The sequence below is a fragment of the Culex pipiens genome, chromosome 1, assembly GCF_016801865.2.
Source record: "Culex pipiens pallens isolate TS chromosome 1, TS_CPP_V2, whole genome shotgun sequence".
Classification (NCBI taxonomy): domain Eukaryota; kingdom Metazoa; phylum Arthropoda; class Insecta; order Diptera; family Culicidae; genus Culex; species Culex pipiens.
This window is the reverse complement of record NC_068937.1, coordinates 97,328,261-97,470,353: the sequence shown is the minus strand read 5'-3', so window position 1 is coordinate 97,470,353 and position 142,093 is coordinate 97,328,261. Positions and strand designations below refer to the sequence as shown.

The window sequence follows — 142,093 nt, the reverse complement described above, 5'->3', positions numbered from 1 at the left end:
AATTTTTGGTCAGGAGATAACTTTTGTTATTTACAGTGTTGCCTTAAAATGCTTTTAAAACCCGAGTCGGGCCAAACCTCCCCGTTTCACCTTAAAAGACTCGATTATCCAAAATTCTCGGAAAAAAATACTTCGCATAATCGAATCTTCGGATGACCCAATCACGGAAAACCCTTTTATTTTGTTGTCTTATTTTTGGTCGTTTAGCTCAAGCAGGACCCCAAAAATGTTCTTCAGCGATCTGCAATTTTGTAATTCAAGATGGTGGCCAAGATGGTGATAATGAAATACAGTTATGCTTCGATTATCCAAATACCACTTCAGATACTCAAATCACAAAAAAATCGTTGGCCTTTATTAAATTACTTTAGTATATGACTCCTAAACTATTCTAAATTGATTTCGAATTTTTAGATCCAAGATAGCAGCCAAACTGGCGGTGATAAAAATAAAAAAGAAAACGAATTTGGTAATTTAATAGGCAATCAATCATTCAAATTTGACTAAAATGGAGTCGCAGAACAAAAATTTGATGTTAAGAATTTTAAAATATGTTTCTTTGGAACCTTCGGAAAATAGAAACTTCAGATAATCGAAGCTTCGGATGCTCGAGTCTGGACTGTATTTGAATGATTTATTCAATGTGTCATAAACTTTGAAGATCTGGTAATCCTATGTAAAGTTATTGCAACTTAAGGGAAGTTCGCATTGTTTTTTTTCTCTTATGGGACCGTCCGATCCATGAACTATGTGGACACTTTGTGAAGAGTAACACGACCCTCGACCTCGAGCTACGATTTAAAAAAAAAATTGAATATAAAAAATTGCACACAAAAATTATGCAAGAGATCATTTCTCGAAATTTTTTGATGAGGTTCTGTAAACAAATCTATAATTTTTTGTTTTAAGCAATTTTTTTTGCTTTTCGGGTGTTTTTGAAACCGTTTTGAGTCAGGTGTATAAAAAAAGGGAAAAATGTAAATTTTGTTTATATTGGACCTTTAAAAAAAAATCTCCAGAAATGTTAACATTGAGTGTATCCCGCATATTCCGATGGACTTTGACATAAGGTGTGAGAGGGATACACTCAATGTTTACATATAGGACCTAATAAGAAAAATCCAGATTTTTAGATGTAAACTTTCGATAAAGTGAGTTTTTCTAAATTCTACCTCAGTTTTTTATCGATGATATCTAAGAAACCATTGATTAGATTTTCAATGTTAAATAGTGGAACTAGTATAACATTTTTTCAACTCTCTGAAAAAAAAAAATATTTTCTGATTTTTGAAGTTTCGACTAACATTTCACACTAACAACGAGTCCAAAAGATTGAAGTTCTGACAATTCTATCAAAAGTTATAAGCACGAGTGTTATATATACAGTTTTTTGTAACCGGGTCTCAGATATTTTGATAAAAATATTGTCCGGATCTGTCATGCTAACACCGTTGGATAGGTTATCAAAAGACTGCCAATAAGCCATAAAGATTGAATATCCCAAAATAACCCTATCAAAAGCAATGAATAATGAAGCTTACACATGGCTTTTTATTTTTTATAAGTGCTGGAATCAATCAACATTCAAGTCGACACCGTTTGCCACATTGTCTGGACTACAATGAAAGAGGTGGGCACTGGTTTTCGTCACCAGATATCGATTCTAACAATGTGGTGGACGCGGCGCTGCCCTATTGCTCAACCTCCTCCTCCTCCTCCTCCTCCTCAGTGGTGGTATCAAAAAGGGTAGTGCAAAAAGCAACATATGCAATACATGCCTTCTCCTAATCCATCCCAACCCAACCCAACTTCATCCACCTTCAACCCGGTTGCATTTTTTGGGATCGGCTTGGCATTCACTCTCGATGCCACAGACCAAGGCAAGGCAATTCTTCGTCATTCCCCGAGGGGCCACTATGCTTCAAGCCGGTTTCGTTGCGGCAAAACCTCATTCACTGCATTTCAGTCAGCATTCTCGTCAGGTTCGATTGTCTTAACCGCCGCCGCTCTGCAATTTGCTGAATGAATGCAAAAAAGCTCAAACTTTCTGTTCTACATAAATGTTCTAACTCCAACTTTCTTTCTCTCTCTCTCTCTTTCTAGTGAGCGCCATCGTCGAGTACGACTACGCCGCGAAGGAAGCAGACGAGCTGACGCTGAAGAAAGGTGCCATCATAACCAACATCAAGATCCAGCCGGGCGGCTGGTGGGAGGGCACACTGACGGCAACCGGCCGGACCGGTATGTTTCCGGACAACTTTGTCCGCGTGCTCGAGCCCGACGACAAGAACCCGGTCGTGCTGAGGTGAGTGAGAGTGTCACTTGCTCTTCTGAGCTAAAAGGAGTAAAAAAAATCGTTACTAATTCAAACTTTTACTTTTTTGTTGTTCTGCTGCTTCTTGTAGGGACAAAACTGCCACCCAGAACCGACGATGTAAAGTCATTTACAGCTACCGGGAGAACAAACCGGACGAACTGTCGCTGGCGGTCGGTGATGTAATCGAGATTTTCGAGGAGGTAAGTGTGATGGGATTTATAAGGCTCTATCTGTCTCACAAATCATCATTTAAAACGTTTCGTAATCCACCATTAGGAGGTTGGTGCCTTCCTCATATTTACAAAGAAATTCAACTCCGAAGTTTTCATTATCCTGATTTGCATTGTTTACGGTCTTACGGCTTATTAAGTCGACCAAACCAGGTGTCAGCACCGAAAAGGACCTGATAAAAATACGTTTATAAATAAAAAATAATATACCTGAAACAGACATTTCCAGAAAACATGCAGACTCTCATTTGAAGCAAAGTGGCAACCGGGCGTTTCGCATCAGGCGCGACTCTCGCACGTAAATAAAAAAAACCCGGCCTTTTGAGGTAATGCAAAAAAATCACACTTTTTGTATCTTAAACTAAACTTAATAATTTTGAATAGGGTCTTATTGGACCCCAAAACGATCATGAAAATGCGAATCCGGCCAAAATCGATTTAGCCATAATTTTGAGATATACGTATGGAAAGAAAATCATGTCTACATCCATCCCCACAGACATTTGATTCTCAATCGATATGTATACGTGAAGGTACATCTAAGAGGTGTATTTAAGAAGTAAAATTTTCGAGTGTTTTTATTGAGGTTTTGCAGGTTTCAAATGTAGGTGGCGCTAAAATGAGGTTACTTGCCAAAAATCGCATTCCTTTCTGCTGGATTGAAGAACAAAATCGCTTATTTCTCATGATTTCCTGCATCAATCATAATGAAACTGGTTGCAAAAGACGAGAAAATTTTTTTGCTTTAAAATAATGAACATCAATTTCTGGGCGCGCAAAAATTTGTAACCTTTTTCTTTAAAAAAAATGTTTTGGAACACGAAAAAAATAGTTTCCCCGTATATATCAATGAAATAAACAGTTATATAGTTGATAACAGATGTGTTAACGTATATTCATCAATTTTTATTGATTTTTGACAGCCAAATAGTCCAAATTACTGTCTTTTTATAAATTTACAGTTTTCTCATAGAAAAATCAAACAAATTTAGGAAAGTTGTACACCAAATTGTTGGAAATAATTTTTCTCATCCGAATCCGGCATAAGTTTTGTAAAAATGTTGATTATGGAGGAAAAAACAAATTTTTCAAAAAATCATAGGTTTAAGCTATTTGTTCACAGGTGGCGACATGTGTCTTTTAGCTTTGCTGCAAATCCTCTATAGCCTTTCCTCAGTGAGGGAGGCAAAATATCTCGAGTTTTTTTTGAAAAGGTCCTATAAACAAAATTTTCACTTTTTGCTTTTTGGGTGTTTTTGAATACCCCTGACTCAAGGCGGTTCTAAAAACACCCAAAAAGCAAAAAATGAAAATTTTGTTTATAGGACCTTTTCAAAAAAAACTCGAGATATGTAATTTTAACACTTTTGCTGGTGTAATGTCACTTTTTCAATCTAATTCGAGATAAAATTAATTCAAGCTTCCAAAATTACACCTTCCAAATTTACACATTTTTTACTGAATTTCTCCTTTTTTTGAAGTAATTTTTGCATTTTTAAAGTCATATTTTAGGTCAGAGACACAAATTTTGAAACTTGAAAAAATCGAAATTTTATTCATAAAATTGTTTTGACACCTTTTTTATTGTAAAATTGAATTTGCAATCAAAAATTACTCTACAGTTTTTTTTGTTATAGGGCTCGTTTTCAAGATATTGCCACCGAATGTTTGATTTCAGCGAAAAATTTGCAATTTTTCGATTTTTAAGAATAGTGACCATGAGTGCTATTTTTTTTTTTTAAGGTTCGGAAATTTTGCTATGAAATTGTCAAAGACAAACTTATGGGAAATTGGACGAGCTTTTCGATAAAAATATTTACGAGACTGAAAAATCAAATCTGTCTTATAGAAATTGCCATAAACCACCGAACACCCTATTTTTTCAACATTTTTATTTTTAAAACCGCTGTATCTTCACAAGCATTGGACATAGGACAATGGTCAATATGGAGACTTTAATGTAGAATTGTCTGGGAAATCGTTTCCTACTATCGGTTTCTGAAAATTTTGACGTTTAGACCTCTTTCCAAAAAAAAAAAACAGTTTTAGTAAATGATTTTTGTATTTTTTTAGGAGAGACATACCATCCTGCATTTTTCGTGAGTCTTTTTGTAACATCTTAGACTATTTCCTCAAAAATTTTGAACGAAAAAAATCGTGACATCACCTTAAAATTTAGCTTTTAAACTTTAAAATTGAAAAATCTCATAGAAGTTGCGTGTATTTTTCTTTCAGTGTATTTTTTCAGAAAGCCCGTCCAATTTCCTACAAGTTCGTCTTTTTTTTTTTTGAAGTTAAATATGTCTTTATTGAACTTTCTTATAATAATTACATTTCTTTTACATGCTAAGTGGTATGGTCTAATGCTCTTCATCTTTGTTGTATTTTTCGTTTTATTATTTACTGTTCACATTTATTTTATTTACTTCAAATTGTTTTACATTATTGCATTGAATCGAATACATTTAGCATAAGCATAAGCATAAGCAGTTGCTACTCCGTTATTGACCAGGACCTCCAGAAGTTACATCCACGAGCCGTGGAAGATGAGTGGGCGCTATCTTTCCTCGCTTCGCAACTTCTCAAAGGCCCCTATCATGCTGATCAATACCGGCGCCGGCCACGACCAGTGGTAGAGTCACGGGGAAGTGGATGGGAATGTTAGTCCGATACTTGAGTGATAGAGACCGCCCAATCGACTGCTTCTCCGACAAAGTATCACATGAGTTTTGAGGGGGTTAGTAGATGGGTATGAAGTCAGGATTCACGAGTGGCAGTGATGTGACCATGAGCATTTTGTTTATCAGTTGAAAATTTTAAATCTTAGGCAGCCGGTTGCGGAAAGATAAATAATTGATTATTTAAACAAAGTTTTTTAATCGAACGCGTGCCAACCGAGCAGTAGTGCTATGGGCTGGACTTATCAATATATTTTTAACTGTTTGTACAATTTAGTTTACGCGAGCAAATTTCAAAAATAGTAAATAAATGCATTGAATCGAATACATTTGGGTAAAAAAGAAAAAAAAATATCACTTTAAGAACTAATCCTAACTTAAAACTAAAAAAAAAAAATTCATTGAAATATTCAAAATCACTAGAACGAGTAAACTACGAGCTGTATTTTAAGATAAATGCTCCAAGCGTTCTTAGGGGAAATATACCCTTTATAATCAAACACCTATCTTCTTCATATGGAGAGTTTGGTGCTCGATTAGGTTTAGGCCGTAAACTTACCAGCAACAGCACCGCCTCGAGTAAGCACGCAAATGTATGCCACTTACTGGCCAAAAAGATCAAATTTAATGCACTTTTGATCATAATTTCTATTTTGCGAGACCATTTCTCATCATTTTGGTGGCACACACATCCACACGCAAGATCAGAGGTTAACTGCTTAACGAAAGTCGCCATCAATATCTTTTCACTTGCGCTAACGATTTCAAAGCGCTTAAGATATAAAATTGCTTCCAACTACCGGCTACATGTTCTTTTGACCGTTACTTAGTCACTCACTTGAAAAATAATCCCGAAACATGTAAATAATTAGCAAGCGCCATCAAAAAAACAAATGCGCTAAGTCTTTTGACGTTTCAATTTTGACCATCCATTCTAATCGAAGGCTGAAGAAAACCGAGCGAGAAGCGAAGGCAAATAAAGAACAAAGGGTGGCCACCAACACCACCAGCAGCGCTTGTGGTGTTGCCAGGAAACTTTCTCTATAAATGCTACTTTTCGTGAGTGTTCGCTCAAAATTTCATCAATTTTGGCAGCACGAAGCAGACCCAAACGAGCGTTGGAAGAAAAAAAGAACTAAGCTGAAAATACAAAAATTGGCGTGGCCCAATGCACACGACTGATTAGAATGCGTTTTTGAAATATTTTTTTTAAAATGCTTGTAAAAGAAATAGCATAACTTTTAACAAAAGTGAAAATAAACAGAAATGTTCACAAAAAGTTGCTCTACTCGTTGGTGTACTTGGTTTTACTGAATTTCAAGGAACACTCCAGATTATCCAGCATCATTCAAACAAGACCGCTTATTAGGCTTAAAATGGGTTTATTTCCCCTACTTGTTCCTGGCGAGTTTTGCACCCACGCAGTGTTGTTGTCATCTCGATGAAAATGTTCAGAAGTTCTTGTGGTGAAAACAGGTCACTACTGCCTTCACCCGTTGATGCTGGTTGGTTTTCCCTCGGTTGCTGACTGAAGCCAGGAGGTGTTGTATTCTCTGCAACTCTTTGCCGCTGATTCAACGGCAATGGCTGAAGATTTGGAACCACTCGAACAGATCCTGCTCCTGGTGACGCCAAAGCAGGAAAATCCACGTCCGTGTATGCTGGTGGTGTTTTGCGACGATTTGGTTGGTGCCTCGTCGTCGCTTGCTGCCAATTTTTTACAAACTCAGCACGTTTTGGGCAGCTCCGATTCTTGGTCGAATGGTCGCCGCCGCAATTGAAGCATTTGGCTTCAATGTTCTCGCTGATTGTGTTGCAAGCTTGAGTTTTGTGCTCACCTCCGCAGGTTGCACAACGACTCTTGATGAAACAGTTCCTTCCACCATGCCCAAACTGCAAGCAGTTCGAACACTGTGTCACGTCACGGTACACTGGACGATAACGTTCCCAAGTCACGATGATGTTGAAAATTGCCCGAACTGCTTTCAGCTCAGACGTTCTCGAGATGAACCAGGTACAGTTGATCACGATACTTGATGTCCTTGTTGTGTCTCGTCATCTTGAAGACTTCGATCACGTTCAACTTAAGAGTTTTGAGCTCTTCTTTCAGCACACTCACATCCATGTCGTACAGGCCTCGGAGGACCTGTTTCATGGGCCGTTTACCTGGATCGTCATGGCTGTAGTATTCAATCTTTGTGTTGTTCAGGAAATCCCGAACGTAGTTGTAATCCTTTCTGGTAGGTAGCAGAATTTTGAGTCCATCAGCACACAAGCTCGTAAAGCACCAGATTTGCTAAATCCGTCAGCCACTTTCGCACCGAATCCGATGACGATGTTTTCACAAAAATTGGTGGCAACTTTTCCCGTCGTTCAAATTCTTCCTTCTCGCTCACGTCCACAGGGAGGGTAGCAAACTGGTTTCCAGACGAATTTTGAGCGTCCTTGCTCAAACTGCCTGGCTTTGCAGGTAGCGCTTCGGCATTCTTTAGCTTCTTGAAATCTGCCGATCCTGCTGGTGAGGACCACCTCTTTTTCTTGCCGTGAGGCATTTTTGCACTTTTTAAGCACTTTTCAGGAGCTAATATCCAGGAGTACCTCACTGATTGCTGGTCCACAAAGGAATACAACAAGTTTGTCTTCAGCTTCGAGATACAGTAATTTTTAAATTACAAAATAGAAAAATATTTAAATAACTTACGCCTTTCTCAAATGTTATTTTTGAGTACAATTGGCTCCATATACACAAAAATGGCCTACAAAGGCCTAGGATTACATCGGAGAGGGTCGGGTACAAAAGTACCAGAAAAATTCCCGATTTGAGCTGGAATCGCTCTATAAACTTAAACTCGACTAATTTCAACTTTCTTATCCCATCCTTTAGGTCGAGGAGGGCTGGTGGCGCGGCAAACTGAACGGCAAAGTGGGCGTCTTTCCGTCCAACTTTGTCGAACCGATCGAGTCCGTTTCACCCACCTCCGCGAACCGACGGAGCAGCACCGGCGCCGCCGGCAAACCACACCTCGGCGTCATCGTCGATGGCTCCACCACTGGCAGCCTAACGAAAACCAACAGTCTCAACAAGAGCCGAACCAGCCTGAGCAGCTCGCGGGAAGATTTGGACGCACCTCCGCACGATGCGCCCTCGTTGCCACCGAAGCCGGTGCGGGAGCTGTGCCGGGTGTTGTTTGCGTACGCGCCGGCGAATGACGACGAGTTGAAGCTGGGGGAGGGCGATATTATTACCATTTTGAGCAAGGACCTGCCGGATAAGGGGTGGTGGAAGGGCGAGCTGCGGGGAAAGGTTGGGGTGTTTCCGGACAACTTTGTCGTGCTGCTACCGCCGGAAGGTTAGTGTTATCTTATCGCGCGTGTTGACCAACTGGTGTTATCTCTGAGTGGTTGCACCGTTTTGAAATCGATTTCGTTTGCTCGCTGATAACAATCTCGTTTCTTTCTTTTCTTTAGTGTCTCCCGTGAAGGAGCCATCGTTCCACCCGAAGCCGGACCGTCCGCCGCCGGCGAGCAAGATTCTGGTTGGGGGGAAGCCTAGCAGCAACAGCCGGAAGGAGAGCTTCGGGTCGAAGGATTCGCTGAACGAAACAGGTCCGGCGACGGGATCGCCCACGTTTGGCAACGTGGCCGCCCATCGGAAGTCGCTGGAGAGTCGGAGTGTCGTTTCGACGGAGTCGTCGCCTGCGGCGACAGTTACCGAGAAGCCCCCGCGGAAGAGTTTAGACAGCAAGACATCGGATATACGAAAGAGTTTGGAGAGTTTGGACGAGAAGAAGTCGACGCCGCCGCCGGTGCTGGGCAAGAAGCCGCAAGTGCCAATCAAGAAGAGTCCGTCTATTACGAGCGTGACTGGAAATCTTTTCTCCGGGTTGAAGCAGAAGGTCAAGGGGGAGAGCAAGACAACGGCGGGACCGGTTAGTCAGGACAGCATGGATGGTGTTGGTGGGAGCAAGGTCAAGTCGGAGGTTGCGGACAACAACGAGAAGAACGTCGAGAGGCTTTCGGGCAGGACGGAGGAGTCCGAGTTTGGTCACGTCGAGCGGGGTTCGGTGTTGAAGGACATGCGCGCGAATCGGGCCAAGGCTCCGAAGAGAAGACCGCCGACTTCGGCGGGAAGTTTGAGCATTGAGTCGGCGTCGCTGGCGGGAAGTAACGGCATGAGCAATGGAAATTCGGGGTTGTTCCACCAGCTGTCGCAAAACTCGGAGCCAGAATCGCCCAAGCCGGACCTGCTGAACGTTAGTCATCACAGCGGGAACGCCACCAATAACAACAACGAGGACGAGTTCATCGCCAAGCCGAAGGCCCGCGAGTGGGAGAAGCACAAAGTGCCCTGGATGGACGAGCTGAAGGCCAGCCAGGCCAAGAAGACGACCACCTCGCCGAACGTCAACGAGTCAAAGTCGCCGGAGCACAGTTCGGTGTCGTCAAGCACCAGCACAAATCACAACCACGAAGAAAGCAAGTTCGAGAGCATTTCCAAGTCGTTCCACTCGGGGTCGGTTTCGTCCTCGTCGACGACGACGGCCTCCTCGTCGGTGTCCGCGTCCGGACGAACCCGCCTCTCGGAACGAGCCGCAACTGCCGACGTCACGTCCAGCACCACCAACAATCACCACATCAACAGTTCCTTCGACTTGATTGCGTCCAGTAGGAAGGAAACTAGCACAACCAGCAGCACGAGCAGCAGCCATCAGCAACAATCCCTAGCCGCCGTCACCAACGACAGCATGACCAAGTCGATGTCTGCCCTTTCAACCAAGATTGCCATCTCGTCGGACGCCGCCGCAACGACCAACGAAAGTCCTGCCCCCGCGACCGCCCCTCCCGTGGCCAACGCCCGCCCCATCAGTGTCAACCTGCGGAACCGCAGCATATCGCCAACGCCCATCACGCGCAACACCAAGACAATCCACATCGCCGGCACATCGGAAGCCAACGGAACGACCACCAGCGGTTCGACGACGACCACCGCGATCGGAGCGGCGGTCACGTCCGACAACGTGTGCTCCCGCGTGCAGGACCTGGAGGCGAAGGTGAACCGCATGGAGCGGGCGCTCAACGCCCAGAACGGCTTGATTGAGGAGCTGAAGCGGGCGCTCCGCGACGAGTCGGACAAGGTGCGGACGCTGCAGAAGGAGCTGGAAAAGTACGCCCAGTGCGTCACGCAGGTATGATAAAAGCGTTTTGTATTTCTTCCTTTCAAGCCGTAGACGACGCGCGTTGAACGCGTAAACATTCCCCGAACTCGTCGCCGTTCACCAACTTTTGCATTTCCGTAGACGCAAACAAAAAAAAAGACAAAAAACTTACCGAATTCCAATTCTAGAGAGGCGAAACCGCAAGTAGTATTATTAAGTGAAGCCGAGCGACAAAAAAAAAGTACTTCGTTGTAGAGTATTTTAGTCGCTGCTGTAAAAAGGTAACGCGGAAACGTTTAAAATTACGCCGCAAGCATGTGTATAAATAACGCGAAATCGATGATAGTTTAAAGCATTGTGAAAAGTCAAAAACTAGGCAAACTATGAAACAGCAAAATAAAGTCGTCCTTTCTTTGAGAACATAACAAAATTAAGCAAACACACAACGTAATATTGCACAAATATTCTTGCGAAGAAAACAAAAACATTCATGCAACACATCTACACAAAAGACACACAACTTAAGCCTAAATTGGTAAACACCCCCTCTTATTGATTCGGCTGTGAAAAAGAATTGAGAAACTGCTTTAAAAGGGTTCTGCTATTGATTGATCGGTAATATTTGAGTTTGAACTTTTGATCTACCAAAACGGTTTTTCTTTTTCATCTTATTTTCTTTAAATTTTGATGCTTTGCACAAAAATAAAATAATTTTCTAAAAATTTCAGCAAATTTCCAACTTAATTAGATTTTTTTCTCAAAATTTTGTTTTTTTTTACTTTATCCATGATATTTTTAAAAACCCGTTTAAATTTAAGAATAGTGAACTTTCTACCGAATTTCGGTTAAATTTTACCTAAATCGGTAATTTTCAGCAAGGTATAAAATAAGAATGGTCACCGACAGTGATTGAACGAACTTTGGGTGTGCTTTCAGTCAGCACTCATCATGGACAACAGCGATATTGAAATGCTGACACAAGCGCCTGCCATGATCGTCATAACGAAGCGACCTTCAGTGAGCGCACACGAAGTTGAAACGAACGAATGCCGAGCTCAAGCAGCCACCTGACCCGAGGCCGCATGCTGTTTCTCTCGTCTCTCGTTTTTCTCTCATTCTCGCTCGTGCGGTGCTGCGTGGTGACTGACTGAGCAATCAATTGAATGCAGTCATGGGGAAGGTGATCGGAATTTTGGTAGATTTTTTCTGGTGAGAATCACTGCGCAAATAACTATGCGTTGCACTCATTCGTTTGTGTGTGAACGGAAGAAAGCAGAATGTCAAATTCAGGTTGTTAACAATGTCGAATGGTCAGCTTACCAATCGTTCAGTAGTTGAAATATCGGTGAAATGCTACCAATAAAGGTAAATAAAATTGTATGTGAACAGTTTAAAAACAAAAGAATCATGAAATATTCAAACAAAGTTTGTTTCCGTTTAATGATCATATTATGAAAACTTAATGATAAAAAAATTATAAAAAAGTATAAATTTAAAAAATAATAATTTTATTTTTTTTCTTACAAACATTTCGTATACCAGGCTGAACAATTTAATTAGGCCAATGTGGGTGTGTAAACAAAGTGTGTATTCTGCTCATGTCAGTGGAATACAAACTGTACAGGCTCATTTACATTACTTTGCTTGAAACATGAACTGCGTTTTTTTTGGCTGATTGTCAGGGAGTGACGTTGTTGTTGTTGTGCCTTCAACGCGCACGGCCAAGGTAGTGTAAAGCAAGGAGGTATTAGACTATGATAAACAATAACAAAAAAACTCGCACTTTTTGACAGTTTGCCTGCATTTGTTTGCAGAAATGTCAGTCTGCATACATTTTGCTTCGTTTGCGAGTTTGTTTGTCATAGTCTAATACCTCCTTAATTAAGGTGCTAACTGGTTAGCTAGCGCAGTGTTGCCAGGATATTACATCCCATTTGGAAATTTTAAACCGAATTTGGTAGTAAAAATCATTTCTTGTGAGTTAAACTATGTTTAAAAATAATAAAATATGCTAGACCTATTTTGGGCATTGTCCATATTTTCAGCCTAAGCTGAAGAAATACTTTGAACTTGACCAGTCGAAGCAGAATGAAAGTTTTGCACAATATTTTTTGGGCCAACTGCTCGCTGCATACAAATGTGAAATTATAAACAATTAAATTATTAAATGATTACAATTTTATCATTATTTTTGAAAACAACATTTTAATTTCCTTTTATATTCCTGAACTTCATTTTTCCAGGAGCTTATTAGGACCCTCCCTAAACATATCTTAGTAAAAATTAAGAAGTTTAAACATAAAACTGTGTTTCAAAACATGGAATGTGGAATGTTATTTCATCTACTGTACTAACATTTTCCCTCTCTGTCTCCCTGATTGACCTTCAATGCACTTAATAAAGCTTTTTTTTTTAAGAGGTCTTATAAGCTACTGTGTTTCATATGGTTATAAGACCTATTAAATAAAACTCTAGATATTTTTTTTTATTTTGCATTTTATTGTTTTTTTTTTAAATATAATTTTCAAACATTTTCTTCAATATTTATTCGTTTTTTAATTGTTAGAATTATTTAAAAAAATCTATTTATATGAGTTACCTTGCAATTGAACTAAATATTACAATTCCGATTCAAACGGTCTTGACAAACTTAAAGCGAAATCCCTTTTATCGAAACACAAACCATTCCACAGCAAACAATTTCAGTATTGATCGCGAATTTAAATCAAGTTCCAAAAACTAAAGTAATTTGGGTACGTTTCGTTCCTCTCGTGCGTCCGGAAATGAGTATTTGTTGCATTTATGAGAGATTTATTTTTTTACTTGCATTAAAAAAGACACTGTAATATACGAAGTAAAAAATCAAACAAACAAACACACACACATTATTATATTCATATTAAAAAAAAACTAGAATTGGAATAAACGAAACTTTCCATTCGCACACACACACTCTTGACGTCGATAAAAAAAAAACACATACACAAATAAATACATAGAAGCGAAACTATAAACTACTACTACACAACTACTAATTCTAACTAACTAAAGAAAGCGCTGAAATTCAAGGCATGTGAAGAGAATAGTTACTGAAAGCAACAATAAGTGGGAAACACTGACGGATAGAGGAAGATAGGTGGCTTATATTTGTTTAGTTCTTACAATCGCGGATATATGATAAAAACAAGCAACAAACAAAAATTATTAGAATAGTAGTGGTGGTAAACCAGCGTCAAAAACCCCAAAATTCCAGCACTCATTTTGAGCCAGCCACACACGAGCAGCAACTATTGTTCGCCATTTTTTGTACATAGTTGATAGAACGTAATTCCTTATACATACAATATTTTATTTAGCGTTTAAAAGAATTGAAGAAACAAAAAATCCATAAATGAAAGCATGCAATCGCTTTATACATATATACAACATTGGAATGAATTCATGATACATGATCAATTTATGTAATACTATTCTAATAAAATTCGCTTTTGCAAATAGAATAATAAAAAGTAATAAAACAAACCGGCTAAAGGTTACTTATCCGAACGTTCCCTTTGATTTTTTTTTAGCCGATGCCTACCGAAGGGCAATGCTACAGAGAGGGCCCATTAAATCGAGTTTCACCTTTGTTCACTAACGTAAAGTGACGTGCCTTCCGAGCTGCGATGCTGATGCTGAGGATCTTTGAAGGGTCACCTAGAGTTTGGTTCATACAAATTTCAGCATTTTTGTATGACTCAATCACACCCCTCTGGCCTAATATGACGGATGACGGCAATGGGACCATCCATAAACCACGTGAACACTTTTTTGAAACCATAGACACCGATTTACGATTTACTGAAAAATGGTCTATTATCACAAAAAAAAATCATATTTTATTATATAATCTTGAAAAATGCGTTCAAATTGCCCCGTATTTCACTTTAAATTATAATTAGGAGTCTTACCAATAATGATCTGTTAAATGTGGAAAAATGATTTTTTTGCCTAATTTTTTACGGATTTCTCTCAAAAATCCATCTAAAAAAAATCGGCAGTAAAACCAATACCATCATCCTGTAGGCAACAATTTTCTGAACAATTTTGCTTTTTTAACACTGGAACGCCCATGCATGTCCAACTTACACGGACGCCCAAGCCTCCCAAAAAAGTTGGAACGGTAACTTTAACTCGCTGTTTCTCGGGCATAACTCAACCAATCGGGACGATTCTAGTTTCCAGTGATTTGTAAGAATATCTAGATAATCCTAAAATTTAGCAGAACTCGATTTGGTCAAATCTGTCATTTTTGCGACCGAAAACATCGTTCCAATTTTTTTAAACCATTGCCTCCGCGGAATTTTTGGCGGTTTTTTTTATACGCGTATATATATTGGATATATATATATATATATACAGCAATTCCCCACGAAAACAGCATGGAAAAAAACAAAAGTCCTCGGATCGGGCTCAAAATTTTTCTGGGGGTTCCTAGGCCGAAATAATCAGACCCGTATTTTTTTGTTTGGCCATTAGGGTGACCTACGCCGTGTTAGGGTGGTCTGAAAAATGGCCATTTTCGTCGATTTTCGCAAAAACCACTTTTTTCGAAAAATCATAACTCCTCGCCATTTTAACCGATTTCAATTGTCTTATACGCAAATGAAAGGTGATAAGCCGGCCTTTCAAAGAAAAATAGTAAGAAGATTCAAAAATCTAGCCTAACATATGAAAAGGGCGTATGAAACTTTAAAATGCCGTTTTGACGGTGTCTGGACCAAAGAGCCTATGTCTGGAAATATTTTTATCGGATTTCCCGGACATTTTTACATAACATACTAAAAAATTGGAGGAGTTCATTAACAGGATTCCGAGATATGATTTTTTGAAAATAAAATCCGTGTTTTTTGACGCGCCGCGCGCAAAAACCGGAGAATGACGAAATTGGCAAAAAATCAACATTTTTCACTAAAACTGCGATAACTTCAAAATTTCAGCGATGACCTATACATGTCTGGGTACCAAAAGTTGCGTCTCTTAATTACAAAAATTTTGGTACCCAAACATCTATAGGTCATCGCTGAAATTTTGAAGTTATCGCAGTTTTAGTGAAAAAAGTTGATTTTTTGCCAATTTCGTCATTCTCCGGTTTTTGCGCGCGGCGCGTCAAAAAACACGGATTTTATTTTCAAAAAATCATATCTCGGAATCCTGTTAATGAACTCCTCCAATTTTTTAGTATGTTATGTAAAAATGTCCGAGGAATCTGATAAAAATATTTATACCTCTTTGGTCCAGACACCGTCAAAACGGCATTTTAAAGTTTCATACGCCCTTTTCATATGTTAGGCTAGATTTTTGAAACTTCTTACTATTTTTCTTTGAAAGGCCAACTTATCACCTTTCATTTGCGTATAAGACAATTGAAATCGGTTAAAATGGCGAGGAGTTATGATTTTTCGAAAAAAGTGGTTTTTGCGAAAATCGACGAAAATGGCCATTTTTCAGACCACCCTAACACGGCGTAGGTCACCCTAATGGCCAAACAAAAAAATACGGGTCTAATTATTTCGGCCAGGGAACCCCCAGAAAAATTTTGAGCCCGATCCGAGCACTTTTGTTTTTTTCCATGCTGTTTTCGTGGGGAATTGCTGTATATATATCTTGGAGTGGCCAGATATGGTCCAATTGGCTTTTTGCTGGTTCCAGTGTACATGACATGTAATTCCATGAAGTTTGATATGTCGCACGATAGGCTTTTACCAAAATAGCAATCTGACCACTTCCAGGGTATCCGGAACCGGTTCCAGAGTGGCCAGATATGATCGAAATGGCCTGCAACCTGTTCCGAAGCGTATGACTAGTGTTTAAAGAGATTATATATAGTTTATTATGCATTAATCCATAGCTAATTCTAATAAAACTTATGAGAGCAGGTTTGCCGGAAAATGTGTTCCTTTGGAATCGATTCCCAGGAACCAAAGTGGCCAAATCGGGTCCGCATAGCACAGGTGCCTTTCTAGACATCCATACCTTTCATTTGCGTCCAAAAGAACGAAAATCGGATGCAAAATGGATTTTTGCCACCATTTTCAATTCCGGGGTCAAATAGACCCCTTAACACATTTAAGCGGTATACGCACTTCGGAAGGAACCGGTCAAGAAAAAAATCAAATGGGCAGCAGCGGCAAATCGCTCCCTCTCCTTTATTCTGCTGTTCGTAAAGCTGTTCCTTGACCCCTTTCCTTCCGATCTGCATACTAGCCTTTAAGGTGGTAGATGGTGTCTTTCACTTTTGGGGCAATGACTGTCAATGATGGTTCTGAATTCAGAGTCCGGAAATAGTAAATTGCAAAATGTTTATTTTACAAAGTTAGGAAAAGTCAGAAAGTTTCAAGTCTGTAAGTTAGAACGAATAAAAGTTTCAGCACATTTTATAAGCCGTCTGGGTCATATAGACCCTGACAGCTTTGGAAGGTTAAACTTAGTAGGAGCCTTTCCTATGACCAAAGAAGCCACTTTGCGTCATTAGTTCTTCCATACAAGTTTTCATACAAATTTGGCAGAACGAGAGAGAGCACGCACGCAATGTAAACATCAACAAACACGTTTTGTTTGGGCTACAATTTCGTCGCCGTCGTGCTAACTTGTCGTACGTGCATTTAGGGCCAAATTGAGTTAACAACGCCATTTTGTGCAGCTCACAATGCCTCACCTTTTGACCTTCACAGATCCCCGAAATTCGATTTTTATCCTGAGATATTCAATAAAAACCAAAAGAGCTCCGCGGATTTTTGTCACAAATCATATGAAAGAAGTTTCAAACTTGTCGTGCTATCTTGTCACTCCCTGAAAATTTAGGTAAGTGCGACAAAAGGCCAAAGGGATTTCAGGTCAGGATGCGTTTGACGCACGTACAAGTGAGACTACCGTAAACATTTTTAATTATAACTCGGGACACCGGCAACCAAATACAACCAAACTTCGGGGCAATGCACAGAATGGTCAACCAAACAAAACGTGTTTTTTATTGTTTACATTGCGTGTTTTTTTTTTTTTTTGTTTATTCAAGGTCAAACATTAAAACGCGTTTTTCTCGGAACGTCGAAATGGCGGGTGCGACATGATAGCACGACAGCGTCGATTTAAAAGTTAGCTTTTCTGTAAGAGCACATTGTTTTGAACCAAACTGCATCATTAACTCTAAAGAGTTCTGTGCGGAAAGCGAGGACACGAGGTTTAATTTTGGTGTTTCTTTTGTTTTTATTTGTGATCCGGAGTCGATTGCGGGAGACTAGGCCACGCGGTTTGCCTCGCTGAATTTTTCGTGTCGACGACATTTTTTTAATCCGGTTGTATTTGATTTAACCAATTGTGTATAGAAGACTAGGCAAAGTGTATAGTTACTCGGGAGGCACGTTTACACAGCGTTTCTATTATTATTTTATAAATTAATAATACCGCGCTTACATTGGATCATTGCGTTCAACACCTCATTCTAGAAATCAACATTATTTGGTTCTTTTTACGGCCGGCTGTCAAAGATTGAACCATTTCGTTCAATATTTAACAACAGAAATCTTGACTTTTTTTTTATAAGGTCCTATAAACAAATGTAAACATTGAGACTAGGCCATGAAAATGCATATTGGACATTAATGCGAACAGGGGAAACTTTTTGCAACACACTTCCCTTCCAGCTGCGTACTCTATTTTAGTGGGAAAGTCAAAAATGGAGCCTAACATTTCAAAAGGTCACAAAACTTTTGTAAACAATAGTGTATCCCTTTCACTGAAATGACAGTTTGCATAAGGTGTGCAGGCCCGTGATACTGACGTAGCTTGCTGAAGCCGCCACCAAATGTTTGGTGGCGTTGTTTCGGGAATAACATTTCAGAGGGTCACAAATCCAAATATAATAAGTCTTATTTAATTTTTTGGAAAATAATCCTGTAGCTGCTCATATTGATTCTTTTCTTTAAAATAAACCATAAATGCCGCCAACAACAAAATATGTTTAGCATCAGGTCTCAGGCAAAGCTTCCCAGCAGGTGTCTTTTTCAAATCCTGTGAAATGTCTTCCGCAAATTCTTATTTGGCCAATGAACTTACAGATCATCATAATGTTAATTTAAATCTACAATTTGAGGAGGTTGAGCTCAACCATGTTGTTGGGTAACCTTAAGAGCGAGTCCACGAACAGGGCATAGCCCATTGTTAGGGACGTTGTGGGGCTCACGTTGTGGGGCTTTACAAAAAAGCATGTTTTTGAGTCAAACGAACCAACTTCTATGGTACCCCGTGGTTTGAATGTGTTGGTAAATTTTCGACAAGAAAGCCAGAACAGCTATTTTTAGACATAAAAGTTCAAATTTAGAAACTAATTTTGTTGTTTTGTGTCTATTCCTACTGAAACAAATTAAAAAATATTCAAATATTGTGCAAAAACATTGCTAAAATCACTTCTCAATTCACCCCATGTGTCTCGATTTGCCCCGGATAATGGTACACATTTAATTTGATTTTAACTAACGAAACAAAAATAAAGAAAAAAAATATTTTCGTCCTTTCGATTTTGCGCCCTTTTCGTCATGTTACTCCCCATAATTTTGACACTAGACACCAAAACTTTGGTACTTTTTAGGCTTCAGTGACATTGTATGCAGATGACAGCCGAAGCATCCCCGTGGGTGTGAGAAGGATACACTCTTGTTTACAAAAGTTTTGTGCCCTAATGAAATGGAAAGCACGAAATATGGTCAAGACTTTCGGATCCAACACAAAACTCCAGCAGTTTATTTTTTAAATTTTCAACCGATTTTATTCAGATTTGTTTTGTCTTCATTATTTTTCTCCTACGCTTCTAAAAAGTAATTCAATTTGAATTAAACAGAGAAAATAAACTTATATACACGCGCACATCATACACATCTAATTCTTGATTCATTCAGTCGCAATCACAAATAGCAAAAAAAAAGTATTGTGTGTGTATTATTTCCCTTTTTTCATTACTCTCGCTGGTTTGTTTGATTTTTATTCTGTTTGTCTTCAACCTTTCTTGCTGCTGCTATTGCATCTACTTTTTTGCGGTCTTGATTTTTGTTTTGTGGGACTCGCGCGCACACGTACACACTGTGTTAAAACGATTATTCAGACTTATTAAGGGTGTCCCACTTTTTTTTTGTTTTGTTGTTAGTTGACGCAGCGATTTTTTGTGTGTTTCTTTTATAAAAGTTGCTGACTTGAAAGCAAAACAGAGTGACTATTTGAACATAGTCGTACTTATTACTGATGCGGGGTTTTGCTCACACATAACCAAAAAAAGGGAAGAAAAAAGAAAAAGAAGGAGATGGAACGATTGTAAGAAGAAAAGAAACTAAAGATCAATAAGTTATGACGACGGGGGTGACGCTAAATGCACATCCTGAGAAAGAGAGAACGACTTCAACGACGTCGGTGCTGTGGGGCAGGCAGTTTACAGCTCGTCGTGTCCTTCCTCTTCGTCGATTTCGGTCGCCTGGCCAGCATGGCTGTCCTCATCGTCTTCATCGTCCAGATCTTCGTCGTCCTTGGCGTCTTCGGCGGCCTTGGCTTCATCTTCGGCCTTCTTGCGCTCCTCGGCTTCCTGGGCTTCCTTGATCTTCTTCTCGCCCTCCTGGGTTTCCTTGAAGGTGGCAGCGGCCTTGTTGGCAGCTTCAATGTCGTTGGTGATCAGGAAGTTGTCGAAGATGGTACCGGCCTTGACTTGCCACAGATCCAGACCAACGCCGCAGACCTCCTCGCGCAGGTACAGGTCCTTGTCCTCGGTGTACTCCGGGTTGTCAATCTCCGGGTGAACCCAGACGCCCTTGTAGCTGGGGTTGTCGATCTGCTTGGGTTTCCATTCGCCCTTGTACTCCGGGTTGTCAATCATCGGTGGCTCCCACTCGCCGTCCATCTCATCGTCCCAATCGTCGGGCTTAGTGGCATCCGGATCCGGAATGTGCTCTGGTTTGTCCCAGTCCTCGGGCTTGGTGTCGTCCGGATCGGCAATGGTGGCACGGTCGTCCCATTCTTCCGGCTTCTTGGCTTCCGGATCCTTGATCTTCTTCGGCGGCAGGAAATCCCAGTCATCCTCCAGCGAACCGGACTCGACCTTCTCGTTATCGATCAACACCTCGTACGAGTTGTCGGCCTTGACGATCAGCGTGTAGAAATGGGTGTAGACGTCGTCCTTGCAGCGAATGTCCTTGTTGATCAGGTGGTTCTTGCCCTTGTAGCTGAAGATGACGTGCACCTTCTTGGTTCCGGGACCGCAAATGTCCGGGCCGAACATGACCAGGTACGGGGTGTCTCCGTGCAGATCCTTCTGGTCAACGCTGCAGTCGAACACCTTCAGGTATCCACCGCCGCAGTCGATATTCTGCTCGTGCTTGACCGAGAACTGGATCACCAGGTTGTCGTCCTTGTTGGAGAAGGGCTTGAACTTGGTCGACAGAGCGTAGAAGCGGGCATCCTGGGACGTTTGAAGACCTGGGGAAGATTGCATAACACAAACATTAACTACTATCTAATCGCTAGCGTTATCATAAATAGGGCACATTCCAACCAACATTAAAGTACCTACAAAGTATCCAACAGAAATCTAAATCGATAACATGGCTTGCATGCCACAGATAAGCCATTACCGGGTACCGGGTAATGCATTCTGTCGGTTCCAGCGTGTGGGTAATTATCACGTGAAACCGGCCAATCACTTCATTTTTTGTGCTTTCTCTCTCATTCTGCCCTCTTGTTCAAGGTCTCAGGCATGCGATGCAGACAATCGAGAGTTCTGGAGAGGGAAAGACCCAGACAAGAGACGACAATGATGAACTGGCGACAACGACGAAAAGACACGTCGTGAGTACAGTCCAGACTCGATTATCCGGAAGCCTCGGGAAAATTTCACTTCGGATGATCGAATCACGATTTTTTTATTATTATCATAATCTTATTTTTATTGGTCGAGCTTAGGTTTGACCCATTAACTACTCTAAAATGATTAATAATTTTTAAATCCAAGATGGCGACCAAAATGGCGGTGTTAACGTAATGAAAAAATGCATTTTTAGATTTAAAAGGCAAAATATGGTCGCAGAACTAAAATTTGATGTTAAAAGTAAGAAAATAAAAAAAAAACGGAAAGAAAAAATCTCATACAAACCTTCGGATAATCGAACTTAGGATAATTCAGTCTGGCCTGTTAACGGTTTGGGAGATTTGGAGGGAGGGTGGCCACTTGTTTTGTGTTTAAAAAAAATCAAATTCTGAACAAATGTCTGTGCGTGTGAATGTCTTTAAGTCCGTGCACCGAAAAATATTCACAAGATTATCTCCGGACTGGCTGAACCGATTTGGACCGTTTTTTTTGAAGATTGGACTTCTGGTTGCTGACATACATCGAATAAAAGTAAAAGATACCAGAAAGTTTAAGTTTTTTTTAAGTTTTGAAATCAAGATTTATTTCCAAAAATATCAAATATTTAATATCACGCCTTTTTTAAAATGTTAGAGCTGATTCTAAAAAAAATCAAAAAAAAAGAATATATCACAAATCTTCTTTTTTTTCAGAGATTCCTTCAAAAGATATAGATTTTCGAATATTGTACCAATTTTGTATGGACGGACAAATTGTATGAAGTCTTGTATGGGTGAACCAATGACACAAAATGTCTTCTTTGGTCATCGGGAAGACCCCCCAAAAGTTGAGCCAAATAAAAAGGTACAAAAAATAAAAATGCTCGAAATCCAACCAATTTTGTAGAGAATTGCTCAAATGCAATTTTCAATACAAGTTTATTATTTGGTTTAAGTAGTGCTTCTTACTTGAAGAATTTAGAATAAAAAAAAAGCCTGTGAAACAAAAGAATAGTTTCAAACATATTTTTAATATTATAGGCCTCAAATCAAATCTTAAATTGATAGCTTTGGCCTATTTTACACTCATAGAAAAAACAAATCAGTACAATGGTTTAGAACGTAAAATCATTTGCTAAACCTAATAAAATTTTGGGAAAATTGTTTGGAAGATGAACAATTATTAATTTTGCTATCCAAATTTGATTTTTTTACCGATATTTGTCATTTTCAGTTAATCAGCAGTTTATAAATCGATAAAAAAATATGAATTTGGTGAAACTAAATCTAAGTGTTTTTTCTTATTTTTACAGCAACTTTTGATTTTTTCTTGTTTTTAATCTATTTTTTAACAAAATTAAGTGACTTGGTTTTGGGATGATTTTGTTATTTCTTTAATTTGCATGAAAAACAGTAAAAAAAAGTTTACAGAAATTATTACATTTCGCATGCATTTTTTCCTATACTAAAAATGTGTATTGTTCTCTTTTTCGTAAAAAATATGGTAAAAAAAATCAACAAAAGAGAATGAGTAAATAAAAATTAATCTTTCAAGTGCACTAGCTCTTCCACATCTCGTAAATTCAGTGAACTTTACCTTTTCTGAAAACATTTTCTAATTGCTGACTACTACCTGGTTAGTTTGTCAAGCATATCGATGTAGTGTGCTGAAAATAGTAGTTTATGCAACAAGTTGCAAAAAGAAGATTTTTTCAGCACGAGTTGTACATTTATCTAACGAGGTTTACCGAGTTGGATAAATACGACGAGTGCTGAAAAAATTAAGTTTTGCAACAAGTTGCTTACAACATTTTTTGCAGTTCCGAAAAACGCTTCTTTAATGGAATTTTATGTCAAACATTCAAGTGTTTAGTAAATTCATCGTTCAAAACAAAAAAATATTGAAAAATGTTATTTGTCGATACTAGTGTTGAAAAGTTCAACTTTTGAGCACCCATTTCAGTGCTGAAAGGTAGATCTTTCAGCAGAAAGGTATTAATTTTCCATTCTGTTATTTTTGGTGGAGAAAAGTAGACCGTTTCGTTTCTCCAAAAGGACAGGAAAAGTTGACAGTTTCGAAGTGGAGTTGCAAAAATATTCTTTAAATATTTAAATATTTTTGCCTCTCAAATGAAATCCTGATCTAGGTTTTCACGACTATGCTAATTTTCTTGTAAATTCTAAATTGAAAAAAGATTAAAAAGTTTCTAATATATACTTTTTTTTATCTGTGTCAACCAATTAATTGTTCAAAAATGCAACGAATTCAAAAATGCAACGAATTCAAAAAAGGGTCCACGTGGTTTATAGATAAAAAAACGAAGTTGACTTTATAGCTGTCGGCCACCATTGCTAGTACCAACCACTAGTGTCTTCCTTTTTATCTACAAGGACTTCGCCGCCCTGGGCTCCTAAGTGTATGAAAGTATGGCACGGAGCGACGGCGCCGAATACCCATATTTACACAAAGAATTTTAGAGTGCCCGCCGCGGGATTCGAACCAGCGACCTCCGGATTGTGAGTCCAGTGCGCGGTCCGATTGATCCACACGGGCGGGACGTGGTTTATAGATAGCCCTATGGAAATCACTATTAGTAAACGGTTGTCAACAGGGCATAAATGATTGCATTATAACATCATTAAACTTTGAAACGTTTTTTTTTTTTCATATACATGTGACGACAACTTTTCCTAAGAATAAAACAAGGCTAAGTTGACCACTTCCTACGAAAAACTAACAAAAAAGTTGACGATTTCAAAACGAAGCCAAGTCATCACCATGCTCTCTACCCCCACGTATGAAGTAGATTAGGCAGAGTTCGTTGGTCCGCCAATATTGCAACACTCGTGCAGCACGATGACGAGGTTGAAGAGGGTGTGGTAATAATGCTCTTCCCAGTTCAGCGTCAGCGCCGGGTAGCAAGAAAAGAAGTGGTAGAATCATGTTTTGGTGTTTGTGCTAGCAAAGTTTGCCAAGTTGGCTTCTACGATGAGTGCTTCTTTGGCCGGTGCCCTGGCGCGGGGTGTTTCTACGTGGCAGCTCGGTCGGTCTGGCACCGACAAGAACGACGCCACAAAAGGGGAAAATGATTCTGATTTCTCACCAATACAAGTGAGACTGGAGGAATAAGAGATTCTTGTTGAGACCGGCGAGAAAGATGATGAAGAGTAAGAAATGCTGTATTAATTGATACCGGGTAGACCGGTCTCGTAGCGTTATGCAATTTCTTCTTATCTGGGCAGTGATACCTTATTGTTGATGCTCTTCTTCAAGCCACGTCGAACTCTGTGTGGCTTAAGCCCACTTAGCATAGTGACAGCACAGGTTGGACGTGACCTAATAACGAGTATCTTCCGCTGCTGGTTGGAAGTGACACGTAGGTGATAACTTGATCCACCGTTACAGCGAGCGATATGTTGGCCAAATATGGCACTACGCCGGAACAGTTCACTCACCTTTGTCGGCTTCGGCGTCGTTGAAGAACTTTCCGGCGGTCTGTTCGAACTTGCCGTACTCGACGCCCTTGTGTTCACTCTGCACCCAGGTCTTTTGCCAGGAGTCTGAAAATAGAACCGAGATTCGATCCCAGATTAGTACACTGAGCTACTTCGCCACAAAGTGGCCACGTATACCCGAGGACCACCCCCAGAACACCACACAAGAAAAAAAAAAAACAAAAAAAAAACTCACCATCCTTGAAGCCTTCTTCGAAGTAGATCTCGGCTGCCACCAGGGCGGCCACCGATAGCACGGCCAGTGCCGTTCCGAAGGTGCGCATTTTGGACCAGCAAAAATTAACACACTACTTTGTGAAGATTCTAGAAGTTTGGAGTCGAGACCCCCCTTTGCTTTGCACAACAGAGAGACCACTGCACCGCTTGACGTTCCGACTACGAATGACCGTTTGGGCAAATCTAGCAGGCCGGTTATGTACGCCCCAGGTCTGCGTCGGCGCGACGTCCCATGTTCGAAAGCCGTCGCGCTGGTGGCGCTCTCGGGCGGCGACGGCTTGAAACAACCCGGCCAGAAGCTAGCACCGACATTTATTTTGTATGGGCGTCTCGCTTTGGCGCGTGGAGAAGTGAAATGGAAGTATGCGAGACGTAGCGCGATTACGGTTTTCGGCGGGTAAGAGAGACGGTTTTTGGGGTGAGTCGTATTGTTGGCAGGGTTCTGGAAAAATCGAAAATCTAGAGTTTTTTTTTAAAGATCCTATAAACATGTGATACACAATAGGTTATAGGACCTTTTCAAAAAAAAAAACTCTAGACATGTTTTTTTGTAATTTCAATTTTATTTTTAATAGTACCTCGTAATTGCGAACTTTACCGCCGACGTGCCTTCCGAGAGGTATTACAGTGAAAATTCTTAAGAGGCAGTATTAGTAGATTCTGCTCGGTTTGTTCTAGAGGTCGTATCAAGGTGCTCCGATTTGGATGAAACTTTCAGCGTTTGTTTGTCTATACTTGAGATGAACTCATGCCAAATATGAGTCCTCTACGACAAAGGGAAGTGGGGTTAAATATTATGGGAGCACCTCGATACGACCTGTTACACATCGGTGAAAAACTCGCTCTTAAACTCTTAAATTCTTAAATTCTTAAATTCTTAAATTCTTAAATTCTTAAATTCTTAAATTCTTAAATTCTTAAATTCTTAAATTCTTAAATTCTTAAATTCTTAAATTCTTAAATTCTTAAATTCTTAAATTCTTAAATTCTTAAATTCTTAAATTCTTAAATTCTTAAATTCTTAAATTCTTAAATTCTTAAATTCTTAAATTCTTAAATTCTTAAATTCTTAAATTCTTAAATTCTTAAATTCTTAAATTCTTAAATTCTTAAATTCTTAAATTCTTAAATTCTTAAATTCTTAAATTCTTAAATTCTTAAATTCTTAAATTCTTAAATTCTTAAATTCTTAAATTCTTAAATTCTTAAATTCTTAAATTCTTAAATTCTTAAATTCTTAAATTCTTAAATTCTTAAATTCTTAAATTCTTAAATTCTTAAATTCTTAAATTCTTAAATTCTTAAATTCTTAAATTCTTAAATTCTTAAATTCTTAAATTCTTAAATTCTTAAATTCTTAAATTCTTAAATTCTTAAATTCTTAAATTCTTAAATTCTTAAATTCTTAAATTCTTAAATTCTTAAATTCTTAAATTCTTAAATTCTTAAATTCTTAAATTCTTAAATTCTTAAATTCTTAAATTCTTAAATTCTTAAATTCTTAAATTCTTAAATTCTTAAATTCTTAAATTCTTAAATTCTTAAATTCTTAAATTCTTAAATTCTTAAATTCTTAAATTCTTAAATTCTTAAATTCTTAAATTTTCAAATTCTTAAATTCTTAAATTCTTAAATTCTTAAATTCTTAAATTCTTAAATTCTTAAATTCTGAAATTCTTAAATTAGAGTTTTGCGGTTCTTCCGAGCTCCGTATTAGTCTTAACAATTGTTAGCCATTCTGATTAATGCATTCTGTCAATGTTAATAATTGCAGTACAGTCGAGAACACCCGAAAATGTATTGCAAAAATTAAAGCGACCAGCCCTACTGCGTTATGTTAACCGCAGAGAGGGTTCTGAGAACGGATCACATTTTACAGAATTTCCGAGGTTTGAAGGATGCGTGGACATACCGTACCACTATAATTATGCGTAGTAAATTAAGTATATAAGCAATAACAATAATGTTTAATAATACAATCACCCAATAAATATCAATTCAATAAATTAAAAAGTATCAAAAATGCCGCAAACCATTGCACGTTTTACCCGATGACTGTTTACACCCGACAGCTGGCCGGTGCTGATTGGTCCGAGTTGCTCCAATCAGCATCGAACAGGCAGTCGGTGAGTTAGTTTCTGTTCGAATCCGCACCGACGTGTCTGGAGCGCTGCTGTCGGCAAGGGCTCGTCCATAAACCACGTGGAATTTTGTTCGGAGGGGCGGGGGTCTTGTCGAAAAACCATGGTCCATACAGAAAGTAAAAATATTGTATGGTGCCATCCACAAATGACTTACCCATTTTCCGAGGATTTTTAAACAAACGTTTTTGTTTGGCAGTTGTCAAAGTTCTTGAGCCAAAACATATGGTACGTTGGTTTGAGGGCTAGTTCCGCTCTAAGTGCCGCGCTCAGAGCTGTCAAAGTGTTTTTTTGAAGAAACTCGCGCTAGTTCCGCTCGGGTTTTGCCGCCATCTTGGAACTGAAACTCTAGTGCCAAACTCGATATTTTTTCAGTTTCATGCGAGTTCCATGCACACTGAAAAAGAATGTTCGTTTGAACCAAAACTGGAACCAACGAGTGCGGCACTCAGTGCCGCACTGGCTGTTCAAACGAACGTACCAATAGACGTATCCAGTTTGAAATGGCCGCTAGGTGGCCAATGGTGTTAGAAATGACAGCTTCCATGTATTTGAATATGGGAGCTCAGGAAAACTCAATTTTTAAGCAATAAAATGATTATTTATGATAAAAGTATTGATTGATTAGGTGCACAAAATGTGTCTAGAATATTATTAAAATAAAAACTGTTCAAAAAATTTGCAATTGAGATAAGTACACCATTCGATTCAGCAGGAATTTTGGGCACCAAAAATATATAGTTTTCATATGTTAAGTATTTTATTTTAGAAGAAAATTAACAAAAAGTATGAAAATCGAGACATTTAGTATGGGAGCTGTCAAATCTCTCACCATCAAAAAGTAGCGTTGAGCTTTCGCTGGATTTGTCTATAGTCATAAGGGTGGATTTGAAATTCTTTAACGTAAAAGTATTGCACATTTTTAGCGTCAAATCCGTTTGGCAAAGTTTTGTTGTGTCACTCGGCAAAAACGAAGGTAAAATTACACTGTCGTTTTTGAACATTCCAACTTTACACAGTATTTAGCGGTGCGCGAAAGGGTCTTGGTGGGGGGACGGACGGAGTGTTCAAAATTTCCAATTTAGAGACCACGTAGTTTATGCACGTTCTCTTGAAGGAAAAGGGAGATTCGTTGACGACTGCTGGAAAATTTCGCGCTCGCGGGGTTTTAAATTTGTTCAGCTTAGAAGCGTGATCTAATAGAGGGAGAGTATTTACCACGTTGATGGAGAATGTTGGAGGTCATTTCGGAATAAATTAGCAGAAATCTGATATTTTAATGTTTTTTTTTTTTTTTCGTCATTTAAACCAGTTCCCATTTTGTAGTGCAATACACACGCCATATGATATGCTTCAGCATTGTATTCCAATCATTTTTTTTAACTCAGACCAAACCGTTTGGGGGATTTCCCGCTGGGAACGCAGTGCTATTAATAAATTTAAATTCATGTTAAAATGGTGTCATGAACAGATAATAATAATGAATGAAACGCAGCAATAATCGTTTCGGTAACAAACGTTTTAGACACAAAAATGTACCTATAGGTAGGTACTTCAGCAGCTTGGCAAAACTTCAATGAATATCTCAATGATTCGTTTTATGTTTAAAAAGAAATGTTTAACACTGGAACGCCCAACGCCTGTCTAACTTACACGGACGCCCAAGCCTCCCAAAAAAGGTGGAACGGTAACTTCAACTCGCTGGTTCTCGGCCATTACTCAACCAATCGGGACGATTCTTGTTTCCAGTGGTTTGTATGAATGTCTAGATGATCCTAAAATTTGGCAGAACTTGATTTGAGCAAATCTGTAATTTCTGCGACCGAAAACATCGTTCCACCTTTTTTAAAACAACTGCCTCCGCGGAATTTTTGGCGAATTTTTTTTTACACGCGAAAAAAAAAAGGTGGAACGATGTTTTTGATCGCAAAAATTACAGATTTGATCAAATTAAGTTCTTCAAAGTTCTAGAATCATCTAGACATCCTAACAAATCACTGGAAAGAAGAATAATCTTGATTGGTTGAGTTATGCCCGAGAACCATTGAGTTGAAGTTACCGTTCCAACTTTTTTGGAGCCTTGGGCGTTGGAATGTTTAGGAAGGAAGGGAAACAATATAAAAATTCAAATTACAAGCCATGGCTTGAACATTTCAATGAAAAAGGGCTTTTAAAATCTAGAGTTTTTTTTTTTTTTTTGAATAGGTCCTATAAACATATAAAAGACAATAGTGTATAGGTCCTTTTAAAAAAAAACTCTGGAAATGCATTTAACACCAGTCCAGTTGTTTTGCAATTATAAGTTTAAAAAAATCTGAATTTTTCTTATTTTCAGTTGGTTTTACTTTAATTAAAATATTCCAAGTATTTTACAAAGCTTTTTTCGACATACCTCCTCATGGGCAAAAATATTGTTTCAAAAAACTACAAAACATCAATGGAAATTTTAAGTGCAATCATCTGAAATCAATCAAAAATGTATTTCTCTGCGTTTAGAATCATTTTGAGCATGTTCTGGTTTATTCAAAAATAATTTGTTTTTTTGTGCATTTTAGATGATTTAATGTATTTTCGCAAAAATGTTTTTTTTGTCCAATCTTACATTTTTTGAAAATAATGATTTCAATTCAACTTTACGGGTGCTTTAAAACATTTTGTATTTTTTTTTTGTTGAAATGTTGAAATTCTGGCTCTCAACGATTTTTTATTAGTCACACTTAATTTAAAGATAAAATTACGCTGTTACATGAATTATGCAGATTACATGTCACCATTTTCGAAATATAAAAATACTTTAATTTTTTTTATTGAAAACACAAGTACCTTCAGTAAAAACATTTTTTTAAATACTTAAAACAATAAAATCAACAATACCTATAAAAAACTACTATTTTGTGTTTTCTATATATTATTATTCACATTATTATATTATTTTATATTGTTTTCAACTAACGGAAATGCTGAAAAAAATCATTTGTTGAAACTTCAGCTGAAAAAAATATTTTCTAGTCTTTTAGATAAAAAATTACGTTATTTTTTCAGTCCCGCCCGTGTGGACCAATCGGACCGCGCACTGGACTCACAATCCGGAGGTCGCCGGTTCGAATCCCGCGGCGGGCGCTCTAAAATTCTTTGTGTAAATATGGGTATTCGGCGCCGTCGCTCCGTGCCATACTTTCATACACTTAGGAGCCCAGGGCGGCGAAGTCCTTGTAGATAAAAAGGAAGACACTAGTGGTTGGTACTAGCAAGGGTGGCCGACAGCTATAATGTCAACTTCGTTTTCGTTATTTTTTCAAATATCTTATTTTGTAAATTTAGCCCGCAAGCTCATTTGAGCATCAAATTTGGCCCATCATCCAAACACTTTGAGACCCCTGACCGCTAAGTATGCTTTAAGGTAAATTTTTGGGTCCACATTAAGTTGGGTTCTCTCAATTATAGCTATTGGAATTTTTGATAAGTTAAAATTTACACTTTCTGAATAAGAATATAAGAGAAGCATTGGTTCATTCGAACTTGAACATCTTACATTGAACATCCAATGTTCTAACAATTTCGAATTTTTCAAATGTTTTTTCTGATTAGTTTATATAATTTTGCTCAGATATTTATAAGTTTTAAATTTCGAACTTCGGATAATCGACCATTTGTTAAAAGTTTTAACCTAAAACATATTTTAATTCATTCTAAATGGGAATTATTCCAATCAGTTTTAAAAAGATGCCACAATTCCCAGATATATAGTATATATCTCGGGTGAGTTTTCAAAAATCCGTAAGAGCCACCGTGACCTCGGACACTAATATTCGTTTTTCTCTAAATTGTAATAAAATTTAACTTATTTTTAGTTTGGGGCACTTGAAAGACGTGTAGATGAACAATCTTAAGCATTTTTGAAATTGTTTTTTCATAAGTAGGTCGAATACCGAGGCAAAAAAAGGCTTTGGTTACCATTGGCTCTTACGTCTTTTTGAAAACTAATCCGAGATATAGATATATAGTTTTATCTCAGAAAGTTTTTAGGGTAAAATTATATTTTTTAACATTGATTTAAAAAATATTACACCATGAAGTTTTACACCTTCCATATTTACACAATCTTTCACTGTGCAGTTTTTCCTTGAAATGTTAAAATCATGGCTTGAAAGTATCGAAAAATCAAACATGCAAATTGAAACAACAACCGATGTAACTTAGAATTGTTTCTTTATTTCACTACTAATGCCGAAAGAATACCGGGTTTTCCTTAATTTTGTTTTACAATTGTTCAATTCTTCGTTTTGAAATATTTTTGTTTTGTTTGTGATGTCGACGGTACGCAATTTTGTATGTGTTTTTTTTTTAATTATTTTCTCTCTCTTTCTGGGACATTGCGTTACTTCCGCGTTTGATATTCTTCGTACAAGTGTATGTTATTTTGAATCATTTTGTTTCATTGTTTGTCTGGTTTGGGGTTTTTTCTTCTTTTGTGAATGGAGTTAAGTGTGTGGTTGTGTATGGATGTGTATGTTATATTAAAATGTTACGTTTTGCTGAATATTACAAGTGTTTTCTTCTTCTTTTTGTTTTATTTAGTTTAGTAAATTGTTAAAGTTAGTTTAAGGTAAGAGTGCTTAAGAGTCGGACTCGTCGTTCTCCTCGCTCTCGTTTTCCTCCTCCTCGCTCTCGTCGTCGTCGTCGTCGTCCTCCTCGCTGGACTCGTTCTTGGCGGGCTTCTTCTTGCCTCGGCCTCCGCCTCCGCCGCCGCGTCCTCCCTTTTTCGCTTCCGGTTTCTTGGCTTTTGGCGCCTTTTTCGCAACGGCACCCGCCCCCTTCGGTCTGCCCCGGCCGCGCTTCGCCACCGGTTCCTCGTCCGAGGCCACCGCCTTGTCCTTGTCGGCCTTGTCCTCGGCCGCGGCCTTATCCTTGGGCGAAGCGGCCTCGCGGGCCCGCTTTTTGGGCGCGACGCTGTTCTGGTGTGAGGAGAAGGGAAAAAGAGGAAGAATTAATTTTTTACCGTATTTTGTGCGAGGGGTTGGCCAGGAAGAGGGTTGGCGTACGTACCTTTTCGGGGTTGGCAGGGCGGCCTCGACCCTTTTTCGGTTCAACGACCTCTGTGTCCGACATTTTGATTTCCTGAGATGTTCCTAGCTTGTTTCCTCTTCACAGGTGCACTGAAATTTGGGGAAAATTGAACAAAATTTTCTTTTAATAAAACTAGCACAGAATTTTCTCAGAAATGCTAGAAAAATGGCCGGTCAGCGCAATCCACCATTATCTAACAAATTTTCCCAAAAGCTTTCCACAGCATCACTTTTCTTTCTTCCCTAGAGAACACACACACACACTTTCGAAGCACGACGACGCCATCATTGCTGCTCCCCCCACAATCGCCCCCAACCGATCCCCGGGACCAAACTTGAAACCTTCAATTTCCACCAGGAAATTCACTACCCCGGCCAAATCCCACAACTTCCGGTCAATTATCCCATCCACAGGCACAATCCAAGCAACTTTTCACTCACGTTCTCCCACTACTTTCAGCCCACCAGAAGAGGATCCGGATTTTCCCGGAACACACACGGCACAAACTTACCTCCTCGTGCTCGTACCGCTATCGTGTCTGATGCCTGTCTGTGTGGCTAAACGCCGAAAAAGTTCTCGCCGACCGTCCGCCGACGCCGGAGAAACAATTCTTGGTGTGGTTTTGGACGATACGCGCGCGCTCCCCTCTCTCTCGCAGACGAGTCCTTTTTCGTGGATGTGCAATGTACACCTACAACTTTAGGATGTCCTAACGCTTTTCTCTCTCTCTCTCTTTGCTCCGGGTATGTTTGGGCAGGGTGGAAACTCGCTTGTTTGGAATTTTATTGAGGAGCATTTTCCTGGGAGTTTTCCAGGGAAAAAGTTATGCTTAAAATATAGATATTTTTAACGGTCCAATAAGCTGTTGGATTTCCTATGTTTCTAGAATTTTATCAAATAAAACTTTAGAAATATTGTTTTCTTTTAATTTTAGGACAATAACAAAATTATTCAATTCAAATTCAGCCTTCATTTTCTAATGCCAATATCTCAGCAAAAAAACGGTCCAATTTTCAATGTCATAAACTGGAACATTTTTGAAATTTTATGATCTTGTCTAAAACAATATTTTGAAAGTGTTACTGAAATGTTAGTCTTGATTCCAACATTTTCAAAATATTTTTTTCGAATAGATCAGAAAATATTACAAATGTTTCGCGTATCGCGCGGATCTGGCGCGGATTTCACGCAGATAGAAATGTTGATAAAAAAAAATAAAAAAGTTGAAAAATTTAAATTACAGGCCACGGTTTCAACATTTGAATGAAAAAAGTGTTTTAAAATGCATTACACATCTGTCCAGTTGTTTTGCAATCATAAACATAAACTTTGAAAAATATTTGCACCGGCCTTATTTTAGAAAAAAAAAATGTTGCAGGTTTGACTTGTTTTTTGTGACTTAGCCAATGGTTTTATGAATGCTTTTTTTTCTGTGGTCAAGTTTGGCAGTGTTTTTCACAATCATTTCCTTTATTTTATAACAAAAAATGCCTTTGCGCATTTTAATTACAATTTAAATGATAATGATGATATTATTTTATAGTAGAAAATGTGAAAAAACAAGCAAAAAATTTAAAAATACATAAAATAAACAAGATAAATGCAAATTGAAAATAAAAAGCTATGAACAAACTATAACATGAAACAAGAGAAGTTAAGTTTTACGAAAAAAAAAGTTGTTAGAAAAATACCTCCTGACCATGAAAAAATAAATAAAAAAAAATCGAAAGAAAATTGTGCGGTAGAGAGTTAAACTTAACTTAAAAACACAAAAATTCAAAAGTTTAAATGTTCCAAAATTCTTGAATTAAATTTTTAACTTCTAATATTCTTAAATTCTTGAATTCTGCCTTTGGAGCCTTTAAACATTAAATGAGTTTGATTTTTCTTTTATGAAATACCAGCAGAAGTTTTTTTTTGGAAAAAAAATCTTGAATGTTTGTCTAGATTTTTTTATATGGCGCGGATTTTTTTTTGACTTTCCCGTAACAACCCTGAACATTGAAAATTGGACCGTTTGTTGCTGAGATATTGGCATTATGGCAATGGAATACCCGATTCGAGTGGTTGTTTGACAGTTCGCTCCATAAGAAATACATTGCTCACTACCAATCGCGTCGGGTACTTCATTGGCTCATGGCACTATCTTTCAAAATCTAAAAACTGCAAATTTTTAGTTTAATTCAAGCTTTATGTGGCCACATCTCGAAAACGGTGCACTTTATTAAAATTCTTGTTCAGTACTTTTCGATTATGAATTCGATTTTACATTCAAAACTCAGTTGCAAAGTAACCGCCGACCTTACAAGTCGCATTCTCAACGCCAGTCCGCAGTTTGTGTGCGCGTCGCCGCTTTTTTTAAAATGTGCACCGTAGACAAAAACAGTGTGGTTCTGGATTTTTGTCAACTCCAAAACCAACCAAGCCCAAAGCTTGTAAAAAAATTTCTCGCAGACCTTCAAGTAAACCAAGAAAACTTGCGAGCATTGCAATTATGCAATAGAAGAAAAATAGCCGTGTTGCAGTTCGCCGACTCAGCAATGGCCTCGTCCATCATCGACAAACCTCTGGTATATCAGGGTTGCAAAATCCCGATTTACCTGGACAACAACGCTACGGAAGTTCGTGTGCTTGACCTACCTCTAGGCATAAGCAATGATGACGTAGCCAAAGTGATGAGTAAATACGGCGAAATTTTAACCATCACCAACGACCGCTGGATTAACTTCTTCCCAGGGATCCCAAATGGAGTTCGGACCTTGCGGATGTTGCTGAAACAGCCAACGCCGAAATCAATCACTGTAAACAACGCTGCTGCAGCAGTGACGATTATAGGCAAAAAATCACTTTGCAAACTCAAAGCAAAGAACAAAAAATGTGGGGATTCGAGCAAAAAGGTGAACCAAAAAAGCAGTAAACCACCGACTGAACCTGAGCCAAGCAGCAGCAGCAGAAAAAGCAACAACAGTAAACCAGACCAAAATGCAATGGAAACAAGTGAAATTGCCGAAGAATCTAACGATGGATTCGAGACCGTGCTTTCTAAGCACACTCGCAAATCCCGGAAGCGCTTGCAAGCATATTTGGACGCGGATTACGACTTAAGAACAAAACGAAGAGAGATTGCTGAAGAAGAAACAACAGATGAAGAAGACGAAGATGCCATACAAGCAAAATATTATTACAATAAGTGTTATGAGTTAACGGTTAAATCCTCGAAGGAAGAGGACGAAGAAAAAAGCAAAGAACTTGATAATTTTAGATCCAAATTTGCCCGTAAATATTTGAAACTAAGACAGAAATCGTTAGAAAAAAGGCATGGTATCAATTATTGAAATATAGCCAGACAAGTGATCAAAAACTTTGTAAACTTTCCTCTTCTACTATCCACCTTAAAGAGACGAATGCACAATGGTGTAAAATCTCTATAATAAATAAAAAAAAAAAAAAAAAAAAAAAAAACATTCAAAACTGCAGTCAACATTCTTTTTCTAAAACTTCCAGTGCTCCTAATCCTTATTCCTTCCCTGGTGAATGGTGGAGATGGGAGAGGCGGTCGGCAATGCATGGCTTTCATGGTGCTGCTTGTCCTGTTCGGGTAGAATTGATTTTAATTATTTTTAATACTTTTCTAAGCAACTTGGGCTGGACAATCATAACATAAACATGACGAAATCCAGTCAGCAACCCGCTAAGTAAATTTACTTCCAAAAGACATAAAATTTTTCCTAAAAAAACGTTGTTTTTCCAAAAAAAACCTAACTCAGTGGCAACATTTTGGCTAGAAACATATCAAAATAATAAAAAAAAATCCGAAGGCTTTGGGAAATTCCAGTTGGCATAATCGAATCACGCGAAACATTTTTTTCTTTTTTTCTTATTATGGATTGTCGAGCTTAGGGATCGTGCATAAACCACGTGACCTTCAAATTTGAAATTTTTAAACTTAAAAAATTAAATCAGAAATTGAAAAAAAAAACAAAACAAATACACAACATATTAAAATAATAATTTGAAAACATGAAAAATTTAAAAAAATAAAAAAAATCAGAAATTAAGCATTAAAAATGAAAAAACAACAATTTTGGAAAGTTTAGGACATCAAAAATTAAATTATTTAATAACGCTATAAATAAAAAAATCTATGAAATTACAATTAAAAAAAATTAAAATTCGAAAATTACGGAATTTGTTAAATCTTGAATTTTTGAAAAATAAAGATTGCAAGACCACTGAACTGGGGTAAAATGCATTTTTAACACTTTTTTCATTGAAATGTTGAGACTATGGCTTGATATTTCAATTTTTATTATTTTTTTTATTTTTTCTTAAGACTGATACAAATTTTATTTAAAGTTTTTTTATTTAAAAACTCAGGGAAGGCAAAAAAAATTTCTCCAATCATTCTTATTTTTAATGGAAATTTAAGTGCAATCAGTTTTAAATGCATTCCCTTGCGTTTAGAATCATATTTCAAAGTGTACGTCTTTTTAAGTAATCTGGTGTCTTTTACTCTTGGGTCAATGACTGTCAATGATGGTTCTGTTTTCAGGGTCCAGAAATAGAAAATTGAATTGAAAAAATAATCTCTACCTAGGGGAACTATACCCTATCAGCACCTTGATCACAGACAAACAGACATGAAAGCTAGAACATTTTTTTGTCCAAAAAGTGGGACCAGTTTGAATTTGAATTTTGTTTGCCAGCTAACGACATCTATCTACGATTCCTAGAATCGCTGTCTCCCCAATGACAGCAGGACATGTGTATGTATGTATGAGTATATGTTGACAGATAACCAAAACATCAAAGGCAATCATAAACAAAACGAAAATGCATAAGGGCAGAAAAAATGGTTAGCTCCGTTTCGACGGAAGTTCCCCATATTGCTGTTAAGACGCCCAACGGAAAATCGCGGCTGCTAGGTCAGTTTGTTCCTTTCGTCAATGGCCAAGTAAACTCCCACAATGAAAGCATGTGCCGTGCCGCGGACAACACCGGATCGGATCGATCATAACGAAGAAAATGCACTAGGTTCCGCTGAGTGAGCGGAGTCGCGAGGTGGTTCCGTGCGGTCGTGCCTGTTTCTCCGGTGGATTGGGCTGCGCTTGTTTGTGCGGAGTGATTGTTTACATGGGCAGACGGTTCCATCGGCGCAGTCTCCTCAGCAACCAGCGCACAGCCTCGAACTCCCCGGCTCCCGTTGTCACAGTCATACTGACGAGGTGGGAGAGCGGCCAACGACTTGCACGCATTGTGTCTACCGCGATGCCCTAGAAAACCCTAGCAGCTAGGATATTCCGTTGGGACTCATCCTAGGACAGGCATCATAGGTGCGGAGGGGTCCTCCACCTAGCCAAAACCAACATGGCAACAAACGCGGCAAAAAGAACGCTGTGCAGCTGGTTTCAAGCTCTCCTCCTGCACCGGCCACAAAGAAACTGCACCGATGAAACCGCCCGCCCAGACAAACAATCACTCTGCACAAACAAGCGCAGCCCAATCCACCGGAGAAACAGGCACGACCGCACGGAACCACCTCGCGACTCCGCTCACTCAGCGGAACCTAGTGCATGGTCTTCGTTGTGATCGAACCCACGAGAAGTCCCAGAAAAACGACTTCGATCCGAAGATTTTCGAAAAAAAAATTACGGTGAATAACCTCATGCGCTGTCGCCTTGTCGGCAACCAAACAAAATAAAAATGAAAACTCAAAGCTGTCATTTGGAAGAACGGTCGCTGAGCACAAAGGCGCCCCTGGTGTTGAATCCGGAAAGCAATTACCATGCTTTTCGATTTTTTTCAAAAATGACCGTTACAGTTTTGGGACAAGTTAGTGACCTCGACTTTCATGTCTGTTTGTCTGTGCCTTGATCATGAATTACAGCTTTCATAAAGTGTTTTTGACTGTTCCAAAGTAATAAATAGCTCAAATAAAATTAAGCAAGCAACTCTCCATTGTTGATACATCTGAAAATGTTGATTTAATAGCGGAAAACGGCAAAAGTGATGAGAATTGGTCGAACGGCTTAGAGTGATTAAAATGGGTATATTTCCCCTATATCGTCACTGTCGCGTTGGGCCAAATTGACTTAAGAACGCCATTTTGTGCAGCTCACAATGCTTCACCTTTTGACCTTCACAGATCCCCAAAATTCGATTTCAATCCTGAGATATTCAATAAAAACTTTAAGGGTGCACAGCAACGAAGGAAGTTGTTGTCTTCTTATACCAAAATAGTCAAACTTACGGACCCAATCCTGCAATATTGGGAATGTAAAATTAATCAAACTTTGTTGTAAATTACTTTGTGGAACGTATTTTAGGGGATGAATAAAAAAATATTTCGATAGTACCCGTAGTTTTGAAGATACTAAAATGTCTGTTACAAAAATCTGGGTGCAAAAGTTCTGGTTGATGTGCACCGTTAAAAGCTTCGTGCATTTTGGTCATTTTTCATATGAAAGAAGTTTCAATCTTGTCTTGCTATTATGACACACCCTGAGGACTCCAGTAAAAGTACACACTACAAGTTATCGTATCCAATAAAGCAACAAATTACAAATTACTCCAGCAACCAAATTCAACCAAACTTCAGGACAATGCAAAGAATGGCCAACCAAACAAAATGTGTTTGTTATTGTTTACATTGCGTGCTCTTGTTTATTCAAGGTATAAATATTAAAGCGCGTTTTTAACGGAACCTCAAAAAGCGACGTGCGCAAGTTAAGGAGCTATTACACTACGGCAAACAAACAAACAAACTCGCATTGTTTGACAGTTTGCCTGCTTTGTTTGTTTGCCTGGATTTGTTTGTACAAACGTCAACCTGCATACATTTTGCCTTGTTTGCGAGTTTGCAAGTTTGGCAAACTGTCAAACACAAAAAAAGTGCAAGTTTGTTTGTTTGTTTGCGATAGTGTAATAGCTCCTTTAGCACGACTGCGTCGATATGTAAAATGCTTCTACAAGCGGTATACGCACTTCGGAAGGAACCGGGCCAGGAAAAAAATCAAATGGGCAGCTGCGGCAGCGAAAGCAAACCAGAGAGGGAGTAGAAAAGCCTCAAGAAAACGTTCCCGCTCCTTTGTTCTGCTGTTCGTAAAGCCATTTCTTGACCCCTTTCCTTGGGAGGTGCGTATTGGCCCACAAACAACACATAGAAAACCATTTTTAGATTGATTGATAAAACAAACATGGCCACCGAATGGCCGATCGGGAAGAATGCCTTTATTTTACAGGCAATCAGCCATTCAAATTTGACAAAAATGGGGTCGCAGAACTCGAGTTTTATGTTAGTAAGAAAACAAAAAAAAATATAAAAAATAAGAAAAAACTTTTTTTTGTTCGTGATTCGATTATCCGAAGTCCCATACAAAACTTCGGATAAACAAGTCTGGACTGTAGTTCTTTTATTCGTTTGGGTCGCATCATCATCTTCTATGATATGATAAATCCTGACCAAATATTCCATCCTACTAACACATTTTCAGGTTCCTGGAGCTTGTGGAGTGTAATACGGCGTAAAGCAGCTATCCTCGTAGCAACCTGCGCTTACTAACATTCCTGTCCCTTAAACTCGACATGGCGGGTGCCGTTGGTGGCCAATGACTGTTACCTATTCGCAACTGGTCTAGTTTTAGCAATCATGGTGTTTTATCTTTTCAGCATGCTGTTGATAAGGGAAACGACACTAGACCGTCGAGGCCATTAGGTATAACTTGAACTTGATCAGTAGTGCTCTCATAGGATATATTATGGTCCTGTTCAGCAACGGAGGAGCAAACATGGTTGGTTTCTCAAGCTCATGTCTGTAGTTGTATTATTCTAATAAATAAATCCAAAGATTTGGTTCAGTCACCCTGGTCTATCTTTTCCCGGTGGAAAAATGAGAAAGAAAATGAGAAAAGAGTCCACCACACACAAGTGCGCTCGGAGCATCTCCTTACGGATTTTTCCTTACAACAAATCCTGGACTCGGGCCCACACAACCACCAACTTGCTGGGGCAAGATGAATTTGGATGCGCGCGTGCGAGTTTTTCCGCGCGGGAGAGAACAGGTACCTGTTTTTTTGCCTCCCACACAGGAACTCGTTCGTGTGGGTGAGCATAACGGGAAACACAAACACCAACGCAACGCGGGAGATGAAAGGTGAAAAAGGGGTAGAGAAAAAGTGAGAGTGAAAAACGCGCAAAGCTTTTTTCTCGGAAGCTTTCTTGAGACGGGGGTAGAAAAGCTTTCGAGTAGGGGATGGCGCACGCATACAACGACAGTGAAAGATTGTGTAGAGATTTATGGGTAGAAATTGTTCTTTGATGAAATTTCACAGTAATAAAACGACATTTTGATTGGTTTAAAAATCCATTTATTTACTACTAGAAATTTTGCAATTACCGACAAAAAATTCAAAGGGGCACTTTCACCGTGTTTTCAGTTGTGTGGACAAGGGGCGCAATTTGGGGGAAGTGGGGGGAGGGGGTAGAACGTTATCAAAAATGATTAAGTGCATCTCTGTAAAATATTTGCCCCTTTCGCCCGACACAACCAACTGACGCGGAACTTTAGTTGTAGATTATGTGAGATGGTGTTTTACAGGTTAATATGAAATTAGGCTTAAAAAGGTACACTTCTGGTTGCGTTATTCGACTTTGACCATCATTTCACGGTTCAAAGTAGGATGATTGTTGGCGATTATGTTTATTTTTGCATCCGCACACAAAGAGTTCCTCGCTTCTTAACCACTAGTTTAAATGCCATACATTGAGCGAAAAACGCCGTTTGCTTTTATGCTTTTTTATTTATTTATTGAACCAATTTATTTTCATATTTTTACTTGCTGTCTTTTGAATGTTATCCAACGTCTAGTAAGATTGAAGTTTTAAAACAGATAGTTAGGATTACACAAAGAGAAAAGAAAAAAAAATAGTATTAGCTAGCTACAAATGCGTCCAGTTGAAACCAGAAGAAGTTTTGCTTGTTGTGTAGTTAAGGGTTGTTGCTTGCGTCTTTGCCTCTGTATGGGATGTACTTGAACTTGTTTTTTTTTTTTACTTTGCTTACTATAAAACAATAAGCAACGCTTGGGTGTTGTTGTCCTCCACATGCGGGGAACTCCTCCACTCGCCGCCTCCTCCACCATCTTATGCCTTCTTCGGGCGTCCTCGGCCACGTCCGGGAACGGAGGGCTTCTTGGGCTTGGCGCCGCCAACCTTCTTTGGCCGTCCGCGGCCACGCTTCGCACCATCGGCCAGCTTCTTGGCTCCGGCTTCCTCGGTTTTCTGGAAAGAAGAGAGGAAAAAGGGAGGGAAATTAGCTTTTTGTACTAAACTACACTAAATCACTCTCATAAGAGAGCTGATTTTTCTGATATTTTCAACGGTTAAGTTTTTTAATGCGACTTAGAGAAAATGCCTTAAACTTCACCTTTTACTCTTGCAGCCCCCAAAAGGGTTCAAAAAGTTGGGAATGTCATCTAAAACAAGCTTATCTCGGCAGATTTCTAACCGATTCTAGTTGCATTTGATTCGAAAGGGTCCCAAGAATAGAGGAGAAAAGCAACTCGCGACAAAATTTTGAGGCTAGGAATTTTGACAGGTATGATTTTCATAAAGTATTCGCCTCCTTTTCTCTCCCACAGAAAACTGGGGACAATGTAGCTGTCAAACTAGGCCAAACTGTTAGAGTCACTCACAAAATGAACTTTGAGTGATTTGAGTTCATTTCTGACGTCACGATTTTCTCCTCTATTGTGACGTCAGAAATGAACTCAAATCACTCAAAGTTCATTTTGTCAGTGAATTTAACAGTTTGGCCTAGTTTGACAGCTACTTTGTCCCTACTTTTTCAGTGGGAGAGAAAAGGAGGCGAATTCTTTATGAAAATCATACCTGTCAAAATTTCTAGCCTCAAAATTTTGTCGCGAGTTGCTTTTCTCCTCTATAATCTCCAATAAGGTAAGTCCACAATAGATGTATGTACCCAAAGCTACTGTGAACATTCTCGCGATTCTACAGGATCAAATGAGTGAAAGAAAAATCTATCATTTGATGATTCCTGCACCAAAATATCAGAAGATATAGCGACCGTCACTATAGCTAGTGAGTTCTCTTCTCTTATTTTATTTTCCTATCTTTCCGAAAACAATATTTTCAAAAAAAATAAATCAAGACCTACACTCCAAAAGGGCGTTACAGTCCAGACTCGATTATCCGATGTTTCGATTATCCGAAGGTTTGTATGGGACTTCGGATAATCGAATCACGAACAAAAAAAATGTTTTTCGTATTTTTTTCTTTTTCTTGTTTTTAACATAAAATTTGAGTTCTACGACCCCATTTTAGTAAAATTTGGGTTGTTGATTGCCTTTTAAAAAATAAAATGCATTTTTTCAATATTGCATCACCGCCATTTTGGCCGCCATCTTCGATTTAAAAATTCTAAATAATTTTAGCGTAGTTTAGGGGTTATACCTATGCTCAACAATCAAAAATTAGACAACGAAATTTTTTTTTTTCTTGTTTCGATTATCCGAAGTTTCGATTATCCGAAGTGAAATATTCCCAAGGCCTTCGGATAATCGAGTCTCGACTGTATATTGAAAAAAAGGTTTTAGCGACAAAAATAAAATCAAAAAAACTTTTTTTACCGTGTATATTTTTTTATTTCAGTGTAGTCCTTATCCAAACCTACAACTTTGCCGAAGACACCAAATCGATCAAAAAATTCCTTCAAAAGATATTTTTTTGAATAGTGTCCATCCATGCCCTACTACAGTGAGTCAAATATTTGTCCGTACCCCCCCGTACGGAAATTTTTTGTGATGTAAAAGTACAGTCCAGACTCGATTATCCGAAGGCCTTGGCGAAATTTCACTTCGGATAATCGAATCAAAAAAAAAATAGTTTTCGCTGTCTTATTTTTGATTGTTGAGCTTAAGTATGACCCCTAAACTACTTTAAAATGATTTGAAAATTGTAAGTCCAAGATGGCAGCCAAAATGGCGGTGATGAAATATAGAAAAAATACATTTTCTAATTTAATAGTGTAATAAACGTCTGCACAGTTTAGGGTCCGAATACAGAATGAGCTTTTATTGTTTGGCTTCCGATACAACGCTTTAACTCACAAGGTGTACATCGATGGGTTATGTGCTAGTGTTAGTATGTTGATGCTACTCTCTACGTCACACCCCCACACTAAGCATGTTGGTTTTCGCTAAGCTCTCCGTTTGGTCCGTTGCTGTTAGGTTTGTGTTCCGATTTCTCACAGGCTGAATTCTGCAAAGGTAGGAACATTCTTAGGAGCTGATCGTACTTGCTGCGTTTAAGCCTTTTAGAGGTTTTCCTAGCATACGGATCCGGAAAGACTTCTTTCACCTTACGCTTCTTTCCCTGAACCGACCATCCTGTGTCAAAACCCCGAACCTCCTCCTCATCGACCATGTCTCCTAACTCTTGAGTCTCCTGTGGTCCTACCGGCGACTCCGCCCCCTCGCGTGACTCAGGTTGTACTGCCGCCGGCTGTGTCGAAGCTTTCGTCTCACTACCCAAGACAATTTTAGCAGAATAGTTCCCTGAAAGTAGCGAGCTGGAAGGACGACTTGGAACACTACTAGCACCACCGCTCTTGGGCAACATCCGCGCACCCGCTTTTGCCACCGACGTGTCAGGCACCATCTGATCGAGGTGACGCTTAATTCGACGCCTTGAACTGCTTAAAGTGACCAGATAATTGCGCTTTCCCAGTACCTGATCGACGACAGCTTTCTCCCACTTGGTGTGGTTCGGATCGGAGTAATCTCTCACCAACACTTTCTCTCCCGGGCAGAATTCATGGATCCGCGAACCTTTGAACTGCCGTTGCTGCTTTCTTTGGGCTGTGGTCAAGTTCTCCTTCAGTACGTCCAGTTTGGGCACCTCTGGCTTGGTCGATTGGGGCAGCATACGATCGAATTTTGTCACCATTTCTCGTCCCAACAAAGCAACCGCTGGCGACAATTTCGACGAACAGTGCGTTGACTTGCGGTAGGCCATCAGAAAATTGTTCAAGACTTCGCTGGAGCGGCGTCCCAATCCGTCGTTGCAGGCTTTCTTCAACGCAGACTTGAACGTCTTTACAAAATTTTCTGCCGCCCCGTTGGAGGCGGGGTGTCCCGGTGCGGTTAAGTTGTGCTTGATTCCGTTTGCTTCCACGAAGGATTTAAACTCCTTTGCCGTGAACTGCGTCCCATTGTCCGAGACAATTTCATCCACCAAACCAAATCGCGCCATACATTCCATCAGCCTCTCGATGGTAAACGTCGCCGTGATCGTTCTGGTCGGAAATACTTCCGGCCATTTAGTAAGAGCGTCGATTACTATCAGGTACCACACACCTTGGATCGGGCCAGCATAATCCACGTGAATTCTCGACCAGGGACGAACCGGAACCTCCCAGGGTATCAACTCTGCTAACGGCGGCGACGGTTGCTCCGAAAGACACGCGCTACAACCCCGTATGTGACTCTCGATCGCCTCGTCCAATCCTGGCCACCAGAAGTAACCCCTCGCGACACTTTTAGATTTGTTCACCCCTAGATGAGCAGTGTGCAGTTCCTCAAGAACCACCTGTCTCAACGATGCTGGAACAACAACTCGGAATCCTCTCATCACGATGCCGTTTTCCACTGCCAGTTCTTCGTAGATTCGAGCGAAGGCTTGGAACTCGTCGTTCTGCAGCCCCTGCTTCTTGCCCAGAAGAACCTGTTGTCTCACAAAGGACAGAACTTTATCGCCTTCAGTAGCTGCTCTCAACGCGTCGGTATCCAATGACAGTTTGCTCCCAGAAGTGATGAAGTTCAAATACGTTCCATCCTCCTTCCACAGCTCCCACGACTCGACTGGACAACGGGATGGATAGTCAGCTACATTCTCTTCCGACGAAATGTGGTCCATCTTGTACTGGAATCCCGATATGAAGTTCGCCCACCTCTGCATCCGCCCAGCTGCCATCACTGGTACCCCCTTCTGAGGGCCAAAAATCGCGACCAACGGTTTGTGGTCTGTCTTGATGGTGACCTTGTTCCCAGCCAGGTAGAAATAATACTTGTTTAATCCAAACACGATGGCCAGACCTTCCTTCTGCAGGACACTGTAACCTTTCTCACTCGGGCTGAGCGTTCTACTCGCGAATGCAATCGGTCGATCCTCGTTGTGCTCTCTGTGCGCCAAGACCGCTGACACTCCCACATTTGACGCATCGCAAATCAACACAATCTCCTTCTTCGGGTCGAAATGTGACAGGGAAACATCTTTACAAACCTCCTGTTTAGCTCGCTCGAACGCCGCCTGACAGCTCTGGGACCAAACGAATTTGCTCCCCTTTTTCAGCAGCTCGTACAACGGGGACATAATCGTGGACAAATCTTTGATAAACCTCCCGTAGTAGTTCATCATTCCCGCAAATGCACGAACCTCTGAGACGTTCTCAGGAGCTTTCGCCGCCACGATCGCTTTCAGTCGGTCTTGCGTCTTCGTTACTCCGTTCTCGGTGATCTCAAAGCCCAGATAGCTGACCTTCTTCTTGAAGAATGTGCACTTATCCTTGCGCAACGTTAATCCCGATCTGTGCAAAATCTCCAAGACTCTCTCCAAGGTGGCCAGGTGCTCCTCATCGTTCCTGCCTGTTATTAGAACATCATCGATGAACGTAATCACAAAAGGCTCGTTCGCAAACAACTTCTCCATTTCTCTCTGAACGATCCCTGACGACGTTTTGATGCCAAATGGAAGCCGATTCATGAGAAAGACACCTTTATGGGTTGATAGCGCACACACTCTTCGGGACTCTTCGGTCAGAACAAACTGGTTGTAGGCACGACTCAGGTCCAACTTCGAAAACAGCTTTCCTCCATTCAGCTTCGCCATAACCTCCTCTATCCTTGGTAACGGGTGACGCACTTCCTTCACATACTTGTTCACGGTAATCTTGTAGTCGCCACAAAGGCGGATGGATTTGCCATCGTCCTTCAACACTGGCACCACCGGGGTTCCCCAATCGGACGAGTCGCACTTGGTCAACACCCCCATCTCCACTGCGGTGTTCAACTCCTTCTCGACTGCTTCCTCAAAGCTGAACGGAACTGGTCTTGGTTTACAAAACACCGGCTTCGCTTCGTCCTCCAGCGTAATGTCCACTTCCATCCCCTTGTAGCTTCCAAGCTTCCCGGAAAACAGATCATCATAGCGCTTCAACAGTCCTTCTAGTTTATCATTCACACTTGACACACTCATGACGTTCATCGGTAGAATCTGTAGTCCAAACGCTTTGATGAAGTTGCGCCCCAGTAGGGGAGGGCCACCTTTTTCCACAATCGCAAACACCACCCTTTTCGTCACACCATTAAACACCAGCTCTGGTTCAACACACCCCAACACTTTTAAGCACTCCCCCGAATAACCCATCAAACTAAGCTTTGTACTCCTAACCTCCAATTGAGCCAACTTCGCACGACGAAAGCTTTCCGACACAGCCGAGATAGCCGCTCCCGAATCAATCTCCATAGCAAAAGTTTGTTTACCCACACTCACTACTGCCTTAAACGGCGCACTTTCAGACTTGGGGGAAATAATACTATACACTACAGGATCGGCCTTACTCAAAAAGTTGTGCTCCAGCTTAACGTCGTCCTCTTCCTCGCCGTAACCCTCCTCCTGGACCGGAGACGACGGCGTTCGCACCTCGACGAAGTGCTCCGTCTTCCGCAAGCACGCAGCCTCGATGTGCCCCTTCATTCTGCACCTGCGACATACCGCCTCCCGGAACCGACACTTCGATCTGACGTGCCCCGGCGCTCCGCAAGCGTAGCACTTCAGCTCTCCTCGTGGCTCCTTGTCCGCCCTGGGTCGCTGCGTCTTCTTCAACAGGTTGACAGGCTGCGCTTCTTTTTCTTCCTCGTCGTACTTCAACGCCAACGCCAGAGCTTTTTCCAGGGTCACTTTCTCGTCCTCCTCACACACCCGATCAAAAGCTTTTCCAGTCAAACCACAGATGAACTTATTTGTGAGGTTATGTGCCAACTGATCTCCGAACTTGCAATTGGCCGACAAACGCTTGATCCGCGCCAACCACATCTTCACCGGTTCTGGCCCATTCTCGCCCCTTGTTGCCGTGAAGAAAATCCGTCTCTCCTTGTGTACTACCGTCGTCGGCGTGAAGTGGCAGCCCAGCAAAATGCACAGCTCGTCGTAGGTTTTCGTCGATGGCCGCGCCGGCGTACACAAGTCACGCAGCAGCTTGTAGGTCGGGACCTTCAAGCAGTTCACCAAAACCGGCACCTTGCCTTCGTCCGGAACCTTGGCCGACTTGAAGAACTCCTCCAATTGCTCCTTGAATAACTCCCATTCCTCCACTTCCTCCTCGAACATTCGAAACGACAACGCGTTCGCCGCCATTTTTCTCTTCGCTCTACTTGCTCCTCGTAGCCATTGTAATAAACGTCTGCACAGTTTAGGGTCCGAATACAGAATGAGCTTTTATTGTTTGGCTTCCGATACAACGCTTTAACTCACAAGGTGTACATCGATGGGTTATGTGCTAGTGTTAGTATGTTGATGCTACTCTCTACGTCACAAATAGGCAATTTAATTAACAATTCAAAATCCGGATTGGCCCGGAACCGGTTTAACCTCCAGAGGGAAATTTTATGGTGGTCAGATAGAGGACAAAAAACTACCTCTTGCAATTTGAAGCATCCAAACTCGTCCTTTACAGCCCGATTACGAGTTCCTAGTCTGAAAATTGAAATTTTCGCAAAAAAATATTTTCCAGAAAATTTCAAAATGTCCATAAAAATAGAAGTCTAATCAACTGATAACAATCTAAAAAGAAATTTTTCTGCATTGATGTGCATATTTAGCATGTTTGGGCTTGTTTAAAAATGTTAATTTTTATGAAATATCGCAAAAAATATTTTTTTTGTCCATTCTTAGATATTTTGGAATCTAATGATGGCAAAAAAAAAAATTGGACAGGTGTATAATGCATTTTAAAATACCTTTTTCATTAAAATGTTGAAACCATGGCTCGTAATTTAAATTTTTATACTTTTTTATTTTTTTGAAAAATTGAAAAAAAGAAATAAAAAAAAACTTTTAAAAAGTAGTTAGTTTGATGTTTTGATGACGTTATTTTTTTTTTTGTTATTTTCAAATTTCCAGATGTGTTTAAAAAAAAAAGAACTGGCATTCTCAGCATGGTAACAAAGGTTCGAAGAAGCATGCATCGACCAAATGAGTCATGCAGTTTTGCACCCCTTTCCCTTGCATGCCATGAACCCTCCATATGCTGCAACATTAACAAACAGCCTTAATTTCCCCGTTGTTTATCACTTGCTGCAACATGAGTGCAATTATGAGGGTAGATTGAAATTGGCAAACTTTGCCAACGAAACGAAAAAAAAATAAAAATAACAAAAAGTGCATTGATTTATTCCAACAACAAAACAACACAAAAAATCACATCATCGCACACTTAACACCGCATTCGTTCAAGGTCAGCACGATACCTCCTGCTCTCCACCTCCCTAAAAAGGACATTTTCGAAGCGTTCTCGTAATGACGCACACCATACAAAACTGCACACACACTGGGTTTTGAAAGAGTTTAACACGTGTATTAAGCTTCACTGCTGCTTCAATGTTTTATGGTACATTGTTTAATATGTTTTTTTGTTTAAATAAATTGTAATTATCTCGTAACTTCCTAGTTGGAGCCCCCGTTGATGAGCTCCTCGCAGATCTTGACCAGCTCCTCGTTCTCGCGCGCCTTCTGGCTCAGCTGCTCGTTGACCGAGGCGCGGTAGATTTCCTCCTTCTTGAGGAGGGCCTTCAGCTTGGTCACCTCCTGGGCATGGTTCCGGACGAGCTCGGACAGCTTGTTGTTGGCCGTCTCGAGCTGGGTCATGGCGTGGCCTTTCATGTTTTCGTAGCGCTTCTCCTGCATCCGGAGGCTCTCCTCGAAGCGGTTCCGCTCGTTGACCAGTTCCTCCTCGCGCTCCTTGTACTCGGCGGTGATGATTTTCATGCGCTCGTACTTGGCGTGCAGGTCGGAGAAGGTTTTCTCGAGCGATTCAAGATGCTGGGCGTTGATGTCGCTGTCGGTTTTGAGCGCCTCGCAGGTTTTCTCGTAGTTTTGGGTGGTTTGCTCCTTTTCGGCGATCAGTTCCGCGATGGCCCGCTCGTACGCCTCGACGACGCCGCTCATCTTGGAGATGGTTTTGTCCTTGTCGGTGATGCGCTTCAGCAGCTGCTCCTCGCGCTGTTCCGCCTCGGCCAGCTTCCGCTCCAGCTCTTCGATCTTGAGGGATTCGTTTTTGCTTTTTTTGTCCAGCTCGGGACCGACGCCACCGCCGCCGCCATTGAAATCCTGGTCCGTCTCGGCGAAGCTCATGTTTCGATCTGTCGTAATATTGTTGGCACCGCTGTCACCGTCACCACCACCATCTCCGCCGTAGTCCAGTATCATCGTATTGTCAACGCTCATTTTTTCGTCTTCTGCTTCTTCATCTGCGCAGTGCGGCTGCTGCTGCTGAGCTTTGTACTCCTCTCCGCCCTCGTCCATGGCGTTGACGATGTTCGCAGTCGAGCCCGTCGAGCTGCGATTGGAAGGCGTTGGCGAGACGGCAATAAACCCGCTGGCCTCGAGCGCCGTCAACAGTACGCCTTCGCCCACGTCCTGCTGCTCGTTCTGGTCGTCGTAGACGAGTTGTTGCGGTTGCTGTTGTGGCTGCTGCTGGTTGTGTTCTTCCTCGACTGCGGGAGCAGTTTGGACGAGCGGTTGACAGAGTTCTACGAGACCTCCGCCGCCACCGAGGCCGCCGAGTTCTTCCTGGGGTTCCTCTTCCTTGGTGGTGCTTAGTCGTGCCACGACCGGAGCTTTCAACAGCGGGTCGAACCGTAGCAGCAGTGAATCTCGCGGGACCTCGTCCGCCTGGCCAGAGCTGGGAGAGTTGTTGCCTTTCGACAGGAGGAAATCGAAATCGGACGCCGCAAACTGGAAGTTCTGCGACGGCTGGAACTCGCCGTCGTCGACGGGCTGTGGTGACTGGGGAAACTGGAACGGATCCGGAGGTTGCGCCACCGGGAATCCGGCCTCCAGTGGAATCGGTTGCTGCTGGAAGCACTCCACTGGTAACGGTGCCTTGAACTCAAACTGTTGGGGGTCAGGTTGGTCCTGTTGCTGCTGCTCGAAGCAATCCTCGTCGCTGACGACGATCTGAACCTCCGGAGTGGGCAATCCGACCTCCTCCTCCACCGCGTGCTGCTGAAGCTGCTGCTCCGACTGTTCCTGGTGTGTTTACAACGCCAGGAATTCCGAGGAGACCGAACGCAAGACGCGGGCGGGGAAGGGAGAATGGAAACGAAAATCAGAACACACTCTCTACTTTTTCTGGACTTTTGAGGTGTTAAACACGCACACACGGTCACGACTTCACGGGAATCTCGGAACGGAACGGCGCCTGGTTAACGCAAACAGCTGGCGGAGGATTTTCCCTTGGAAATCGAAAATGGCGATCCCCTTTAATTGGAGTAGTTTTATTGCCTCCTCCAGACAGACCTCACAGTAGGCTGCGCGCGAGGGGAGGGGGTGGTGGAATAGTTTTGCTGCGATGACAACGTCAACGGGGAGAGTTGTCACTGCTGGGTGGGTGATGAAAGAGGGAGGGGGGGGGGGGGGGGGGTTGGAATTTTTTATGGCAAACCGCCCCAGTGGAAAAAAGATGCCGCAGGAGTTCAACGTTTTACGCTGGAAAGGCTGGAGTGTTTGGGCGAGTGTGTTGGTGTGAGTGAGAAGCGTGTGGAAACGAAAAGTTCCAGCTTGAAAAAGCTTTTGTTGTTGTTACACACATGCGGGAGAAAGAGAGAGGGAGAGGGAAGTGTGAAGTTATGCTCAGATTGCTTTGGTATTGGTGCCAGTTTTCAAATTTTACTAGGGTGGTCCCTCAAATTGAGTTTGAAAATTTCCGTTACAATTTTTCTTAGCATTCTTTTCTAGCATCAAGAATTCTAGAGTTTTTTTTTTAAAGTTCCTATAAATTATTGTCTTTCATATTTCCAAACTCTAGAATTTTAATTAAAATATTTTTTTTAACTTATTTTATACAGATTTAACTAAATTTTCAACAGGAAATCGTATAATTTTAATTAAATCGTACTGACAGGAAATCGTACTGATTTTAATTATTTCAAATAAAATTTTCAAGTGAATTTAGAGCAAATTTTATAATCTATTTAATCAAATCCTAGCACAGCCAATCTTCCGAACAAGTAAATTCAGGGCAAATTTCAGTAGAAAACACATCTATTTTTTCTATAACATTGAAATAAAATTATTATAGTGTTGAGTTCTGGAGTTTTTTTAAAGGTCCTATAAGCTTTTCTTTCAAATGTTTATCGGACCTCTAGAACTCAAGAGTTCTAGACTCAGCTAAGCTGAGTTGGATTTCTAGTAAAATATTTGACATTTTTATATGAAAGAATAAATTCTATAAGATTAAAACCCCCAATTTTGGACTTAACATTTTATCTTCAGAAACCATTCCACAGAAACTCTTTCTGCATTCAATTTATTCGATTTTTGTATAAGAAACGACTTAAATTGAATTTTTTTATTTAAAGAATTAAATTTTTGTCTTAACATCTATTTATTAATTTTTGCTTAGTTCCAGGCTTTTAGAGTTTAATTCTATAGAATTTTCAAAAAAAGGCAGAATGCAGCAAAAATTAGATATTTTTCTATAATTTTTTTGACATTCTAAAAATAAAATTTATTTATATTACAAAATCGGGTTGAATGCCATTTTAAGCAATAATTTTCTAGGAAATGTTATTTTGGGGGAAAATCATGGCGACAAAAATATTTTTGTAATGTAAAACCGAGGGATTTTTAACCCAACAACAAACCTCTCAAAATGCCCTCGCCATTGTTTGCAACACACAGGCAATCGTTAGCAGATTAGGAAACACGAAACCCACAAGAACTGAGATGCTTTTATTTGGGGTTATTATCAATACGTTTCAGAGGGGGGGAAAGGATGCATGGGGGCGGAAATGGGTGCCGTTCTCCTCCGGAACTCCAGCAAGTCGTGACAGTGACCGTTTGCGGTTTAAACTATCTCTAGAGCAGTGTGTGTGTTCTGTTTCGAATCCTTCTCGGACGGCATCGGAGAGAATTTTCCTTACCGTTAGCGTTCAACAACCGAATCATCACTAATTTTGACAGTTTGACTTGTAATTCATTCGAATTGTTCTTTTTAGTTTGACAGAACACGATTAGCTCAATCGTCACTTACCTGCGTTCGTAAATTATGTTTAGTTAATTCAGCATTATGTAACATTTGACAAATTTAGAGGGAAGAAAAACTAAACGATTATTAGTTAGACAATGTTTTCGTTTCAACGCCATGCAAAAAAACAGGCAAAAATATTAAAAACTCAAAAATCAAGAAAACCAAAAAAAAGCCTTCACCGTCGAAACGAAACTGGAACACACGGTGAGTTTAAACAAAAAAAAATCAAAACACGCTTACCTCGTCAACCTCCTTCTTGCCGGCCTTCTTGGGGGTGGGCGTCTTGGCGGCTCCCTTCGCCGGTCGGCCTCGCTTTCCCTTGGGGGTCTTCACCTCGGGCTCGTCCTCCTGCTCCTCCTCCTCCGAAGTGATCTTGGACTCATCCTCAGACATGGTTGTGTGTTGCTGCGAGGAAGATAAAGGAGGGGGAAAACGCTCATGTTGAGATCCGTAAAAGAGTGAAATCATATTGTCTTGTTAACAAGTCGAAAGTTTTACTGTCCCTGTACGCATAAATGTTCCACACTTGTTTGTGTTGTTTCACTTTCTTCACTTTTGAGTTACAGTCCAGACTCGATTATCCGAAGCCTCGATTATCCGAAGGTTTGCATGGGACTTCGGATAATCAAATCACGAACAAAAACAAATTGTTTCCGTTTTTTTTTCTTACTTTAAACATCAAATTCGAGTTCTGCGACCCCATTTTAGTCAAATTTGAATGGTCGATTGCCTGTAAAATGAAAAAAATGCACTTTTTCAATATTTTATCAACGCCGTCTTGGCCGCCATCTTGGATTTACAAATTCTTAATCACTTTAGAACAGTTTAAGGGTCATACTAAAAAAATAAGACAACGAAAAAAAAACATTTTTCGTGATTCGATTATCCGAAGTGAAATTTTGCTAAGGCCTTCGGATAATCGAGTCTGGACTGTAATTCAAGTTAAAATTTTCAAAAGGGTCCTTCTGCATAGGAAATCCATGACTCATAGGTGGCGTTTTTCTCAGCTTGCTGTTTTTGCATATGGACCACTTATGCAAACATGGGCAGTATAAGCTATGAGATTCCACAGTAATAGTGTAAATCGAATTTTGTACAACTTCTGATATTTGTGTGTCTTTCTATCTTATTACGCTTTTGTCTGGCAAACCGAACAAATTTAGATCTGTTGTTTACTGAGCAATGGATAGACTAAATAGATTTACATTGAGGGTGCACACTCTACACAACATCAATTAATGTTGTAAACTTGAGCGTATGGCACGGTATGTCCACCCATCCTTACTCCTCTGTTGATTTTTTGAAATGTGATCCGTTCTCAGAATCCTTTTTGCATTAAACACAACGCAGTAGGGCTGGCCGCTTTAGTTTTTGTAATACATTTTCGGGAACTCTCGGATGTACTGCAATTGTAAATACAGTCCAGACTCGATTATCCGAAGGCCTTGGAAAAATTTCACTTCGGATAATCGAAACTTCGGATAATCGAATCACGAAAATATTTTTTTTTTCATTGCCTATTTTTTTATTGTCGAGTTTAAGTGTGACCCCTAAACTACGTTAAAGTGATTTAAAACTTTTAAATCCAAGATGGCGGCCAATATGGCGGTGTTGAAATATTGAAAAAAAAATGCATTTTATTATTTAATAGGCAATCAACTATTCATATTTGACTAAAATGGGGTTGCAGAACTCAAATTTGATGTTTAAAACAAGAAAAAGGAAAAAACGAAAAAAAAATTTGTTCGTGATTCGATTATTCGAAGTCCCATACAAACCTTCTGATAATCGAACTTCGGATAATCGAGGCTTCGGATAATCGAGTCTGGACTGTATTGACAAAAAAGTCCTTGGGCGTCATCTAACCGTTCGACTTTCCAGCATGATTTTATCGGACTTTAATCCAGATGCTCAAAAAAGCTCCAAATTGATTTGGCAATTATAAAAACAAGATGGTGGCCAAAATGGCGGTGATAAAATATTGAGAAAATGCATTAGGTACCGTAACATGCAAACAACCACTGAAGTGGGGTCGTAGAACTCGTTTTTTGCAAAAATACAAAGAGATATAATTGTTTGTCCATGATTCGATTATTAAGTTCTTAAGCAACCTTCGAATAATCGAGTCTGGACTGTCTAATTTTTAATGATTTTTTTTTTCCAAAGCTGATTTTTTTTTACCGATAATATAAGTGTAATTTATTATTCGGTTTCGAGGTTACGTTTTCAGATGATATTTATTTCAAATTTATATGATTTTAAAATGATGAATAAAATTTCTAAGCAACACAGCCATAAAATCTCGAGTTTTTTTTTATTAGGTCCTATAAACATATGAAAGACAATAGTTTATCGGTCCTTTTCAAAAAAAACTCTGGAAATGTGATTTTTTTTTCGGAAGAAGGATTGAAAGATAATTGCAAAACTGACTCAAAGCAGATTTGACTCAAACTGAATAGTCTTTTTTAACGACTAAAGTTTTAAATTTAATTACAATTCACTTGGGGACAGTGATTTCAGTTGATTACATACCGGTTTGGTTAAGTATTTGCGAAGATATTGACACTTCTAGAGCATGTGATAACGTTTTTAAATTTAGGTTAAAATTACATAATTTGAAGGAATTTTCGTCTAACTAATTTCATTTGAAAAGGCATGAATGTTCGCAGGAATGAAAATTAACACTAGCAATTTGTCATTTTAAAAACAAAACTTGTGCTTTAACTATTTGAATAATATAAAATTCTCGTTTATAGAGGATCAATTCAATAGTTTTTTTTTTTTTTTGAAAAAAGTTCTATAAATATATAACACACAATAGCTTATAGGACCATTGCAAAAAAAAACTCAAGAATTATAGCTATCAATAATAAATCATGAAATTATCAAACGCGTTTTCGACTGAAACAGATTGTATTTTTTTTCTCAGGCAAGCCGCATCATTTGAAGATTCCTCTAAAAAAGTAACTTTGCTGGTTTAAAACTACAAAGTTGATAAAAATAGATTGCTAAGTTAGTATAAATTTTAAAAAGAGTTAATTTTCTGTTGTTTATTAAGAAAAAAAAACAATGAATTGGATTTTCTTATATTTTTGAATAAGATAAACGCTTACGCTATGAACAAAAATGGCATCTCGCGCCAAAATCATAATTTCCAAGATGGCTACCGTTTGTTTACACGCTTTGAAAAAGCATCGCTTTCATTGTACAATCACGAAAGAGGACAAAACCAGGAATGCAGAATACGGTAAAATAAAATTAAATAAAATAGAATCTTTAAAAAAATCTGGATAATTTTAAATTCAGCATATTTTTAATTTATTTTTCGCTCAAATAACCACCCTACCGTAATGTTGGTTGTTTCAAGAAAGCTCACCTCAGTGTGCATGCGGCAAGCGAGAAGGGTCTTAACCTCGAAAGCTCTCTCACTCACACACACACTAACACTTTATGCCGGTTCGTGTGTGAATGACAGAGCAAGCCTACCCCGCAACAGCTTGGGCAGGAAATTTTGGCGGTTACAAAAATGTTTTTGAATCAAAATACGGGCCGCGCGCGCGATTCGATGCTTTTTATTTATTATTGGCTTATTTTTATCTTATCAAAAAAAGGGTGAAATTCTGTGATGATTCTTGTATTTCAAAGCGAAAGAGTGGCGAAATCAATCGATCATAAATTTGACGTAATGAGCAAGGCTTGCTGAAGCCATCATTAAATTTTAATTGAATTTTCCAAGATGCCGGCATTGCGACGCATAAAAAATATCTTGAAAAATATTTCCCTAATTTATGATTGTAAATTAACAAATTATTTCAACCCAAAAAACCGACGCGCAAAAAGTCCTTCACACAAAAAATACAAAAATAAATTTTCAAACGCGCGCCAAGCAGGCCACTTTCATCGCTGCAAGCCAAAGGCCGAAAAAGCGACGCCATTATATAAAAATGTGGTCCGGCTTTGGGCATTTTTCACGGCGCCGCCGAGCCACTTCCGGCCGCGCTAAAAATCCAACCCACCGCCCCGGAATCTACTCTAACCTTGCAAAAATATCGCACTTACCTTTTTGCCTTGAGAGCGTCACGAAAAATAAAACTTTTTCACCCTTGCGCGAGTTCAGCAGTAAAATTCACTAATTTTCCTCTTGGCTTGCTTTCTGTCGAAGGAGGGCAAACGCACGCACACAAACACGAGCGAGAGCTGCGGAGAACTTTTGTACTGGTTTGGTTGAAGGTTCGCGGTGGAATGAGGCAAGCGAAAGCCGAAGCGCGAGCGAAACAAGAAACAACAAGCGCCAAAATGATGCGGCTCGGGTGGTGGTGTGCGTGGCAACCGGGGCGCCGCGGACAGACGGTAAAGCAGAAGATGGCAGAATGTGACAGAACGATGGGTTTATGGTAACCGCCGCTGCCGCGCCAGAGGGTAGAAATTATGGCAAACATCAGAAATAACGGAAAGTTATTAAAGTACGGTATGCTGATCGGAAGGAACGCGGTCAAGAAATGTTGCGTGTTCTTTTCGTGACCCCCCCAAGAAAAGTTGACAGTTCGGTATGAGCGCGATTGACGGTGTGCGCGCTTGAGGTTCTTTCGAGGAAAAAATAAAAAGATTAAAAATATTCAAAAGTTAAAATTAAATAGATTAAAAATGTTTATTCAAAAACTTTTAACAACAATTATAAACAAAATTAAGAAATCAATAAATAAAAGCAAATTTAGAAATTCTTAAATTCTAAAACAAGAAAAACTGAAATTAAAAAAATATGTAATTATGAAATAAGGAAATCAAAAAACTATGTAATTATGAAATAAGGAAATTAAAAAATTAGGAAATTAGAAAACAAGGGAATTAGGAAATTTGGAAATTATGATATTAGCAAATAAGTAAAATACAGAAAATAAGAAAATTAGGAAATTATGAAACAAAGAAATTAAGAAATTAGAAAATTAATATGTAAGGAAATTAGGATGTTAGGAAGTTAGGAAATTAGGAAATAAAGAAAAAATTTAAAATTAGGAGACTAGGAAATTAGGAAGTTAGGAAATTAAATTAGGATATTAGGAAACTAGGAAATAAGGAAGTTAGGAAAATAGGAAGTTAGGAAATTGGGAAATTAGGATATCAGGAAACTAGGAAATTAGGAAGTTAAGAAATTAGGAAGATAGGAAGTTAGGAAATTAGGAAGTTAGGAAATTAGGAAATTAGGAAATTAGGAAGTTAGGAAATTAGAATATTAGGAAGTGTGGAAGTTAGGAAGTTAGGAAATTGGGAAATTAGGATATCAGCAAACTAAGAAATTAGAAAATTAAGAAGTTAGGAAGTTAGGAAATTAAGAAGTTAGGAAATTAAGAAGTTAGGAAATTAGGAAATCAGGAAATTAAGAAACTAGGAAATTAGGAGTTTAGGAAGTTAGGAAGTTAAGAAATCAGGAAATTTGGAAGTATGGAAATTAGGAAATAAGGAAATTAGGATATTCGGAAACTAGGAAATTAGGAAGTTAGGAAATTTTGAAATTATAAAATAAGGCTGGTACAAATGTTTAATTTTTTTCTGGAATTCCTAAATTTTTAAATTTTTAAATCTTTAAATTCTTGAATTCTTAAATTCTTAAATTCTTAAATTCTTAAATTCTTAAATTCTTAAATTCTTAAATTCTTAAATTCTTAAATTCTTAAATTCTTAAATTCTTAAATTCTTAAATTCTTAAATTCTTAAATTCTTAAATTCTTAAATTCTTAAATTCTTAAATTCTTAAATTCTTAAATTCTGAAAAATTCTTAAATTCTTAAATTCTTAAATTCTTAAATTCTTAAATTCTTAAATTCTTAAATTCTTAAATTCTTAAATTCTTAAATTCTTAAATTCTTAAATTCTTAAATTCTTAAATTCTTAAATTCTTAAATTCTTAAATTCTTAAATTCTTAAATTCTTAAATTCTTAAATTCTTAAATTCTTAAATTCTTAAATTCTTAAATTCTTAAATTCTTAAATTCTTAAATTCTTAAATTCTTAAATTCTTAAATTCTTAAATTCTTAAATTCTTAAATTCTTAAATTCTTAAATTCTTAAATTCTTAAATTCTTAAATTCTTAAATTCTTAAATTCTTAAATTCTTAAATTCTTAAATTCTTAAATTCTTAAATTCTTAAATTCTTAAATTCTTAAATTCTTAAATTCTTAAATTCTTAAATTCTTAAATTCTTAAATTCTTAAATTCTTAAATTCTTAAATTCTTAAATTCTTAAATTCTTAAATTCTTAAATTCTTAAATTCTTAAATTCTTAAATTCTTAAATTCTTAAATTCTTAAATTCTTAAATTCTTAAATTCTTAAATTCTTAAATTCTTAAATTCTTAAATTCTTAAATTCTTAAATTCTTAAATTCTTAAATTCTTAAATTCTTAAATTCTTAAATTCTTAAATTCTTAAATTCTTAAATTCTTAAATTCTTAAATTCTTAAATTCTTAAATTCTTAAATTCTTAAATTCTTAAATTCTTAAATTCTTAAATTCTTAAATTCTTAAATTCTTAAATTCTTAAATTCTTAAATTCTTAAATTCTTAAATTCTTAAATTCTTAAATTCTTAAATTCTTAAATTCTTAAATTCTTAAATTCTTAAATTCTTAAATTCTTAAATTCTTAAATTCTTAAATTCTTAAATTTTTAAATTCTTAAATTCTTAAATTCTTAAATTCTTAAATTCTTAAATTCTTAAATTCTTAAATTCTTAAATTCTTAAATTCTTAAATTCTTAAATTCTTAAATTCTTAAATTCTTAAATTCTTAAATTCTTAAATTCTTAAATTCTTAAATTCTTAAATTCTTAAATTCTTAAATTCTTAAATTCTTAAATTCTTAAATTCTTAAATTCTTAAATTTTTAAATTTTTCAATTTTTAAATTCTTAAATTCTTAAATTTTTTAAATTTATTTAAATTTTAATTCAAGATTTTTTAATTTTGGAAGAAATAGAGTTTTTGATTGTTATAATTTCGAGGTTTTCGTAAATTTGTATTTACGAATTTCTATATTTCCGATTTTTTAAACTTTTGGAATTTCGACTTGTACATTCGTTTCGAATTTTAACATTTTTGATCTATGGAATTTATAAAAACGTTAAACATTAAAATTATTATTCAATTCTGCATATTTTTTATTTTGATTTTCCAAATTTCAGATTTTTGTTGAAATTTTCTTTATTATTCAAAAAAAAATGTTATTTGAAATTGCTGAAATATTTGTTTTTTCACATTTTTGAATTTGTCGTTGGTTGGATTTCAAAATTTCAGATTATTATTGTATTTTCAGTAAGAACATAGATATTTGTATGATTATTGTCAAGTTTAATTTCACTCTGATTTACTTCATTTTGGTCCCGCGACTGTGGATAAATCGGACAGTGCAGGGGACTCATAATCCAGAGGTAGCTGGTTGGTACTAGCAATAAATTGTTGGTGACACGATGGTCAACATCTATAAAGACAACTTCTTTTTTTACTCCATTTCGACCGAAAAACTAAATCTGTCCTTTTAGTTTCAATATTCTGCTTTTTGAGATTCGGCGGGAATTTTAAATATTATTATCTCCAATACAAAATTATTAAAACGTTTGTAATTATCAGTCGCATTCAAAAAGAAAAATTACAATTCTTTGATTTTTTCATCAAAACATATTACAAACAAGCACCGCGCGAAGAAACGTCAAACGCAATCTTTCCGTTTCTGTTACTTTTCAGCTGCGTACCGCTTAAGAAAAATCTTTTCGTGACCCTTTCCTTGACCGTTTCTTGGGCGTTTTTTTGTATGGAGTTTTGCGTTCCTTCCCATCTGCGTATCAATTTAATTTTAGAATTAAAGATTTATAGAAATTAAGAATTTTAGTATTTCAGAATTTTAAAGTTCTAAAACTCTAAATTCTAAAAAAAAAATTTAATAATTTTGAATTCTTAGGTTCTACAATTTTTAATCTCTTAAATTTTTATGTTGTATTACACTCAGCCCCCGGTGGTTGGTCACTTTTTCGTTTGTAAAATGGGTGTCAAACTAAAAAGTGACCCCTTTCGTTTGACAACAGTTTGTGTCAAACCATCGGGTTTTGAGTGTATTCTTTTAATTCTTGATATTTGTAAATTTCAAAAATATCAAACATTAAATTTCATTTTTAAATTATTCAGATATTTTGAATTTTTACGATTAATTTAAACATTCGAACATTTTAAAATTATTTAAAGTCTTTTAAGTTCTTAGCTTCTTCAAAGCATGGACTTTGGAGTCTTCAGAAACACATGCATTTTAATTTAAAAAAATCAAAAATAATTAAACAGGTCCAGATGGGGTTTCTCCATAAAACTTGCGTTAATGTTGATTTTTAATTTGAAATTTAAAATGTTAGAATATTTTGTTGTCTTAAATTTGCTTTAATCTTTATTTTCTGAAAAAATAAGGTTTAATTAACTACTTTTTTAATTAATTTGTTTTCAAAATTTTACATTGAAAGTTAAACTTTTGAATATTCCACAATTAATTATTTTATGAATTTTCACAGATTTTTTGAGTATGATATCTGTCATGAGATTCCCTTTGTTTCAACAACAAAACTCTAGATATGATTTGGATATGATTATTCAGCCGAATGACGTTATCTTTTTTCAGGTAACCAAACATATTCCAATCTGATCCTGCTAACAACCCAGCGTCTCCGTGTTGTTCCACGCAGCTTGTTGAACGGAAGCTGTAACGACCGCAAAAACACCTGCTCCAGAAGTTCGTAAACCGATGTTGTCCCGTACTCCGGTGGCCATCTATCCATGGGACATAAACGGTGGCGCCGCACCCCGCCGTATCTGCGGCTAGTCGAGGAGCAATAGTCCTTCTTGATCAAGATGCTGCCCCGCACGCTGGCGTCGGCTCGAAAAGATGGCTGACAAAATCCGGACCCGGAAGACAACGCCAAAAAATTCCGGCCAAGATGCCGAGCGACGAGAAGAACTGGAAGACCAACCGGAAGACGACACCAAGATGTACGTGAAGATCCGCGACACAACAAGTATAATGAAATAATTGATTTTTTACTGTGGGGAAATGTGCAAATTACATGAAAAAATAAAATAAATTAAAAATAAACAATCATCTATTTTTTAACTGCAACATAACCTAAAAACCTGAAAAAACAGCACACGACAAAGGCACGACAACCTAAATAACAAAACCGTGCGACGTCGGTCGAATGTCGTACGACAATGTCGAACAATTTCGATGATCGATCGCACGACAAATACGACATTTTGGTGCAAAAACGTATGACATTCGTGCGAATGTCGCACGACATTGTCGTGCGACGTCGTACGGTTGCACGGACGACAAACGACGGACGTCCGACGGACTTTTCAGTCAGGGTCGGCACTATGAACTCTTTTTAACGGCACTCAGCTTGTTCTAGATGGCATTTTCGTTTAAAGCAACGTTATGCTTGTTGCCAGGTAAAAATCCCTTGTTTTTGGCTTGAATAATGTTTAGAAAACATTGGTTCATTGGAAAACCCGATTTTAGCTATATTTTCATGTAAATGTTCTCTTAAGCTCTCAAGAAGAACTTCTTAAAAGCTCTTTGAGTGCAATTAAGAGTTCTTAACCTATATCTCAGTTGGGTTTCAAAATAATCTCTCAGGGTCTTCGGGAGCCTTAAAGACAAGCATAATTAGCGTATTCTAATCACTGGCACAACATGCTGGGTATCATCTACGTGAAATGCCAAACAAGTTCTTCTAAAAGAGGAGTTAAAGCGGATGCATGTCTGACGGGCTTCGATTTAAAAAATCACAAAAAATCCATTTTTCATCCAATTTTTGATCTTTAAAAAGCATTGGAAAGAAGAACTCTTAAAATTTTAGAAAATGGGTTGGAAGTTTTACTTGTTTTATGAGACTTTGCCAATGTTTTTAAAAATGTCATTTTTTCAGGGGTCAACTTTGGCTGTGTTTTTTACTAACATTTTCTGTATTTTAAGTAAAAAGAAGTATGCAGTATTTTTTCCAGTGCCCCAGACTATGCCTCTACGCATTTTTCTAAAATTTAAATGATAATGGTGCCATACTATAGCAGAAAATATGAAAAACAAGCAAAAAATTGAAAAAGTGCCTGTAAAAACATGAAAAAATTAGATAGGCAAAATGTAATGATAGGAGGTGGTAGAATAGGCCAAATACTACCAAAAACAAACATAAACTAAGCAAGATAAATGCAAATTAAAATACTAAAAATGGAACAAGAAAAACATAAAACAAGAGAAGTCAAGTTTTTCGTAGAACAAAAGTTGCTCAAAATGACGTCCTGAACACGGGAAAAATAAAAATCTTCGAAAAAAAAAATTGGGCAGTAGAGGGTTAAATTTGTTGACCTCATTTTATAATGTAAAATCGATTTTGCAATCGAAAAGAACTGTACATTTTTTTTAAATTAAGTGCACCGTTTTGAAAATAAAGCCATTCAAAGTAAAATTTTGTCCGATAAATTCCGTTTTTTGACTTTTTAAAATGGTGTCAATGATTGTCTATTCCTGAGTTCAGAAAATTTCCTGCAATTTCGTTTAAGAAATATTGAAGATTGGACCACTGGTAGCTGAGATACAGCGGATAAAAGAAAAAAAAAAGCAGGAAAATTTAATTTTTTCAAGTCTCACCCAAACAACCCTCCATTTTCTAATGTCGATATCTCAGCAACTAATGGTCAAATTTTCAATGTTAAGGGGTTACATATATGTAGAAAATCACAATATTTCATATTACAGAAAATGTATTAAATCCACTTAAAAGATGAATTTCAATCACTCCTGAAACATTCATGAAGATATTCCATGATAAAACTAAGTTAGAGACGATTTAAGATCAATATTTTGCCGTGCGCAAAGCGGACTGTCAAACTTTCTGAGTGTTTTTCTCGAAACACCGAGTTGATTTACGGGTGCCACGATATCTCGAGATGGGATGGACCAAATTGGCTGAAATTCGGGGTGAAGAATCCCTAGACATATCCCGTGTGCATGACGAAGCCCGATTTTTAAATTTTGCTTTTTAAAAAAATATAAAAATCAAAAACTGACGATTTTTTATATGAAAAACACAAAAATATTTTTATCATTTTTTAAAATAAGTTTTTTGAAAATCGGCCTTCGGCCTTCACCGAAATTTTGAGCCGATTTGGTCAAGGCAGTGTTGAGATATCGTGGCACCCGTTTTTTGAAACTGCTAAGGGACCATCCACAAACCACGTGGACACTTTTTTGGGAATCTCAACACCCCCCCCTCGTGGACAATTGTCCATACAAATAAAAACTTTTTTGTATGGAGCGTGGACAATTGCCATACCCCCCCCCAAAAGTGTCCACGTGGTTTATGGATGGTCCCTAACTTCAAATAGCTATATCTCGGCAATGATACAACCAAATATCTTCAAATTTGTTTTGATAATATATGAAAATGTATATTTAAATACCCTGCAAACAGATTTAAATAAAATTAAGTGTGTGCTCACACCAACCTCTGACTTTTTTGTCGATTTACATGTATGTAACCCCTTAAAATATGAAACATTCGTGAAATTTTTCGATCTTTTCGAAAAAAATATTTTAAAAATTTAGAAATGTTAGTCTTGATTGAAAAAATCAAAATGTTGTTTTTGAAAAGATCGGAAAATTTCACGAATGTTTCATATTTTAACATTGAAAATCAGACCATTAGTTGCTGAGAAAACGTCTTTTTCTTTTCTTGTCATTATTAATAATTGCAGTATAACCGAGAACACCCGAAAATGTATTTCAAAATTTAAAGCGGCCGGCCCTACTGCGTTGTGTTTATCGCAGAGAGGATTCTGAGAACGGATTATATTTCACAGAATCTACTGGGGAGGAAGGATGCGTGGACATATCGTACCAAACGCTCCGATTTATAATTGTATTGGTGTTGTGTAGGGTGTGTCAAGTTTTCTGTTATATAATTGGGTCCTATAATGAAGCTTAGATTGCTGATATTATTGTTTACAGCGATAAAGCTTATTTTTCTGAGTACAATGACCCTTTGTACGACCACAAAGAGTTTAAAATTGATTTTTAAATCAATTTTGAAAAATTAACCTCGCGGTCCTTCTTGACAGAAAAGCTCCTACTTGACAGCTCGTTCCAAGGAGACCATAGTTGATCCATCGAAAAAATGTTGTCATGTCAAATTTTTTTTTTGCGTTAAAATGAAAAAAAGTGATCAGAAATGGTTTTTAATCGTGTTTTTTACCGTTGTACATAAAAATTGACATAGGGCTTTAGTACCCAATTATACATAAATACGAATAAAATTCAGACAAAATAGTATGGGAGCGTTCTTTTATTACGTAACGCAAAAAATCGGATTTTTAAATCCTCCCCCCCCTCGCAACAAAATTTCCATACAACTTAAAAATTTTGGTATGGAGCGTAACACGGCCTCCGACCCCCTCCCTCCCTCCCTCCCAACTGCGTTACGTAATAAAAGAACGCTCCCTATTGAGTGTCCAATCACATTCCATGATTTTTTGGCTCAAAATAAAGTTTTAATTTATTTCTTCGTAGTGGTAAACGTAAACGTTGTGCAAACAAATTCGAAACACTTGTGCTAAAAAACAACAACAGCAACATGTGTGAACAAACTTAGTGAGCGTGAGCTTTATGTAAGTTCTCCAACAAATCGACCGGCATCTGTTGCGAAATTAGCGATAGTTTGAACTGCAGCAGCACCACCAAGTAGATCGCGATTGTCGCGATGCTCTGAAATTATCATAGCTTAAGTTTTTTTTAGCAATATAGAAATTTAATTGACCTACCGAAGTGAGCAGCTCCCGATTTACTTCGGCGTATCCTTTAAGACTGACGATCGCTGGGTTCATTTCTATGGCTTGGATGAAGAGATCGATCTCCTTTTGAGTCGGGAGGTCTACTTTCAGCAGGTTGATACTGAGAAGGGTATCCTGAACTCCTTGAGCGACCTGCAGCGTGGCGTTGTGCGAGCAGTCGCAAAAGATAAAGAGCAGAGTTGAGCAGTAGACCGTGTCTACGATGAGACCGATCTCCTTGAACGAAAACTGGAATCCGTGGTCGATCACTTCGGAGAGGGCTCCGTAGATGGCGATCGTGATGTTCACGAACATGAATAGGCAGTACGTGGAGTAGGTCCGGGCGTAAGCGTTTCCGAGGGCTTGCAGCATTTCGCTGAGATTCAACCAGAGAAAGCGGTACTGGGAGATGATCGCGGCGGTGCACTCGATCGCTACGTCCTTGCGGAACCGATCGGACAGGCTGGACGAGGCCACCCGGATGCCGCGGCAGTTGATGTACCAAAGGGCGCTGCTCATGTTCAGGGTCGTGATGATGTGATAATAGGCTGTAGTGTGCCACAGGAGGAAACCTTCCAGCAGGAAACTGAGCGATAGAAGGAACACGATCGCGCAAATCAGACAACCAATGGAGAATATAACGATTAGGACTTTCAGATGGGGGAACTGGAGGTTCGTTCCGGTGACGCGATAGTAGCGCACTTGGAAGGCTCCCCACATGGTTTTGTAGACCGCGACATGCTTCGCCACACCCCACCCAACGAACGGGATCCAAAAGTGCGGCACGAGAAAGATCACGAACAGGACGCCGTAGATGTATTCGTCGAATTTCTTCGTTTCCTGCAGCACTTTGATTCTTTCATAGCCGACCACAAGCACAACGATGGTACTGAGAAAATAGAAGCAATATGCGTAGATCGATGCCCAGGACCTCCAGTTGAACGTGATTCGTCCCGGTGAAGATCGCAAAATAGGCATGACGGCAAGAGCGCGGAACAACACCAACAGCAGCTTGTGATCCCGGTAGAACTGATCGTGCGTTTCGGCTGTATCTCCATCCGCAGAGTTCAGCTGGGCTCGAATGGCCCGTTCCTTGGCCCGCTGAATAAGTTCCGGGTTCATCGTTCCGTTCATCAACCGCTGATCCTTTGTGGTGTCCCAAATGGCACCCATGTCACCACGCAGCAACGCATAGTTCAACGACTCGTCAAAGTCACTGTCCTTGATAACCATGGTTCTTCTTGCGGTTTTATAGTGAAACTCTTGCACGAAACTGATGGTTCCACGCTGGCGAAGCTACAATTTAAAGGACCAACTCTTCATACATTTTCAATCAACTTTCCTAAAAAACTTTTATTCGCATCCATAAATCAATAAAGACAACAACTTTCTATTTGTTCTCGCAACTTCCGCTGACCTTGCCCTCCCCGCGGGCTCTCATCGATTCCAGTAGCCAAAGGTACGTAACCAGCCGAGACCTTCCTCGGTTTTTCCCCTGGGTTTGTACTCGCAGCCAACCCAGTCGCCGTAACCGTTCGCCTCGAGCTGGCCCAGCACGTACGCGTAGTTCAGTTCACCCTCGGAGTCCGGTTCGTGCCGGCCGGGGACCTGCGCCAGCTGCACATGCCCGATGAAAGACCCGTACTCGCGGATCCCATTGCTGATGTCACCCCGGATGTGCTGCGCGTGGTAGATGTCGAACATGAGCTTCAGGTTGGGACTGTTGACCTGCTGGAGGACATCAATCGCTGAAAGGAGAAAAATTGTGAAAATTTATAAGCAAAAATAAACAAAGAAAAACACCTTTCTCATAGCATGCAAGGTAGTATCCGGGAAGGGCGTACTTGTTGATGGGCTCGATTACGCCCAGAATGTTGTTTTGCTCCAAAAGCGATGCGGCAGTCTTGAGGTTCTGGACGTAGGTTGAATCGTGCTCCGCCGAGGGAGCGCACGCCAGCTTGCCGGCCATGATGTGGATTCTGTGGAAGAAGGAGATGTGTTCTGTACCTTGACGAGGCAGGCGCCGTTAATGGTCAGGATTGACGGATGACTAGCTATCTTTTCATGATTTCATTGACACAGTCTCCAGCAAAAATGTAATGAGCTGAAATAATTAACTTTTTCTAACGGCTTTAGTTCTGGCGCAGGTGGCCGATCTTCAATTCAATTTTACTTTTTTGTTTGGGAGCGTTCTTTTATTACGTAACGCAGATAGGGGGGGGGAGGGGGGTTCGGAGGCCCTGTTACGCTCCATACAAAAATTTTAATTTGTATGGAAATGTTGTTACGAGGGGGGGGGAGGGGGTCTTAAAATCCGATTTTTTGCGTTACATAATAAAAGAACGCTCCCTTTGTTCTACTTAAAATAATTGATGGCGACTCATACAGCAAAAAAAACACGATGCATCGGCCGGGAATCGAACCCGGGCCGCCCGCGTGGCAGGCGAGCATTCTACCACTGAACCACCGATGCTTGTGAAAGAAGGTTGACAAATGAACTTTGCAAGCTCCGTACGTCACTTTAACACATACATTCGCAATTTCCACCGCTCTCTCTTTCTCTCTATCTCTTTTCATCCTGATTGATTGTTGTGCAAACTCAACTAAAAGCTCATAAATTTTTTTCTGAACAAACTCTCCATGTTTACACGATTGTTATCAGTTATCTGATATGGTGCCACTAGTTGCACTTACTTTTTGCAATTGACCGCCTTGGCGTACTTGACTGTCCGCTCCAGATTCGCCCTAAAGTTGGCCTCTTGCCCGGGAATGGCCGCACATCCAAACTGTCCCTCGGGGGCGTCACCTTAAACAGATTAAGTTACGCCAACATGCATTCGACTACAAATATTTCAAGTCACAATCGCCTCCTCACCCAGCGCAATGTTCATCAACACCTGCTCGAGACCGGTTTCCTGGCGCACTTTCACCAGCTGCTCCACGCTGACCTGGTCCGGCGGGAAGGGCCCCTCGACACCGGTGAATCCGGCGGCCTTGGCCAGCGCGTACCGACCCAGCAGGTCGCCACACTCGGTGAACATAAAGTTCAAATTGGCACAGAACCGTAGCGAGGACGACGACATTTTGCGGTTTTTGATAAGCCGAAATTAATCAGGACCTGTCAGCGGAGCTGTTGAGCCGTGACAACGACGTTGATAAGGCGCGTTTTGACGGATTGGGGGCCTTTCAATTAACGCGACTATAAGTCGGTACAACCTAAGCCGATGACTTTGACAATGGCACTGGCATTCGTAGCGATTCAGTTGGGTCAAGAATTGCGTGTTTTGTGTATGAGAAAAATAGTTTTTATGTTGTTATTCGTTTATTTGTGTGAGTGAGAGAAATTTTATTACACCTTTGCACCTTCACTCATTCAAACTCTGAATTCTCTTTCTCCTGCTTTATTCATTTCATTCAAAATCAGTTTTTTTTTGTAGTGGTAGAGTGAACGATACACGATCAAAACGGAGCTGCTAGTGAACTTTCTAATTCTCTCGTACCACTCTTCTCTCTTTCGTTGGATCTATTTTTAGATACATACAACAGGTACCGTTCATTTTGGGGTGTCGTAGAAATGCCAAAATAGCATTCTTGTTGGACTGTTGGAGAGGATATCGATATATATTCCGTATCATTTTTAAGCTTTGTCGTATACGAAACTTAGGCAAGTTGTAGAGTAATTTAAGGTCACTCCACAACATCAGCTGATTGCCAGCTGCAACGCCCATTTTCGACTGGGAGCGTGGCGCCTCCTGTAACGTGAGCTACTCACGAGTCGGATCACTGGACTGGCTTGAGGTTGGGGTCCACTGTGTGCCGGTCAGGTCCATGTTGACGGGACGTCCGCACTAAGCTGACCGTCAATATGGGTGCAATGGGGGAGCCCGATGCATTCAGGTTGGCTAAAGAGAGATGAACCGAGCGAGGGGTGAAAACCAGCAGCTAAAAGTCTCCGCGGTAAGCAGTAGTGGGATCGCGTCCCGGAGTGGACCTCCGGTGCCAGCCCGGCCGATATAGTCACACCGTGATCTTTTTGCTGCCCAGATTTTTGGTTTACTTCTCCGAAAAATACTTGAATATTTTGACGCTTGACTCCAAAAGAGTTTTTTTTTGTAGATATAACGCGTTTCGTGGGAGCGATTCCTCAAGCTGTTCCAGACAGCTTGAGATGGATTTGCTGTCTTCGCAACTGTGTATACGTCTCCTTGTTCTCACAGGTATTATGCAGCAGCCACATGTCCTGCGCTGCTTTCTTCTCATTCCAAATCGCCTGACATTCCTATTTCAATCAGCCGTTCCGTCGAACTCGGTCCATCTACCCAATGGCGCTCGATGCCGCTTCGTTGATGGCTACGACTTCAGCAGACCTCCAGACGGGCTTAGGATTCCCGCGAATACTAGGTAGCGACCTCGTGGTCCTGGAGTTGCTCCAGATTATACCACTGCGAGCAGCGGTACGGGATCTTGTTGACTTCGGACAGGCGTTGGCGAATCATTGCCACCACCAGGTAGTGGTCCGAGTCGATGTTCGCGCGACACAGAAGGTTCTGACGTCGATTATGTCCGAGAAGTGCCGACCATCGATGAGAACGTGGTCGATTTGGGTTTCCGTGTCGTTTGATGATTTTCAGGTTTACTTGGTGAGAAGGCTGTGGGAGAAAGAAGGTACCGTCAGTTGGGGTTCGAAAAACGATATACCTCTCGTAATTAAAGCTGGGACTTCGGATATCCGGATAAACTTGCAGCATTGATAATTCTAAAGTCGACTCTCTGGCTCTGGCAATTATACGGATAACCGAAGTCCCAGCTCAACTTGTATTTTCTATATAACAACAGATTTTAACGTAGGAATGTTCTAAGATATTTTATCAACATTTTCCCAAAATATGGTGGAATTTGATGAACTCTACCTTAACCCGGGGCAGGTGGGAATAACAAAACTGAGGCCATTTTAATAATAAGTCCTGTTAAAATATCCTATTTTGTGATCAGAAAATCATGACCATCGGTCATGAGAAGAAAAAACAATAACATCTCTGACACTAAGACTAAAAATTGTGATTGAACAGATCTAATGAGAGAATGCAAAAGACTAAGACAACAGACCGTCAGTCAATATTTACTAAATACTAATAAAATCATTTGAAAATATGTTATATTAAATGGTACCAGGCAAATATTCAAATTTAACAATAAGCTAAAAACTACAAAACAATATCACAATCAGTTTTTTGCCATCGCAAAAAAACATATCTAACTACTACCAAATTGAGTTATCGGGATCATTTTTTTCACTGTTTTTGGATTTTCTTGTTATATTTTTTGGTAACAGTTATTGCTCGGTCAAATCTCTGTTATTATTTTGTGTTGTTATAGCAGCTGGGTGTTTTAATAACAAACCCTGACCTCCTGACAGTAACAGAAATTGAAATTTTCCAGTTATTTCCACTTGCTTGGAAAATGCCAATCGTTTGAAAACTGACCCAATCTCAACCCATAGAGTGGGTGACATTGGGTGAAATAAAACTAAAATGATGCTTGATTTTAAAGAATAGGTTATTATGCGAGTATTACCTGAGAAATTTCAAAATCCGGTACTACGAATGACCATTAGGGTGTAATATGGCTGTATGGAAAAAAAATTAAGTTGTCCAAATTTAACGAGCACAGCAATTTTTCAGTTCCTTTTGGGGTCCTAAACAACTCCCCAAAGTTTGGGAACGATTGATTAAGTCCTCACTTTGCGCAAAGCGATTCAATTTTCCATATAAATTTGTATGGCAAAAACCTATTTTTTGGATTTTGATATTTATAAAATTCACGTTTCACGCTATATTAAAACCGGATTCTTATTTGGATGCTCTGGAAGGTGCTCTACAACTTTCCCCAATAGAGTATGGTGCTAACTTGCTCCTATAAAAAGATACAGCGTGTTCAAAACTCGTCTAAAACGTGTTTTTTGTTCGTAAATCACATTTTAGACGAGTTTTGAGGACGCTGTATCTTCTTTCAGGGGCAAGCTAGCACCATACTATCTTCGGGAAAGTTGTAGAGTACCTTCCAAAGCATCCGAATATGAATCCGGTTTTAATACAGCGTGAAACGTGGTTTTTTTTTTAAATATCAAAATCCAAAAAATGGGTTTTTCCATACAAATTCCCATAGAAAATTGAATCTCTTTGCGCAAAGTGAGGACTAAACCAATCGTTCCCAAAGTTTGGGGAGTTGTTTAGGACCCCAAAAGGAACTGAAAAATTGCTGTGCTTGAAAATCGATTTTGATATTACACCCTAATGACCATGTTTTGGGGTTGGTAAAATCGATGAGCTGCTTTAGAGTAGTATTTCGGTCATATTTGAGCTCGATATTTGAGCTCATCGACCCAAAATCACAAGAGAAGAAATATAATTTTTGATTCGATTGTCCGAAGTGAAATTTTTCCGAGGACTTTTGATAATCGAGTCTGGGCTGCAATATCTTTTCATGTCTATCCGCACTGCTTTCGAAGTGCAATTTTTCACTAATTTTCATCGGCCCCATAGCTCAGCTGGTTAGAGCGTCGTGCTAATAACGCGAAGGTCGTGAGTTCGATCCTCTCTGGAGCCAGGCTTCTTTTTTTTAGTTTAAAATATAAGATTTAAACGTTTAATGTACCGTTTTGACTGAACAAGGTGGACAATATTTTCAGCACTAATGTGATGTGATGTTATAATGTATCGATGTGATCTTATGTGATAATGTATCGATATTTTAATCGATTTGCATTTCATGCAAAACGTCCATCTCCAGATTCTTGTACACTTCGAATCGGATATCGTCGTCAACAGTAAAAATCTTAACAAGAGCCCATAAATCGAGGGTTCTCATCCGGTGACGAAGCAACTTCCCACTCCAACTAGACTATTTAATTAAAAAGACTCTATTCTTATACGCTGAATGGATCTTTAAACTGAAAAACTACAAGACCGACATCGACTCATTTGCTGTACAGTCCACCCCAAGCAAAAAAGAACCCACAGTAAAAGGGGTGGCTTCAGTCCAGGGTCAACTACTTTACCAGACGCAAAAGCTATGCGATCGGTGTTGCACAGCAAAGCAGTTTGCTAGGACTGACTGAATTTGTATGAAAAGGAAACGGCTCGTGTGGCCTTCTTCGAAGCATGAACGCCTGGTAGCGTACGATGCAGGCAGCAAACTTAAGGTTAAGGTTGTTTGGGAAAATGTTCTGAGCGGAAATGTTTACCTACGGATCTCAACGAGGCCCCATAGCTCAGTTGGTTAGAGCGTCGTGCTAATAACGCGAAGGTCGTGAGTTCGATCCTCTCTGGAGCCAGATGACTTTTTGCTGAGACACTTAAATCTCACAACATTTCATGTACAGTTTGACTTTAATCTTTTGTCGATTTCTTCTACATCATTCAAAAATAATTTTCAAAAAAATTTGCCGCATTAAATTTTGAAAAGTTTTTTAGAAGCACTTCAGCGTCGACAGTTTATAACGAGATCATCAGAAAATATTTTTTTGAATACAGTCCAGACTCAATTATCCGAAGACCTTGGCAAAAGTCCATTTCGGATAATCGAATCACATTTTTTTTCGTTGTCATATTTTTAATTGTCGAGCTTAAATGTGACCCCTGAACTACTCTTAAGTGATTAAGAATTTTGTAATCCAAGATGGCGGCCAAAATGGCGGTGATGGAATATTAAAAAATGCATTTTTTAATTTGATAGGCATCAACCATTCAAATTTGCCTAAAATTGGGTCGCAGAACTCAAATTTGATTTTAAAAGTAAGAAAATAAAAATGATTTTTTGTTTGTGATTCGATTTTCCGAAGTCCCATACAAACCTCCGGATAATCGAACTTCGGATAATCTAAACTTCGGATAATCGAGTCTGGACTGTACGACCAATTAGAATTTTAGAAAAAATATATTGTCTGCATCCTTGAAAAAAAAATTGTATTTCACGTTAGTGGAAACAAATAAAATTTTACCAACAAAAGATCCATAAATCTATAAATTGACAAAATCATAAGACAGCGATGCAATATATTTTAATTTATCTACCGCAAAAAAAAAAATTAATTTTAAAACAGGATATAAATAGCGATATTTAAAATTGTGTAAAACTTCGGTGTACAAAATAGTAAACAAGTTTTCTTTCTTGTTTTTTTCGGCAAAAATAAACAAGTTTTCTTTCTTGTTTTTTTCGGCAAAAAGATCACGGTGTGACTATATCGGCCGGGCTGGCACCGGAGGTCCACTCCGGGACGCGATCCCACTACTGCTTACCGCGGAGACTTTTAGCTGCTGGTTTTCACCCCTCGCTCGGTTCATCTCTCTTTAGCCAACCTGAATGCATCGGGCTCCCCCATTGCACCCATATTGACGGTCAGCTTAGTGCGGACGTCCCGTCAACATGGACCTGACCGGCACACAGTGGACCCCAACCTCAAGCCAGTCCGTAATCCGACTCGTGAGTAGCTCACGTTACAGGAGGCGCCACGCTCCCAGTCGAAAACGTTGCTGGAAAATCGTTTTCATATGCTCGACGTTCGGTTCATTCATACCATATAAATATTTTTTTTTAAATATTAGTGAATGAGAGAGCAAAGTTACAAGATTCAGTACGCGCAAGCGCATGAAGTTTCCCGATTCTCTCTCTCAAAATGAACTTAGTTTCATGTTCCACATCTTACGTTCGCGATTCTTCAACTAGCTTCTTGTCTCCCAGCTCAACTTCATTTGTAAAGAAAGAATAACTTTATGCATTCTTATTCACCTTCTTTGCAACATGGCCCCATAGCTCAGTTGGTTAGAGCGTCGTGCTAATAACGCGAAGGTCGTGAGTTCGATCCTCTCTGGAGCCAGATTTTTTTGCTTTTTGTTGACTGGAGTTGAAACTTTAAACGAATTGAAACTGTTTGTTTAGTTGTCAGGGAGTTTAACAAACCCAGCCTTTTCATAAAAATATAATCGTAGAACGAAGATACTGACTACTCATCACTCAGGGTTGGCGTAACTACTAGGGGTATAGCATCTAACTCCATCGTGCCTCTTATGTTGCCATATCAGCACTTTGACGTTCAATTACAGTTCATGAAAAGCGTTTTCAACTGAAACCGAATGAGAAATAGCCTAGGAAATAGATCAAAAGGAAGTCAGCAAGCAAGTTTCTATCAAAATTTTTACAAAATAAGTTGTTTAAATAGTGGACGGAGTTTAAATTGGACGGAGTTAGAAGCGAGTGCTTAACCTGCCAAACATACGATAATTTCCCCTACATGGCATCAACATTTTTCAAAAAAATATTTTCTGAAAAGTTTATAAGGAGTGGTTCAAATATGCAAAATTGTCTCTACTACATACCTTCTAAACCTGAACAAATAGGCTGTCGGTAAAAATAAACAGATAGTAAATTACATCAGAATCTCAAGTTTGAGCACTGGTTGAGAATTCAAAAGCCCAATCCAGTTCAATTGGATCGAACCCGTTAAATGTGTGCTTTTTGATTTTTGGTAAAGTTGAAACTCTTATAATTTTTTTTGAAGCTAAAGGCGGGTTCAGCGGCATAAAATGAATTCAAATAGAACTAAAACTTTTAAATTTACGCCGAGTATGCCGCGGGTAATCGGCTCCCCTCCCACTAACATTTACACACAAGATCCTCTGTAATTACTCTTAGCTTTAAGTAAAATGTAACTACAAAAGCCGACTCAGTCCTAACCGAAAAGGAGCTAATAAAAATAATTTTATGAAAAAAAACATTTAAATTTGCGGGATTTTATATTTTTAACTAGTTTTCACAAGCATCGGTGGTTCAGTGGTAGAATGCTCGCCTGCCACGCGGGCGGCCCGGGTTCGATTCCCGGCCGATGCATCTAGTTTTTTGGGTTTGGCTCAGGCATCCACAAACCATATGACCTTCTGAAGGGGAGGAAGCCAGGATTTCAACAGCGCAATAAAAAAAAACTATTGGAAAATGCATTATACAACCGAACAGTTGATATGCAATAATTAGTTTTCAAAAAATGTAAGGTCTGACGAAAACAAAATTTTTAGTGAAAAAAAAAAACTTGCGTCGAAAATTCATTAAAATTCTAAATATTTTCTAATTAACCCAAGTATGCATTTTTTGGGCCGACCTTGAAGATATTTTTTTTTCAACGATTTAACAAACGCAAAAACTTTGAATAATAAATTGAAAAACTATAGCCGCCACATTCTGCTTTCAGGACAAATTTCAGGATCAAGTGCTCTGTTGTAGAACTGCGCCGTTACTTTTTTTTCAACAGGGCTGTGGATTTTGTTATACATATCAACTAATAATATTAATTACCATACAGTCCAGACTCGATTATCCGAAGTTTCGATTGTCCGAAGTTGGATTGTCCGAAGGTTTGTGGGACTTCGCCAATCGAATCACGAAAAAAAAAAAATCTTTTCGTTTTTTTTCTTTTTCTTGTTTTAAACATCAAAATATAGTTCTGCAACCACATTTTAGTCAAATTTGAATAGTTGATTGCCTATTAAATAATAAAATGCATTTTTTCAATATTTCAACACCGCCATATTGGCCGCCATCTTGGATTTAAAAATTCTAAATCACTTTAGGGTAGTTTAGGGGTCATACTTGAGCTCAACAATCAAAAATAAGACAAGGATTTTTTTTTGTGATTCGATGATCCGAAGTGAAATTTTGCCAAGGCCTTCGGATAATCGAGTCTGGACTGTATTTGTAGCCAGTTATGGACTTGTGTTTGATTGATGAACAAAAGAGATTTCACCTCCAATTCGACTAAATTCCAACAATTTCGACGATTTTTTAATTTTCTAACATTTTTCACAGGCATCGGTGGTTCAGTGGTAGAATGCTCGCCTGCCACGCGGGCGGCCCGGGTTCGATTCCCGGCCGATGCATCATAGTTTTTTTTTATTTACACGTACCTGTTGATTATTTTCTCTTTTCTCATTTCTACTGTAGGAAAATATGTCCAGTAAAAGGCGATATTTGGGGTAGGAATGTTAACTCAGATAGGGGAACAGCATGTAATTCCATCGAGCACCTAATGTTGGCATATCAGCAAATTGACGTTTAATTACAGTTTCTAAACGACGTTTTCACCAAAAATCGAGGACTTAACAGCTTAGTTGAAAAAATAACAAGATTAAACAAAAATACAAAATAAATTGTTAAATAGTGAAAAACATATGAGAATAACCCTTGTCACGTTTATTAAATTTTCAAACAACAAAAAAGATCTCCGCCCAACGTGGGGCTCGAACCCACGACCCTGAGATTAAGAGTCTCATGCTCTACCGACTGAGCTAGCCGGGCTGGTGGTAAATTGTATTTTAAATGCCATTGGTTTCTACCGTCTTTACAACAGATGTTAATATAAGAATGAATAAAATGAACCTTCAGAGAGGAATGAACAAGCCAAACAAAAAACCCAGAGAGAAAAGTCCTCCCCTAAAAATAGAATTCGAGAGAGAACGAGCGCATGAGCTCGTTGAGAAGAAAACGAAAGAGAATTAAATGAATCGTTCATTAGAAAGGGTGCGTGAATCGGGATGAGATTTTGGCGGGAAAGATTTTGGTTTGAAATCTTGAGGGGAAAAAGGTTCTAGAAATTAGCTTTGTACGTTTCGACGTTTGCTCAAAGTGCAGAAAATTGAAGTGAGCACTTGAGCAGGATACACTCTTTGTTCACTATCTCACATTGGCCCAATCATATTGTTTTGCTTGAAATGCTTTGCGAAATCGACAGTTTACGCGGGTTTTTGGAAACTTACCGTAATCCTTCTTCTTTTGGGAGTTTCACCACACTAATCAAACCGGGGAACATTTTTCTTAGCGCAAAACACTCGAAATATGCCCAGCAAACACTCCTTTTTAACTCAATTGATAAGTTTTCTTCAAAAATTTGCCTGTTTGGACAATTTTGCTGCAACGATCTGCAGCCAATCTGGTTCACTCCGATAGAAACAAAACTGATGCAAAGTAATGTAAACGTAGGTAACATCGTTGGCAGTTACGTTGGTGGTGGTGGTCGCAACACGAAAATTGTGACGTATAGGAACGTTCTTTAATTACGTAACGCAAAATTTTGGATTTTTGACCTCCCTTCGTAACAATTTTTGACAGATGAGCTGACAGATGTAACAAACAAATTTGATATTAAAATGATATTGGGAGCGTTCTTTTATTACGTAACGCAGTAGGGGGAAGGGGGGTTTGGAGGCCGTGTTACGCTCCATACAAAATTTTTAAAATTTGTGTGAAAATTTTGTTACGAGGGACGGGGGGGGGGAGGGGGTCTAAAAATCCGATTTTTTGCGTTACGTATAATAAAAGAACGCTCCCATTGCTGATATTCAATTAAGGGACCATCCAAAAATTACGGGGACCTTTTTTTGGGGGATGTTCCACTTGGTTTATGGTCCCTAACTAGGTCCCTAATTTGATACTCTTATTTTTAATGATATTGAAAATTGAAGCTGGATTAGTAACTGATAACTGCTAAAGTGCCTAATAGAAAGTGAGGACAAGGCACTCAAAATGCAATGCCACTCACAGTTGGTCAGTCAAAATTTACCAAGCGTTTAAATGGAAGGAGTTCATTTTTTGACAATACCTATGGAAGAAGTAGAGATTGTAAGCACCTTATCTATAAGATCTTGGAGGTGCTCAATTTTTTGACAGAAAATCGTTGGGTTCTCAGTTTCTCGTGTCCCCACTTTCTATTAGGCACTTTAATAACTGCTCATTATTCAAGTGTAAAAATCCAGAAATTTGCCAACATTCCTATACTCACGGTGGCTCAGAATGCGAGTTTGCTATACCAAATAACAGGATGGCACATATTTTGTCATTTTCGGAAATCCAAACACACTACCGGCCTCAACTCTGTTTTGCTACCGCCGGTCATCTAAGTCGCGCGTCCCACTTTAAGAAGTCACTAAATTTAGCATGTTTCTGCGTCCGTTTTGAGACACTCGTGGGCCGGCACAGGAAGATTCTTTCCGCGGTTTGAAAATGTAGCAAAGCTTCCTTTCCCCTTCGCGTAAATGTGCCACAATTAATCAGAGGATCTGTCGGATCTAACTTATGGTACGTTCGTTTGATGGCTAGTGCCACACTGAGTGCCGCACTCAGAGCTGTCAAAGTGTTTCTTTGAAGAAACTCGCGCTAGTTCCGCACGAGTTTCGCCGCCATCTTGGAACTGAAACTCTAGTGCCGCACTCGATATTATTTCAGTTTCATGCGAGTTCCACGCGCACTGACAAATGACGTTCGATTGAACCAAAACTGACACCGACGAGTGCGGCACTCAGTGCCGCACCGGCTCTTCAAACGAACGTACCATTAGTGTAGCTTAGCGAGCGAAAGGGTGCGAACTAATCACTTAAATCAGTAAACACGAAAGTAAACCTTCGGTAATTTGGTACTTTTTTGAACTTATTTTGAAAAGTCGACAAAAGTGACAGTTGATCTCTTTCTTTGAATTCAACTTCAACTATTGTATTTCTTTCATAATCATACAGGGTCTTACCAGTGGGGGTTTACTGTAGTTGACTAGTCTTAATGCAAAATGCGCCAACTGTAACAGTAAAGGAAGTGAGAATTCTTGCACATCTCACTTAGCTTAAAAAGTTGCTTAATCTGCTTAATACTTTGCAAAAGCTACACCAACTGGTATACGCACTTAATCCTGTCAGCCATAGTAAATTTACATGACTTTAATGCGTTTATGCATGATATTCTCTCCTACACTTCGTGCGGTGCAGTTTGATATTCATGGAATATCATTTCAAAATGTCGAATAATATTTTTCAAACAAGTAGAATAATGCTCTCCTCTCAATGTATTAAGTAAAACAAAATTAATTAAAAAAAAATCATACATTGTTTGAAACAATATTTTACATTCAATCTTCCCAAAACAGCGTGGTCACATACATATTTACAGTTATGGTGTGCATTTGCAACGTCATTCGCGGTTACGTGAGCATGCTGTTTCCGTAGAATTGTCGTAAAATTGTATTAAATATAGCGGAAAGGCAGATAATTTGGCACGCGCGCGTGCTCTCATCAATATTTTTTGCAATTAAAAAAAACAGCAAGGGTTGTTGAACCTGCTCGCGGTGTATTGTTGAAGTAATTTTATTAATAAGACAACTACAAATACTTATAATATTACTGACCTCTAAGGAACAACCATTTTTTTTCCAACGATCTTTGATTGTTTAACTGCAAGCGTTTCAGTTTAATATTTATTTTAAATATAAAAAAATAATTAAATGGGCAATTGGGTCCTAAAATTAAGCTTAAATTTGTTCATAATGATAAACCTAATTTTTCTGAGCACAAGGACCCTTTGTACAACCGCAAAGGATTTAAAATGGATTTTTAAATCAATTTTCAAAAAATTACTTCGCGGCCCTTCTTGACAGAAAAGGTATACACTCAAACCCCGATGGTTTGACACCAACTGTTGTCAAACGAACGGGGTCACTTTTTAGTTTGACACCTCTTTTACACGGAGTTCACACACACCACCAAACGTTTGTTTTGATAGTGTGCATGAGCGCCGTATAAAAAGTGACAGTTCGTCACTTTTTAGTTTGACTTTGACCAACCAACGGGGTACAAACTAAAAAAGTGTCAAACGAAAAAGTGACCAACCACCGGGGGTTGAGTGTACTTGACAGCTCGTTCCAAGGGGACCATAGTTGATCCATGGAAAAATTGTTGTCTTGTAAATTTATTTTTTTGCATTAAAATGAAAAAAGAGTGATCAGAAATGGTTTTTAATCGTGTTTTACCGTGTTTCTAGGGCTCAAGGACCCTAACATTGCAAAATATTGGCACCGGCCATTAACACTAGTTCTACGAAAGCTTAAAAAAAAGTTTAAAAAAAGATTTAAAGGATGCAATTTTATTTCCTTCGAGCACTTCATCAAACACAAAAAACTTGATCTTGGTGGGCATTGACTTTCAGGAAAAGCAACAAAATCCAACACAGGAAGCAGCAAACTCTTTTCAAAATAGAATACTAAACAGAAGGCGTGTAGCTTATGACGGCTACTTCCAGCCCATAACCGCGCATCAAACCTCAACGGGTTGCTTGGATGTTCTGCCCAGCACCGTGATCGATTCTTCGCCTTCTTTCCCGTTTTGCGACGACCATTTAGCAATATATTCAAAACACATTAATTAAATAAACGCGAGTCTGAAGGAACGTGGCAACGTCCAAGAACAAGAAAACATTTCGTTTTAATCGCGATCGTAGCTTCCAATTTCTAATGCCCGCGCAAAGATCTGAAAGCCGTGTGGCACTTGAAGCACGTTTCCAAACACTTCCCAAACATTTTCAACCGCTTCGACCACCCTCAGGGCATTAGGACTGCCGCGCCTACTCTTCCTCTTCCTGTTCGGTAATAAATATACTGTTGATTGTTGTACAATGGGCGCGGATTGGACAGCGCATTTCAAACGGCTACTTGGACGGTTTGGAGATTCTTACCCGGAAGTTCGGTACCGTTGAACCTACCTGTTGATTCAATGGTGTGAATAAATTGGTTGGATTTGTAATTAGTACCAGTGAACATTGTTTTACTTGCTTCCTCCCTTGGATTAGGCTTTTATTTAACCGAAAATGAGGATTTTGAGTGCAGCTAAAAATAGTCGTCGTCGATAAGTCTGAAGATATTTCTCAGCTGTTCAAGCATCGCCAGCTTCACCTTCGACTGGGAGCGTGGCGCCTCCTGTAACGTGAGCTACTCACGAGTCGGATCACTGGACTGGCTTGAGGTTGGGGTCCACTGTGTGCCGGTCAGGTCCATGTTGACGGGACGTCCGCACTAAGCTGACCGTCAATATGGGTGCAATGGGGGAGCCCGATGCATTCAGGTTGGCTAAAGAGAGATGAACCGAGCGAGGGGTGAAAACCAGCAGCTAAAAGTCTCCGCGGTAAGCAGTAGTGGGATCGCGTCCCGGAGTGGACCTCCGGTGCCAGCCCGGCCGATACAGTCACACCGTGATCTTTTTGCTGATTTTTTTTGTTTTCTTTGACGAGAAATAAACAAGGTTGAGAAAAATCAACTTCCACCGTCTTTTTGCCAGTGTGCTTTATAGTAAACCTTATTGGATATCCCCAAAATTGTAAGGTCTTTTTCAATATCAATGAATGAATTCGTTCAGCAATTGACAACTACGCCGATTGAGTCCCCAACCTGTACCGGATCCTCCCCTAGGGCGTAATTTCCCACGCTCTACAACCATTAATCCCGGCAATAATACTGTTTATAATGGCAGTTTATAGCAATTTTACGATTATTTCGCATCCAAACGCCGGGCCGAGAATATCAATTCGAGTGTGTCAGTTGGGTCCGTAGCCAGGGGGCACCTCACCCAACCAGAAGAACACACTCTGCGGACGCGAAATTGAGGAGGGTTCCTCACCCAGAGGCCATTCGGTATCGTTTGTAGAAAACCACAACGTCAGAATAGCGCGAACGCATCAGCAGCGAGACTCCGACACTCTCCATACATCATTAGCATTGATTGCGGGGCGAGAGAATTGTGGCTTAATAAAAATTAATATCACCCTAATGGAGATTTATGACGTGTCGAGAAGCTTAGGGACGGTGCACGGAACGGACACCGAAGCGGTTCGGCAATGATCGAATGTCACTTTGTCACACCGGGGCCACGCATCGTGGTCATGGACGTTGATGCAAACCTGCCCTGTCCTGTCAACCATCTCCAACCCATGGCGGAGGGCGTAACACGTAAACATGACGGTTGACAAATCGTGATTTACGCGTGGGAATTCGTGTGTGTTGCGTGATGCGCCCCCTTTTCTTTTCTTAGAACGTGGCAAGGAGTGTTTCAAAAGTTTTGTGGTAGAAAATTCGTTTTTGTTGTGATTTGTTGCAGCATTTGTGTGCATCTAAAGGGTGCATTGAGTTACCGACGCCAGTTTAAACAACTGGTTCCGCTTGGGCCATTTAAAGATCATCAAAACTCAATTTAACCCTCTACAACCCAACCCCGCCTCTAGGTAGGCTTCGATCTGAAAAATCGTCAAAAATCATTTTGCAACCAAATTTTTTATCTTCAAAAAGCATTCACAAGAAGAACTCTAAAATTTTTAGAAAATCTAAGGGTTGGAAGTTTGACTTGCTTCACGTGACTTTGCCAATGTCTTGTTTTTCACTAACATTTCCTAAATTTTATTAATATATATTCAGTAAGACCATGATTGAACGTCTCGTTAGGTGTTTGCTCCTGTAAAAAGCTGTAAAAAGTCGTTTAGCGGAATTTTGTAAGGATTGTGAGTGTTGTGTACAGGTGCGAGTGAAACAAAAGTCAAGTTCTTTAAGAAATTTCTATTGTTTTTAATCTGTAGTATTCATTGCTCTGGGAGGTATCATTCCCGGCCGCGGTCATTCGGCGGCCATGTTTGATTTTTTTTATGCATAAATCAAAAATGGTTTTCTTTGTGTTGTTTGGTGAAGCATTTTACAAATCGTGATAAACTATTCATAAAAATTTACTATTTCTGGACTCTGAATTCAGAATCATCATTGACTTGACAGTAGGGTGAAAAGAAAAATTGAAAATTTTGGAAGATCGTAAGTAAAATAAGTAACTTTGCCAATTTTGAGCCAAATCGGTTAAGGGTTAAGGGTCGCTTTTTATCGTTGAAGTTTGTATGGGAAAAATCGAAAAAATGTTTGAGGAAAGCAAAAATTTCTAAATTCCGCCAAAAGGTGGCGTAAAGTGTATCGGATCATTGTCAAGTGTGTAATTCTTATGTAAAATTTTATGATTAACAACTTTGTCGAAGACCGCAAAACGATCCGAGTAAACCCTCTAACGTCGTTTTTTTTATTGTCACCCTACTTGACAGTTATTGTTCCCAAAGTGAATGACACTATCTACGACCTTTATGTATTTATGGCTTTAAGAGTATTTAAATAATTTAAAAAAAGTATTCAGAGTGTCAAGGTTATAAAAAGTTTATATTTGGTTTTTGCTCCACCTACTTTCCCAAAAAAAAACACTGGGCAAACAATAATAACAGGACCATTCCGTTTTTGGCATCTAGACTTTTCGACACATTTCCTCTCGTCAAAAATGACTGAAGAATGAGACTAACTTAATTTTTCTTTTAAATTATTTATCTAAAACATTTTTTATTTAGTTGATATAAAAAAAAAACATTCTGGGTTATTGAAGATTTAAAAACCACATTAAATTTCCCTTCTTATGACATGTCCCACATTTTGTTTACAGTTGAATAACAAAAAATGGCAGAGGTTAAATCTATTTTTGTTATTTTTCTTGATGAAAAATACGTTCATCCAATCATCACCATTTTAGGCTGCAAATTATTGAAAAACGTGTATTTTTTCGTATTTTCAAAAAATATTCGGGTCTTACTTCCCCTCCATCACAAGATTCGCAATTCGCAATTTTCAGTGTAAGAACGGGCCTTGACCGATCTTATGCACTAGGTTCCCGACGAACACGCCCTGCCCTTACACCTACATCTCACCCTTGCTCTGAGTCAGTACGAGCAACACGCTAGAACACGCTTTGAGTGTTCGTGCCAGGCATGCACACCTTCTTTTCCGGTTACGCATTTTAACTCGGTGAAAACTGTTTTATTTTAGTTTGGATTCAAGAACTAATTGTTATTTTACTGTGTATTGTTTTCTCCTGAAATCTTCCATATTGTTGAGTCGTGTTTATCTGTTGCTATTTCTTTTGTCGCGGTGTTTTGTTACAATATTTTGGTCCTAAACATTTTATAAAAGTTTTTCAAAAGTACAATAGTAATATTTGTGTTAATCCTTTGATCATTTCATAAATTGAGTAAGGGCTCGAACCTCACTTGCTTAAGCAAAAGGTGAAGATTCAAAACAATGGGTAATGAAAGAAATATACTATGTAAAGAATCAATAGTAAAAGAAAGATAGTGATTTATGTAGTAGATGTAGAAATAAATAATAGTTAATAAATAGAGGTTAGCTCAGATTATATTAAGGACAACTTATAGGGCAGAAGAAATTATTCAAATAGATGTATAAAGAAAAGGCAAATGATAAACAGAATTGACATTGCTACCAAATTAAGGGAAAACTGACAGTTTGTTACAGCAGTATTAGTTAGTCAAATATAATGGAGAGTTAGGAGAATCAAGAGTTAATAAAAAATCAAAACCAAATTGTGGATAGTAAACAGAATAATCAGTGAATAAGTTTGAACCAGTTGAGTAAAATAAGAACAGAAGATAGATGGTAGATGAAAATTGAAAGAATAGAAACCCCATTCTGTGGTGCTTCAGGTACATCCACAGCAGTTGACTCAACATACTGCGAATCAAAACAATACCGTCTACAATCACAAATCACTTCCCTTTCCCACATTGTCGCGCCCCTTTCTTTCAGCCGTCTCGAATCTGACCCGCGGTGGTCAAAGGTTTACGATCCGTTTCCACAGGCCACCAGCTAGGTCATCATGAAAACCAAGCCAACGTGGAGGTAAGAAAATAGGACACTTGCAAGGAACCAGAGCTATACCGTTCTGATCAAGATAATTAGGATGATCTAACAGAACTACGGATGTAGTTGGTTGCGCTCCTTCCAGGATGTTCCTTACCTGGACGTCAACCGAAGCACGCAACAAGATCAGTGGCATTGCATGCTCGTAGGTATCAATCCTTGGCCTGCTACCTCCCCTTCATCACAAGATATCGAAAAATTGACCGCGGATTCGTGAACAGGAACCAACATTACCCTTTAAGACGAAGTTTCATGCAAATCGAAGAAGGATCGGGGCTGATTTCGTATGAGTATTTTGCATTTTAGTATCTTTGTTTTTGCCTTCCTAACCTTACAGAGGAAAAGCTATAAAATCACTCGAAAATTGAACTTCTTAATTTGACGTCCTAGACCCACCTTCACGTATACATATCGACTCAGAATAAAATTCTGAGCAAATTTCTGTGCGTGTGTAGGGATGTTGATCGAAAAAAAGGTCACTCGATTATCTCCGGACTGGCTGAACGGATTTTGACCATTGTGGCCTCATTCGATCCATCCCCCAACATCTACAAATCATGATGTTTAGTTGAGTACTTCAAAAGTTATGCTAACAAAACGATTTTGGCTATAGTTCGCAAGATTGTCAAAAGGGCGGTTTTTGTAAGAAAACCCGGTACAGAGAAACCTATTTTTACGCGGTGCGTTACGTTTTTCTTATTTGTCGATTTATCTGGAGCGACGCCACATTTGTGTAATCTTTTGAAAGCAATTTGTAGGTTTTGTTCAGATCTACAAAACACTTTTTAAAGCTTGCAAAAATATCGTATGGTTTTAGGAAAATCGAAGAAATAAAAAGCGTAACGCAACCGCGTAAAAAGAGGTTTTACCCGGGCTTCAACCTGCGGGGCACGATTATCAACCGGTCCAGCCAGTTCATCTGCTATGCCGACGACATGGACATTGTCGGCAGAACGTTCGAGGAGGTGGCCAGGCGGTACACCGAATTGAAGCGGGAAGCGGATAAGGTTGGATTGAAGGTGAATGTTGCGAAGACGAAGTATTTGCTGGCAGGAGGAACCGAGTCCCTTAGGGCACACATAGGACCGAGCGTGACGATCGACGGGGACGAGTTCGAGGTCGTGGAGGAGTTTGTGTACCTCGGATCGTTGGTTACGTCGTACAAAAACTGCAGCAGAGAAATTCGAAGGCGCATCATCACCGGTAGTCGTGCCTACTATGGACTCCACAAGACCCTACGGTCTGGTCATCTTTCCCGGCGTACAAAGTGCACCATGTACGAAACGCTGATAAGACCAGTAGTTCTCTACGGGCACGAGACGTGGACGATGCTCGAGGAGGACCTACATGCGCTTGAAGTTTTCGAACGCCGAGTGCTTAGGACGATCTTTGGCGCAAGCGTGAGAACACTGTATGGAGGAGAAGGATGAACCACGAGCTGGCGCAACTCTACGGCAAGCCAAGTATTCGGAAGGTCGCCAAGGCTGGCCGAATCCGGTGGGCCGGACACGTCGCAAGAATGCCGGACGCACTGGATGCGCGCCAACCGAACCAGACTATCAATCCGGTGAAGTTGGTGTTTAATTCGGAGCCGGTTGGAACGCGGCGGAGGGGAGCGCAACGTGCACCAAGTGAAGAAGATCTGGAAAGTGTGGGAGTTCTGCAGCGGAATTGGAGAGTAGCAGCCCAGGACCGAGTCCAGTGGCAGCGCATCTGGAGACAGCTCATGACCCGGAGGTTGTACGAGCAGTAAAAGTAAAGTAAAAGTAAGTATATACTTTTAGAAACCTTTCCAACGAGCTCATAAGATTATAGATCTGACAACCCTATCAAAAGTTATAAGCACTTAAGTATTGTGTTTTATAATTTTGAGAATTGTATTTATATTTGACATGGTTGTGATAGCTGAATTGTTGAAACAGATTTATCGCGCGAAAGGATGTAATTTAAATAGAAATTTATTGTTCGTGTATAATTAATCTAATTAGATTTAAAAAAATCCTTTATCCTCATAAATTGTAGTAGCTGGTTTAAACCTCAAAAAGGGGTCAAAATACCACCATGAATGGCAATGCGTGTGTTCTAGGCCGAGAATAATAAATTACAATTTTACTCTTGGAGGTAGTTCCCACAGATAAATAGACGTTACACTCAGCTTAAACTTCATGTGATCTGTAGAACAGCATGATACTCGAACTTTAAATTGTCTATGATCCTTTTGAATGTAGCATCACATTCTGCTTGCATCTGTTCCGCTGCGTTGACAATCTAAACACAAACTTCACTCTCCTTTCCCGCGAGTGCGTGGGCTAAAGAGTGGAAAACAGAAGGAGATCGAGCGCGCGCGCGCGCTTGAGAATGGAATGGAATGGAAATTGAAGAATTTCACGCTGTGCGTGCAAGTCCATAGAGTCTACGTTTGTGTGTGTTTGTGTGTAGCAGTTTGGTTGAGCTATTTAATCCCATTCATGCTGTGCGAGAGCACCAGCTTAATGACGCCTCATTAATAAAGGAGTTAAGTGTGCCAGTAGCCGCGCACGGTAAATTATAATTAATCGTTGGTTTGTTTTGGGTTCTCTCGTGCTTTTTTCTTTTGGGAGTTTTTTTTCATTTGGCTTGTTGTTTGGGTTCTTTCTGTTTTTTTCTTCGTCTGTGCTGATTTGTTTGGTGCAATTGAATTATGGGGTGTTGGATTGATAATGTCTAATCATTTAAATGCACTCAACAGAAGCTGTATATTTTTTATATTAGATTTAAACGTATTTGAATTGATTTATTAAACAAAATAATAGCAGAATTGTCCATATCTCGGGTTAGTTTGCAATAGGTCATATCAACTGTCATGACCTTTTCGTATATTGACTAAAACTGACTGAAAAACGGCTTTGTTACAAATGGCACTTAGAAACTGTTGCAAACTATCCCGAGATATATAGTTTTAACGTTATTTTTTAAATAATTAAAAAGTTTATAAAAACGATTGATCTCAGTACCCATAGACGTTACAAAATGTAACTTGCTATATTACAAGACTTTTCCAACCCCAACCGTGTGATGTCGATGCGTTCATTTTTGCTACGCAGAACCATTTCTTCCGACTCAACGCCTGCTACGCGCGCGCTTCTAGCTGATACGTCGTCTCGCACCGCGCCAAAGAACTCCCGCGCTCCGGAGAGTCACGAAAGCGCGCGCTCGCCCGGCCACTGAAATTGATTTAAATTAACTTCAATGAGTTCAAACATTTCTGCGCCACAATCATGCGGCCCAAGGAAAGAGAGAGAGAACTACAATAACAATCATCAAACACACAAAAAACAGTAACAAAAGCTCCTCCGAGTCTCGCCCGAGGAGTCCGTTAAGTGGTCGCTCCGCCGCGCTTCAGAGACAAGATTCTGGAAGCTGAGCTGAGAGAGTAGAGCACTAACGAGCCCCAAGTGATGCTGCTGCTGCTCATCTTGGCGTGAGTGCGATATCACTTCATCCCGGCGAGACTCGGGCTCGGACTCGTGCTACTTCCAGCTGTGGCTCAGAACTGTGCGCGAAATCTACCCGGGAAGGCACGCGTCCGCGGTTTGTGCAAATGAATTTGATCTGTGCGCCAAATTGACCGGTTATCGATAGGAGGTGGGAGCCAGACGACGTATCTAACAATAGAACCGTGCTACGAAGTGGATTATCTGTTAGTGAAGATCGTGATCATCGGTGAACGTTTCCCAAGTGCGAGATAGCGGATTACGCACGTACGCAACGGTATCGCGTAGAACATCGGAGCTAACAGGTCAACCGTCTAACCAATTTATGACTAATTTGCGTTGAACGACAGCCGCAAATTTCTAATTGAGGCAATTGACGATCTACCGCGCGCGCGATCGGTCAAGTAGGCGAGCTTTGTGTGAGTGATCGTGAATCGGGGGACGACTGTCTGTGAACGGTGCCGCGATCGCAGCAGGTTGTGTGCAAGTGATAGCGCGCTCGAAAAATACCAAGACCGATAAAGTGGCGGCAAAGATCACCTCTGCTCGCGTGAGTGTAAACAATAACAAGCCGCATAACCTCGCGAGAGATCATGCTATGAAAACGCACACACTTGAGCAACACAGGAGGACGAGAAATGGAGCTGAGCAGCGCGAATAGTCAACCGATCAAGAAGAACTCGGTGCCGAGCGGTTGTGAGCTGGGCATCAACGAGCGAACCGGTCGTCTTCAGTGGTGTCCCGGCTATCGGTTCGTGAAGGTTCTGTTTGTGATACCGGCCGCCATGCTGCCGGTGGCGTTGCTGTTCCTAGTGTTGACGCGGTTCAACGTGGTCGGTTCGGTCAAGTACCCGGATCGACAAATGAGCTACTACCCGGATCACTCGAATCAGTTGGAAGAGATTCAGGCTCGCTGTAAGCCGGTGCGGAGTACGCTGTCCGAAGTGCTTGATGTGGAAGAACGGGACATCCTGCGAGACTTGCGGACCTCGTTCGTACCGAGCAAGCACGTGGTACAGGTTCTCCCAGCGGATTGTGTTCAACCCGAACGGTACGATGATCTGCTGGCGATACCAGACGACCCTAGTCAGTCAGACCTGGTTAACATCTACCGATCAAAGCGAAGCGCTACCAGACAGAGGCAAACTAGGAAATCCGTGCCACAAGCTAGCACGTGGAGCAACAAGGGCAGCGCGGAGAGCATCCGAGCGACACAGGTCGATATCATGAAGAAGTACATGGATCTGTCGGCGGATCCGTGCAACGACTTTTACCAGTACGCTTGCGGTAACTGGGAACGCGTGAATCCAATTCCAAAAGATAAAGCCGGATTGGATACGTTTGAGATTCTGCGGGAGAGTCTGGACATCGTGTTAAAGAATCTCCTGCTGGAAACTAGAGACGGCAGTCTGGTTGACATTGAAAACACTCTCGCTACCACGTTGAAACCACTCGAAACGGAGCACATCCGGCGAGTGCGGAAGCGGATCATCAGGAAGCGAGCCGTGCTCAACAAACTGGTCCTCAAAGCGCAAATCAAGAAAAAGAAACGAGAGCTTTCGACGCACGCTGCGCTGGACAGCGAAGAGAACAATGCGGAAACGAAGGCACGCCATCTGTTCATCTCGTGCATGAACTACAGCTTGATCGAGAAGCGGGGACTGCAACCGTTGTTTGATCTGCTGCAGTCGCTCGGTGGTTGGCCCGTCCTGAATCCCAACTGGCAGTCGGAAAATTTTAACTGGCTAAACTTGACAGCGCACATTAGGAAGTTCAACAATGACATCCTGATCGTAGAGTGGGTTGGTCCGGATATCAAGAACTCCGATGAGAACATCATTCAGTTTGACCAAACTTCGCTGGGTCTGCCGACAAGGGATTACTTCCTGCAAGCGTCGAACAAAAAGTATCTGGACGGATACAAACAGTTTATGATCGATGTAATTGTACTGCTGGGTGTAAAACCGGAAATTGCTAAGCAAACGGCTGAAGAAATGATTGATTTTGAGGTGCAGCTTGCGAATATAACGAGTTCGGTAGAGGAACGTAACAACGTATCGGTTTTGTATAGGAAGATAATACTGGAAAATCTACACGAAGAAATTCCGGAGATCGATTGGACTCGCTACCTCTCGATCATCATGGAACGTCCGATCAACAGTTCGGAGTTTGTGGTTATGTTTGCGCTGAACTACATGAAAGACTTGGTGCTGTTGATTGATCAAACCGAGCCCCGCACGGTAGCCAACTACATTCTGTGGCGGTTTGTCCGCCATCGGATCAACAATCTGGACGATCGTTTTCTGCAGGCGAAGCAAAAGTTCTCCAATGTGCTTTTCGGAAGAGAGAAGAGTCCGCCCCGCTGGAAGAACTGCGTCAACCAGGTAAAGCGCTCTCTCATCTCTCTATTTTTGTATACTCTTTTAGGTCAACGAAAATATCTATTTTTTTGTTAAATTCTAAGAGATCAATCCAATACCACTTTTCCAACAATCCTTTTTTTTTTTTTTTTAATATTCGGCCAACGCCAGTACTGTAACTGTTTTGTTAAACCCTTAAGGGGCTTAAAGGTCAGCTCTAATTTCTCTTTTTTATTTAACTCTTATAATATTGCTTTTTTTGTACAAGGTCAAGCCTATTTTGCCTCTCTTATCTCTTTTGTGAATTCTCAATTTTTCTGTTTTGTTATACTGTAATAGTTCTACTCCAATAAATCAAATATCCAAGATACAGTACTTGTTCGGTAACTAAGCTGAGAACGTAGCCCAGTCACCGATAGAGTTATCTACGTGCGCATGTATTGCGTGTACGTACACGAAAAAGATTGAGGTTAAATTTTGTACCGCCCAGCAAAACAAATGGTGTGCTAGTGTGAGTGAGATCGGGCTTAGATAACTCTATTGCTGCTCGCTAACTGGGCTGAACGAAATATTACGAGGGGACTACCGATGCATAATATGTTCCTGATGTAGGTAATATAAAAATAAATGTAGCTCAAATCAATTTTCAAATTTTACTTTTCATGTTTCCTTAATTGTGACTTGAAATTAAACAAAAGTTTGAAAATGTTTTTTATTTATGCAACATGATATTTGCATTCATTAACCCCTCGGTCATTACAGTTTGTTTTGGTTTTTTGACGTTTGTCTGCTTATTAACTGGGTTACGGCCCAGTTTAAAAGCAGCCCATCTAAACAACGCCCAGTTGCCGAACAAGTACTGTTTCTCGTTTCGACGCTGGCGTGCTATTTTGACGCACTCTGCTTTTTGACGTTTGAGAAAAACGCGTTTTAATGTTGGACCTTGAATAACCAAAAACTAGAGCACGCAATGTAAACAATAACAAACACGTTTTGTTTGGTTGACCATTTTGGATTTGGTTGTCGGAGTCTCGAGTTATGATTACAAAATTTTCTGAGTTTTTAAAGTTTTTATTGAATATCTCAGGAATGAAATCGAATTTTGAGGATCTGTGAAGGTCAAAAGGTGAGGCATTGAGAGCTGCACAAAATGGCGTTCTCAACTCAATTTGGCTCAAAATGCACGTGCGACAAGATAATCTAACAGGCCAACTCTAATGTAGGTCAACTTTAATTTATCTTTTTCATTATACTCCAATAGGTCAACGCAAACATGGGAATGGCCGTTGGAGCGATGTTCGTCAGGAAATATTTCGATGAAAATAGCAAGAGGGATACGCTAGCGATGACACATGAGCTCCAGCAATCCTTTCGAGAGATCCTAAATGAAACGGACTGGCTCGACACGCCGACGAAGCGGCTTGCCGAGATGAAGGTAAACGCGATGTCCTTGAGGATCGGGTATCCGGACTTTATTCTGTCACACAAAGAGTTGAACGATAAGTACGCTGATCTGGAGATCGCACCGGACAAGTACTTTGAGAACACTCTGCGAATACTGAGCCACATACGGCGAACGGATCAGAACAAAATTGGCCAAACGGTGAACAAGACGGCTTGGCATACGGCTCCGGCCGTTGTCAACGCCTACTATAGCAGAAACAAGAATCAGATCATGTTCCCGGCTGGGATCTTGCAGCCTCCCTTCTACCACCGATACTTCCCCAAGTCGATGAATTACGGTGGAATCGGAGTGGTGATTGGACACGAGCTGACGCACGGGTTCGACGACAAGGGACGGTTGTTTGACCGGGACGGAAATCTGTACCGCTGGTGGAGCGATCACGCGATTGAGGCGTTCCACCAGCGCGCTTCCTGTCTGGTTCGACAGTATGGCAAGTACACGATCGACGAGGTGAACGTACAGATCGACGGTGAAAGCACCCAGGGCGAAAACATTGCCGACAACGGAGGCATCAAGCAGGCCTTCCGAGCGTACACCAAGTGGCTGTCGGAGCAGACCGATCCGGACGTGCTGAGCGGGGAGACTCTTCCCGGACTGAACGTCACCAACACGCAGCTGTTCTTCTTGAATTTCGCTCAGGTATTTGGACTACTTAACTGAAATGACAGAGATTTAAGAACTCTCCTATCGACAGGTCTGGTGCGGCGCGATGCGACCGGAAGCGACGCGGAACAAGCTGAAAACGGCCGTGCACAGTCCGGGTAAGTTCCGGGTCATCGGGACGCTGTCCAACTCGGAGGACTTTGCGCGCGAGTTCAGCTGTCCGGTGGGAACTGCAATGAATCCTGGCGACAAGTGTAGCGTGTGGTGAGGAGGACGGTTCTAAGCTGCAGAGTCATTCCCAGTGGTGTGTATAGAGCGTGAGCAATAAATCGATATTACTGAATAGCTTTAACCGCACGGCTTGCAATCGGATCTTGGCCGGGGGCACGTGTGAGGTTATACCGACGGTTATGATGAAAGAAAGCCCTGCATTTACGATAGATTGCACGTTCAAGTTTCTAAAGGGTGAAGACTGAACTAGGAAAAATAACCAACCCAAATAAAATTAACAAATTTCCTCCAATTCATCAATCTATCGTCACATTGCTCGACATGACTTAGAATAGAACCGTGTCTTAAAGTTCTCATCCACTAAAGCGGTATTTAACAAATGATCCTCGTCTCGTTCACCTGTGCGCAACATTGCAATGCTTTGGGTGGTGACGACAGCCGGCCAACTGCAGGTCACAATTTATGGCCCTAGCGAAGCTCAAAATAACACCCAAACGAGCCATGTCCAATAAAAACAAACCGCGCGAGAACACAGGCAGTAGTACCCACATAGAAAAATGGGCGGAAAACGGCCAAAAAGCGGGGACGTTTTGCCTGAAAGCGGGCCCGATTTTCAGCACGCTTTTTCCCCTCGTTGTGGCCCTTTGCGTGCCAGAATGCAACATTTAGGCGGGCGTTACGCATTTTGGCCGTGCTGTTACGCCCGTCTGTGGCACGCTTCTGGGCACATTTTGACCACGATATCGGGCAAAAACCCGATGGCGGAACGGGGCGCATTTTGGGGGTGCTTCTTCTTCTTTAGTATTTCCGGATTCAGTTTAGAGCGGTTAGGGTGATCAATACAAATAGGGTGACAAAAAAAACAAAACAGATTGAAATGTTTATTCAAAGAGTTCTTAAAATTACAATAAAAGCCACTAAACCTATTTAATACTAGCTTATATAAATAAAAGTTGAACTAATATGTTTAAATAAATTTAAACTGGTCCTATTGGTTTAAATAACTGAATTTGATAAAATAATTTCACTAAACTAACCAAAATAGTTTCAATAACTTTAAATTAGTAGTAATTATTAAAATTCAGTTGAAGTTAGGTTATTTTTTTTAAATTAAGGTAAATTTAGATTAATTGAGTTAAATGTCAAGTTAAGTTTAATGTAGTTCGATACAGTTGAATTTTGTATATTTCAGTTAAATTTAGTTTAATTAAGTTGAATTGAAGTAAATTTATGTGAATTATGTAAAATCTAGTTAAATTTGATTAAAATTAGTTAAACTTATTTGAATTTAGTTAAATTTAGTTACATTAAGAATAATTTATTTAATTTAGTCACATTAAGAACAATTTAGTTAAATTTAGATTAATTTAGTTGAATTCATATGAATTAAGTTAACTTAAGTTAAATAAAGTTTAATTAAGTTAAATTAAGTTCAATAGAGCTAAATAAAGTTAAATGAAGTTAAATTCAGTTAAATTAAGTTTAATAAAGTTAAATAAATTTAGATGAATTTAGTTAATTTAAGAAAAAAATAGTTAAAATAAGTTAAATTAAGTATAATTTAAGAAAAAATAATTAAATTTATTAAAATTTAGTTAAGTTTCATTTAAAATTAATCAAACGTAGTTAAATTTAGTTTAATTCAGTTAAATTTAATTTAATTCAGTTAAATTTAGTTAAATTCAGATAATTTCAGCTAAGTTTTGTTAATTTTGGTTAAATTTAGATAATTTTAGATAAGTTTAGTTAAAGTAAACTAATTTTAGTTGAATTCAGTTAAACTACGACAAATATAGATATATTTGTTAAATTTGTCTTAATATAGTTAGATAAGGTTAAATTTTGTAAAATTTAGTTTAATTTTATTAAACATAGTTAAATTTTGTTAAATTTAACTAAACAAAGTTAAATTAAGTCAAATTTGGTTAATTTTAGTTAAATTTAGTTAAATTCAGTAAAATTTAGTAAAGTTTTGTTAAATTTAGTTCAATAGTTAAGTTTAATTAAATTTTCGTAAATTAAATTAAATAGAGTTTGTTAACATCAGTTAAAATAAGTTTAATTCAGTTAGAACTTAGATAAATTTAGATAAATTAAGTAAAATTTGGCAAATTTAAGCTAAATGTTGTTAAATTCAGGTCAATAAAGTTGAATTCAGTAAAATTTAGTTAAATAAAACAAAATTAAGTTAAATTTAGTTACAATAAGTTAAATTCAGCAAAATTTAGTTAAACTAAGTTAAACTTAGATAAATTTAGTAAAATTTAGATAAATTTAGTAAAATTTAGATAAATTAAGTAAAATTTGGCTAAATTAAGTTAAATGTTGTTAAATTTAGTTCAATAAAGTTGAATTCAGTAAAATTTAGTTAAATTAAACAAAATTAAGTTAAATTTAGTCACAATAAGTTAAATTCAGCAAAATTTAGTTAAACCTAGTAAAATTTAGTTAAATTATGTTAAATCTGGTAAAATTTAGTTAACTTATTTAATATCAGTTACATTTCGCTTATTTTTTGAAATTTAGTTTAATTCAGTTAAATTTAGTTTGATTCAGTTAAAATTAGTTAGAATCAGTTGACTTTAAATTTAGTTAAATTCAGTTAAACTAAATTAAATTTAGATAAATTAAGTTAAATTTCACTAAATTAAATTAAATAAAGTTAAATTTGGTTTGCTAAGTATAGTTAAATATAGTGAATTTAGTTGAATTTTGGTAAATTAAGATATATTTAGATAAATTAAGTTGAATTAAGGTAAAATTTAGTTAAATAAAAAAGTTAAATATTTAGTGAAATTTAGGTAAACTAAGTTGAATAACGTTAAATTAAGTTTAATTAACTTATATTAAGTTGAAATAAGTTTAATTTAGTAAAATTTAATTAAATTTAGCTAAATTGAGTTAAATAAAAATATAAATAAAAAAGTTGTTAAATTTAAATATATTAAGAAAAAATAGGCTAATTAAGTAAAACAACCAAATTCAGTTTAATTAAGTAAAAATAAGTAAACATTTAACAAAATTAATTTAAACTAGTTTCAATTTAGTTAAAGTTAGTTTAACTAGGTAAAATTTAGTTAAATTTAGAAAAATTAACAAGCTGAATTCTACAAAATTTAGTTAAATTTAATTGAAAATTGTTAAATTTAGCGAAATGTAGATGAAGTTAGTTAAATTAAGTTAAATCAGTAAAATTAAGTTTAATTAAGTTAAATGTAGTGAAATTAAGTTGAGTTTTGTGAAATTAAGTTAAATTTAGTGAAATTAAGTTAAATTGAGTAAATTTTAAAAGAATTTAGCTTAATTTAGTAAAATTAAGTTAAATAAAGATAAATTAGGCTAAATTTATCTTTATTGGAGTAAAATTTAGTAAAATTAAGTAAATTTATGGTAAATTTTGTCAATTTGCTTTTATTTATCATTGAAATTTAGTAAAATTCAGTTAAATTAATAAAAAATTAGTAACAAATACTTAAATTTATATAAAGTTAGAGATAAAAGTAAAATTTTGTAAAATTAAGTTAATTTGATGTCAATTTATTTGATTGATTCAAGTTCAGTTATTTGTTTTAATTTAGTTCAATTTTTTATTAAGTTTAATTAATTTCAATTTTATTTAATATAGTTAACTTTAGTAATTTGATTTTCGTTATTTTTAGTAGTAAGATTTTGTTAAAATTAAGTGAAATTTATTTAAATTTAGTTAACTTTAGTTACTTACTTTTTACTTTACTTACTTTAGTAAGAGTTAGTTAAATTTAGAAATTAATGGTTAAAATTTTGTACAATTGATTTTATTTCAGCTAAATTTGTTGAATTTAGTTTAATTAAGATAAATATAGCAGAATGCAGTTAAGTTTAGTTGAGTTAAATTATGTGAAACTAAGTAAAAAGAGGTTAAATTAAGTTAAATTAAAATAAATTAAGAACAATCAAGAAAAATCTGATGATTTTTTTTGAATTTAGTTGAATTTAGTCAAGTTTGGCAAAGTTTAGTAAAATTTAGTTAAGTTAAAAAAATAAGTTAAATTAAGTTAAAATAAGTTAGATTAAATTAAATTAAGTTGCATTAAGTTGAGTTGAGTTTAAATTAAGCTTCTTTTTCATAAAATTATATAAAATTAAGTTAAAGTAGGTTATATTACGTTAAATTTAGTTAAATTACGTAGAATAAGAAAGAAATGTGTAAAGTTAAGTTTAATTCAGTAAGACTAAGTTAACTTTTGTTAAATTTGTTTAAAGTTAATTAAGTTCAATCAAGGTAAATTCAGTTAAATTTCGTTAATTCAGATAAAATTTATTTAGGTAAAAAAATAATTCAGTTAGTAAAAAAAATAACACTTAATTCAATTTTGCGTAAGTTTAATGAATTAAAATTGAATGAATTACAGTAATATTGTTTTAAATTTGGTTAATGTTAATTAAAAAAAATTAAAAAAGTTAAAATAAGTTAAATTTGTTTTCATTTTGTTGATTTTGTATATATTTTATTTGAATTTGGATAATTTTAGTTTAATTCGGCTAAATTCAGTTAAATTAAGTTTAATTTAGTTAAATTTAGTTATATTTTGTAAAATGTACTAAAATTCCGTCAAATTTAGTTATTTTTTTGTTTAATTTAGTTAAATTTAGGTAAATTTTGTAAACCTTAATCACAGATAGTAGAATTTAGAAGAATTTTCAAAATTTATATTAGTTTAGTTATGTTAAGTTTAATTTAGTTAAATAAAAATTAAATTAAGTCAAATTCTGTTTAATTTAGTTAAATTGAGATAAATTAAGTTAAATAAAAATAAAATTCACTTACATTTTGTAAAATTTAAATGAATTCAGTTTAATAAAGTTAGATTAATGGTTAAATTAAGTTTTTTTTACAATTGCCTACATTTTGTTAAATTAATGTTTAATTTAGTTATTTTTTTATAATTCGGCAAAACTTGATAAAATTCTATTACATTTGGTTGAATTTAGGTAAATTACGTTAAATTTCCTTAACTTTTGTTGATTTAATTAAATATTGTTAAAATTATACATGGATTTTGCTAAATCAGTAAAATATACTAAAACTAAATTAGGTAAAATTAAATTATATTGAGAAAAAATTAGTAAAATTTGATTTAATTTTAAAAAAATTGTCTAAATTTAGTTATGCTTGAATAAATTTATTTAAATTTATGTTTGATTTACATAAATTCATTTAATTTTTTTAAAATAAAGTTTAAGTAAGTTAAACTTACTTGAAGAAAGGTAAATTTAGTTTAAATTCGTTATATTTTGTTAAATTTAGTTGAATTTAGTCAAATTTTGTCAAATTTGGCTAAATTTAGTAAAGTTTAGTTGAGGTTAATTAAATTTAGTTAGAATTAGTAAAATTATGTGAAACTAAGTTAACATAAGTAAAATTTAGTAAAATGAAGTAAAATTATCTAAAATCAAGTGAAATTAAGTAGAACTAAGTTAATTTAAGTGAAATTAAGTAGAATTTAGTGAAGTTAATAAAAATTAAGGAAAATTAAGAAAAATCAAGATAAATTCAATTTAATTCAGATGAATTAAGCTAAATTTCGTTTAAGTCAAGTTAGAATCAGTTTAATAAAGATACATTAATTTACTAAAATTTAACACTTTTTTAAAATAAATTCAAATTTATATAAATTGAGTTAAATTTAGTTGAATTAAGATAAATCAAGCTTAATTAGTTAATATTGTTAAATTTAGTCAAGATTGGCTGAGTTTAGTAAAATTTAGCTAAGTTTGAAAAAACCGTTAAATTAATTTAAATTAAGTTGTTAAATTAAGTTGATTCAAGTTGAACAAGGTTAGATTAAATTAAGCTAAATAAGGTTAGATTACGTTAAATTTTAATTTTATTTAATTTAGTCAAATAAAATTTGACTATGTTCAATTAAGTTAATTTCCATAACAAAAATTAAATTGAGTTACATTTTATTTCAATTTGACTAATTTCAGTTAAATTTAGTTTTTTTTTAAATTTAGTTAAAATTATTGAAATTTTGTTAAATTTTAATTAAATTCAGTAAAATTTGCTTGAATTTTGTTAAATTAGTAAAATTTTGTTCAATTTTGTTAATTTCAGTTAAATTTGGTTATATTTAGTTAAATTAAGTTTAATTAGGTTAGGTTATAAGGTTAAGTTAAAATTCAGTTTAACTAAGTTAAATGAACTTAAATTGCGTTAAATTAAAAATAAATTAAGTTAAATTTAGTTAAGATTAATGAATTAATAAAGTTGAATTTGTGTTACATTTCGATACATTTTGTTAAAGTAATGGTTAATTTAGTTATTTTTTTTTAAATTGGCCTAATTTTGGTTAAGTTTGGTTAAATTTAGCTAGTTAAATAAGCTTATTTTTTTAAATTTAATTAAATATTTTAAAATTTAGCAAAATTTAGTTAAATTATGTTGAATTTAGTTAAATTTTGCTAAACTTAGCAGAGTTCAGTAAAGTTATGATAATTTAAGTTAAATTTGGATAAATTTTAGTTAAAATTGAATATAAATTTGGTGAACTAGTTAAATTTACTAAAACTTAGGTAATTTTGATTAAATGGTGTTAAATTTAGGTTAATTTGCTTCAGCTGGTATCGCTCGTTCACTGCTTCAGCTTATGGTAGGTCTTCATGGTCATGGTCGCCTCGTACTCGTGGAACTTCCAATGGGTCGCTCGTCTTCCGGCAACTCGCCGAAATCTACGCGACTTACTGCACCGGTTCTCATCGTCGATTTGTATTTGTAGCTTGTTCCTCATTTCACTTGAGGCTGCTCGTACGACTGTCGAATTCCCCCGGAACATGTAATCGGCCTTAGCTCCGGATATCGGACCGATCATTGCGGACGTTGACATTCGCTTGGCCGGTGAAACTGGCTGTTCCACAACCAGCGTCATTACCGCACATTTTCGTCCCGAACAACAACTTCGCTCTCATACGATTGCGGCTGTTGCTTCGAGCGGGAAAAGTAGAAGGTTCGCGACAGGACGCTTTCTTTTTGAACTCGGCACGGCAACACCCCCAGGGGGGGGGGGGGTGGGGGTGTCGAGAGGACACTGTTGTAGGACACACTCGATTCACTTTGTTGGGATGGACTTGTGGTCGCAGATGCGGTGGCAAGGGCGGAATGATGACGGATTGCATGTTTTCGTGTTCTTAGATGGGGCATCGGCCGGGTCTTAGTTCGATACTACTGGTGAAGCTGGTCGGAAGTGGGGAACGGTTGGCAGCTGGTCGAGGTTGACGGGTCGCTGAAATAAGTGAAATAAATAGTTAGGTTAGGTTTGATTAGAAAAATCTGTAACTCACCATCGCCTCCGCTGGGTGCTTCTCTGGTCGTCCCTCAATCTCCTGCACCAGATCCAGCGGCGTCTCCGATTCCCAGCGTAACCCGCTTCCCCCGGGACGAAATTGATCTTCCTAGTCACTTTTTCTTAACTGTGAAACTTCCCGCTACCTTTCGCTTCCTAATGCCGGCCTTCTGTGTACAATTCCTGCTCCGCCTGGTCCTGGTCCAGAGAATAAAACGGCGGCGGTAACCGCTGGATGCTCGGCCAGAGAGAATTGCCTTTTGACCGGAACCGGAACCGTTAACGGTTGGCCAATGGCCGAGAATGATTTTCCGCGGTTGATCGGGGAGGACTTTAAAATTTTTGCGCACAAACAAATCAAACAAAAACACGTGCAAAATGCATTTTTTTTTTGACAGCCGCCGGTCGCGTTACGAAATGGGAATGTGTGCATGCGCGCGGGCAAGGTGATATGTTGGTGTGCGTGTGCAAACAAAAATATATTTTTTAAGGATTGAGTCTAAACTAAAGGCGTCTTAACTGGCACTGGCGATGCCCGATAATCGCCCGCAGCCCCACTAAAGTTAGAGTGGGTAGGCGATGCATTTCGACTCAAACGCTGCTGATGGCTAATCTTGGGCCGTTAAGATAAAGCGTCACTTTTTTCTGACGTTTGAGGGTCGCGTTAACGGAGAAGGTGTGGCTAACGTGACAATCGAGCGCGAAATATGAGCTAGTAATGAGGAGTTAACGGCTGATGAGCTGTTGAGACTGTTGAGCAGAGTTCTCAAAATAATAATAAAATTTACCCCCAGGTTTATTAACCTTTCAAAAGGGTCATCTAACCCTTCAAAGCATCCAGTGAAACTCGTGCTAAAATAAATGACCAAGCAACAAGTGATAAATGTCATATTTATTCAAGAAGCTTGTTGCTGCAACGATGCAGTTTCGCGATGCAACACGCGACGATCGCAGGAGTCGTTGTTTCTATAGTAGCTATTCCAGAGTTAATCCTACCTGCAGTTGACAGGTTGAGTAGGCGTCATTTCACTTTTTAATCGCACCTTTGTCATACAAAACAAGCATCTGCCTGCCCAGCCTGCTGCGACGACGCGTTGGTGATCGATTGTTTAAACTTACGGACGATTCCGTGTAAGTTTGCGTTGTTTTGTTCTTTTTTCTTTACTTCTTAACTCGCCGTTGGTATGCAAAACGTGTGGTTTTGTGGTTGCGGTCAACTTGCAGCGTTCCGCAAAAGTTGCACACATTCGTTACGTAATTTATGGTTGGGGCATGCGGTTTTTTTTATTGCTATCTAATGTGGTAACTAATAACCTTATTTGATTTGCTAATTTGGTTAGAAGGATAACTCTCAATGCCCAATCTGCCATTGATGGTTGAAAAATATTTTTTAGGGAATCAACATTGACCGAGTTTTGGACTACAATCTTTTAAATAGTATGTCAAAATAATAATGTAGAAATCATTGTTGTGTTCCAAAATTTGTTTTGTAAAAATCGTTGCCTCTTAAAAGTTGCATCAATATCTGGAAAAATTGGGCATTGGAGAGTTAAGGGTAAAGACAACGCTTTCATCTGTTTATGCTCATCCCAGTTCGATGATTAACCTGCTGTGAGAACAGTGTGTTGTTTTCACAGTAAGTTGCTAAGAAATCAACTCAAGTTCATGTTACGGCAGCTTATTGCCAACTTCCGTTTTGCTAACCAGATCTCTGTGGTCTTTGGAATTACTCATGCACTAAGGTCAAAACGTATTGAATTAGCCCTGATGGAAAGTTGATTGCAAAGGATACCTCAAGAGAAGAACATGCTTTCTCTAGAATTGCTTAGAAATTTCTTGATGGTTTTTGTTTGGATTCTAGTAAATAAAAAAAAACTAATAACAATATTTCCAAGAATAGTGTTATAATTGTATTAAAGAATATTTTTGAAAAAAGAAACAAGTTGGTTTCACTCATTCAAATCGCTGATACTGATTTTAACGAACATCTTACAGCAGCAATAATAGTCCGAATCACCATTCCAAACACGTACTTTGCGTTGTTTTATTTGCGCCGGTGGCCAATAACACTTTTTACGTGTGCAAGCTGTGGCCATTACGCACGGAGCAAAGAAGTTGAAACCTCGCCGTTGATTCGAAACCTAAAAAGTTACCCCGATCTAAGCAATCACGTGTTCACTCCCCGCGTATCCTAGCAGGCTGTGGCGCTTTTAAAGTTTTTAAATTTTGGTCGCGTCGCTATGGGCGATCTAATTGTTTTCTAAATGCCGAGGTCTCTCTCTCCTATGCGCAAACATTACGCCTTTCCGTTTGCGCGAAAACTATATTTTATGATTTGAACTTCACGTGGATTTACATTCCAAGCACACGAGTTGAGTAGGAGTTTGTTTTCAGACGAACTGAATGGACTTTGGGTGAGATTTGAAATGAATTATAAATATTGGGTTTTGTTAGTGCAAGCTTCGCATTTTTTTTTTATTATTAGGGCCTTTTAGGTGCTGCGACCAGGTTAGGACCGAGGATCAAAAGTACAAAAAATAATAAACAATAAAAAAAAACCGTAACTGAATTAAATGATCATTTTAAGCTTCGCATTTACGTCACATAATGTGCAAAATTTTAAAAACAAACCAGATCAGGGATGGAATAATCGCTAAAAAATCTTCTTCACGCTAAAGAAACTCACACCCGAACCATTCAAAACAAATCCATCAGCTGATGATTTTTTTTTTGTGAATCTCATTAAATTAATAAACTTAAATTCATTATTCCGTTTTTTAAAAATATTGTTAATTTACGAATAATAAGAGATCATTTTTGGACGTAAAACCTGCATGTCTCTAGTTTTTTTTTCAAAAGGTCCTATAAATATATGAAAGACAATAGCTTATAGGTCCTTTAAAAAAAAACTAGAAGTGTAGTAATGAAATCGATGTTTCGCCGAAAAATCCAAATTTAAAAAAAAATTGGCAAAGACACAAAAAACAAGTCAAACTTCCAACCCTAAAATTTTCTCATATTTCAAGAGTTTTTCTTTCCAATGCTTCTTAAAGATCAAAAATTGGTTGCAAAAATGGATTTTTGGAGAATTTTTCAGATCGAAGCCCGTCTAGAGGCGGGATTGGGTTGTAGAGGGTTAAATCACGGGTATGAATCTTCAAGCAATTTCAATATGGCCACTTGTATCAGCAGAAAGTGATGCATTTTCGATAGTTCTCACTGTTCTGTGTTCTGCGTGCACGTCCGCAAACATCGACCACACACATACTAATACAAAGCGCCACCAAGAGGCAAAAAGTAATTACGAATATTTTAGGCACTTTCGTTAAAAAACATGCGGTTTTGCAAAAAAAAAAAACAAACCTAACTTTTAAGTGTAGTTTGACTATCAAACTTGTAAACTGTTGCTGATTTGTTAGAAAATTTGATAAAATAATAAGTTTTTTGCAGCACACCTTTTGGACGGACATTTCTGTTGCCACCTTTTGGTTCCTTGGATAGAGAATTTGCAGCAAAGCTAAAAGACACATGTCGCCACCTATGAACAAATAGCGTAAACCTATGAATTTTTGAAAAAATGTGTTTTTTCCTTCATTATCAACATTTTTATAAAACTTATGCCGGATTCAGATGAGAAAAATTATTTCCAGCAATTTGGTGTACATTTTTGCAATATTTGTTTGATTTTTCTATGAGAAAACTGTAAATTTAGAAAAAGATAGTAATTTGGACTATTTGGCAAGAAAGTCTGTCAAAAATCTATAAAAATTGATGAATATACGTTAACACATCCGTTAACAACTATATAACTGTTTATTTCATTAATATATACAGGAAAACTCATTTTTTCGTGTTCCAAAACATGTTTTTTAAAGAAAAAGGTCACAAATTTTTGCGCGCCCAAAAGTTGATGTTCATTATTTTAAAGCAAAAAAATTTTCTCGTCTTTCGAACCAGTTTCATCAAGATTGAGGCAGGGAATCATGAGAAATAAGCGATTTTGTTCTTCAATTCAGCAGAAAGGAATACGATTTTTGGCAAGTAACCTCATTTTGGCGCCACCTACATTTGAAACACAGGCGCGCTGCAAAACCTCAATTAGCCATGGATAATTTCACAGTGTAATAAACAGGGCAGCAACCACCACGCGGCGCCACCGTTTTGAAGGAGAAAATGATACAGGTTTTTCAGACGAGTTTCAATCCCCTGGTTAAATTGATCGTCAAATTGGGGACATCTTTGTTTTGAAAAAACATTCAAATCTTGATTCAAAATGAATGTTTTTTTTCTCTTGATGAGCGTCAAAAGATTTTCTTTTGACGAAGAATCTTCGATCACTGGTCCAGATTCGATAATCCAAGGTCCTCGGAATAATTTCACCTTGGATAATCGAATCTACGGATAACCTAAACTTTAGATAATCATGGCATCTGATAATCGAGCTTATTCTGCTTAAGGTGGGCCTCATTTCCCCGCCCGAGGGAAAAAATCTGAACTTTTTTTCTTCCACTCGCAAAAACACTGCAATTTTTTCGAAAACCGCATTCCAAACATATAAGTCGGTATAGCCAACTTTCTAACGAAGACAATGATGTATAGCAATATATACGTTTTATATAAACTATTTGATTCTAGTACAAAATAAATGAAATTTTTAGAAAAATTGTCCATCAAAACTGGTCGCGACGACGACGACGACGACCAACCAAGCAGACACACACGGACACGGGTGGAAAGAGAGAACGAAAAATAACGGCAAAATTCGAATGATGTGCAATGCTGGCGAAAACAAAAGTTTCGGGATTATTATTTTACTGAGAATTACAAAGAGAATATTGGTAGAACCGACTTCTGAATAAACCGACCACATTGGAATCGGTTCCAGGGGTCCCCGGGGAATCCGGATCATGACCAAAAGGAAGAATTTTTGAAATATTTCTGCTTGCAAAATGGAGATAAACAATCTCAAATTTGAAAAAGAATAAACATGGCATTGGCCAGAAAGACGATTGTCCGTATTGGCCACTTTGTAATCGATTCCGGGTTTCCCCGGATAATCCGGATCATGGTCAAAAAGGAGATTCATTCATCAAAAATAGTTGTACTTGAAAAATGGAGATAATAGATCTCAATTTCGGAAAAGAATAATTGTGACATTTTTCAGAATAGTGCTTGTCCGTATTGGCCACTTTGGAATCGATTCCATGTGTCCCCGGGGAATCCGGATCATGGTCAAATGGGAGATGGATTGCAAAAATAGTTGTGCTTGAAAATGAAGAAAAACAAGCTCAATTTTGAAAAAGAATAATCATGACATAATTCAGAATGGTGTTTCACTATATTGGCCACTTTGTAATCGATTCCTGGTGTCCCCGGGTAATCCGGATCATGACCAAAAGGAAGAATTTTTGAAATATTTCTGCTTGCAAAATGGAGATAAACAATCTCAAATTTGAAAAAGAATAAACATGGCATTGGCCAGAAAGACGATTGTCCGTATTGGCCACTTTGGAATCGATTCCATGTGTCCCCGAGGAATCCGGATCATGGTCAAATAAGAGATTCATTTCAAAAATAGTTGTATTTGAAAAATGGAGATAAAAGATCTCAATTTCGAAAAAGACTAATGTGCCGTATTGGCCACTTTGGAATCGGTCCCAGTTTTCCTGAGAAATTTGAATCATGGCCAAACGTGAGATTTTTTACGAAAATAGGTGTGCCTACAAATTGAGGCCAAATCAACATTATTTTTAAAAGGATTATAGAGGATTTTATCAGAATGATGTATCAATTAGGCACATTGAATATAATAATACATTTTCAGTGCAACTTTATATCACAAATCATTTATTGTAAGGAATATAAAGTCCTTTGTGATTTTTTACTAGGTGAATATTTTGAAATAAATTTCTTTTTTCTAAAGTAATATTTAAAAAAATGGACGCACTTCCAAATAAACTTCAACCATTCTGCGTTATAATTCAAATATATGTTATCATATGATGCATCTTGCATCATCATGATCCAGATTTCAAAGGGACACCTGGTACCAATTGCAAAGTAGCCAATATGGACAAACTCCATTCTGAAAATGCATCAATAATCCTTTGAGAAACTAATTTAGCGCCAATAATCATCTGCCAATTGCAAGCAGAACTATTTTTGCATAAAAATCTCCCATTTGTCCATGATTCAAAAACGGCCAAACACCATAATGTAAAAGCATCATCATTCTCTTTCAAAATTATTATTAAATATCTCCATTTTGCAAGCACAACTATTTTTGCAAAATTACATGATTATGACCCGGATTCCATAGGGACACCTGGTATCAATTCCAATGTGCCCAATACGGACAAACACTATTCTAAAAATGCCATCATATTCTCTTCAAAATTTAGATTGTTCATATCCATTTTTCAAACACAACTGAGCAATTCTTTGAGATTTCGGTAATTATTTTTTTTTTGTATTTTTAATCCGACTGAAACTTTTTTGGTGCCTTCGGATGCCCAAAGAAGCCATTTTGCATCATTAGTTTGTCTATATAATTTTCCATACAAATTTGGCAACTGTCCATACAAAAATGATATATGAAAATTCAAAAATCTGTACCTTTTGAAGTAATTTTTTGATCGATTTGGTGTCTTCGGCGAAGTTGTAGGTATGGATAAGGACTGTACTGAAAAAAATGATACACGGTAAAAAAAATGTTTTAGTAGTTTTCAATTTCACTTTTTGTCACTGAAACTTGATTTGCAAAAAAAAACTTTTTTTTATTTTTTTTTTATTTTATGATATGTTGCCCACTTTTCAGAAATTTCCAGTATGGGCAAAAAATCTTTGACCAACTTATGAATTTTTGAATCAATAGTGATTTTTTCAATAAATCGAAATATTGGTTGCAAAAAAATTCAAACTTCATTTCGATGTAAAAATTGAATTTGCAATCAAAAAGTACTTTAGTGAAATTTTGATAAAGTGCACCGTTTTCAAGTTATAGTAATTTTGAAGTAACTTTTTTGAAAATAGTCGCAGTTATTCATTTTTTAAAATTAGTACCCATGTTTGCCCGCTTCTGACGTAATTTTGAATTTTTGGCCCTTTTGAAATGTTAGTCTTGATTTAAAAAAATGAAAATATTGTTTTCTAAAAGATCGGAAAATTTCACGAATGTTTCATGTTATAACATTGCAAATCGGACCATTCGTTGCTGAGATATCGACATTAGAAAATTGTGGGTTGTTTGAGTGAGACTTAGAAAACATCAATTTTCCTGTTTATAAATCTTAGCATGGCAATATCTCAGCAACTAACGGTCGTATCAACAAAGTTCAAAAAAGCAAAATATAGATAATTTTCTCGACTTTAAATTTTTTTTTTTTCAAATGTGGGCAAAATGGACACCAATTTACAAACATGAATAACTGCGACTATTTTCAAAAAAGTTACTTAAAAATGGCTATTACTTGAAAACGGTCCTCATTATCAAAATTTCACTAAAGTACTTTTGGATTGCAAATTCAATTTCACATCGAAAAATGAAGTTAGAAATATTTTGCAACCTATATTTCGATTTTTTGGAAAAAAAAGTATTGATTCAAGAATTCATAAGTTGGTCAAAGATGTTTTGCCCATACTGGAAATTTCTGAAAAGTAGGCATCATAAAATAAAAAAAAATAAAAAAAAGTTTTTTTTTGCAAATCAAGTTTTAGTGACAAAAAGTGAAATTAAAAACCACTTAAACATTTTTTTTACCTTGTATCATTTTTTTCAGTACAGTCCTTATCCATACCTACAACTTCGCCGAAGACACCAAATCGATCAAAAAATTACTTCAAAAGGTACAGATTTTTGAATTTTCATGTATCATTTTTGTATGGACAGCTGCCTATTTTGTATGGAAAATTATATAGACAAACTAATGATGCAAAATGGCTTCTTTGGGCATCCGAAGGCACCAAAAAAGTTTCAGTCGGATTAAAAAAAAAACAAAAAGAAATGAATGACCGAAATCTCAAAGAATTGCTCAGTTGTGTTTGAAAAATGGATATGAACAATCTAAATTTTGAAGAGAATATGATGGCATTTTTAAGATAGTGTTTGTCCGTATTGGGCACATTGGAATCGATACCAGGTGTCCCTATGGAATCCGGGTCATGATCATGTCATTTTGTAAAAATAGTTGTGCTTGCAGTTGACAGATGATTATTGGCGCTAAATTAGTTTCTCAAAGGATTATTGATGCATTTTCAGAATGGAGTTTGTCCATATTGGCTTCTTTGCAATTGGTACCAGGTGTCCCTTTGAAATCTGGATCATGATGATGCAAGATGCATCATATGGTTGAAGTTCATTTGGAAGTGCGTCCTTTTTTTTAATATTACTTTAGAAAAAGGAAATTAATTTCTAAATATTAACCTAGTTAAAAATCACAAAGGACTATATATTCCTTACAATAAATGATTTGTAATGTAAAAGTTGCACTGAAAATATATTATTATATTCAATGTGCCTAATTGATACATCATTCTGATAAAATCCTCTATAATTCTTTTAAAAATAATGTTGATTTGGCCTCAATTTGTAGGCACACCTATTTTCGTAAAAAATCTCACGTTTGGCCATGATTCAAATTTCTCAGTAAAACTGGGACCGATCCAAAGTGGCCAATACGGCACATTAGTCTTTTCCGAAATTGAGATCTTTTATCTCCATTTTTCAAATACAACTATTTTTGAAATGAATCTCTTATTTGACCATGATCCGGATTCCTCGGGGACACATGGAATCGATTCCAAAGTGGCCAATACGGACAAACACCAATCTGAAAAATGCCATCATATTCTCTTTAAAATTAAGATTGTTGTTCTCCATTTTTCAAGCACAATTATTTTTGCAAAAAGTTTTTCCTTTGGACCATGTTCCGGATTCTCTGGGAACACATGGAATCGATGCCAAAGTGGCCAATACGGACAATCACTATTCTGAAAAATGTCACAATTATTCTTTTTCGAAATTGAGATATTTTATCTCCATTTTGAAAGCACAACTAGTTTTGCAATGAATCTCCTATTTGACCATGTTCCGGATTCCCCGAGGACACATGGAATCGATTCCAAAGTGGCCAATACGGACAAACACCATCTGAAAAATGCCATCATATTCTCTTCAAAATTTAGTTTGTTTATATTCAGTTTTCAAGCACAATTAATTATAAAAAAGTTTTTCCTTTTGACCATGTTCCGGATTCCCCGGGGACACATGGAATCGATTCCAAAGTGGCCAATACGGACAAGCACTATTCTGAAAAATGTCACAATTATTCTTTTCCGAAATTGAGATCTATTATCTCCATTTTTCAAGTACAACTATTTTTGATGAATGAATCTCCTTTTTGACCATGATCCGGATTATCCGGGGAAACCCGGAATCGATTACAAAGTGGCCAATACGGACAATCGTCTTTCTGGCCAATGCCATGTTTATTCTTTTTCAAATTTGAGATTGTTTATCTCCATTTTGCAAGCAGAAATATTTCAAAAATTCTTCCTTTTGGTCATGATCCGGATTCCCCGGGGACCCCTGGAACCGATTCCAATGTGGTCGGTTTATTCAGAAGTCGGTTCTACCAATATTCTCTTTGTAATTCTCAGTAAAATAATAATCCCGAAACTTTTGTTTTCGCCAGCATTGCACATCATTCGAATTTTGCCGTTATTTTTCGTTCTCTCTTTCCACCCGTGTCCGTGTGTGTCTGCTTGGTTGGTCGTCGTCGTCGTCGTCGCGACCAGTTTTGATGGACAATTTTTCTAAAAATTTCATTTATTTTGTACTAGAATCAAATAGTTTATATAAAACGTATATATTGCTATACATCATTGTCTTCGTTAGAAAGTTGGCTATACCGACTTATATGTTTGGAATGCGGTTTTCGAAAAAATTGCAGTGTTTTTGCGAGTGGAAGAAAAAAAGTTCAGATTTTTTCCCTCGGGCGGGGAAATGAGGCCCACCTTAATATGTAAGAAAAATTTTACGGATCTCTCTATGGCTTTTGTTTTTCCATTATTTGAACTGAAAATATTTAATAAATTATTAATTTTAAAATAAGTTTCCACAACTCACCAGATTCATGCATCAGAAGCGTGAGGAAAACTTAATTTTGGAAAAAATATATTACTCAGCTCAACTAAACCGCATGAAATGACCATAATTTGGTCCTGTTATTGAATTTTCTTATGGAATCGATCCATGAATAATAGTTTGATAACAAGTTATGTTATCATAACAAAGTTTGTTATTAAATCTTCTTGTCCCGTCGATTTAGTAATAACAAATTGTGTTATCATAACAAAGTTTGTTATTGATTGAAATTTTTGAATGAAAGCTAATACCATTTTATATTATTTCGGTCAAGTTTTATTATCTGTTTGTTTTGATTTTTTTGTTATTGGTTTGTTATTGCAAGAAAAATTAAAACAATGTCAGTTATTTTCAGTACGATTTCTCTGTTGTTACATTGACAATTAAAATCATGTAGGAAAAGATCTTATATAATTATATAATTTTTGGAGGATTAACATTAGGTTTTGTGGTCTTTGGAATTGAGGAAGATATACAAATTAAAATAACTAAAAATTGCAAGTGCAAACAAACAATTTTATATCTTTTATTCATTTTTCAATTTTTTAAAGCAGATAGTTTTTTATACTTACGAGTTAAAACGAGAACACACGTACCCTAAACTAGAGTGACTTTGATTGCAATTTGAATCGGAAGCTTTTATTGCTTTATTGAATAAAACCAATACATTTTTTATTCAACATATGACACAGTCTGAATGAATCGTATTTTTTGATGAAAATTATGTTATGTTGAGCACGCCATCAAATTCGCGTTTAATTTTACATAAAAATCTCTTTAATGCCAAATTCTTAAATTTGTTTTTAGGGCGGTTGGAAACTCAGAAAAAAGTCTATAAATTACATCAAAATGACAATATCACACACGTTCACCGGAAGTGGCAGGTACCTTTCTATTGATGCATGATCACTCCCAAACCGTCGGAGAAAGTGCAACCGGAATAATAACTTCCTTGTTTGTAAACATCATCATCATCGTCTCCATCACTCTCATCTCAAATGCCGTGAAAATATGATCCTCTGTTCCGTCCCGTTGTCCCTTCCGAATTCCGGATTTCCATTTCAATTTCTTCACACACCGTCGAGACATTCGACCTTCCGAGAGACGATTGAAGAATCGTTCTACGAGCCAAGATTACCAAATTGAGCATCAGTTCTCGTTTTTTTTTTGTTTCGATTTTCTTCTCGCTTATTTTTGACAAAACAGACACGACGGCGAGCTGATGATGATCACTCTGCTCAGTCTCACACAACTTGTTTGTGGAAGCAAATAAATTAAAAATAAAACACCTTCTTTCTCTCGCTTGAGCATCCTCCTCGGGTCATCAAAACCCCGCGGGAACAAAGAGGAATCGAAGCTCAGTCAATAATGTGTGCATCGTATAGTGTGTCACGTTGTCTTTTTTTGTAGGGAACTGTTACATGGGGTAAAATTGGAACTTGGTTTGCTGTAATAAAACATTCGCAAAAGATTTCACTTTTCAACTTTTATGAATTTTTTATAGAAATTCAAAACAATAAAAACTAATACAAAACTATCCCTTCGTTTGGAGCAAGACAGTTAGCAAGAGAGAAATTCTCTTTGCTCCAGATTCTTCTCGTTTCTTCTGTTTTGCTCCCGTTTGCTTCAGAGCAAGAGTATACTAGAGCAAACTTTTCTCTGATTTCTGTTTCAAAATTACTCCTCATCACGGTTCCATTCGTTGCAACGGCGACCAACTTCAACATAGCCATAGAAAATGTTTCTATCCCCGTCAGAGGAAGTGGCCTCGCATCTTTTCTCTGCGGGCCGTTTCCTCCCCCACGTGTCTCCGCGAGGTGAAATTCGACAACTTTTTGTGGGCTGCTCACGTGATTAAACTGTCATGTTTTACAACTATTTGTCTTCGGCGCTAGATTGTCACATTGCTTCGTTGCAGCCAGGAAGCGAGAAACGCACTCAATTCGATACTTTTTCGGGGCGACCCAGAAAAAAATCTTATTCATTTTCGAAATTTTGTGACGAAGTGATGCTGGGCTGTCACACGTGTTTGGTGCAATATCCGCGTGCGCGCCAAATGAGCTCGCTTGGCGCGGCCCGGTAAGTATGCCGACTGTTTCCGGAGCGGGCTTGGCTAGACCGTGTCTGGCAGGAAAAAGAACGATATTTAGACGCACGTTGCTCTTATGTTTGATGATCATCGTCCCAGAGCGTGATGGTGGTGCTGATGCGAAGAGCATTTTTTTTTTCTATTTTTCATAAAATATTTTTGACTTTGTTTGTTCAACATGATGAGGTGTAATGACGGCACTGATTCTCGATTGATGTAACTAAAACAGGTTTAAGCGGAAGCGGAAGCTGCAGTATAGTGTGTATTTGTGTTGAAATATCAAAGAGAACTTAACTTATTACAGATTATAGAGGAAAACAAGCATGTTCACAAAATCGCACGAATTGATAAACAGCTAATATTTTTCAAAATCTAAAAAAAAAAATCAATCAAAGGTAGTTGTTAATTTAAGGAAACCGCTCATTGATCTGCTGAACAATCTTGTCCGGAATCGAGATAATTTTGAATAATGTGCAATAATTTGGGATAATTTTTGTTGTTGAATAATTTATTAAAATTTTGCCATTTCACTCAGTATGCCCAGGATACACTCAGTAATTTTATTTTTGAACTTTTAACTCAACTTATTTGGTTTGGTTTATTTGGTTGCACATAAGGGTGACAACATAAAAATTGCTTTTTAGGAACACCCCCTGGATCGATTCCTTAGGCAAAATTAAGCATATGTGTAAATGTTGTGCCAAAATGGTTATGGTCGCTGTAGAACGTTAAAGTTGTTTGAAAAAAAAAAAAACCTGCTTGTACAAAATATGTTCTTTACATCGCTAATATTTTGTTAAGATCAACTCGGATCACTTTGCACTGTTTGAAACCACTGAAGAGCGTTAAATTTTATTTTCAAACTTTTAATTCAGCTTTTTTGGTTGCTACTAGGGTGACAACATAAACTTGGATTCCTTAGGCAAAATAAAGGGAGCAATTCTCTACGAAATCGGTCTTTTTTTTATTTTAATTTTTGTATTTTTTTTATCCGGCTGAAACTTTTTTGGTGCTTTCGGTATGCCCAAAGAAGCATCATTGGTTTTTCCATATAATTTTCCATACAAATTTGGCAGCTGTCCATACAAAAATGATAAATGAAAATCCAAAAATCTGTATCGGGACCGTCCACAAACCACGTGGACACTTTTTTTTGGTAATTTAAACCCCCCCCCCCCCATCGTGGACAATTTCCATACAAAAAAAAAACTTTTTTGTATGGTGCGTGGACAACCGCCATACCCCCCCCCCCCCTAAAGTGTCCACGTGGTTTATGGATGGTCCCATCATTTGAAGGAGTTTTTTGATCGATTTGGTGTCTTCGGCAAAGTTGTAGGATAAGGATTTCATTTAAAAAAAATGATACACGGTAAGTTTTTTTTGGTAATTTTTAATTTCACTTTTTGTCACTAAAGCATAATTTGCAAAAAAAACACTGTTTTTTTTTGTTTTCTGGTATGTTTTAGGGGACATCAAATGCCAACTTTTCAGAAATTTTCAGAGTGGGCAAAAAATCTTTGACCGAGTTAGGAATTTTTTAATCAAAACTGATTTTTTTAAATCGAAATATTGATCGCAATTTTGATTTTGATAAAGTGCACCGTATTCAAGTTATAGCCATTTTTAGGTAACTTTTTTGAAAATAGTCGCAGTTATTCAGTTTTTAAAGTCAGTGCCCATGTTTGCCCACTTTTGAAAAAAATATTTTTGAAAACCTTAAAATTCTCTATGTTTTGCTTTTTTGAGCATTGTTGATACGATCTCTAGTTGCTGAGATTTCTAAGTTTTCTTAGTCTCACCCAAACAACCCACAATTTTCTTATGTTGATATCTCAGCAACTAATGGTCCGATTTTCAATGTTAAAATATGAAACATTCGTGAAATTTTCCGATCTTTTTGAAAACAATATTTTTTTTAATCAAGACTAACATTTCAAAAGGGACAAACATTTAATATTAAGCCCATTTGAAATGTTAGTCTTGATTTAAAAAAATATATTTTTAAGCATATTTTTTCAAAAGTGGGCAAATATGGGCACTTATTTAAAAAAAAAATAACTGCGACTATTTTTAAAAAAGTTACCAAAAAATGGCTTTAACTTGAAAACGGTGCACTTTATCAAAATTTCACTAAAGTACTTTTTGATTGCAAATACGACTTTGCATCGAAAAATGAAGCTGAAATTTTTAGAGACCAATATTTCGATTAAAAAAACCAGTATTGATTCAAAAATTCATAACTCAGTCAAAGATTTTTTGCCCGCTCTGGAAAAATCTGAAAAATTGACATTTGATTTCCCCTAAAACATATCAGAAAATAAATCAAATTAAAAATAGTGTTTTTTTTGCAAATCAAGACAAAAAGATAATTGAAAGTCACCAAAAAAATTTAACCGTGTATCATTTTTTTCAGGGTAGTCCTTATCCATACCTACAACTTTGCCGAAGACACCAAATCGATCAAAAAACTCCTTCAAATGTTACAGATTTTTGGATTTTCATTTATCATTTTTGTATGGACAGCTGCCAAATTTGTATGGAAAATTATATGGAAAAACCAATGATGCTTCTTTGGGCATACCGAAAGCACCAAAAAAGTTTCAGCCGGATAAAAAAAATACAAAAATTAAAATAAAAAAAAAAGACCGATTTCGTAGAGAATTGCTCAATAATATTTCAAGCACAGCAGTTTGTTTTATAAAATTGTTTGAACACATAATATACATATTTTTGTTTTGAGTCCATAGCAACAAAAAAAAAATCACTGGCTCCAGAGAGGATCGAACTCACGACCTTCGCGTTATTAGCACGACGCTCTAACCAACTGAGCTATGGGGCCGTGTTGAAAGCTGCCGGTGTACAGTTTCGCTCAAAAGGTTGAAATGTTGTTGAAATCGTAGCAGTTCAGCGAAAGTGTGCACCGTACGCTACCAGGCGAGAAGGATTGCGAGCAGGGGAGCTGTTTTTATTATGGATTGAACAAGTAGAGATATTGTTAGCATTACCAAAGGGTAGTGAGTAAATGCTTTTTCGGAGTTTTAAATTGAAATTATGTTCATTATATTGAATGGGTGGTTTCAATTAAGAGGCAGTATTTGTAGATTCTGCTCGGTTTGTTCTAGAGGTCGTATCGAGGTGCTCCGATTTGGATGAAACATTCAGCGTTTGTTTGTCTATGCATGAGATGAACTCATGTCAAATATGAGCCCTCTACGACAAAGGGAAGTGGGGTAAAACGGGCATTGAAGTTTGAGGTCCAAAACACATGAAAAATCTTAAAATTGCTCGCATTTCCGTAAAACTTCATCAATTCCAACTCTCTTAGATACATTCGAATGGTCTTTCGAAGCCCTTCAAAATGTGCTATAGACATCCAGGATTGGTTTGACTTTTTCTCATAGCTTCTGCAAATTACTGTTAAAAATGGATTTTTTTAAAACCTTGATATCTTTTTGCAACAGCCTCCAACACCCATACTCCCATAGGTCAAAAGAGAGGTAATTACATGGACTATAAGCCTACGGTGTTAACTTTTTGGCCAATCGCAGTTTTTCTCATAGTTTTTCGATTTTTCTAGAACAAACATTTTACAACGTTAGTTTTTGCCCTGCAGGCCAAGAAGACGGCACTTTTTGGTCTCAATTTTGTCATATTCCTTCATAGAAAAAACTTTCATCAGTTTTCAGTGGTGTGAAAGTCCTTATCAATTTCAGCTATCTCTGGATAGCTCAATTCAAACAAGAGTTCGCACCCTGTTTATTTTTGCTCATGTTTGAACATTCTTGGCCGCAAACTTACCTTTGGATCTTTTACACCTACGCTGCCTCACATATTATGAATTTAAACTTTCGTTATCAACGGTTAAAATAATCAATTTCAGCAAATATTTGAACAAATTTGCTCGATTCCGCCTCTTCCAACCTGATTTCCCTATAGACCTTTGCCGTTCACATTCTCGTGTCGACCAGATAATTAACTTGTCTACCCTGCAGGGCCTGTCATCGTGGGACATTCAAGAACCTTCCCCGTAGCCCGTGAAAATTATACACACGTTTAACATTATGATCGCGCACGACGACAAGCTTCGTTTATTACCATTTCTTCCTCGTCGTTACTGAACTCTTTATGTTGCGCTGGAGCACGGGAGTTGAGGTGTGCTTAAGGTGTATTATTAAACACCATATTTCATGATTAAATTGTTGTCAACACCCTTCTGGGACTCGTTGAGGTCTGTGTCTTTGTCGATCGTTTATGATTTAAAGGTTGTTTATGAAATTACATCGATTTATGCGTTTTCGATCGTTGATCCTTCAGAACAGCGAGCGACCTTTAACAACGAATACAACTCGAGGATCCCGTTGTATCGCAACTTATTTGTTTTGGTTTTCTGAGATGATCTGGCAACCCTGTCTAAAGCTATGAACATATACGCATATACTGAACACTCAAAGCCATATTTTGTATACAAACAAACATCGCTGCATTAAATGAATGGAAGATATTTCATAAATATTGAAGATCTGGCAACCCGCCATGGGTTATCCACTTTTGAAGACTCGAACTTTCTCAGCTATCACCGCGGAAGTTGCAACCGGCTCTGATAAGGTGTTTAATTTTGAAACCGGCTGTACAATTACGAAATACACCTGCCCATAACGACAATCTCGCTGCTCGTAAACGTATTTGGGAGCCATTCATTGCTCGATAAGCTTAATCTTTGACTCTACGACAAATTCCGCAAACAAATTGGGACACGCATTTTGATCCCGAACGTTATCTGCGGAGGATCTAATCTAATCAAAGTTGTAGAGTCAGGTAGTGCAGGTGTTCAACGGTACCGTATAAAAACCTACCCACGCGGAAGTCCACACCTCAGTAGAAAGGAGTCGCCTTCCCGGTAGTTCAGAATGTTCAAGTACGCCGCAGTTTTTGTGTTGGCCGTGGCCACTATGTCGGCCGCAACGCTGAAGAAGCCCGTCAGCAGCGAGGATCGTCAAGGTCGTATCGCCGGAGGTGATATAGCCGATCCGAATCAGTTCCCGTACCACGCGGCGTTGCAGACTGCCGATGGGCTGACCTTCTGCGGAGCAGCGATCGTGAACCAGCGATGGGTCATTACGGCGGGATCTTGTGCCCAGGGAAAGGCCACTTCGGACGTTTGGGTGGTCGTCGGAACCAATCGCGTTGATGCGTTGGCCGTGCCAAGACACACCGTGGACCGGATTGTGATTCATCCGAACTTTGACGTCAACGTGTACGCCAACGACGTGGCCGTACTCCGGGTGCTACGCCCGTTCATCTTCAGCGAGTCGATTCAGCCGATTACGTTAGGAAGTGATAACGTGGAAGCTGAGTCTAACGCCGTTGCCACCGGTTTTGGACGTACTGCGGTAAGTTGTTTGCAGACTTGTTCAGCGTCACAGCTACTTATTTGAGAATCTTTTCGGTAGATCTCCGACAGCACTCCGGCTTCGTTCCTGCGGTACGTCAACGTGGACGTGATCACCAACGAGGAGTGCCAGGAGGCGTTCGACGATAGCTACCAGGAGCGTCTGCACGGTAATACGGTGTGCACGCGCAGCGCGGAAGGTTCCGGAATCTGCCTGGGCGATGCCGGCGGTCCGCTGGTCATCGATGATACCCTGGTCGGTGTAATCTCGTGGGGAATCCCGTGCGGCATGGGAATGCCCGATGTGTACGCCCGGGTGTCCGCGCACAGGGCCTGGGTGTTGGTGCACACCATGATCTAAGTTATTGTAGGATCCTAGTTTTAAGTAAATGTTTTGAATACAAGTAAAATCCAACGAAACGACATCTTAAATTGCTTTGTACTGGTGCAACTCAATAGGTAGCACAACTGATTCTCTTCAATAAAAAAAAAAAAAACAAGATACACCGCAGTTCATGTATCTTGTCCATCTTCTCCAGGAGACTGCCAGGGCAGAGCGACTTTGCGATGTTTTAGAAGCAAAGGGTCAACTTAATCAGTTTCAATTGTTTGTTTACTTGATTTGAGCAAATGGAGTCGAGTCGAATCGAACGAGGCGCGCGCAGCATAACTCGTCGTTGAGTGCCTTCCTAGTTTTTCTTGATTGCAACTAGCCCAAGACTTATGCGCGAAGAACGTCGTTCGAGTAAATCAGCTCGTTTTACGCTCCCAATTGGTGGTAATTGATTTGATGGTCAAGATGAGCTGAAATTTGATCTAACGATGCGTTAACGAGCGCGCTCGGTGGTTCTGCCGTTAATCCAGCTAAACTGGTACTATTATGCGAGGCGATGTAAATCATCCAAGGATCGTTGGATCAATAAAATAACCCAAATTTGGGGGTTCCAGTACTAAAGAGTCGCTATACGAGTTGATTAATGCTTCTTTTTAACGGTTTTGTTACGCGTGCAACACATGTCTGGCGAGATTGCCACCGGCTCTAGAGCCGCAGAACAAGATCGAAATCGTAGAACTTGATCGCTGTTTTATTAGTTCCCCACCGTTGCGGTTCACACAGAATTATTGTCACTCGTGGACTGTGTGTGATCATCGTCTTTGAATTACAAAGTCCCAAATTTTACGAGGGTTCAAGAAACGTGATTCATCTATCAACAGGGAACGATTTACGATTTGCGGACGGAGTTTCGTAATCCGAGACAATTTGAGCCATTCGTGTGAAGTAATTTCATTGTAATACAGTCCAGAACTGTTTACCTGAAGACCAAGGAAAAAATCAACTCGAACTTGATTCGAACAATTGAATCACATTTTTTGTTGTCTTATTTTTGATTGTCGAGCTTAAGAGAAACGGGAAGGCAGCGCCATATTGATACCTCAACTCGAGTTTTTGGAAGCACCTGTAAGGAAAACGCCGTAACTTAAACAATTTCTGTCTGTTGCAGACGATAAATATAAAGATAGCAAATGATCCTTCGAGTTAAAAAATTGTTCAAGAACTGGCGCCCCGTTTCACCTTAAGCTTAACGCTTAAACAACGCTAAAGTGAATTTTAGTTATCACATAAAATTGTAAATTTTAGTATATATGCTTTGGAATCATCTTAGGCAACCACGTTTATCTATGGGGAAGCAACAATAAGGGTTGCTTTTGATGATTTCATAACATTTATACTTAAAAATTTATAATGTTATTTATTGACATGGAATTAAAATTCAATTCTGTCGATTGGAGCGTGTTCAAAGAGCTCAAATCTACCATACCTTGACGAAAATTAAGCATTTACTGACATCAAGTTCAAAAATGTCGAGTTGTGTTGTTAGAAGTCCCATTCAAATTTTCGGATAATCGAACCGAGAATAAACGAAGCTTCGGAAAATCGAGAGTTCTACTCTTTGATTCAGGATTCTTGAAATAGGTAAACATTTCCCATGGACATTTTTGGAATCAACAAATTTAACATGATTGCAAACTTGTGGGAATCATTCATCACTTGATATGCCTAATCTATTAAACAATAAAGTCTGCAAACAATTGCGGCACGAGTTTGAATCCAAAACATTATCGAGAAATATAATGTAATCAAAATTGCAGTTCGTAGTGCAGGTGTTCAATGGAATAGGTATAAAAACTCCCTGAAAGGTCCTCTCATCTTAGTATAGAAAGGAATTGTCTTCCAGTTCGCTCGAGATGTTCAGGTACGCTCTAGGGTTCGTATTGGCCGCGGCAACCGTGTCAGCTGCAACGCTTAAGAATCCCGCCGGAGAAGGTCACATCGCTGGAGGCGCTATAGCGGCACCAAATCAATTCCCGTACCACGGTGCCCTTCAAACCCATGAAGGACTCACCTTCTGCGGAGCGGCGATCGTGAACCTGCGATGGGTCATTACGGCGGCGTCTTGTGCCCAGGGAAAGACCACTTCGGACGTTGTGGTGGTCGTCGGAACTAACCGACTTGACCTGTGGGGAGTGCCACGATACCAAGTGGATCGCATTGTGGTCCACCCAAACTATGACGTTAACGTGGACGCCAACGATGTGGCCGTTCTTCGCGTCAGGCGTCCGTTCATCTTCAGCGAGTCGGTGCAGCCGATTACATTGGGTTGTGAAAATGTGGAGGCTGGAACCAACGCCGTTGCTACGGGCTTTGGACGAACGTCGGTAAGATATTGAAGTTCTTTTGAATCCCTCAGATACTCATCGTTGAATAACTATCGGTAGATCTCTGACAGCACTTCAGCTTCGTACCTGCGGTACATCAACGTGGAAGCGATCACCAACGAGGAGTGTCGGGAGGTCTTCAACGACTACCATCAGGAACGATTGCACGACACTACGGTGTGCACTCGCAGCGCGGGAGGTTCCGGAATCTGCTTGGGTGATGCCGGTGGTCCTCTGGTCACCAACGATACACTTGTCGGTGTAATCTCATGGGGAATCCCTTGCGGCATGGGATTGCCCGATGTGTACGCCCGGGTTTCCGCACACAGAGCCTGGGTGTTGGTGCATACCATGATTTGAGGTTATAAATTTAAGTTTTAACCTGGAACGCTCGGGTAGTCATTTGACCCCTATTTTGTTTCTTAAAAATCTCATGACTTTTGGTAGAATTGACCAATCTGGATGCTTCCGGTTGCAAAAGATCCAGATTTGTCTATATTTTTAACTGTCAGATGGAGGACAAATATGGTCCACTTTTACCGAAGATATTCCGGATTCCGTTGGGGTACCTTAGCCCTCCTATTCGGGGTTTTGGTCAATAAAACAAAAACCATTTCACAGAACAATGCCGGAAATGATGCAAAACTAATTATGAAATTACATCGATTTATGCGTTTTCGATCGTTGATCCTTCAGAACAGCGAGCGACCTTTAACAACGAATACAACTCGAGGATCCCGTTGTATCGCGACTTATTTGTTTTGGTTTTCTGAGATGATCTGGCAACCCTGTCTAAAGCTATGAACATATACTGAACACTCAAAGCCATATTTTGTATACAAACAAACATCGCTGCATTAAATGAATGGAAGATATAAATATTGAAGATCTGGCCGCCACTTTTGAAGACTCGAACTTTCTCAGCTATCACCGCGGAAGTTGCAACCGGCTCTGATAAGGTGTTAATTTTGTATTGATGTATTAGAAAGATGCCTTGAAGTTTTGCATCATTTCCAGCATTGTTCTGTGAATTGGTTTTTGTTCTATTGACCAAAATCCCAAATAGGAGGGCTAAGGTATCCCAACGGAATCCGGAATATCTCCGGTAAAAGTGGACCATATTTGTCCTCCATCTGACATTTAAAAAAATAGACGAATCTGGATCTTTTGCAACCGGAAGCATCCAAATTGGTCAATTCTACCAAAAGTTATGAGATTTTTAAGAACAAAAATAGGGGTCAAATGACTACCCGAGCGTTTGAGTGTAAAAAACTGTCGTCATTTGGTTTAAATTTGATGTGGATCACCAAAAAATGCCGTTATACAGCTTCATCAACTTCAGTGCCACAGAACAAGATCGAAATCGTAATATTTGATCGCTCTTTTATTAGTTAATCGCTGCTATTCACAGGAGTTTGTTGTCCCAACTTTGACCATTTTCTGGTTTAACCTGAAGCTATAGCTCAATAGAAGTCGGGAGATCCCAAATTGACAAAGTTACGAGGGTTCAAGAAACGTGATTCATCTATCAACAGAGACAATTTACGGGCTGCACGGTCTGTCGGAGTTTCGTAATCCGATACAATTTAAGCAATGCGTGTGAGCCTTAAACGACCAGTTGGCAGAAGATTTACTTTTTATTGGCGTTGTTAATGGTTTAACAAGGACATAATTTGTATCTTGATGAAAGAGTTGTTGCTTGCGTAAAGCATTTCAATCAAAACAATGTAAATGGGCCAATGTTGAAGCTTAAACTAAGAGTCTATCCTACTCACGTCAGTTAAACATCAACATCAACATCAACATTAAGAACGAGCAGAATAGAATATTTGTTTACACTTTGACATTGGCCCAATTACATTGTTTTGCTAGTTTTAAAAGAATTATTTCTTATGTCACACTGAGAAAATACACGACTGAAAATACTTCAAAGTGATACGAACTATACTTTCACATAATTTCACTGCCTGCCAGAGGGTATTGGATTGGATCACCCACACAAAACATAGCAGAAAGGAATACCAAAGGATCGATTGGATACGCAAAAAAATGTATTTAAAATCGGAGCAAAAATTTAAAAAAATCTATTACGGTGAAAATGATTAGTTACTCATTGACATAAACACCTGTAAAACAAACCGATCATCAGCTCGCGTACTTTTTGATAAATTACGAAATCGTTGCGTAAATTTAATTGGCCTTATCAACTCATCAATAGATTGACACCGTTTGCGATACGGAATTGAATCAGGTGTTACCGGTGTAAATCGAGAAGCTTGCTTTTAAAGATAGGGATAGGTACTTGAAATTAAAGCTATTATCAAATTATGTCAAAAATTTAACAGCAATCGTAACTCACTGCAGCTAAAAATATGCAATGGTTGACCTATTGGGCAACCCGAGATTAAGTTGTCGTAAATTTGATTTAATATGAATCTTTATTTCTGGTGAATGTAAAGGAACTTAAAGATATCGATTACAAAAGTTAAGTGATCACAATGAAAGCATGATATTTGACCAATCTCCAAGAACAATGTACCGTGTCGAATCTTCCCACGAGTTCAACCTTTGATGCACTTTCTCACAGTTAAAACAGCCCCACCGAATCCTAAACGCCCATTCTAATCCGTCACCAACCTAAACACGCCATCAATAAGAAACAATTTATATTCGTTTCATAAACCATCCGAAAATATATACATCGGTGATTTGTGTGTCTCCCACAACGTCCCCAAACAATCGGAAAAAGCATGAATAATTTATCAACGACTTTTTCCGTTTCCTGTGTCGACGGACTTGGGCTAAGTCGTTGTCGTCGCCGAAGATGCACCTCCTTTGAACAGGTTGTATTGTTGCATCAAAGTGGAGGTTTGTATATTTTAGAATGTCGATAACTCTGCAATGCCCACCCGATGCAAATTACCAACGAAAATCAAAGCTTGGCCTTGGAAGCGTTTAGTGACCATCAGAGGTGGATTTCTGCGTATTTTTTGGCGATTTCAGTTGGCTGTGCATTTTGATGGATTTGGTTTTGGATTATCCATCGATCCATCGAGTATCCAGACTATCCAGAGTTTTGAATTTTAAACTGAACTCTGAACTATCTTTAACAGTTCTTCAATACTGCAGCAATTATGCCACATATGTTACTAACTAAGGATTCGTTTGCAGACTTGCATCATACAACTAGTGTCTGATGGTGGTGGCACGTGCTCATTGCGCATCTAAACCATCATTCACATGTTTATTCTGCTTTTATCAACCGTGGGATGGGCGTAGACAGGGAAAAATGCAGCGGAAGTGCATCTCTGGATGGGAGTCACACGTGTGCGGTTTTCTAATGCAAAGACGATCTCAGTTGCACCAAACGGATGCGTGACACCAATTCCGGAAAATCTGGGCTTCATCTCTGGAGCTCGGAACATGTGTGCAGCTGAAGCAGGTGCACTCCCTGAGCTAGAATATTTCGAAGATCGGAGCTGCTGCTACCCCTCTCAAGGAAATAGAGCATTGTTTGGAATAAGAAAATTGTTTCAAGGCTAGTTCACTTGAATAAATTTAATACGGTAAGTGGAGGTTGGAGACCTGAGTCGAGTGGACAGTAGCACACAGCGGCACAGCAGTGATTGCTAACCTGATGGGAGCACCAAAATAGAAGCAAATTTAGTCAATTACTTTGTGTATCATCAAATATAACGACAGTTTGGTAGTTGAGATGATGTTTGAAAATAGAGTCTGAATGGAAAATTGAAAACGTTTTGATTAGCATATATTATTTTATATTTAATCACAATTACGTTACCTAATGTTGCTTATTACATAATGAAATAAGCAAAAAAAAAAAAGACATAACAACATAATAAAAGTTATGCTAAGCTAAATATTTTCGAAATATAAATACATTCGGCCCTGTCTAAATATTTTTTCAAAATTCAAAGTGCACGTCTCGAGTTTTTTTTTGAAAAGGTCCTATAAACAAAATTTTCACTTTTTGCTTTTTGGGTGTTTTTGAAAACCCCTGACACAAGGCGGTTTTAAAAAACACCCAAAAAGCAAAAGCAAAAAAGACGTGTTTCTGGGGACCTCAAACTTCTTGCTTCCCCTCGAGTTGAGCCTGCGCAGTCATTTTTGTATTTTTTTGTTGGTCAGTGTTATCGGAAGCTTCGATTGTCCGAAGATCTTCATTAAAACTATGGAAAATCGAATCACAAAAACTATTATTGTGTAATGTTTTCAATTTTTATTCTATTTATTACATAAAATTCAATTTGATCAACTTCACTGCCCCTGATCGCATAAATATTCAATATGCATTTTCATCACTTTTGACTTAATGATGCAGTTTGGTTCAAAATCGTGTGCTCTCGATCAGCAGCTATAACAGTGCAACCAGCTTGCCCTACCAGAGTTGCCAGATCGTTACAATGAACTGTGAAGTATTAAAGGCTACGGCCAAGCTACAGGCCAGTAAGGTCAACTTACAAACCATGCTTAAGTGTTAAAAAACTAAATTAGTCTTAGTATTAGTCAACGCGTGTTTCAATTACCCAAGTAACAATAAGCATAAGAATAAGCATAGGTGCCCACCCACAGTTGCTACTCCGTTTTTGACCAGGATCTCCAGAAGTTACATCAACGAGCCGTGGAAGATGAGTGGGAGCTATCTTTCCTCGCTTTGCAACTTCCCAAAGGTCCCTATCATGCTGATCAATACCGGCGCCGGCCACGACCAGGGTCACGGGAAAGTGGATGGGAATGTTAGTCCGATACTTGAGTGATAGAGACCGCCCAATCGACTGCTCTTCCAACAAAGTATCACATGAGTTTTGAGTGGGTAAGTAGATGGGTCGGATTCCCAACCCAACCGAGCAGTAGTGCTATGGGCTGGACTTATCAGTATATTTTTACTGTTTATACAATTTAAAGAACGCGAGCAAATTAAAAAAAAGTAAATAAAAAACGCTTAACTCTTCATAAAATCGATAGTTTAATGAGTTAATACTAAAACTGCCAGTTGGAATAAAGTATTACGATCAACGAATATAAACGAAAAGAAAACAGGACACCACGTAACCGATTGTAATGAAATAAAAACAATAACTTAAACGAACTAAACCGGCGCCGTGCCTTCCAATCATCGATTCATTATTGGTAGATGATATGACCAGAAAGTGAAACATAATCGTTGCCTTCCTATCTTCGACGCTTCGAAGGACTTAATTATATACTCAATCCCGTAATTTTTACTTCTTACCGTCGGCGTGCCATCCGAGCAACGATGGTATGGGAAGGGCTTTCAAAACGATATGAAATTTTAAGTAACGTATTATTCAATATCATGTAAACTTCAAATAGTACTGATACACTGAACTGTTTCAATCGATTTCATGAAATTCTTCGCGAACGATTTCTTTGCAACAAACTTCACCACGAATTTGTCCAGTTTTGACCGCAAACAACCGGCTCAACTATAGAAATTCAACATATACACGATTCGAGCACCGATCTCCCCCACGAACACAACACGACTGATGGCCCAACTTCCGAGGCCACGACGCGACACCTTTTTTCAATGAATTCCAGAATCTTCTAGCACTTTTTGCGGATTCTCGCGCGTCGATTCGCCCACCGATCTCCCCCACGAACACCACACGACTGATGGCCCAACTTCCGAGGCCACGACGCGACGCCTTTTTCCAATGAATTCCAGAATCTTCTAGCACTTTTTTGCGGATTCTCGCGCGTCGATTCGCCCACCGATCTCCCCCACGAACACAACAAGACTGATGGCCCAACTTCCGAGGCCACGACGCGACACCTTTTTTCAATGAATTACAGAATCTTCTAGCACTTTTTTGCGGATTCTCGCGCGTCGATTCGCCCACCGATCTCCCCCACGAACACCACACGACTGATGGCCCAACTTCCGAGGCCACGACGCGACACCTTTTTTCAATGAATTACAGAATCTTCTAGCACTTTTTTGCGGATTCTCGCGCGTCGATTCGCCCACCGATCTCCCCCACGAACACAACACGACTCTCAATTAACCAAGTAACAATTTGTAGGACAAACTTGAATTGCGTTTTTCTCAGCTTACTGTTTTTTTTTTTTGCAAATGGGACATTTATGCGAACATGGGCAGTACAAGTGGCTGAAATGAACAGACTCAATACTACACCACCACCATCTTGGATTATATTTTCCCGGATTACTTAGAACATTTTTGGGATTATCTATATTAGCTCATCGACCTGGAATAAGGCAATGATTTAAATTTGTTTTTCATGAATCGATCATCAATCAGCATAGGACTTCTAAAAATTGAGTCTGGAGCGTATTCAAAACTGTTGGATAGCAAAAATAGGTTTTTTTAATACGTTTGAATCAGTTAAGAATTTTTTGGCTTAGGGTTTGTCAATGAAGTATAATTTTTGGCCCACCCTCTATCTGATGTTGTACAATTTTTTAATCGGGAGAGGCCATAACTAGCTAAATGAAGTATTCAACGATATTTATAATTTTTCCAGAAAACATTGCTGAAGACACACAATCGATAGGAAATATGGTTCTTTTTTGGATGCGGTATCAATCCAAAAAATTTAAAACCTAAAAGGATCAGGACCCAGATGGCCGAAAAGCTTTGAATACTGGGAAGCGATAGCCAAAAAAATCCCCGAGACATAAACGAATTTGGACAATAACGACATAGTTGTTGTAATTTCGTCTGAATTTGCCATATCCTGGCCATAACCGGGAGCCTCTAAGAATATTTGGATAAGAGGATATTTTGCGAGCGTTACAAGTCTGCTGACGGTGCCGTAACTGACTTTGAATTATGTACTATGCATCCAAGGTAAATTTACCATAACTAGAAAAAGTTGATAATTTGAAGTGAAAAAACAATGCAATTAAAATTCAATTTTGATTGTCAAGCTCGAGTATGACCCTAACACTACTCTAAAGTGAATTAGAATTTTGTAATCCAAGATGCGTCCAAAATGGCAATGATGAAATATTGAGAAAACATATCCTCCTATTGAAAAAAAATCTTGCAAAGTTCTTTTTCATATCGGTCATGTCTGTAACATAATAACCTGCAACTTTTTTCGCCTTTTTATTTATTTTTTTTAACCTGGGAAAACAATGTTCATATTCTAATATTGACATGAAAAATTATGTAACGTCAACTGGGACGAATCGGGACTACAGTGCAGTCTGAACAGGGACAGCCGTTTTTAATGCATTCAAAAGCTTCAAATTAGGAAATCGATGCATTAATTTAGTTGATCTGTATTTGTTCTAACCGAAATCAATTAAAAATATCAAAATATAGTACAAGAATTCGCCACAGTGTCCCGGTTCACCCCAGATGACGGTACTGTATATTTTCATCTAATGTTCTGTTTGAAACGTAAGCTAATTTTAATGAAACATAAAACATATATTTGAAAAATGTCGCAATTAATTTTTAACTTGCAATCTTCTCATGTTTCGTTCCAAGCAACTGAAACGAGCATATTTTAAAAATATGTAGCTGTTTCAGATGTTTTTTCCACCGTACTTTCCTTCCAGCTGCAGGAAAGGCTTAGCATAATCTGAAACCAATTGTGTAAAAGTTCGTCCTGTTCGTTCCAGTCCCTTCTCCTTGAGGTATGATTTATTGCAGGCGCTAAAGAACACCAGAAGGATCAATAAAGTAGGAGGTGAAGGAGGAGGAGACCTTAAAATTTACGGCTACTCTGTTCAGCTGAAACGTTGTTTTTACCCCTGGAGATTCTTATCTGGGGTTTTCTCAACGTGTGTAAAGCCACCGAGGTAGCTCAAGGTATCGGGTTGACAGGATCGGCTGCCTTCAGCATAATTGAGCGAGGAAATATGTATGGAGTTCCGTCGAAAATGATGGTGTGAAACGATAGCAAAGCGGATAAATCGAACAACTTGCGCAAATTGTATCCCTTCCGATCATGATTAATGGTTGAACCACTCAGTGAGTGACGACCTAACCTCAATCAGAGCAAGCGGGTGAAAAAATGGCGGCCCGCTTTGATGCTGCGACCAGATGTCATGGCTCGCTCTTTGAGTGTGACTACCGTGTGATAGATGTCGCTTTGTGGGTCGACCTTTTGCGGCGGTACGGTACAAATTTGGAATCGCTTTCACCGCAACATAATCCAGCCGCGCTCATAAGTAATTATTTATTCAGGTGAGTGACTTTATCCGACAGCGAAATCAAGCAAATACACTCGATCGAGGTTACCGTGATCCCCGCAAAGCACAGGCCTTGTCCGGAGGTGGATTAACATAAGAAAGCATAGCCTACTCGACGTCTCGAGCTGCGGAATGCCATTCATAGTTGGATAGTTCATCAAACATCAACTTCAAAGTGTTGCTACCTTTTATGCTGGTAGCAGTAGAAGGAAGTGGAACTTCTGCACCGTGGTGCGTTGCAGTCGTGCTAGCCAACTTGGAACCGGTTGACAGACGTCTCTCGTGACAGCGTGCGGTACGCGGTTTTGACTTGACAGACGACTTCAGCAGTGGTCACTTTGATGGTCGCGTGACCTACTGCGTGCGTGTGTTTTTGTAGGCAAACATTGCTTTCTCCGTTTAGCTTCTGTTGATGATGGAGCAGATCACAGCGAATTTTGCACATGACAAACGCAGATCGCGATCGTCCCCCACCAAGTGTGGCCGCCCTCTGATGGTTGTTTTCATAATTATTATGTAAAAACAAATGGCGTGTGCCACGCTGGAAAACAGAGCTTCCCCAGTTTGGAGTCTCCTCCGGCGGCGGCAAGATCTGCTTTGATTGCTCCGGCGATCGTAAAAGATCAAAGACTCGGCTGGAAAATCTCGCACCTCGATCATCATCTGCTACATATCGCGATCGTCATCAGCGTTAGGTCCAAAATAGGTACATAGGGAGACGATAGAGTGTAACCTCTAGTCGTCTGTGATCTTTCGAGGTATTTGAATGTACTGAAGATAGACAGCAGACGAAGGGCTCGTGTCAATTTCAAATATATACAGTCGACTCTCTGGCTGTCGATCTTCTCGATATCAATATTGCTCCATCTATCGATGAATTCTTCAGTCCCTTCAAACTGCATACTTCGATTTTCTTTATTCCTCGATATTTTCTCTTGCTTGAAGGATCTCTTCCTCGACGGTCCCTTGGATTCTGTTTGCTTTAAAAATCTCTTCCGGTTGTCAATACTTTCACTATCTCATGGCTTGCATAGACATTTTTCTTTGCTGAACGAAGCTTTGAAGGGTGTTTGACATTAGTTTGTTTTTGTTTGCTAGACGTTGCCATGATTCCCTCCCATAGCTGGGTATCAAGAAAAACATATTTTCAATCGAGTCTTCATTTTGCATCGTTCTGTAAACTGATGATTCTCTTCCTCGACGGTCCCTTGGATATTGACAACCAGAGAGTCGACTGTACTTAACGTTACGGCTGGCGAGAAGTAATTTAAAAATTATTTAAGTGTATAAACAGACGTTTGAAACGTTGCGAGTGTGGTGTGTTTGACCAGGGGATTCCTCTGATCATGCAATGAAAGGTGTGAGTCCAGTTAGAGGTGGCATTCCAAGAAGTAGCGGATGTTGTTTTTGTGAGGTTAGTACCGAATTTAGAAATGTGATACTCAGAAAATACGTGTTCAAGGTATCTGTATTTCTCTTTCACTTCGTGCACAGCTCAAACCGATTAATACTCATTTGTCGACCTTGATGCCCTCAAGACTACACTAAAGAGTTCAGTCTCTGACCTGCCAGCTAGTCGTTCCATTATAAATTAGCAGAGATTAACAACTTGTGCGATCACGAGCTGCCGCATGCGTTCTTCCCCTTTCCCTGAAAAGTTTCGATCCAAATACAAGTAGACACTGACTGGCCTGATTGTGGTTGTTGGCCCGATCCGACGTACAATATCGCAGCGCTCTCTTTGATCAATAAATTACGTTAACCCTCACGCTGCAAAAGTCACCGCGATCTTCCTCGTGTTGCAGTCAGTTCCTGACGACGTCGTGAACACTTCAAGGGAGACCGCCCAGGTAGTTTAGTAGCGGATTTCGTACTCCATTAAGCAGACTCTCGCAGCACACAGAACTCTGCGCGTTTTGTCTGTAATCTTTTCATTCAACTCATATTTTGCGAACCCTTGGTGCGACATCGGGAACGTTCAGCTTGATAATTTTACAAGACTTGACTAAGCATGCTTAGTGCTGAGGGATAAATACTCCAACGAAGAGCCGTTCACGGCGTACGAGCTCACATGGTCCATGTTTTTCTGATTATGGATATTGCCTCTCCCCGTGAAGATCATCTACAAATATAAATTTATTATAAACTGCTTAACGCAATCTACGATTGCGATAAGTGTTGTCTCAAACGACGGGAACGCCTTGGAATATTCGATGGTTTATCTGCCGAAACGACATTGTAAACATTTTTTCTTTTTCTTTCCTCGACATGCTTTGCATTCCTTCGTATACCTGATTGTTTGCTTGCCATCCGATGCGTTTTACTACCATATAAGCTAATTATGACGAAAATACCAAGAGGCAACTCTGCAGGAACAGTGACAGCTTATCATAGGAAAAACCATGGGACTCCGGTTGCTTTGGTTTAACCGTCATTTTCATCAGCCGAAATAGCTCAGTTGGGAGAGCGTTAGACTGAAGATCTAAATGTCCCCGGTTCAATCCCGGGTTTCGGCAAATGTGTCTATTTTTTTCTAAACACTTTTTCGCTTCACAATCTGTTCAAGTATCGCTCGTGCCAGCACCACCTTCGACTGGGAGCGTGGCGCCTCCTGTAACGTGAGCTACTCACGAGTCGGATCACTGGACTGGCTTGAGGTTGGGGTCCACTGTGTGCCGGTCAGGTCCATGTTGACGGGACGTCCGCACTAAGCTGACCGTCAATATGGGTGCAATGGGGGAGCCCGATGCATTCAGGTTGGCTAAAGAGAGATGAACCGAGCGAGGGGTGAAAACCAGCAGCTAAAAGTCTCCGCGGTAAGCAGTAGTGGGATCGCGTCCCGGAGTGGACCTCCGGTGCCAGCCCGGCCGATACAGTCACACCGTGATCTTTTTGCTGTTTTTCTTGTTTATTCCATTTTTTAATAGTAAATTTCAGATTGTAATTTTACCTTTTAAACCATACTTAGCAAACAGTAAAAAAGAATCTTGTATTTTTGGCAGGTTATTGATTCGATTCTATTTCCATCCAGATAGTTGATTTCATCTATTTAAAATAACTTTTTTGCAAAACATTTTGAAGCAACTTGCTAACATACTTTCTACTAAGTTGTTTATTGCTTGATTTTAGTTGAAAACGCTGTTTAGATGTTGAAATGGAACATCACAGTGCTGATATGTCAACATAAAGTGATCTTTGGAAATAAAGTCAGTTCCCTTATTTAAAAAATATATTCATTCGAACAACTAATTTAATAATCCACATTTAAAGAGAAAATACTATGTTCGTATATTTTTCGAAAAGATCATCTATTTTTTTTCAAATTGTGTGCACTACATTGTTGTTCAAATGTTCAAAAGGAATTCTAACATATGAATGAAATCGAATGATTCAAAAGGTTCGGTTGTCCAGATATTCCGTAAAATAAAATCTAAAGCGATGGCAGAATATCATGTTTTCAGTTATGAGCAATGTACAGTGATCCAGATCGCAACATCAAGTTGAAAGTGGATTTTTCGAAAAATTGTGAAGTTTTGGTGTCTCCACAAGAGTTGTTGTAAATAGATTGGGGTAACTTTTGGCTTGGTTGAAAGTTAAGGTTGTTCACGATTTGAAATATCTCTAGGATTGTTTTGACTTCTAAAAATTTGTTGGACTTGCCAATCCAAGCAACTTTGTCGAAAGCACCTAAATTTTAAATTTAGAGAAAGCTTCTGAGCAAACCTTCAAAAATTAGTTTTTTTTAACGTAACGATTCCGGGTTAAATTTTATAGAAAAGTGATGTTCGAGGCACTTTCAGACCTAAAAAGCCAAAAAGCTAAAAAACAATATTTTTTTTCGTTTTTGACAAGTCAATTTGGACTTTTAAGGCCATTCTAGGGTTAAAAAAGTTGCTGATTTAAATCTTAAATATCTCGAAAAAGCGCAGGCCAATTTTTAAGCGCCAGATTGCATTCAAAAGGGGAGATCTAAGCATTATTTTTCTTTAAACTCGAGATAACTTCATTTGAAAATGTCTAATTTTAAGGGGATAGTGTATGGGACCACCCGTTTGAATCAATCGGACCGCACTCTGGACTCACAATCCAGAGGTTGCTGGTTCGTATCCCGTGGCGGGCACTCTAAAATTTTAAGTGTAAATATGGGTATCCGGCGCCGTCGCTCCGTGCCGTACTCAAACACTTAGGAGCCCAGGGCGGCGAAGTCCTTGTAGTTAAAAGGAAGACACTAGTGGTTGGTACTAGTAATGGTGGCCGACAGCTATAAAAAGTCAACTTCATATGGGACCACCCTAACGAAATTCGGAAAAAAAAGAAAATTTTGTCGTTTAGAGCACTTTAAAAAAATAGATTTAATAAATGATTGGTGTATTATTCTAGGAGCGACATACTATCCAGCATTAGACATATAGAGACTTTTTGTATCATTGTTAAAATTGAAACAATTCCTAGTTTCGCATTCAATTTTGACTTTTAAACTTTAAATTAACAGCTTCGAAATACAGCAATATTTAAATAAAAGAAAATACAAAAATATTTTAATAACTTACCTCCGTCCCAAATGTGCAACTGGCTCCATATACACAAAACTGGCTGAAACTTTGTAGACGTGTAATCCTAGGTATATATAAATATACATATACCTAGGATTACACGTCTACAAAGTTTCATAGGTTTCGGGGAGGGTCGGGTAAAAACATTGCTAGGACTCGGTCCTAATTCCGTCCAATTGGCAATTTCTAAATGCTTTAAAAGAAACTTGCTTGCTCACTTCCCATTGAGCTATATCAAACAACCATCACCAAAAATTGCAACCACCTACAACATTTCCATGTCGTACTTCCAAAAAACTCGTGTCCACAACATTTGCATCTCGTTCCGCCTCGAAGAAACACACATTTCGCCTGCACACTGTTTCTCATTAAGACCAGGCCGTCAGGCAAGGTACAGCCAGCCATTCAGTCAGCGTGTTCTCTGCCGAATCGCATCCAACCGTAGCAGATCTTGAATACAACATCTGGAAGTTGGATTTCCCTTCTCCTTCACAACGTGGACCGGCGATGTTCTACGGTAGCATGTAGACTGGATTCAAACTTCTTTGCCTCACGCGCGCACATTTTGTGTGTTTAATGAATGAATGAGAGTGCGAGTGAATGAATGTCGCGTCTGAATGATGATGCTGCTGATGTTTTCAATATTTGAACGTTTCTAGCGAGATGCGCAAGGTGCAAGATTCAAAGATTTCGGGCAAACATCGCCGGGAATCCGGGAAGAAGCACTGGATGTGTAGATTTTTGCATCCAGTAGCTTCCAAACCGTTAGCGAGTTGCACCAGCAACAGTCCGTCTTTGGTAGACGAATTTAGGACGGGTGCACGGAAACTTAGTGGCTAATAATAGCTTAGAAGTGTTGGAAAAAGGAAGCTCTAATAATAATATGCATCAGCGTCGTTCATGGAGAGACCTGCTTGGCAAGCAAACGTCGCTGAATGTGCGAAAATAGCCCCTAATTGGAGGTAATCAAGATGTTTTCTAGGAAATGTTTCTTTTTTTTTGCAGCAATCGTGTTCGCAATCCAATTATGCCAGACACACATTTATACCAAAGTGTTGGTTGCATCTCATTTTAGCTAAATATATGGCTGCTGTTTCATACATCTGGATCTGGAATCGATTTCCTGCTTGAAAGAAACAAATAAAAAATCATCAAAAAAGATCACGGTGTGACTGTATCGGCCGGGCTGGCACCGGAGGTCCACTCCGGGACGCGATCCTACTACTGCTTACCGCGGAGACTTTTAGCTGCTGGTTTTCACCCCTCGCTCGGTTCATCTCTCTTTAGCCAACCTGAATGCATCGGGCTCCCCCATTGCACCCATATTGACGGTCAGCTTAGTGCGGACGTCCCGTCAACATGGACCTGACCGGCACACAGTGGACCCCAACCTCAAGCCAGTCCAGTGATCCGACTCGTGAGTAGCTCACGTTACAGGAGGCGCCACGCTCCCAGTCGAAGGTGGTGCTGGCACGAGCGATACTTGAACAGTTGGTACGGTTTTATTTGGTATGGCTGTGCTATCAAAATGTTTGGTCGCGGTTGGCTGCGATTGTAGCTATTTTTAGCAGAGTAACACCTAAATTTGTAGCTTTTTGTGTTGGTCTTCGTTAGTCTTTTATATAACAATGGTTTACAACTCCAGAATCAGCATCTATTTAGATCCGTGCTAACATCAGATCGGTAAAATGCATAACATACACACAAACAATTTGTATCCAAATTAAAAGTACCGTAAACTGGGGTGACTTTGATAGCCCGGGGTGACATTGATAGAAATTTGATTTGGCCACTTATTTTGATACATCCAATCTAACAGTCTCATTTATGCATATATGTTCGATAATAAGCTATCCCTTAATGCTTACATACTCAAAATTCTCAAAAATGTTTAGATATTAATTTGACGGGCATTTGAAAAACCTATCAAAGTCACCCCGGGCTATCAAAGTCACCCCAGTTTACGGTACTCCAACTTGTCTCAAATTTGGCACTGGATTTCCTTGGTCATGTTTATTCGTTCATATTTTTTTTTTTGTTTGACGATTTGAAATAGGGTGGTCCAATAAATTAGGTTTTTTGACGATTTTCGAAAATACCACATTTTACAACAACATAAAAAAACATATACATTAAACCCCGATGGTTTGACACCATCTGTTGTCAAACGAAAGGGGTCACTTTTTAGTTTGACACCCCTTTTACACGGTGTTCACACATACTTTCAAACGTTTGTTTACTGTGCGTGAGCGCCGTGTAAAAAGTGTCACTTTTTGGGTCGTCAAACCAACGGGGTACACACTAAAAAGTGTCAAATGAAATAGTGACCAACCACGGGGGGTTTATTGCATCCGGTATTATTCGAGCTTAAAGCACCATGCGTCACCAGTAAATTGTACTAGAAACTCATTCCTATGGAGAAGCATGGTTGAAGTACCGATTAATATACCGAAATTAGATATATTTTTTTCTTTTTTTCAAAAATCATACCTCAGAATCCGGTTAATGGATATTTACCAATTTTAGATGTGTTTTGTAAAACATTCTGAAAGGGCATAAAACAAACATTCCGGGGATATGATTTTTTTTTGGAAAATGTGGTCTAATTAATTTGACTAAAAAACTCCCACGCAAAATTTTTGCCAAATCTGAGCACTTTTGATTCGGATTTTTGATCCGGCTTGTTTGACTTTGGGGTATGCCGTAAATCGGGGTTCAAATTCTGGCTCTTACCAACATATCTGGTGATCTTTTCCCTTCTGTACTCGATTGCTTAGTAAAGGGAAGGTAGTTTATCTTCACAAGCTGGACATTACCACGAAACCTTAGGGAAGGCGACTTATGGAATGTTAACATTATGTTAAGAAGTAGCCGATTTCGTGCATTTTTATTTTTTGTATTTTTTTTAATTTGGTTTAAACTTTTTGGAAGCCATTCCTATGACCTAAGCAGCCATTTTGTTTCATTAACAATTTGAAGTTTTTTGTACTCTAAAACAAATCATTTTTTTAAGTTTAAAGATGTTGATTTTGGGAAATAAAATATTTGTGAAAAAAAAAATCAATTTAAAACTTGGCAAAAATTGTTTTTCGTGTATCGTGAACCGGGGGGAAATTCATAGGTTTTGATTTTTCCAAAAATGAAGAGGCCAAATTAAATACGTACGGAATGGTATGAAATCATACTGAACCTAAAATTTAAGCTTTTCATTTTGCGGAAAAATCTAAAACCCATTAAAAGTCACCCCGATTTTCTGAACAGTCCTCATCAATACCTACAACTTTGCCGAAGACACTAAACCGATGAGAAAAATTCCTTCAAAAGATAAAGTTTTTTGGAAAATTTACACACAACAAAAATAAATTTCAATTTCCAAGCCAAAATTTGCAATTTGTTTGTTTAGAGTCCTTTTTTAAATGACTTAGAACGATCAATCTACATATAAGAACTATTCTATAATGTTTTCACAAATTCACAATGATTATTATTAAGACATTATCTAAAAAATCACTCATACTTTTTTTTTTAAATGAAATATGTCTTTATTGAACATTCTTATAATAATTACATTTCTTTTACATGATAAGTGGTATGGCCTAATGCTCCTCATCTTTGTTGTATTTTTCGTTTTATTATTAACTGATCTCATTTATTTATTTGCTTCAAATTGTTTTGCATTATTGCATTGAATTGAATACATTTGGGTAAAAAAGAAAAAAAAATCACTTTAATAACTAATCCTAACCTAAAACTAAAAAAATAAATCCAATGAAATATTCAAAATCACTAGAACGAGTAAACTACGAACTGTATTTTAAGATGAATGCTCCAAGAGTTCTTACTTGTTCCTGGCGAGTTTTGCACCCACGCAGCGTTGTTGTCATCTCGATGAAAATGTTCAGAAGTTCTTGTGGTGAAAACAGGTCACTACTGCCTTCACCCGTTGATGTTGGTTGGTTTTCCCTCTGTTGCTGACTGAAGCCTGGAGATGTTGTATGCTCTGCAACTCTTTGCCGCTGATTCAACGGCAATGGCTGCAGATTTGGAACCACTCGAGTAGATCCTGCTCCTGGTGACGCCAAAGCAGGAAAATCCACCTCCGTGTATGCTGGTGGTGTTTTGCGACGATTTGGTTGGTGCCTCGTCGTCGCTTGCTGCCGAATTTTTACAAACTCAGCACGTTTTGGGCAGCTTCGATTCTTGGTAGAATGGTCGCCGCCGCAAGTGAAGCATTTCGCTTCAATGTTCTCGTTGATTGTTTTGCAAGCTTGTGTTTTGTGCTCACCTCCGCAGGTTGCACAACGACTCTTGATGAAACAGTTCCTTCCACCATGTCCAAACTGCAAGCAGTTCGAACATTGCGTCACGTCACGGTGCACTGGACGATAACGTTCCCAAGTCACGATGATGTTGAAAATTGCCCGAACTGCTTTCAGCTCAGACGGCGTTGTCGATCCTCTCTCGAGATGAACCAGGTACAGTTGATCACGATACTTGATGTCCTTGTTGTGTCTCGTCATCTTGAAGACTTCGATCACGTTCAACTTAAGAGTTTTGAGCTCTTCTTTCAGCACACTCACATCCATGTCGTACAAGCCACGGAGGACCTGTTTCATGGGCCGTTTACCTGGATCGTCATGGCTGTAGTATTCAATCTTGGTGTTGTTCAGGAAATCCCGAACGTAGTTGTAATCCTTTCTGGTAGGTAGCAGAATTTTGAGTCCATCAGCACACAAGCGAATGGAAGCTCGTAAAGCACCAGATTTGATAAACCCGGTCAGCCACTTTCGCACCGAATCCGATGACGATGTTTTCACAAAAATGGGTGGCAACTTTTCCCGTCGTCCAAATTCTTCCTTCTCGCTCACGTCCACAGGGAGGGTAGCGAACTGGTTTCCAGACAATTTTTGAGCGTCCTTGCTCAAACTGCCTGGCTTTGCAGGTAGCGCTTCGGCATTCTTTAGCTTCTTCAAATCTGCCGATCCTGCTGGTGAGGACCGCCTCTTTTTCTTGCCCTGAGGCATTTTTGCACTTTTAAAGCACTTTGCAGGAGCTAAAATCCAGGAGTACCTCACTGAATGATGGTCCACAAAGGAATCACTCAAACTTTGTTCACATCAGCGTCTCCTTGTCTCTGATTCACCCAAAACCATAAAGGTCAATAAACATAAATCGCGGTAGCGCGGAAAGTGCACACGAGTGCAGCAACGCACGCACGCACGCACGATGATGAATTGCTATACGCGTAGCACGACTGCCGTGATTTTGAGGTTTAATTTACAGCGACATGTGGCACAACGTCAAACTCCGAAGTGCAGCATAAGAAACATCAGCATCAACATCACCCCAAACATAAGTCATGTCTCGAAGCAGAGAGTAGAGCAATTTGGAGATTCTCCATTCCTCTAGACTCCAGATTAACGCGTTATTATTATTATTATTAGTTGTGGGTATGTTTGGTGAAGACTCTTTTCCCCTTTTTTTGTTGGTTGTGTATGTGTGGGATTTTAGAGAAAAGCGCATTACATGTTGGAAGGGTTTAAATTGGATAAACAACACAAAAGGGAAAACAAATTTATAGAAAGCGAAAGGATTAGAATAATGTGCTGTTTGTATTTGGGAAAACACAGTAGGTTAAGTTAATTTTAAATAAATTTCGAATGATGACAACATAAGCTTTCAGTGAAACTTTAGTCAACATCGCAATCGAGATACCAGAGTTTGACTGAATTTGTCGTTTGAAAAAAAAAAAACAATTTTATGTTCAATACAACTTAAGAAATTGGTTGTTTTATTCTGAAAATAAAAAAATCACCGTGAAGCTGCAGACAGAGTGGCGCGACACTTCAATTTCCGATAAGTTTCATATGGGTCGTCTGACAATCGACGCACAACGCACACTGGGTCGCCTTAAAACAAGGTGACACTAGACGGCTTTATGTGCATCATCGAGGTTGAAGGGGACGTGGCCTCCTAGATCCAGTACGCGTCCACACACATGAGGGCACATTCAGAATGCATTTTTGTCTAGGAGGTCGCGCTGCACCGCGATGCTGCTGGTTGGGACGAAATCCCGGGAAAAAATCTCGTCCGCCCCTCCCGGCCACCGTTGGAGTATTGTTTTCCGTTTAAATTTAATTATGTTTTTATTTCTGACACTTTATGATATGGGAGTGAGTTCCCCCTTAACGTTTTTTTTTCTTTGGTTTCACCCAAAATAGAGATCGGCCTAGAACAGAGGAGTCCCCACACTCTATTTTGTGACAGATTTAATTATAGCGGACACAGTTTTCAATTTGTCAAACGATTGTCTTTCCGGTAGGTCTCGATTACTCAGCAACGAGAACTTCCGGTTTTGGGCTGTGTCAACTCAGGGGAGTCGATCTTATTACGTGCTAACCTTGCCTGCGGGGACGGGGACCGAATGCTGTTTGTTGTTGGAACTGAGACGTGTCAAACATGGGTTTTGGACCGTTATTGAGATATCGTTGAGATGGAGCCATCTCGATGCACGGTTAGCGGGGATGTGACGACAGTCATCCGGTCAGATTTGAGAATCTGAACTTGAGATGAAAAATACCTGCCTTTTTATATAACAGCTTGCGGGAATTGATTTTGTAGTGCATAATATTGTAATTTAAATTTCAGGAAACAATTCCAGGAAACTAGAAATTCACATATTTTGTCAAATCAAGTTAGATCTAATTAATAGATTGAAAAAAAAAAAAAAAAACAACTTATAAACAGTAAGGCATCGTCGCTTGTGTGCTTTCCTGCAACACGCCCAATTTAAAAAAAAAAAAAAAAAAAAAAAAAAAAAAACTGAACGGACCTAAGATTGCTCAGCTGGATATGTGAATGTATGCAATTCCGTGTCTTGAGAAGGGATTTTCGGAACGATCTGGTGTCTTCAGCAAAGTTGTAGGTTAGGATTATGACTTTTCGGATAACAATAGGTACACGGAAAAAGAAATCCGATTTTTTATTTAAGTTTTTATCACTAAAAGTTGAACTCCCAAAATACGTATTTTTTATTTTCGATTTTTTTTATGGGTAATTCTCCGCCAACTCACACAGCAGTTGCCCCGACCCCTCTGCGATTTGCGTGAAACTTTGTCCTAAGGGGTAACTTTTGTCCCTGATCATGAATCCGAGGTCCGTTTTTTGATATCTCGTGACGGAGGGGCGGTACGACCCCTTCCATTTTTGAACATGCGGCAAAAGAGGTGTTTTTCAATAATTTGCAGCCTGAAACGGTGATGAGATAGACATTTGGTGTCAAAGGGACTTTTATGTAAAATTAGACGCCCGATTTGCTGGCGTACTCAGAATTCCGAAAAAACGTATTTTTCATCAAAAAAAAACACTAAAAAAGTTTTAAAAATTCTCCCATTTTCCGTTACTCGACTGTAAAAATTTTTGGATCATGTCATTTTATGGGAAATTTAATGTACTTTTTGAATCTACATTGACCCAGAAGGGTCATTTTTTCATTTAGAACAAAATTTTTCATTTTAAAATTTCGTGTTTTTTCTAACTTTGCAGGGTTATTTTTTAGAGTGTAACAATGTTGTACAAAGTTGTAGAGCAGACAATTACAAAAAAAATGATATATAGACATAAGGGGTTTGCTTATAAACATCACGAGTTATCGCGATTTTACGAAAAAAAGTTTTGAAAAAGTTGGTCGTCATCGATCATGGCCGTTCATGGTCACCCGCTACAGACACGGACGACGAAACAAAGAGAAACGCAAAAAGTAACTTTTTCAAAACTTTTTTTTCGTAAAATCGCGATAACTCGTGATGTTTATAAGCAAACTCCTTATGTCTATATATCAAAATTTTTGTAATTGTCTGCTCTACAACTTTGTAGAACATTGTTACACTCTAAAAAATAACCCTGCAAAGTTAGAAAAAACACGAAATTTTAAAATGAAAAATTTTGTTCTAAATGAAAAAATGACCCTTCTGGGTCAATGTAGATTCAAAAAGTACATTAAATTTCCCATAAAATGACATGTTCCAAAATTTTTTACAGTCGAGTAACGGAAAATGGGAGAATTTTTAAAACTTTTTTAGTGTTTTTTTCGATGAAAAATACGTTTTTTCGGAATTCTGAGTACGCCAGCAAATTGGGCGTCTAATTTTACATTAAGGTCCCTTTGACACGAAATTTCTATCTCGTCACCGTTTCAGGCTGCAAATTATTGAAAAACACCTCTTTTGCCGCATGTTCAAAAATGGAAGGGGTCGTACCGCCCCTCCGTCACGAGATATCAAAAAACGGAGCTCGGATTCGTGATCAGGGACAAAAGTTACCCCTTAGGACAAAGTTTCACGCAAATCGAAGAGGGGTCGGGGCAACTTTTCCCGATTTCGTGTGAGTTGGTAGAGAATTACCCTTATATGTTGTAGGGTACTAAAAAACATATTTTGAGCCATAGCATAGTGTGTGATGGTTTAGGAGCTCTATATGAATTTTAGAAAAAAATCATGATTTTGGAAAATATCGAAAATAAGAAAGAGACCTTTCATAAACCACGTGGATACTTTTTTGAAATCTCAGACCCCCCCTCCCCCTTCCCTCGTGGA

General features: G+C 38.5%; 10 protein-coding genes and 9 non-coding genes across 20 annotated transcripts in view; 10 read left to right on the top strand and 9 right to left on the bottom strand.

The window, feature by feature from the left end:
* Nucleotides 1–13,395, top strand: part of LOC120427265 (SH3 domain-containing kinase-binding protein 1-like) — a 39,311-nt gene extending 25,916 nt beyond the window's left edge. Inside the window, exons 3-6 of the mRNA XM_039592126.2 lie at nt 2,104–2,305; nt 2,406–2,517; nt 8,110–8,575; nt 8,694–13,395. Coding sequence (XP_039448060.1) covers nt 2,104–2,305; nt 2,406–2,517; nt 8,110–8,575; nt 8,694–10,417 — 2,504 coding nt within the window. The 3' untranslated portion in view covers nt 10,418–13,395. The remainder of the gene's footprint in view (nt 1–2,103; nt 2,306–2,405; nt 2,518–8,109; nt 8,576–8,693) is intronic.
* A 6,123-nt stretch (nt 13,396–19,518) lies between these two features.
* LOC120427249 (calreticulin) lies at nt 19,519–25,151 on the bottom strand. Its single transcript, XM_039592105.2, has 3 exons — nt 24,933–25,151; nt 24,698–24,802; nt 19,519–20,875 (listed from the first exon to the last, which is right to left on the bottom strand). The coding sequence occupies exons 1-3, from the start codon at nt 25,018–25,020 to the stop codon at nt 19,839–19,841; spliced, it is 1,230 nt and encodes a 409-aa protein (XP_039448039.1). The 5' UTR covers nt 25,021–25,151; the 3' UTR covers nt 19,519–19,838.
* Nucleotides 25,152–31,676: 6,525 nt separating this feature from the next.
* Nucleotides 31,677–32,844, bottom strand: LOC120427264 (high mobility group protein I-like). Of its 2 annotated transcripts, XM_039592124.2 has the most exons (3): nt 32,693–32,844; nt 32,161–32,270; nt 31,677–32,069 (listed from the first exon to the last, which is right to left on the bottom strand). In XM_039592124.2, exons 2-3 carry the CDS (start codon nt 32,221–32,223, stop codon nt 31,731–31,733), a joined length of 402 nt encoding a protein of 133 aa, XP_039448058.1. In that variant the 5' UTR covers nt 32,224–32,270; nt 32,693–32,844; the 3' UTR covers nt 31,677–31,730. The 2 variants fall into 2 exon arrangements, with proteins under 2 accessions (XP_039448058.1, XP_039448059.1); XM_039592125.2 differs by lacking the exon at nt 32,693–32,844 and having other exon boundaries at nt 32,161–32,362.
* Nucleotides 32,845–41,322: 8,478 nt separating this feature from the next.
* On the bottom strand, nt 41,323–47,613 carry LOC120427248 (uncharacterized protein K02A2.6-like). The gene is made up of 2 exons (XM_039592104.1): nt 43,606–47,613; nt 41,323–41,460 (listed from the first exon to the last, which is right to left on the bottom strand). Exons 1-2 carry the CDS (start codon nt 47,611–47,613, stop codon nt 41,323–41,325), a joined length of 4,146 nt encoding a protein of 1,381 aa, XP_039448038.1.
* A 1,192-nt stretch (nt 47,614–48,805) lies between these two features.
* Nucleotides 48,806–56,768, bottom strand: LOC120427247 (transforming acidic coiled-coil-containing protein 2). Its single transcript, XM_039592102.2, has 3 exons — nt 56,567–56,768; nt 52,748–52,912; nt 48,806–50,505 (listed from the first exon to the last, which is right to left on the bottom strand). The coding sequence occupies exons 2-3, from the start codon at nt 52,898–52,900 to the stop codon at nt 48,922–48,924; spliced, it is 1,737 nt and encodes a 578-aa protein (XP_039448036.1). The 5' UTR covers nt 52,901–52,912; nt 56,567–56,768; the 3' UTR covers nt 48,806–48,921.
* Nucleotides 56,769–65,038: 8,270 nt separating this feature from the next.
* On the bottom strand, nt 65,039–66,603 carry LOC120427261 (gustatory and odorant receptor 22-like). Its single transcript, XM_039592120.2, has 2 exons — nt 65,351–66,603; nt 65,039–65,294 (listed from the first exon to the last, which is right to left on the bottom strand). The coding sequence occupies exons 1-2, from the start codon at nt 66,590–66,592 to the stop codon at nt 65,178–65,180; spliced, it is 1,359 nt and encodes a 452-aa protein (XP_039448054.1). The 5' UTR covers nt 66,593–66,603; the 3' UTR covers nt 65,039–65,177.
* A 78-nt stretch (nt 66,604–66,681) lies between these two features.
* On the bottom strand, nt 66,682–68,616 carry LOC120427262 (putative hydroxypyruvate isomerase). Its single transcript, XM_039592121.2, has 4 exons — nt 68,235–68,616; nt 68,054–68,165; nt 67,163–67,338; nt 66,682–67,107 (listed from the first exon to the last, which is right to left on the bottom strand). The coding sequence occupies exons 1-4, from the start codon at nt 68,440–68,442 to the stop codon at nt 66,797–66,799; spliced, it is 807 nt and encodes a 268-aa protein (XP_039448055.1). The 5' UTR covers nt 68,443–68,616; the 3' UTR covers nt 66,682–66,796.
* Trnag-gcc (transfer RNA glycine (anticodon GCC)) lies at nt 67,762–67,832 on the bottom strand. The gene has a single exon. It is a non-coding gene; the product is annotated as a tRNA-Gly (tRNA).
* A 3,275-nt stretch (nt 68,617–71,891) lies between the features above and the next one.
* Trnai-aau (transfer RNA isoleucine (anticodon AAU)) lies at nt 71,892–71,965 on the top strand. The gene has a single exon. It is a non-coding gene; the product is annotated as a tRNA-Ile (tRNA).
* Nucleotides 71,966–72,618: 653 nt separating this feature from the next.
* Nucleotides 72,619–72,692, top strand: Trnai-aau (transfer RNA isoleucine (anticodon AAU)). The gene has a single exon. It is a non-coding gene; the product is annotated as a tRNA-Ile (tRNA).
* A 1,468-nt stretch (nt 72,693–74,160) lies between these two features.
* Trnai-aau (transfer RNA isoleucine (anticodon AAU)) lies at nt 74,161–74,234 on the top strand. The gene has a single exon. It is a non-coding gene; the product is annotated as a tRNA-Ile (tRNA).
* A 939-nt stretch (nt 74,235–75,173) lies between these two features.
* Trnag-gcc (transfer RNA glycine (anticodon GCC)) lies at nt 75,174–75,244 on the top strand. The gene has a single exon. It is a non-coding gene; the product is annotated as a tRNA-Gly (tRNA).
* Nucleotides 75,245–76,213: 969 nt separating this feature from the next.
* Trnag-gcc (transfer RNA glycine (anticodon GCC)) lies at nt 76,214–76,284 on the top strand. Its single transcript has one exon. It is a non-coding gene; the product is annotated as a tRNA-Gly (tRNA).
* A 345-nt stretch (nt 76,285–76,629) lies between these two features.
* On the bottom strand, nt 76,630–76,702 carry Trnak-cuu (transfer RNA lysine (anticodon CUU)). Its single transcript has one exon. It is a non-coding gene; the product is annotated as a tRNA-Lys (tRNA).
* An 11,669-nt stretch (nt 76,703–88,371) lies between these two features.
* Nucleotides 88,372–93,194, top strand: LOC120427257 (neprilysin-4). The gene is made up of 3 exons (XM_039592117.2): nt 88,372–90,798; nt 92,036–92,878; nt 92,934–93,194. Exons 1-3 carry the CDS (start codon nt 89,053–89,055, stop codon nt 93,108–93,110), a joined length of 2,766 nt encoding a protein of 921 aa, XP_039448051.1. The 5' UTR covers nt 88,372–89,052; the 3' UTR covers nt 93,111–93,194.
* Nucleotides 93,195–115,393: 22,199 nt separating this feature from the next.
* Trnai-aau (transfer RNA isoleucine (anticodon AAU)) lies at nt 115,394–115,467 on the bottom strand. The gene has a single exon. It is a non-coding gene; the product is annotated as a tRNA-Ile (tRNA).
* Nucleotides 115,468–117,225: 1,758 nt separating this feature from the next.
* On the top strand, nt 117,226–118,528 carry LOC120427263 (chymotrypsin-1-like). The gene is made up of 2 exons (XM_039592123.2): nt 117,226–118,018; nt 118,079–118,528. Exons 1-2 carry the CDS (start codon nt 117,536–117,538, stop codon nt 118,376–118,378), a joined length of 783 nt encoding a protein of 260 aa, XP_039448057.1. The 5' UTR covers nt 117,226–117,535; the 3' UTR covers nt 118,379–118,528.
* Nucleotides 118,529–120,264: 1,736 nt separating this feature from the next.
* On the top strand, nt 120,265–121,095 carry LOC120427246 (chymotrypsin-2-like). The gene is made up of 2 exons (XM_039592101.2): nt 120,265–120,735; nt 120,796–121,095. The coding sequence occupies exons 1-2, from the start codon at nt 120,265–120,267 to the stop codon at nt 121,093–121,095; spliced, it is 771 nt and encodes a 256-aa protein (XP_039448035.1).
* Nucleotides 121,096–131,389: 10,294 nt separating this feature from the next.
* Nucleotides 131,390–131,462, top strand: Trnaf-gaa (transfer RNA phenylalanine (anticodon GAA)). The gene has a single exon. It is a non-coding gene; the product is annotated as a tRNA-Phe (tRNA).
* The last annotated feature ends 10,631 nt before the right edge of the window (nt 131,463–142,093 follow it).

Bases quoted from the DNA above. Each gene is read 5' to 3' on its own strand.
- LOC120427246 (XM_039592101.2), top strand. From the start codon at position 120,265: ATGTTCAGGTACGCTCTAGGGTTCGTATTGGCCGCGGCAACCGTGTCA. The intron at 120,736-120,795 runs GTAAGATATTGA...AACTATCGGTAG, and splicing joins CGGGCTTTGGACGAACGTCG to ATCTCTGACAGCACTTCAGC.
- LOC120427263 (XM_039592123.2), top strand. From the start codon at position 117,536: ATGTTCAAGTACGCCGCAGTTTTTGTGTTGGCCGTGGCCACTATGTCG. The intron at 118,019-118,078 runs GTAAGTTGTTTG...TCTTTTCGGTAG, and splicing joins CCGGTTTTGGACGTACTGCG to ATCTCCGACAGCACTCCGGC.
- LOC120427249 (XM_039592105.2), bottom strand. From the start codon at position 25,020: ATGCGCACCTTCGGAACGGCACTGGCCGTGCTATCGGTGGCCGCCCTG. The intron at 24,803-24,932 runs GTGAGTTTTTTT...TTCTATTTTCAG, and splicing joins CGAAGAAGGCTTCAAGGATG to ACTCCTGGCAAAAGACCTGG. The intron at 20,876-24,697 runs GTGAGTGAACTG...AATCTTCCCCAG, and splicing joins CGACGCCGAAGCCGACAAAG to GTCTTCAAACGTCCCAGGAT.
- LOC120427257 (XM_039592117.2), top strand. From the start codon at position 89,053: ATGGAGCTGAGCAGCGCGAATAGTCAACCGATCAAGAAGAACTCGGTG. The intron at 90,799-92,035 runs GTAAAGCGCTCT...ATACTCCAATAG, and splicing joins GGAAGAACTGCGTCAACCAG to GTCAACGCAAACATGGGAAT. The intron at 92,879-92,933 runs GTATTTGGACTA...TCCTATCGACAG, and splicing joins TCTTCTTGAATTTCGCTCAG to GTCTGGTGCGGCGCGATGCG.
- LOC120427264 (XM_039592124.2), bottom strand. From the start codon at position 32,223: ATGTCGGACACAGAGGTCGTTGAACCGAAAAAGGGTCGAGGCCGCCCT. The intron at 32,070-32,160 runs GTACGTACGCCA...TCCTCACACCAG, and splicing joins GCCCTGCCAACCCCGAAAAG to AACAGCGTCGCGCCCAAAAA.
- LOC120427262 (XM_039592121.2), bottom strand. From the start codon at position 68,442: ATGTCGTCGTCCTCGCTACGGTTCTGTGCCAATTTGAACTTTATGTTC. The intron at 68,166-68,234 runs GTGAGGAGGCGA...AATCTGTTTAAG, and splicing joins GTTGATGAACATTGCGCTGG to GTGACGCCCCCGAGGGACAG. The intron at 67,108-67,162 runs GTGTTTTTCTTT...TTCTCCTTTCAG, and splicing joins CCTTGCATGCTATGAGAAAG to CGATTGATGTCCTCCAGCAG.
- LOC120427261 (XM_039592120.2), bottom strand. From the start codon at position 66,592: ATGGTTATCAAGGACAGTGACTTTGACGAGTCGTTGAACTATGCGTTG. The intron at 65,295-65,350 runs GTAGGTCAATTA...TGATAATTTCAG, and splicing joins ATCGGGAGCTGCTCACTTCG to AGCATCGCGACAATCGCGAT.
- LOC120427247 (XM_039592102.2), bottom strand. From the start codon at position 52,900: ATGTCTGAGGATGAGTCCAAGATCACTTCGGAGGAGGAGGAGCAGGAG. The intron at 50,506-52,747 runs GTAAGCGTGTTT...TAAACACACCAG, and splicing joins GCAAGAAGGAGGTTGACGAG to GAACAGTCGGAGCAGCAGCT.
- LOC120427248 (XM_039592104.1), bottom strand. From the start codon at position 47,613: ATGGCGGCGAACGCGTTGTCGTTTCGAATGTTCGAGGAGGAAGTGGAG. The intron at 41,461-43,605 runs GTTCGGGGTTTT...TCTTCTTTCCAG, and splicing joins ACATGGTCGATGAGGAGGAG to AAAACCGAGGAAGCCGGAGC.